Here is a 110000-nt window from a genome sequence, read left to right as displayed (position 1 = left end):
GGCTCTTGTCAAGCTGAAAGAGAGAGAGGGAGACTTGGAGAGGGGGAGGGGGGAGGGGGGAGGGAGGGTGGGGGGGCGGTGGAAGGGAAAGAGGGGGAGGGTGTGTCAAGATGATGATGGTAGACAAGATGCAGAGTGAGTGCATGAATGACATTAGACACCAAAAATCACATTAAATGCTATGTATAGATGTGTATCCTTTTTCCTGTGGGAAACTGGCATCCACACGGTCTTGGAACCTATTGTGGAGAAAGCAGTCCCATATACCATGTTTAAACTGGGACGTCGGGCCACTCATCAGAGGAAATATATGCACCTGTACTCATTAATCATTATTGCATTATCACCATTATTTCAATCTTTTTTATATTCCGTTTTCAGCAATGTATTTTGAAATACTACTCTAATAGTAATAGAAATACTAATAGTAATACTAATTCTGCGTTAGGATCAGAATACCAGAATACCAGAATACCTACCTGGTATCAGAGGGTCTGCAAAAACTCAGTGGAGACATCAAGAACAGATCACCGTGTTCTCTACATTGTGTCAGAGTTGTGTGTCCTCGGCATTGTTTCAGAGTTGTGTGTTCTCTGCATTGTGTCAGAGTTGTGTGTTCTCTGCATTGTGTCAGAGTTGTGTGTTCTCTACATTGTGTCAGAGTTGTGTGTTCTCTACATTGTGCTAGAGTTGTGTGTTCTCTACATTGTGTCAGAGTTGTGTGTTCTCTACATTGTGCCAGAGTTGTGTGTTCTCTACATTGTGCCAGAGTTGACACGACACCATTGAAGGTGCCACGTCTCCTTCAGCGAAAATTACACAAGGTTACTTCTAAAATAACATTGTAATGGACTCTTTATACGGAAGATAAGATAAGATAAGATAATCCTTTATTAGTCCCACAGTGGGGAAATTTGTAGGGTTACAGCAGCAAAGTGGATAGCGCAAATAACAGATAAAGGTAGTGCAAAATACAATAAGAAAATACTAAAAATACAAATACAAATACAAATAATGGACTATGTACAACATTGTGTGTGTGTGTGTGTGTGTGTGTGTGTGTGTGTGTGTGTGTGTGTGTGTGTGTGTGTGTGTGTGTGCTTGTGCGTGTCAGCGAGAGCAGTGCTGATTGTAGAAAAAGGACTGGTCAACATATGGATCAGTCACCGATCCTGTGGGCCAATAGGTCAGCGTGGAAATTTAACAAATGGGCAGCAAGCATGAAACAACAGCAGCCTGCCTGTGCCAGGGGAGGCCCTTGACTTGTGATTGGTTCGGGTCCGACGGACCAATGGCTGGCTGCGACCGCACATCGTATGGAAAGCATACGGAAGTGAGTACGCTGACCCCGGTCAAAGCTTTGGGACAGACTAATGCTGCCTGAGACAGACAGACAGACAGACAGACGGTCTGATTAATGCTGAGACAGACAGACAGATGCTGCCTGAGACAGACAGACAGACAGACGTTTGTCTGTTAGCTGGCTCCAGACCGCCTGGCCTGATCATGCCAGTCGCTGTGTATGTACTGAATTTACAGTAAGACATCAAACATGTATCCAGTTGAAACAGCCCCATATACAAAAAAACGTGCTCCATTCATCACACAAACAGAATCAATAGACGAGACATTTAATGGTGTCCAAACGGCGCACATTTGTGATACTCAAGCCCACCCCCACGGCTTATGATGATGGGACTGTCTGCCGTCCTTTTAGTACAAATCATTTTCTGAATTGTTTTGATGGTCCACACTGTGACTGCAGCTCTCAGTCATGAATATCACCCAGTTAGGCGCTGGGTTTGATCGGTTTAAGCGGCCCGTCTGACAAACAGTCAGTTTACCTAGCCTGGCTTCTTGTCCGTTAAAACGGCTAGTCCATTTATTTTATGCCAGAAATCAATACAGAATGGCAAATGTGGGTCACTTGCACATGCATTACGTCATACACCTCACTTCACTCTAGCCTTTCTCTCGATTTCTCTCTCTCTCCCCCCCCCTCTCTCTCTCTCTCTCTCTCTCTCTCTCTCTCTCTCTCCCACTCTCTCCCCTCACTCTCTCCTGCACACATGCATGAATGCATTCTAAACACACATACTCATAAATATACATGTGAATGTGTGCTTCAAAGTAATTATCAATACATGCTGTCTCTTGAAGACTTAAATGATACTATATAGATGTGTGTGTGTGTGTGTGTGTGTGTGTGTGTGTGTGTGTGTGTGTGTGTGTGTGTGTGTGTGTGTGTGTGTGTGTGTGTGTACACACCAGGCATTGGCAGTAGATGTTTCCAAGCCAAGTCTTTGATGGGTGACTCACACTAAATGTGTGAGTCACTATCAGATCATGATAAGAACATCGGTTTCAAGAAAGAAGCATCCATCCATTTCGCTTTCATCCTCCCCCCTTTTCCTCTCTCTCTTTTATCCTCATTCTATCCCCTCCTTCCTCCCCCGCCTCTCTCCCTATCTCTCTCCCTCGCTCTCTCTGTCTCTCTGTCTGTCTCTCCCTCTCTCTCTCTCTCTCTCTCTGTCTCTCTCTCTCCCCCCTATCTCTCTCCCTCTTCCTCTTTCTCTCTCCCTATCCCTCTCTCTCTCTCTCTCCCCCCCTCTCTCTTCCCGTCCATGTCTCCCTCTCTCTCTCTCTCCATCCACCCACTGCTTTCCAATGGTGTGCTAAGCCATGGGAAGATAGGGCAAATCCCTCTTCTGAGCAGGGCAGGCATGAGCAGGCGAGTGAGCAAAAGAGAGAAAGAGAAAGATTGGGAAGTAAAGGTTGAGGGCACAAAATACTTCAAATAGTCCTCTCTCTCTCTCTTTCTCATCCACTGTACTCTCTCATGCTGTCTCTGTCACTCCCTCTCTCCCTCTTTCTGCTCGTTTAAATAGGCTGACCAATCAGCTTACAGTAAGTAAGTAGTGTGTTACAGCTTTCCTGTGACATCACTTGACAGAACTATTTTGAAAAAAAAAAGCAGCCTGTGTGTGTGTTTTCTGTGTGTGTGTGTGTGTGTGTGTGTGTGTGTGTGTGTGTGTGTGTGTGTGTGTGTGCAGGTGTGTGTGGTTGCGCATACTGGTGCACCCCATAGGACCGCAATATATGTCGCATTATCAACTGCAGTTTTAATGCTAATTCATGTTAATTAATGTAAACGTCTGCATCGCTGCTTGCCCTTGATTCGGTGCCTTGACACCCCTTCCCATTTATGATGCGTCATATCGTATCCCTTTGCCCTCCTTTTAAACATTCTAATTACATCCGTATGGCGCACACACACACACACACACACACACACACACACACACACACACACACACACACACACACACACGCAATCACACACTCACACCAATAACCAGTAGACTGCTGCCCTCTGTTGGTAAAAAAATGCGATGCAACATTATCCAGGGGCCTACAATATAAATGTGTTGTTAGGGGGAAACTAAGGCCAGCAGGTAGTTGCTAGGGAACACAATTTGAAGCAGAGGATGATGATCAACGATGCTTCTCTTTACCTATACTGGATGGATACCAGTTGGTTACTTATGCTTTTTAAATTAATATTATAATCAAGCAATAGGCTACAATACACTGGTAATTAAAAATGGGTCCTAGGTTCGGGTAGCTGGCCTTCAAGCCGTATCCCAGCTCCCTTACAAGAACACAGGTCATCATGCATCTCATAACATTTAGTCAGGTCACAACTGTTGTTTGATATGTAAATGGGACTAGATTATACCTATGCGGAGTGATACGTCACTACATGAGCAGAGTAGGAATACCGGTGTTGTAGTGTTCCTGAACCTAACCAAAGTAAAGTTACGTTGGATCTTATCATCAAGTCATCTTCCTTGTCTCCAAATAATACTTCATGGTGGCAGTGGTAATGGTTACCTATGAAAAACAGCGATAAGACCGCTCTACGCCGACGTGAGTCTCCAACGAATTGTCCGAGGATAATTTGTATATCGCCAGACGTGGTGAGTGAGAGATACAGGAAAGCTAAGCAGCTAGCGGGAGCAAGCTAAGCAAGTGCAGATGTGCCAGTTTGTGGACTTTTTTCGAGGACCAGCTTAAGCTTAACGTGAACTTTAGGATACACAGACTCCACCTAATGCAATACAGACAAAAACCGGACGAAAATATTGATGATTTTGTGACTAGAGCCAGAACTTTAGCACTGAAATGCCAATTCACAGAAGGGGAGTTGCATGAACGTATCATCAAGCTCATCATTGCTAGCACGCCACATGATGCACTGAGGAACGACCTGTATGGGAAACCCCAGGGCTACTCCCTGGCTGATCTGTTAAAAGAAGGACGGAAATATGAAGCTTTATCAGCAGGGAACCAACAGCTAAACCAGCTTGGATTATCCAACTCTGAAAAAGTGCATGCAATACAAAGCCATGAACCGCGTCAGTGTCCTGCATACAATGATGAATGCTCTGCATGTGGTGCAAAAGGGCACTGGGCAAGGTGCTGTAGGAAGAACAAAAGACAACCAAAGCAAGACTTCAGCACAAGAAGAAGTAAGTCTCCTCCACCACAAAACAAGCACTACAAACAACAGTCACTGAGAAAAGGACACAGACCAAAGCATGAATCCAAAATTGATGTGGTTGACTGTTATGATTCAGACGAAGAACATGTACCAACAACAATTCCACAGCATCACAATCAGTGAAAAGTGTATGCATAGCATCAACAGCAAAACCACCCAGAGAGGAGGCTTACACAATACTGAACGTGAGACCACCTGATGGACTAGGCCATGGACATACACACCTGAAAATCGACACTGGGGCATCTGGGAACACTCTTCCACTGCGCACATTCAGACAAATGTATGGAAACAAGGAACATGCAAACAAAAGACTGAAGAACAACCTAAACAACCTAAAACTGTCTGCTTAAGCCCAGTTCAGACCAAAGATTTGCGACGCAACGACTTGCAAAGAGACTGTTTTGGAACGCCACAGGGGAAAAGTTGCAGCAGTGTGAACTGGTTGTCGCAAGGCGGCTGATGCCGTTGCAAGGAGTCGCCAAAGATTGAACATGTCAAATCGCCAGGTCCAGTTTTAGAACGATGTGGCTATTTCTCTTCAGCCAATCAGGACACAGCACAGAACAATTTAGGCTTATTAAATAGGCCTACAAGTTGTAGATGCTAACGGTATTATCTTTGGTTCCAGAACAACGATTGTAGATAATGTTAGGCTTGAGCTGATTAACATTATTTTAACAGGACCACCGTTACCGTTACACGTTAGCCGTTGTTATGGTTACATGCTGCCAGTCCGACATGCCCCCATTCCGACACCGCACTTATTTTACATGCCCAAATGTATAAATCAGTGTTCGAATTACGTGGGAGCCAGAGGGAACCGAGCTCCCAAAAAGGCAATAATGTCAAAAAACTATGGGGGTCTCTCATATCTGAAGGTGTCATTGTGGCATCATAATTTTATCTTAAACAACGCTCATTATCCATCCCCGTGCGGTCTCTTACCATTAAAGACGTTGAATTAAAAATTTTAGGCTACTATACGGGACATAGACCGACTCATTTCACGGATTCCTGTGAGACTAGGTTGCCTTAATTACATCGGTCACCTTCGTCAGGTGAAAACTAAATGTCAAGGGAAAGAGGCGGTGGTTGAAAAAAGTATTTAGATCGAAGTTCACTCGTTGCTTGTAATGGTTTATTAGTTTCCCAGTATAATTTCCTTAATTTAGAAGTCAGTTTTGTTCAGTTTTGAATTGTAAAATAAATTAAATATTTTTTTGAAGTTGCAAGTTTTTTAAATTACTGGAAGTGAGTCGAGCTGACCTTGCCTGCTGTACCCACGTCCCAAAATAAAGAACAGCCGAGACAATATCCTTAAGTCAAACATGCTGTTTCATTTGGCCTCAGTTGGCTAAGGATGCGAACTTGGAATGAACATGTGCAACAGGGATTTCTAAGGGGGTTACAGTGGCGGAGACTGCAGGAGCTGTAACATCACTACGGCAGAGCTAAGATGGTTCTACGAGTGCTTCAGCCCTACCAACGAACGACGTGCCTACTGAGGCGGCTGCTGGTCTCTCAACGAGGGGAAGCCCAGCATTCAGGCCAGCCCGCTAGCCCATTCACCACGAGAGACGCTGAGCGTCCGTGGGAGAGAAATAATCGCAGGATTATTCAATGACCGTCGACTTTCGATGCACTAAAAAAAGCTGTTCTAAACAGCCCCATTGAAGTGGATGGACGCTGAGCTTCAACAGGCAAATGCACTGTGACGCTACGGGAATGTATGAGAAGGAAATCAAGTCAGTCGACCTGCGATAAGCAGCTGATTCTGAACGAACTCGTCTTCGAGATTGGACGTGTTCTAATGCATTTTTAATCAATGAAATGTTAACACAACAGTATATATCTGACCATTTCATTTTTGAAATTTTAGGTGAAGCCGAGCTTCCCTTGCAGTAGAGAAGTCGCCACTACAAAAGAATGCAATGTATCCATCCATTGGGATCTAAACAAACTAAGCTCCAGCGAATTACTACAATGCAGAAGTAGTGGAGAATGACGAAACACAGCAACTCTAGCCTACTCTCAACCAAAATAAAAATAAAACTAATCGCAAACCTAAGTTAGGCTACTTTTTAGCAGGATGCAAGTGATGCTGATGCGGCTCTCAGCTGTGCCAGAGCGTTCACAGTTGTTAGGGAGACCACCTACCGTTGCCGCCCGGTGCAGCAGTGTGAACTGCCCAGTTTTTAGAACGTCTCAACCCATCTCCTCGCAAGGAGTTGCAAGGAGTTGCGAGTTGCAAGGAGTTGCGAGTTGCAAGCAGTTGTGTCGCGAATCTTTGGTCTGAACTGGGCTTTATAGTGGTCATGAGATTCCGTGCCTCGGAACCATCAACATTCCATGCCAGTACAAAGAGTCCAGTTGGGTCAACGCAAAGTTCTACGTAGTGGATGTACCAGGGCCAGCTGTAGTTGGATTACCCACAAGTGAACTGCTGAAACTTGTGACTGTGCACGTGGACACAATCAAAGGAAAACCAGATGACAACAAGACAATCACACAACCAGTGAAACGACTGAAAATACTTACCTGTGATGACCTCAAGAGAGCATATCCGAATCAGTTTGATAAAATAGGGAACTTCGAGGGAACTGCCAAACTTTTCCTGAAGGACGACGCTGAACCATTCATTGATCCACCACGGAAATGCAGCATCCACATCAAAGACAAGCTTCAAGATGAGCTCAACAAACTCGTGGGACAAGGTGTACTACGAAAAGTAGAACAACACACTGATTGGTGCTCTAGCCTTGCGTTCAGCACAAAGGAAGATGGATCATTACGGATTTGCCTAGATCCACAAAAGTTAAACGCCAGCCTGAAAAGATGCCCACACAAGATACCCACCGTTGAGGAATTTAATCCAAAGTTTGCTAATGCAAAGGTTTTCAGTAAGCTCGACTCGAAAGCAGGATACTGGTCGATACATCTTGACGAGGATTCTCAGCTCCTAACAACGTTTCGCACTCCATTTGGCAGATACTGCTGGAGACGTCTTCCATTTGGACTGAGTGTATCCCAAGATTGGTTCCAGGCCAAGATGGACCAGATCCTCGAGGGGCTCCATGGTGTGGTCAGCATAGCCGACGACATAGCTGTATGCGGAAAAAACGAAGAGGAGCATGACAAACACCTGATCAACCTGATGGAACGGGCTGCAGAAGCAGGTATGGTGTTCAACAGTGAAAAGTGTGCAATAAAGCAAAAAAGCATATCATTCTTTGGCAACATGTACACAGATAGTGGCATAAAACCAGACCCTGCCAAACTAAGAGACATACAGAAAATGCCAACACCTCAAAACAAGGACGAACTTCACAGATTCTTAGGAATGTTGACTTACCTCTCACCCTGCATACCGAAGTTTGCAGAGAAAGCGCACATCTTGAGGGGACTGCTGAAAAATTAAGCTCTGTGGATATGGGAGGCAGATCACCAGAAATGCTTTGAGGAGTTAAAATCAGCCATCACAGAGGATGCATGTCTAAAATACTATGATGCAAGCACACCACTGATGCTCAAAGTGGAGGCATGGTGCTAGTGCAGAATAACAGACCCATTGCATTCGGTCAAAGACTCTGACAGACTGCCAATCAAGATACAGCAACATAGAACGTGAAATGCTCACAATAGTTTGTGGGATGCAACGATATCACACTGTACGGAAAGTCATTCCTTGTGATAACAGACCACAAACTACTTGTAACCATATGTGCAAAACCACTACATGCAGCACCACCTCGACTTCAGCGGATGCTTATCAATACCCAAGGATACAACTACGAAGTCAGGTACCGACCTGGAAAAGAAATGATACTGGCAGACACTCTCAGTCGTTTACCAAACCCTGAAAACAACAGTGACATTGAGCTGGATGAGCGCATAGATGGTATTGATGTAGAGATTGAGGATCCAGAGTGGCACACCATCGCCATAATAAACTTCTCACATGAAAAGCAAGATGCTCTGCGGATCCAAATTACTGCCGATCCAAAGCACAGTGCACTAAAGGAACTCATTCATCAAGGATGGCCGGAAACCATAAAGGATCTACCCAAAGACCTGCGTCCATATTGGTCATTCAGAGATGAACTCGCTGTGGAGTCAGGAGTCATATTCAAGGGCAGACAGGTACTTATCCCAGACTCTATGACTGATGACATCCTAAAACAGCTACACGTAGCACATCAGGGCATAGAAAAAACACGCCGGCTGGCAAGAGAAAGTGTCTACTGGACGAAGATGAATGACGACGTTGAAAGAGTCTGCAAATCATGCAGTGTTTGTGCATAACATCAAGATGCAAATCCAAAAGAACCTCTCAAACTGCATGAAATACAGAGCAGGTGTGATGAAGAAACACCACGACCGCAACTGTCGCAGAGAACTTCCTCTACTCCACCCTGGACAACATGTGACTGTGTGGAACAAAGACAGAAGAACATGGCAACCAGCAGTTGTCTTCCAAAAGTGCAATGAGCCACGGAGCTACATTGTGCAAACACCAAATGGAAACAAGATAAGGCGTTGCAGAAGTTACTTGCATGGACCATACAACACACAAATACAACAAGCTACAAAAAGACTCCGCTTTGCTGAGCCACACACACTGGATGAAGGACAGGAGGGCCATAGCAATCAATCACAGACCGCACCACCCTGTGGAACTGAGACTGAGCCACCAGACCAAAGAAGCCCTCAGCCAGTGCGTACAAGGGTAGGAAGGGCTGTAGTCAAACCATCTCACTACAAGGACTATGTCTAACAGCGAGATTGATTGTGGTTTAAAAAAAAATTAAAAAAAAGAGAGTGAAACATTACTGTCATGTGAGGAATATGTTTAAATGTGTTGGATGGCAGAGAGAGAAAAAAATAATAATAGTTTGACAATGTCAATGGATTGAAACATTATCATGATATGTTAATGCTTACGGTTTTAATAAGCACTGAATTTAGTTACTTTTTAATAGTGTTGTTAATACACAGTGTTATGTATTTTCCTGGTTCTCTAGCTAAACAGGGGGGATGTTGTGATATGTAAATAGAACTAGATTATACCTATGCAGAGTGATACGTCACTACATGAGCAGCGTAGGAATACCGGTGTTGTAGTGTTCCTGAACCTAACCGAAGTAAAGTTACATTGGATCTTATCATCAAGTCATCTTCCTTGTCTCCAAATAATACTTCAACAAAGGTCCAAAATCAAGTTAGGTTGGTACTAACAAACGCCAACTAACTCCGGCCCGCAGGAGCCAAATGTCGGCCCGCGCTGACCCAGTGGCATTCACATGTAAAAAAAAATGTTTTTTTTTTTTTTTTTGTTTACAGACTGATGTTATTTGCTACACATATTTAAAAAGTTTAAAACTAATGTCACATATTGTGGTATCACATTTTAAAGCTAACTAACTAAAATCTTCCTGTGTCTCTTAGAGAGGGAGGGAGAGACATATAGAGAGGGGAAGAGAGTGGATGTGAACACACACTGATCTGGATGGATGGCATCAGGCCCAATGCCCTGTTGAAGACACACTGTGCTGATGCTATTTAAGTTTTTATGTTTGGGGCTGCTGCACTGCGTGTTTGTTTGCTGGACTTTTTGTTTGCTGATGTTCCAGCGGCATTTTAATAAATTAATGGTAGGTTTTGGACAAATTTTGTTTCAAGAGAGAATTATTGTGTGACTCCTAACACAGGGTATTTTCAACTACTACTAATAATTATAGTAATGATAATTAAAGCAAAATGTGCACATAAAAATGGCAAATTAAAAAAATGTAACGATATCTCGGCCCTTGGCGTGGCATGCTTGACCAAATTTGGCCCTCTGGCAAAACTAATTGGGGAACCCTGGTGTAGAGCCTGACCTTAGAGCTACCATCATTGGTCGATAGCATTCTCTGTAAACATTTAATTGGTCAGTCACCTCAATAGCGCAAACTTCCTTGTTTACCACTGGCAAAGCGCATGGCTACCCGGCATCTTCAGCCATGCCGAAACGCAAGTGTAAGTTCACGGACAAATTAAAACATAAATTCCCATGTTTTCGTCTCAGTCGAGATCAACATGACCTGCAAAGCAAGCACTAACGTGTCGGTCTCGAATAAAGGTGCCAACGACCTACAAGCACACATAAGTTCAGCAAAGCATCGAACGGCAGCGAGGGGCGAGAGCTCATCTGCTAAAGTGACAGAGTTTTTCGTAAGTAAAACAGAGAGTGCAGCTGTCACTGCTGCTGAGGCTGCCTATGCTTTCCACACGGTAAAGCACCACAAAAGCTACAGGTCAATGACTGTACATCTGGCTTGTTAAAAAAGCTGTTCACAGATTCTCCAACTGCTCAAAAATTTGCAAGCGCTCGAACAAAGACAGAAGCAATTGTAAATGCCCTGATAGCCCCTCATTCTGTTGAAGTTGCTCTAGAAGCACTTAAAGATATTTCCTACTGTGGTGTGTCTACTGATGGAAGCAATCATGGAGTAGTGAAAATATTCCCTCTGCTCAATCAGTATTTTGATTGGAAGAACGGTGGTGTGCAAAATAAATTACTTGAAATTAAAAACACCCCAAATGAATCAGCTGAAACTATTGCACAGTACATAAAAGACACACTGGAAAAGAAAGGGATATTTTCAAAATGCATTGCATTTACTGGTGACAACTGCAACACAAATTTTGGAGGAATCCGGCGTAATAAGGATGGGAAGAATGTTTTTTCAAATTTAAAAAAGTCCTTGCAGAACACAGCTCTTATTGGTGTAGGCTGCCCAGCATATATTCTGAACAATTGTGTTCACCACAGAGCAGACACACTGGATGTTGACATTGAGCACATCATTTTCAAAATTTATCAGCACTTCCACATCTACACTGTGTGCACAGAGAGAGAGTCTGAAGGGGTACTGTGAGTTTGCTGATGTTGAATTTAGAGCTCTCCTCTCTCACAGCAAGACACGATGGCTGTCATTATTCCCAGGAATTGAGAGATTGCTACAGATGTATCCAGCTGTGAAAGCGTTCTTTTTGTCACAGGAAAAACCACCAATGCAGATCAAGAAGTTTTTTGAAGATGAGTTCAGTGAGATTTACCTCTGGCAAATGCATTCACTCCTGTGTATTTCAGTCGAAAATTCAAGAGAACAATTCAGTTGTGGAAGTAAAGAGGATTCTGAACAGGGTCCATAGCATGCTTCATGAACGCAAGATGAACAACTTCATGCCTCTTAAAGAGTATTCTGGCACAAAATCAAAAGGATGGGTATGGTCAAAGGTGTGAGCATTTCAGTGCTCAAGTACAGGGCCTGTACAGTACATGTTTTGACAATCTAGAGAGATGGATGGCACCCATGGAGGAGTTTTCCACTTTTATGTGGATGGATCTGAGTGAGATTCCCGACTGGAATGACGTAGAGGGCTGTATCAGGCACCTAGCTGGGAAAGGGGTGGACATTGATGATTCAAAGTGCTTTGATCAGGTCACCAATCTAAAGAATTTCATTGAGAGAAGTAACAGTGATGCAGACTTCAGTGATCTACAAGCACACCAGAGGTGGACCAAATTCTTTCCGACGATCCAAAAGTGTTGATTTTCATTCAGAGCTGCTTAAGATGGCACAGGTTTTTTTTGCCATACCTGCTCACAATGCAAATGTTGAGCGTATCTTTTCACTGATGCAAGCCCAATGGACCAAGGAGAGGAATCGCTTGTCTGTTGATTCACTGAATGGGATTCTGTGCATCCAGTACAATTTCATTGACTTTGTACGTGTTCGTGCCGCGCCTTCACTTTTGGTGTGAACAGGCGGTTACCGTGTGCCTTAACTATGCGAATGAGCAGCGGAAAATTTAAATAGATGTACATTTTCCGCCGGGCAAGCAGATGGATTGCTTGAATGGTGCAGCGCGAACGACCTTGTTCAAGTGTATTTCGGTGATTCTACTCGCGTGAGTTGAACTATTTCAACTTTCCTGCAATTCGCTTCAGGCTCAATCACGTTTGCGGTTCGCACGAGCAACTTTTTTAGTGAACGCACCTTTATTGGAAAACGCTTAAGGAAACACCTCCTGCTACAAATTCTCCTTCAGAAAATGTATTCAGTTCAGGGGGGACCATTATTATATGTTTCCATTCCTCACTGAAGCCTCAAAATGTTGACAAACTGGTTATAATTGACTGTGGTTTATATTTTAATAAGCATACCTACCTCTCTCATCTGACACACAGAAAAATACTTCAAAGGTTCAAAGGTTATACATGTAAGAGAAGAGAAGAGACTGAATAGTCCAGTCATTTTAAGCCAAAAAGGGGGTCAACCTAGAACAAATGCAGCAGAAGAAAACTCAAATGATTTTGTATCCTCAATATGTCCTGGGTAAAGCAACTTTTTATTTTACCTACCTTTTGTCTTCTGCATTCTCCTTACCATTGTTTCCTGTTCTTTCGTCAGACTCATTCCCCAAAAACAGTCCCACGTACCCAGCCCCAAACCCCATCTCTGCATAAGAATTAGTAAAGGCTGGTTTAAAGTACTTCTTCCTGCCTCTATGTATAAATGCTCATGGATAGCCTAAATGGGTTCCATTCAGACCTTAACATTAAGTATTTTACTGTTATATGTCAACAAGATTCAACAAGACATTTTCACCTGGCTATACCCAATGTTTAGATTTGTTGTGGTATTTATGCAAATTTGCATATACATAATTAGATTATGCACCATTTGCCCATGGTACCAAACAATTTAAAAAAAACTTACATATAATAATAATAATAATACATTTTTTTGTTTGTCTTGATGTAAGTAATCAACTCAGTAATTTCCATGGGGATATCTAAAGGTTAACATTTTTACCCTATTCACCTGAAAAATAGAATGAATAGGTGAAACTTTCCCCTAATGGGATTCTTATGGGCTTTTCTTTCCCATACTCAGGACATACTGAGGATACAAAATCAGTTGAGTCTGCTTCTGTTGCAATTTGTTTGACCTTTTTTCATAAAATGACTGGACTATGAAGTTGTTTTTGTGTTTAGTGCATTCATGAGGCTGTTGCATTTAAGCTAAAAATAGGAGTGTTCTCTTACTGTTGTCCAAAGTTGACTTTTGAGTTGTTTTTTTTAAAGCGAAAGAGAACAAACGCACTGTGATTGCCCTTGAATGACAAGCTCAGGAACCAGGAACCACCTGAAGAATATTCCACTCACTCAAAAACAAACAAACAATCATGACATCGATTTCCATTAGGGTTGTTTTTTCTTTCTTCAGATCAACAGATTATCAGATGCCTCTGAAATATGGGAAGATGATTATTGGACTTTGTAGGCTACTGTTTAGTCTCTTTTGTCTAATGCCGGTATCGATTCGTGATCAGATCATCCCTGTGGTGAACAGAGTCTTCGCTGTCATATTTCCAGCATCAAGCGATGAAACCACTGTGGAATGTTTTGATGTGAGGCACTCTCCTAACTTTTAGCATTCATTTTTTATCCCCCTACCCCCTTTACTCAAGAGGCTTTGCCTTTTGCCAGCCCGCCATGGGAAATAAGAATTGGTTCTTGATGACTTGCCTGGTTAAATCAAGGTTAAATAAAATACTTAAATATCTGGTTTCGGTTGCTTCTGTGTCAAAGGTCGGCGTAGGACATGTTTAGTTATTTGGGAATTACATGGGAATTATTTAAAACTCTGACTGTAAGTGACCCTTGATCATTTCAAGAAGCGAAACCCAAGTACTGAGAATAATACATCCAAATGCCATCAGCTCAGACACAGGCCACTGGATCCTCTAAACAAGAACCGTTTGCTTTTCCAGAGAAACACCACAGAATGAACTCTGATGAGGGCTAGACTCAGCATCATGCGCCCCCTTCTGGTGGACTGCAGGCCTACAGGCCATATTTGACAGCCATGTCTTCACTGATACAATATTCTATATAACTGGGTTCTGACAACCTAGCCTATAAAGACATGGGAAAGTAACATTGTGAATCATTTACATTTTATGGAGGAGGTTATCATTTTTTCATATTTTGAAGACTGTGTGTGTGTGTGTGTGTGTGTGTGTGTGTGTGTGTGTGTGTGTGTGTGTGTTAATTGTGATAATCGAAAACATAGCAATTGCAATGATATCGTTAGAAACCGTCTACAACTAGGCTATAGTTGTACTGTATAACATGAATTTACTTTTGACCGCTAGAGGGCAGCAATCGCCGGTTCTCATTAGAAACGATGACACGACGTGCACCTCCTTTCTGACAAAAACTACTCACACCCCTCAAATGTGTGTCACTCACACAGCTGAAGACATGGTCACAATCGTGTGCCTTTGTCCTTGTGGACAGGGTAGGCCCGCACAGATCCAGAGATTAAATGTTTTGTTGCAGCAGTTTTGTTAAATTTGATCTTCTTTCCTTTGTTTGTTTTTCAGGGGATTTCAGGCAAATGATCAGGACACCTTATCGTCCTGTTGTTTACGGTCCTGTTGCCAGGAATTTGTCACTGGGCATTTCTTGTAAACATTCTTGATTTTTAAACCCTTCCTTATTCCGCCAGAAACATAAAGGGTGACATAAAACCAAGTATGGACTAGGGAGCCCTATGTGCAAACTGCAGATGTTGCTATTTTTACATGCCTAAAACAGGCATAGGTATAGCTACAAATAAAACTAAATGAAGCCAGACTGCCAGACACACACGTGTGTGTGTGTGTGTGTGTGTGTGTGTGTGTGTGTGTGTGTGTGTGTGTGTGTGTGTGTGTGTGTGTGTGCGTGCGTGCGTGCGTGCACCTCCTTGCTTAAAAGAACACGATGTTCTTTTCCTTGTTCAATCTTCAACCCTTGTTGTTGTTCGTGGAGATCAGCTGATTAAAACGAAAGTGAAAGTGTTCCCAATACATCCAGGGTTCATGTAGGACTTACCGATGGATAATGCTGCGGTAGAATCTCTGCCTAGAGACCTTGGCAAACACACGTCAAGGTTGACGCTAAATTTATTTAGTAAAGCACTATAAAAAGCGGGTCTTGTTTGAGGTTTTTGTGTGTGTGTGAGTGTGTGTGTGTGTGTGTGTGTGTGTGTGTGTGTGCGTGTGTGCGTGCGTGCGTGCGTGCGTGCGTGCGTGCGTGCGTGCGTGCGTGTGTGTGTGTGTGTGTGTGTGTGCGTGCGTGCGTGCGTGCATGCGAGCATTAGAGTCCAATTTCCTTAAAAAACTATGATCAACATAAAATCACTGACTTCCTTTAAATATATAGCCCAACCTCTCTCAGTTTAAAAAAATAAAGGCATAACCATTAGCATAAACACTGAGATTTACAGGAAAGTGACACCATTGCTTTGTCAGGTGGGAACTGAGGTGTAGACACAGCTAAATACTTTTAGCATAAACAAACAGTATCAAATAAGTATGCAATATAAATCGAAAAAAAATCGGTTATTTTCACACCACATTTTAATCCATCCAGACTATCTTTTAAATTTAGGTAATCGTAAATGTGGGATCACTCACTCACACACACACACACACACACACACACACACACACACACACACACACACACACACACACACACACACACACACACACACACACACACACAATGTGGTTTACATGCTTGTTACTACGAGGCTGTGGCCAAATGTGGGGAGGTCATGTGACTTCTTGCAACAGATGGTTTTGTCACAGCGAAACAAAGAGAACTGCAGTGTGTAGGTGTGTGTGTGTGTGTGTTTGTGTGTTTATGTGTTTGTTTGGGGGGGGGGGGGAGTGAGAAGGATGCCACAAATTAGTAGAGTCTGGGTCTGTGTGTGTGGGTGTGGGTGTGGGTGTATGTGTGTGTTCTATATCAGTCACATTTCTGAGTATGTGAATGTATTTTTAGTGGGAAACTGCAAGAGCTAATATTTATATTTAAAAAATTCAAGTGCTTGACTCTCAGAAGAGATATGTTTTGTCTATAGATAGCCATGCACCCTCATCAGTCTGTTTGGGATAAACAGGATTGTTTATCATTCCATGGAATTACGATGCCAGATGCAAATGTTTCACTTTCGCTCAGTGAAAATGAACCTCTGATGATTGGTGCTCTTCGTGAAATCTTCTTGTGGTTATTTGCAAGAATTTGTGAAAAGTGGGAAATTCTCATACAGTGCTCACTACCTAATTCTTCGGTAACTGTGGAATCAGTTCGCTCGAAATTGGACCAATTCCAAAAGTTTTTGTCTGTGCTCTTGGACCCAACCTGACCTCAATATAAGGTCCAGATTAGAATAATCCCGAGGGTTTCCTTCAAGGAAAAGGTTTCATTTTCATTATTAGAACGGAGTAACCGTAAAAAAGTCACTCTTTTATGGTCTCTCTTTCTCTTTCCTTCGTTAGAGAATTAACAGAATTGATCCTTGAATTCAGATTATATGATTAATGACATAGGTCATAATATATCCTATTCAATAATTATATTATAATTTATATATAATATCAGTCTGTTAGAAACCCATAGCCATAGTTACAATCGTAATAATGACTTTAAAGGATTAAGAATCACTGAACTCACAGCTTTTCTAATCAAAGGTTTTAAATGGCATTCCAACATTGTTGTATGATTCAATGAATTGAATATGGATCGTAATAAGTGTTTACATTTTTTAAGTAAATTTATAGAATGTCTGTATGAATACTTAGTTAGTAATATACTTAGTAGGATACGTAGTAAGCACACGGTAAGTTCCAAGTAATAAAATCGCGTTACACATTTACAAGGAACTCCACTGGTACTTGTCTTTCATATGAAAGCATTAGTCATTTTATCTTATCAGAGGGCAGTTTGATTAGGGAACAAGGCGAGACTTATGAGGCTGAATTTCCTTTGTTTCCCTTTTCGGCTGAAGTATAACTGTCTCATGGGCCTTCATATTGTTCATCCAGGAATATATATACATATTGGTCAATCCAGGAAAGGCAATACTCTCAATATCACCACTTGCACAATCACCCAACAGTTGTTTTGTGTTGTAAGAGATACAAGCAAGACAATTTTTGTGTAAACTCACATACACTCAGAGCATATGTGGAGGGCTTGGCGATGGGCCTTACCAACATTCAGCATGTCACACTTCAGTATCAGGCTATGACACTATCCAAGTTCACAAGAACAGGGGAGTCATGCTCACACACACACACACACACACACAGACGAAACACACACACACACACACACACACACACACACATGGATGTAACCTCGTCAGCAATATATACACACAGATAATATATACAAACATATACCAACAATTTAAGTAAGAAAAGGTTGTCAAGCCTGTAGTACAATTGGTTGGCAGGACCAGTAAAGGAAGCCAATACATATACAAAACATTAGGCCTTGATACAATAATAGTATTAATAATATGTGGATATATATAATAAATAAATAATGTATACCGGCTAGGTGCCTTGTGATGGTGCAGAACTGTTGGCCTGGAGTGTGGAGAGTGCCACTGGTTGGAATGTTGGTGGGCTGTCTGTCAGCACAAGCTCAGACATTGTTGTGACAAAACTATCACAACCCATACCCCACCCTGGCTGCAGCACGAGCTACACTTCTTCCCCCTCGCATCTGCAAAGGTCTCTATCCCAAGGCTCTGGTTAATTTAAAACAGGTCAGACTGAATCTGGAGGTTTGACTTTTGAATGTGGATGCGCGCACGCACACACACACACACACACACACACACACACACACACAATCACAATCACAACCCCAACCCCCCCACCCAGTGAAACCCAACCCCCCGTTTTTTTCCTATTCCACAGAAATGAAACAGAGTGAAGCAGTTGAAATGTATATGTGAATGTAAATCACCTGTGAAGTCTTTGCCAACATCCTCACTCCGGTTGCAAAAGTAAACAGTGTGCGACTTGTTTATTACTGCAACTCGAGGCTTAAGTTTTACTTTTAGAGAAACCTCCCCCCCCCACACACACACACACACACACACACACACCCACACACACACCCACACACACACCCACACACACACACACACACACACCCACACACGCACATTTATGGCACCCTCCCCTCTCTCTTCCACAGAAATGAAACACAAATGTGCAGAGCTGTTGCTTTCAGCGATGGGTGCTGCAGAGAGTCACGGACCGGCCGTTTACAAGGAGCCGGGAAGCACTCCTTAGCTTTCATTTATCCCGTTTGGCTTTGCATCATTCATCATCATCGTCGTCATCATCATCATCATCATCATCATCATCATCATCATCATCATCATCATCATCATCATCATCATCATCATCATCATCATCATCATCATCATCATCATTATCTCCGGGCAAACAACGCCTGACTCACTCAGTTGGATCAATGGATATATAGATGGATGGATGCATTTGATGAATGGATGGATGTATTGAATCAAATGTATAAAAGAGTCTCTGTGTGGATATAATGGATATGGTATAAAGAAGATACAGAACATAGATACACCAGACAATTGATGCACGCAACCCACTAACAGTGGTAAAACAGTGAATTATGCAGCAGATCTTAGATTACATTAGATTAGTCGTTGGACAGATAGATGTGTCCTGGATGTGTCAAGTTGTAGGGTTATTGCAGGTCCTATGTTCTTCTGCAGAAAACCTTATCTGCCAATACAGAGGATTTGCATATAGAGAAACCGCTTCATGCACCATTTAGACATTGGATGCTAGTAGGCCTAGTGCAGAGAGTGAGTCAACTAATGAATGCCTACTCATTATTTTGTAATGCCATTATATTCCACTGTTTGTCCATTGACAATAAATGACACAGCGAGATGCAAATGTCTGAGCAGATTAGACATTGATTCAGTCCAATTCCCAATGATATGTTGCAATATAGCAATATGCGTCCATGAATTGACCTTTGCTATATAGTGATACCGTTTTAATTTAGTCTGTGGAGCTGATGCTGTAGCCTAAACATTTTTTGGGGGGGGGGGGGATCTCGGGTTACAAATTATGAGAAACACAGACTTCCCTCACTATGTGTGTTATTCTTTAGGACACACATTCAAGCGTGTGTAAAAAAAAAAGAAATGAAACGATACGCGGCCATATAGCTTCAACATTTTCGATTTCTGCAAACGCGGTTTACGTGAAGAGTCCCCGCTGACTCTAAATCTTCATAACGCTTCGGTTTCGGTTTCCTAGAAAAGGCGGGGCTAACAGATGACGTATATAAAGAGCCTCAGCGCGCACTAGGCTGTCCACACAGACACAGACTAGAGTCATCACTTCGGGGCAAACATAAAGAGCCCTGAATACGACCTGTAGTCCTGTTGTATCCCCCCCACCCCTAACGAAGGATTACCTTGAGCTGAGTGGACATGTGTGGACGACCACTGTGAACACAACAGCAAACGACAGGAGATCGCTGAGTAGAGTGGAGCATTTTCCGTTCTCAAGTGGGAGCCGAGTGATTTTTAAACGGTAAGCCTGGGGAAAACTGTCGCCCCGTCAATCAAATCTTGTCGCGGGTCCCGGCGACAAAAAGTTTCGCCCGATACGCGTCTCTACGTTCACTTAACATTGAAACGTGTCGCGGGGCGAAGTGCGGTGTGAACACACAGTTATCGTATGGTGTGATATGAGGGGAAAATAGACCGTTTTGAATGAGCGTTGGACCGATTCCTGCAGCTCTGAATTGTATTTTATTTGAATATCCAATAAATAGGCTACTGACGTTGCAGTACAGATCATAGCGTTATGAGAAGTGTGTGGACCGGGCGGTACTTCAGGTTAAGAACTTATCCTTGCTCTTCGGGTCGTGTTGTATAGATGTTGAGGGTCGGTTATGTGCGGGGTCTCGTCCATCTGTTCTCCTGAACAAACATCTCACCTGAATGATGCTTTACAGTGCAGGTGAGCTGTAATCCCTCGACCCATGCAAATTGGATTATACTGTACGTGGACATTGTAGACATACAGACACGGCCACAAAGCTGTGAAATGACAAACTCTCATGTTTCAACCTCGTATTGTGCTGAAGTGGCAATAATATTATTTATATTATATATTATTTTATCACGAATATTATTCGTGTTGATTGACCGGTCTGGACTGGTTATTCCTTCCATTCATTTAGGAACTGCTCAAATAACGATCAGAATCATCATAACAAGCCTAGTCTCATGAATCAGACATTAGATTAATATCTAAAGTCTTTTGATTAATATCTAAAGTCTGATGGCAAACTAGCTCAAATCTAGGTGAAAGGAGCTTTTAACTTCTTGGGGGTGTCATACTTTTTTCGACCAATCATGGTGCTGGAGGCGGGGTTCTGGAAGCTTGTAATTGGCGAGTAAAAACTCGGCTCGGTAAAGTTAAAAAAAAGTGTCTTTTAAAGTTTCTAACCAACACCGTGTAGCCTGGCCACTGTAGAAATACACGTGTTCAAATCCCTGTTCTTAAAGATTGATCCAGCAGTGCTGAGGAGACACTAACCCTTCACTTCCATGTTGTTCTCACTCAGGATGTCAGTGAGGTGGTCAGAGATGGGAGAGGGTTTTGAACACCTCTCCACCATAGGATGGTAGCTTACAGCACGGTGGAAGGCCATGGCAGCACCTGCACCTCTGCATCCTCCTCCTCCTCCTCCTCCCACTCGCTATCTCGTCCTGCGGGCAGACCCCACCTCTGCCCCCGAGCGGAGCCCCTCCAGCCCTGGGACGATGGGGTTCCCCCCGGGGCTCCCCAGGACCCGGGACCCCAGCCCGGGCCGGCCACGCCGCGCTCCGCCCTTGCCACCCACTTCCCGCCCTTCTCCTCCCAGAAGGACTTCTGCATCATCACAGACACGGCCGCGCAGCTGGAGCGCAGCGGCTTCTACTGGGGCCCGCTGGGCGTGGAGGAGGCCCACGGCATGCTGCGGGATGCCCCGCTGGGCAGCTACCTGGTGCGGGACAGCCGGCAGAAGGACGTGTTCTTCACGCTGTCGTACCGTTCGGAGGCCGGCGCGGTCAGCGTGCGCATCGTGTACCGCCTCCAGCGCTTCGGCCTGGCAGGCAGCGAGCGCACCTTTGCGGGGCTCTTCGAGCTGCTGCAGCACTACGTCGCCTCGCCCAAGAGGAGCCTCGGCACCCCCTACCGGAAACGCACGGCCACGCTGCAGGAGCTGTGCAGGAAGCGCATCGCAGAGGAGTGCGGCGGCCGCATCGGCGTCCTGCAGCTGCCCGTGTCCGGGATCCTGCAGGACTTCCTGCAGGAGTTCCCTTATAGCCTGTGAGAGGCGAGGTGGAGAGGGAGGAGATGGAGGTGGAGGAGGAGGAGGAGAGGGAGGAGGAGGAGGAGGTGGCAAGGGGGTCATCTTCTTTGGATCCCCACAGGACCCGGACTCTGTGTGTCCGGGGAGCAGAAGACTTTGTGTGGGCTGTCAGATCGGTCCGAGGACTCGTGAGAGGATGCGTGAGTTCGTCGTGCTTTGGACTTATGTGCTTTCCCTCGGGAGACCCTGGACTTGACGGATGCAACCGGCGACACGTCGGGAGAACGCTGCATTCGGAGACCACTACAACCGCACGGGGGAACCAAGACGAGGACAGTCGGACCAGCGACAGCCCCCCTGGTTCACTCCCCCCCCCCCCCCCGAGTGTCGGGGGCCCTTTGTGGTCGTCGGTGACCGTGGAGATGGCCCTGTTTGAGGGGATTTGATTTGAGGGGCCCTCAAAGGGCCGCATGGAGTTGCGCACACATGACACACGGTGGCGTGGAAGTGAATGTGTTTTTTGTTTCTATGTTTGCGACATACTTGAACACTCAACAGAATTGTTTACCTACAGTATAACAACCTCAAACCGCCCCGGGCAGCTTCAACCAACACTTTGAAGCGGTTTCAAAGAAAAATAATTAGTTAGTTACTATAACGAAGAAATCAGCTTGTTGATTGTAGTATGGACGTTTGGTGTAACGTACCAGGGTTTAGCAAGTTGTTCTTTACGCACATAGCCCCACGAGATGGGACATTTTTTGTTTTGTCATAAAGTTGAAATGAAACTTGATATTTATGGTTAATTAAGACTACATAATGTCTGTGAGGTCAATGGTCAGAACAGTAGCTTGGCCTGTAGCACACTGCAAACCAAAGGTTTAAGTAGTGCCTTTTTCTTTTTTCTTATAGCAAATATGAATAACTGTTATTTCATGGTTCAGTTAAAATCGTCAGTAATATGTATGTTACTGTGTTCCGTCCGTTGACTAACCAAGTTTGGAAAAGATACTAGAATTTTGATTTTTTTTGCATCAATAATATATTTCAAACAAAATAAAATGGTATCTATTTTGAAGAATAACCATCTTGTTTGTGTTTAAATGCCAGCGCAAACATCCACACCTAAAAATGTTTTATTGAATTAAGGTAAGAGACTTTATATCCGGAAGGAAATTTATCTTGGATACTTGCATCTATATGCATACTGTTTATAAAGGATATAACAATGAACATTTAAATAGATAGATAGTCCTTTATTAATCCCCCTTAGGAGAAATTCACAAGTGACCAGCAGTACAGTGGGAAAAGAGTGTGAAAACAAGAGTATATATACAAATACAATTTAACAATTTGAAATAAAATATAATAAAAAAACTATTAGAACGATAAACATACTATATACATGTCCGTTTGTAGGTGACTTGTGCATTTAAAATAAATATGACTATAAGTATAAATGTGCCAATGTGCAGGGTTCCTGAGGTAATGAGAAATACAATAAAATACAAATCAATTCAATACAAGAAATCTAAAAAACATACATGTAGATGTAACACACAGTCCACACCTACAGCCTTTCAAAGAAGGCATGGCCCTGGGCTGCGGCGGCGGTCAGGGCTTTAATGAACAGGGGGACAAAGGAGTGCTTGTCACCGGTCGAAGCCTACACTACATCAGGGGAACCTGACATGTCTGAGGGCAGAGCTGGCATTCAGACGGGAGCACATGGGCAGGCTCAGACATTATTTAGTGTGCCTGTCTGGTGATGGTTTTGTCAAAAGATGCTGTCTGTCTGGTTGGAACGGTTGCGTGAGGGAGGTGTTTTGGGCCAATAGCTGCATGGACAGGTGGCCAAACCATGTGCTCATTCTAGACAAACCAAGCACTCTGAGCCTGGGCAGAAAGCGAAGTCTCTGCTGGATCCTGGAGCAGATGTTTAGTACCTGGACATGCCGTGTCTGTTTGGAATCAATGTGATCAAACACACACACACACACACACACACACACACACACACACACACACACACACACACACACACACACACACACACACACACACACACACACACACACACACACACACACACACACACACACACACTTCTCTGGAAAGGAGAACTAGAAGTGTTTTAGTGGCCATAAGAAAGAAGAAGAACCGCCAGTTCGGTGTATGTTATCTTTGTTCTTGATTGATGACACACAGTTCAAAATGTGACTGTTGACAGAGGCATGAGTTACTTTTCTCTGGAATCCCAAACCAGAAGGTTTTTTGTTTGTGATAAATAGACCTGATGATGCAACATGGTGATACCAGCTGTTGTAAATGCCGTTCGTCAACATTTCCTGTCACAAAAGTGATGAAAGATCAACAAACTTTTTCATTCTTTCTCATTTTCTTTAATGTTGGACATTACAGAATTAAAAAAACAATATTAATCAGATATACTTCACGCAGTCCAGGAATCAGCCACAGATTTGACCCATAGATTTTGTTTTAACCGTGGTGTTTTCTTGCTTAATTCATCATTATTCGTTATCATTTACTAATCACACTTTTGGTTTATTCTCCTCATTCACGATGTACCGAGGACACAGGATAATCAGCATTGGCCTTGTCAGTTGTGTGGTGTGGTGACACAAGCACAACGCTTTCGTCTTTTACAGTCAGTCTCACCTCAACCGCGACGCCTATCACCTCACGTTGTTGTAACTGCGGTTTCCATGAAGAGAAAAGTCACTTGAAAGTAGTTCAGGTGTCGCTAGTACCGGGAACCAGCTACGTGCACGTGCACACGCACACACACACGCACACACACACAAAAAGATCACACGTGTGCACAAGCATTTCCCTGAAGAGAGGAACCGAGATGGAGATGGCAGACAAGGGGACAGTGCTTGTTTTTTAAGCCACAAGAACACGGAATGAAACTACTAACCCAGTCGCCAGAAGCAAACTGAGCTTTTTCTGTGTTTCTGCACAAACCACAGAGATACGTTCAATCCCAACGTTTCTCTGCCACCTTTTATTTTCGATATGTGACACGATCAACACCACTGCCTTTTTTTTTCAGTGGGGCCTCCTCCTCCCCCATGGCACCGCCACGATGATATGCCCTTGCTAACGGCCTATGGCTACACTATAATTTTCTATGCCATGCAAACTTATTTCCTGTACGTTAGACATTTTAACACAACCCAGCAAACATTTCGACGTCGATCAGAGGTCTAATCGACGTTGGTCATGGAGGTCAATACGATGTCTAGTTGAGGGGCTGATATGAAAGTTTTTCTGACGTCGGTCTTTCGACCTACGTCGTTTCGACGGCTCATAGACGACATCAATCCACGTCGTTTCAACGTTGTATAGACATTACAACTTCAAACTACATGAAATTTACTTTTAAGCCAAGTCACTAAACCTACCCACTTAATTATGAACACAAATACAATAGACAATTAATTAAATACAATTAATCTACATTCCAGTTACCCCAATTTTGAAAAAAATAGTTTGCCCCAATTTGATTTTTTCAGAATCAGAATAGGTTTATTGCCAAATACATTTTCACATATGAGGAATTTGTCTTGGTCTTCAGTGAGCACGATATTTACAAGCAATAAACAGTAAACAATAAACAATAAAGCAAGTACTTCCGTCAAGAACACAAGTCCAAGTAAAAAAATATAATAAGATAATTTCCAAAAATAAAAAATAAAATAAAAAGACACTATATACATATGAACCGTAATAAGAAGAATAATATATACAATTGTGCAGAATGATGCAAGTAGTGCAAAACTTGTCATCATAGGCAGATGACTGTGGAAGTGTGTGGTGGTGGGTGAAGGGGGGGTAGTGTGTGTGTCAGTGGGGGTCCGGGGCCGTTGTTGATGAGGCCAGTTGCAGACGGGAAGAAACAGTTTTTGTGGCGTGAGGTTTTGGTCTTGACAGACCTCAACCTCTTGCCGGAGGGGAGTGTTTCAAACTGTTTATGTCCAACATGATCTTCCCTGCACGCCTCAGTGTCCTGGAGGCGTGCAGGTCCTGGAGGGACGGCAGGTTGCAGGCAGGTTGCAGCCGATCACCTTTCCAGCACAGCGGATGATACGCTGCAGTCTGCTCCTGTCTTTGACTGTAGCAGCAGCGTACCAGATGGTGATGGAGGAGGTGAGGATGGACTCTATGATGGAGGTGTAGAAGTGCACCATCATAGCCTTTGGCAGGTTGAACTTCTTCGGCTGCCGCAGGAAGTATATCCTCTGCTGTGCCTTTTTGGTGATGCAGCTGACGTTCTGCTCCCACTTGAGGTCCTGGCTGATGACTGTGCCCAGGAAGTGGAAGGACCCCACAGTGGCGACTGGGGAGTCACACAGAGTGATGGGGGAGGGTGGGGCTGTGTTCCTCATGAAGTCCACAACCATCTCCACTGTCTTTAGAGCATTGAGCTCTAAGTTGTTTTGGCCACACCAAGTCACCAGGTGGTCAATCTCCCACCAGTAGACAGTCTCATCTCCGCCAGAGATGAGCCCAATGAGGGTGGTGTCATCCGCAAACTTCAGGAGCTTGACGGTTTGCGGATGACACCACCCTCATTGGGCTCATCTCTGGCGAAGATGAGACTGCCTACAGGTGCCTGCCTTCAGTAGCCTATAGCTTCCACTGCCACCATAGAGTTGACCATTGACACACCCACCAAACCTATAACAAGCAAACTCGTGTGTAGATAATATTTCTCAATGTTATAAACATATTTACCATCAGTGATGGGCAAATTACTTTGAAAAAGTAACTAATTACAATTACAAATTACTTCTTAAAAAAGTAATTGAGTTAGTAACTCAATTACTCTATTATAAAAGTAACTAATTACTAGGAAAAGTAATTTTTGCGTTACTAAAACAAAGTAATATGTCAAAGAATTCGGCTTTTTAGAAGCATGTTTCACACGCCAGTTTCATAGAGTAGAACAGCATAGAGAGATAATTAACCTTAAACAAATATCCTTTGCCATGGGGGGGGGATATGAACTTCAATAATTCAATTTATTTCTCATCAACATAATATTTATTGAAACTGACACATCACTTGTGGTCAGATGCTTCATTAGATTTGAGTTGCTCGCGGCCGATGTGGACAAACGCTTTCCTCCCGAGCATAACGTGCACTTCAAATACAAGTTCTTCCCCTTTCTCTCAACGATGGTGAAGTAGTGTTTATATTTCCACTTGCTAAACGCCGACTTTCCCACTTTATCCTCCTCTTCTGTACTCGCCATTTCTTCTCTGTCTATCACTTTGGTTTTACCGGTCGAAAGTTGTGTGTGTGCGCCGCACAGAAGCTACGTCGGTTTGTGTGTAAAATAAACTCCTACAATGATTCGTCAATGATGTCACGCAGCTATACATCGTCAAGTCAGTTACTTCCTTGTTCCATATCCGCAAAACATGACCTGTCTTATCCTTGGTATTTATCGAAACCGTGTTGTACTAGTGTGCTCTCTACTCTGCAGCCCGCTTATGAAGTGAGGAGGAGGAAAGGAAGAAAAGAAAAAACAATAGCCTAGAACTCATGCTGGCTGCAGGCTTTTTTTTTTTTTTTCCATGATCGCGCTGGGGCCCCGATTTTAGTAACGGACTAACGGCAACACAAGTCATGTTAGTAACGGAAACGGCGTTAGTAACGCTGGATAAAGTAATTAATTAGATTACAAATTACAGAGGAATGTAACGGCGTTACGTAATCGCGTTTATTCTAACGGCGTTAGTCTCAACACTGTTTACCATTAGACTGTACTTCTTAATTCCAGCAAATATTTCCTCAAACTGCGTCCCCAACAAGTCCAATAGACGTCGAGTCACAACGTGACTTTATTTTTACCCTTTGCCGACATGAGAACATAATCTTAAGGGAATGGTGATTTTGAGGTAGGGGGACCAGACGTCCCTGGTTTCCGGGGACAGTCCCGGTTTTCAGTGACCTGTCCCCGGCTACTGCTGTCCCCGGAAATGTCCCCGGATTTGACTGTGACTGAAATATCCGAACCAGCCCCCCCCCCCACCCCCCAACAATCCTGTCCACCCGCAAACCAGAACCCCCCCCCCCCCAAACACCTAGATCATTTGGTTCATATCAAAAGGATAGCAATATTGCTAGACAGATACATCTATAATATTTAATATTTAGTTATGCATACTCTATCAATCAAGCATTAATGCATGTCCTATTAATCTTCAACAAACGACAGATTTCAGGGTATAAAGTGCACTATCCAAAACATTTAATTTATACCCAAGTAGGCCTACATCTTCTGTCATCTGGGTCACGGCACCAAATGTTAGATTTCAGCTTATTTCTAAACTGTTCTTATAGTCTCTGCCAAATTCGCCTTCTCTTTGTACAGCTCTGCTTCTTCCTTTAACAAACGAATTTCGTCAGCCAGCAGTTTGGTTTGCTCTCCTGTCTTTTTTAGAGCATCCTCATATTCGCCTCTCCTTTTGTTGCTGACATGCTGAATGAAATAGCGTTTACACTGAGACAACAGTAACAACCCGATTGGTTCACTTTGTCTAGACCTCTTGACCCAGTCTTTGAAAACCATCCAGATCGATTCCTTTGGCCAGCATTTAGTTTTGGGTTTGATCTTAATGTCATATGTTATCTGCAGTTTTTCTTTGGTTCCTTGCAAATCGTGTCTGTTGTTGAAGAATCTAGACAGAGTCTTACTTCCAATTCAAACCAATCTTGTTCAATTGGTTCAGACACATTGTGATTTCCCTCGTTTGTCTCCTCATCTGCCTTCTTGTTTCCTTTCGGCATTGTTTCTCTCTCTCTGTCTAGGCAACGCTAACCCTAGCCACCAATCACTGCTTAAAAAAATATAAATAAACCGTCTCCCACAGAGCTCGGTATGCCAAAACCAGGTTATGGCTCACTTTTTTTTCCTCTCTCTCAGGTTGTCCAACACAACCCGTATCTGTGATTCCACGGCGGGAATCAAAACAACAAAACACAACAAAAGGAAAACCCTCTAGCGACCACAAAAACACAAAAACTACCAAGCGGAGACAAAAACACAAAAGACAAACCTCTAGCGAAAACAAAAACACAAAAACTACCCTCTAGCGATTCATGTAATCTCACCAGTGAATTCAACACAAATACGTTCTATCCAGGACACGTATCAACATTGACCAACTAGAAAGGTGAACAAATCACTTGAGTAACCCTGCATGCAATTTACCAACTAGAAAAGTGAACAAATCACTTGAGTAATCCTGCATGCAATTTCGGGACTTGGCCCGACCAAAAGGAACTTGGTCCTTATTCTGGGAGTCTGACCCAGACACACGTCGGGAATCTCTCCATGACCTAAAGGAACTTGGTCCTTATTCTTTCACATTCGTATATTCAGTGATTATTGAGCACTCTTAATCACTAATATAGCTACACAATTCGTCAAGCTCATAATGACACAACTTCATTACTCAGCATATGTAGTGCATCCTAATAGTAAAGCCTAATAGTAAAACTATAATGGTTATGTGTGTGTATATTACTTTAAGATTACTTTCTTGTTCTTTTCTCTTGGTCGAGAGTGTGGAATGAGATTCAGTCACCGTTGATTCCCATGTGGTGCATGGAAATGCGCTGCTTCAGCCGGGTTGAAGATGCGGGTTCCTCAGCAGGGCAGGCGTTGATCAGACGTCTTTGCAAGGCAGGGCACGCAGTCTTCTCGACGACAGGGCAGTCTCTCGACGACAGGGCAGTCTCACTCTTCTTCTCACTCCTCTCTCTTCAAGACGGTGTCACGGCACCAAATGTTATCGATTGATATATTGATATGATTTCAGCTTATTTCTAAACTGTTTGTATAGTCTCTGCGTTGTGTATATTCCCAATTGTAGTAGTAATTCTTGAAGTGTGAAGCTTGACAGGTTGGATCAGAGGGTCGAATGGATGGTTTATTCCAGGATGTAATACAGCAAGATACAGACTTAGGTTGAATAATCTATAGTGTAGGTGGTGAGGAGCAGTCTCCTGACGTGCTCCTTGGCTGTTGATCCCTCTTCTCCCCGAACCGAAGGTTTGGGGCGAGTATTATAATAAGAAACTCACCATCCAGCGCCCCAGCCTCAAGGACTAACTGGTGGCTACATCAAGTCCATTTAGCTAGCAACATCGGAAGCTATCACCCCTCTCGCTATGAATAATGAGAAGAATGGGTCCTAAAATTGACCAACAGTTCACAGGACGGGGAAAGGGCTTTGCCACCCGACTATGCCCGTGTTTTATTTTCAAGAACACACAGCTAACGTTAGCCCTGAAACGGGACGCTGCTACTCCCCAGCTGGGAAGTAGCAGCGTCCCGTTTCAGGGCTAAGCTAACGTTAGCCTGCTAGCTTCCCGCTCCCAGTTCGTATGTAACGTTACAAATACGAAAACCCGCTATCCATGAGAATACGCCATGTAGCCTCAAATTCAACAGTTTAGCATGCAAATAATAAAAGGGTAATGTCTTTAAAAATACAGTTGCATTTTAAATTGCAGTGTCTTTTCGAAACTCACCTGCAACTCTTGCATGCTGCCGAACTTGATGGCGAAATTATATCACCTGTGCATGCGATGGAGGGATTACGTGTTGGTGCGCAAGGAAAAATAGTTCCTTAATGGAACTCGAGTAATTGCTGGAATAAAACATTTTAGTATTGGCCATATACATGATAGCATATTGCGTTTGGAATAATAATATAATATAATAATAACACTTTTCAATAACACAATTCATGTGTAAACATTACCGTTCACATTAATGTTACAGAGTGACATCGTTGTTAATTTAAACAGCGATACAAAGTGTTTATTCAGTTACACCACTGTCAAACAAGCTTTCCTCGAAAACACCATTTCCCTAGGCCTATATGTTTTCATGTCGGCAAATGGTCGAAATAAAGTCAGGTTGTGACCCGGCGTATTTTAGACTTATTGAATGCAGAAATTATTGCTGGGAGTGGTTATTCAGTTACACCACTCTAAAGTAAGTTTTCCTTGAAATCACCATTCCTCTAAAATTATGTTTTCATGTCGAAATGAAGTCACATTGTGACTCGACGTCTACTGGACTTGTTTGCGTCGACGCAGGTCGAGGAAATGTTTCTTGGGTATATTCTCAACGACCCCTGAAATCGCTTGGAGAAGATCTTGAGTCTCTCTGCAATAAGGCGGGCGGGAGTAGCAGCGTATCACTAACCCGAACCCTTGTCCTCTCTAGCCATCTCAAAAGGGGAGGATAAGTGGTGGGACCTCCAACTGTAGAGTAAATGGGTATGAAAAGTGTGTGGTTCCCAGTTCCTAATTTCCAGTGGGATGGATATGGAAAGTCAGAACTATAGGCGTGTAAACAAAGCTGGCAAGTGGACACGTTTTTAAAGTTTGGGGTCAACAGGTCAAAAGGGACCAACGCCCCTTATGAGAGTTTAAAAAGTGAAAGGGCATTTTGCTCATAACTGTCGATCATTTAGATTGACAATTGAAATCGATTCCACATTCCATTTTTAGAAGTTAAATAACTATTCATTTGGCTTTCTATTCCTTATATACAGCTTGCCATGATAATTGAGCTCAACAGAAATAGTCAATGGCACTCTGGCATAACTATACAAATAAGTTAGAAATTAAGGAATTGTGTCAAATAAACCTTGATGAAATAAAGGTGCTTGGTGTTTGCATCCACAAATAAGACGTATTTTGATTCAGAAACATTGAGATTCATCGTATGTGTGGTTTGCAGAAACATGCCAGTAGCTGCCTTTTCTGGCAACTGGGTTGAAAGCGCAACAAGTTCATTGCTCATTGTATACACCCATGGTGGCGGAACGTGGGTGGCCCCCCACTTCCTGAACGCATATTTCCTGAATACCTTTCCAGGCAGAGATCTTTCAGAGCCATGGGTGTTGCAGTGGAGCTGTTTGATAGAATATTAGCTGTGGGTGAAGCATCAATCTGCTCCAATATGCATGTTTTGGGCATATAAGGCTTGATTGCTTGAGCTTCGAGTAGGCTACTAGTAGCAGGGAACAAGGAAAGGAGCAGCTGCAGTTTGGACGGTTGAGCCTCATGAGCTAAGCTGCTTGATCGTCATAAAAGGCGACTTCGACTTTTGATAGACTGGACCAACCCTCAGACATCTTAGCCAATAACGTTTGTTATAAGTGGCCATATCGTGGTGTGAATATTTAACAGTGAAGCGGCATAATTTTTCACTTACCTGTGGGGGTGACGGCTGAGTGACGGCTGGACAGAAGGATAGATATCTCCTTTCGGCAGCTCCGTTTCTCCTTAGGTTAAAGTTGTACATCAAGTGATCATATTTTTGTTCTATTAGTTTTGATTGGCACAATTATTATTTTGTAATCTTTATTAATTATTCTTTATTATTATTATCATAAATCCTGGTTAAACTATACCCACCATGTGTCATTTTCTTGTTCTAACCTGAACTCTCCGTCATAACAGTTTGTCTGCGAGAGACAGAGTGAGAGTGAGTTTCTTTTAAACGTTTTAAAAAAACTAATCAAAGACTCTTCTGCAGCACTGTTAAGTAGAATAATTTATTGCAATACATTGATTATTTCTCTGTCAGGTCATTAATAATAATAATAATTACAGGTTTTAAAAGCCTTAAGCCTTTTTACATAGCATACAAACATATGACTTGCAGAAATTATATATATTTATATATATATATATATATATATATAGCATGAATAACTGATGTGAGGAATGGGCTTTCCATGAGACATGTACACATGTTAGAAATCTAATTAAAGGTATTTTTCCACTTCTTCTCAGGCCAGCAGCTAACTAACCAATTCAATACTGGCATGTATTTTGTGCTTTTCTCCAAAATGTATTCTTTTATATATCGTATAGATTAAATGAAAGAACCATCGCAGAACACCACAAAAAAGAAGTAAAAAACCCCTCCCAAAAACCTGATATCAGGTAGACTGACCAAATGAAACCATCGTTTCATAATAGATTGGGGCTGTTTTGTTGTCCTGTTGCTTCTCTGATGAGTGTAGGGGTAAAGCGTTTCTCTTGGGCACGAGAAGAACAATTACTGATGGTGATTTACAGTGGACTCTGCGTTTACACACAAATACATTTTCTTTGTCTTAACCACCAATGCTCTAATATTTATTTTTTGCAGGTAGTTCTTCCCTATACATTCTATACATAGACAGCAAAGGATACAACAGAGCTTGTTATGTTCTGTTGTCTGTTTGAGAAATTCTATGAAAAACAAAAACCTAACCCCAGTAAATATATCATCATCATCCGAGTTGGATTCTCGCCCTGGTGCATGATCTCGAACCAAAGTGGAGTGTGTTAAGCTAAGGACCCACTATATTCCAAGTTGGGTATCAACCGGTCACAACGAATAAGACACTTTGTGCAGGAGAGACACCACTTTCAACATGCTCAGGGCATGCTTGCTGCACAGAGTAACACAAAGCAGGCTCCAAATAGCCCTATGGGTTAATCATTCAACGCAGGCTTAAAGATTCACCGGAGGAAAAAAAAAAACAACGTACATTGACGAGATTATTTCTTATGACAATTTTAGGAAATGGTCAATTTGCCGGGATATGTGGTATTATGCGCTAGTGCTGGTTTGGTTTCTTAGGGGAGTTTGAAAGCTAGGGCCCGGTGAAAGAGCAACGTGATTATACATTCAGCGCCTGGTCCTGATCCCGGTAGTAGACATCTGTGTGGCGGTCCTACACAAAGGTCAGAGGCTTTAGGCTTCACCCAAAAACAGCTCAGAACACAGCATCTTCCGTCTCTTTCCCCTGCTAGCGCTGAGCGGTGGGACAGGTTGAGGGAAGTTGCGACCGTCAGACAGTCAGTGAAAACAGGTCGGCAGCGTCCCAGGTGGCAGTAAGTGGCTTGTGTATCCGAGCAGTCAGAAAGTGGATGACGTGCACGTGTAAGACTTCAAAGCATTATTAGGAGGTCTTCTCCCCCCCCCCAGTTTCCTCTTCTTCTTACAGTGCATCTTGTCAATGAATTAATAAGCCTGTCCAACGTGGGAGTGGTTCTTTAAGCTGGCAGGTTCGCCAAAAACATTGCTGGTTTTCACGTGCGCGCCCACGATCAAATCAAAAGAAGGAGAAAAAGAAGTGTGAACCGACACTCGAGCGGCCCCAGGGTGCTGCTTTTTGTCAAGTAAAAATCCAACCAAGTTCCACACACACCTTGTTCCTGCAAATCAGTCTCACACGCACCGAAATAACTATTAACGCAACAATTGAAATGCATCCGAAAAGTCTCTTTTGAAATTCTCGCTCAAACGATCTACGAGGATATCTGTTCAAAAATATAGAGCAGCCTTTCTCCCAGCCACTAAGCTTCTTCAAACGCGACCCAGCGGGGTGTCATGTTGCTGTTGGAGTGAAAGGGAAGGGGCGTTGGTAGGTGGTGTGGGTGTCCTGTCGAGAGGGGGAGCCGTATTGTTTGTTTGTTTCTGTCTGTCTGTCTGTCTGTCTGTCTGTCTGTCTGTCTGTCTGTCTGTCTGTCTGTCTGTCTGTCTGTCTGTCTGTCTGTCTGTCTGTCTGTCTGTCTGTGTCTGTGTGTGTTTTTCAGTCGAGCTCTGGTGAGTCGAGTGTGTCCGTCGGCTGGCTGTGTGTCTCCTCCTCTTCCTCTTCTTCTGTTGTCTCCTGGGGGCCCTGGGCTGCAGTCGACTGTGCTTCCTGGAAATCCGCCAATGGAATCGTGGCAACGTCACCGGATCCCTCCTGCTGCTCCTCCTCCTCCTCGGCGATGGAGGAGGGGGGGCCGAGGGGGAGGGGGGCGGGGTGCAGCAGTGCCGAGGCGGCGGGGGGGAGCAGGGTGAGCGACTCCACACCCAGCGTGTCGGAGGCACTGCCATCCGTGAGCAGGGAGATGGTGGGCTGGGAGGCCGGGGTGAGGCTGGGGGCCAGGGCCCACTGGTGGAGGTGGTGGTGGTGGTGGGGGGAGGGGGAGGAGGAGGAGGAGGAGGAGGAAGCCACCGTCGCCGCTGCTCCGCCCTCGGCCTCCCCCTCGCCTCCCGACGAGGACGGAGGGGTGTGCTCCAGGAAGGTGCTCTCGTCTGGAAAACAAGGATCAAATTTGACACTACCCGTCCCGCCGGACGCACAACTGAGCAGAATAGCATCACAAAAGAGCCTGATCGTAGAGTGTGGTGTCGCTCGCGAGTCACAAGTTCTCTGATGTGTATTTCTTTATTCTTTATTTCAAGGACAGCCATTTGAGATGTACCATCTCATTTCCAAGGGGGTCCTTACAAATAACGACAAACAATACAAACATAATAAAAAGTAAACGCTAAACGTGATACCAAACATATAAGCACAAGGACACACACACACCCACACACCCATGCACACTCCAACAATGCTCCCAAAATTTGCGCAGGGAAGGAAGGATATAGCTAATAATAACTATTGTAAATCACTATCAAAAGCGGCTGTAGGCAAGGCAACTTTATTTATATAGCACTTTTCCTACACAAGGCAGACTCAAAGTGCTTCACGTAGAAACATCGTCAGACAATAAAATGAAATAATAAAATGAAATAGATAAGTAAAGAAAACAAAGGCAAAGTTTAAAAAGTGCATTGTAGAAAGTGCAATGTGTTTAACATTTAGAAGAAAGCTAAAGCAAACATAAATAGATAAGTAGATAAGATAAGATGAACCAGCTATTTTGAGTGTTATCTGGTAGAAAGGCCACAGCCATCCACCGGTTACCAGTGATGCTGCTTGATAACATCCGTTACGAGTTCACTGTGCCTGCATCTGTATGAGAACATTGCGATTCTTAGACCGCTCCTAGGTTCATTTCTGCCCAATCACTGCATCAGTTCCCTGGATTGTTTAACGGTAAACCATGTTGCGTGACGCACGGAGGGATTAGAGAGCGAGCCGAGTTTTCTTTTGAAAGCACACTACGGAGAACCAGCTCTGCCCTATTGGAAACCACCCTCCACAAACACTCATCACCGACCTCGCACAGTGGGTGAGCATAGTCGTCAGGGCGACAACAGCACTCGAGCATCAGCAGGTATGTGCAAGAGGCTGCAGTCACTAGGCAGCGAGGCGCCCACACTCCTCAAGGCTTTGTGCCAATGTTTGCTCATGTGCAGGGGTGTGTGTGTGTGTGTGTGTGTGTGTGTGTGATTGTAGGGGTGTGTGTGTGTGTGTGTGTGTGTGGTTGTAGGGGTGTGTGTGTGGGGTTTTAGGGGTGTGTGGTTGTAGGTGTGTGTGAGTGAGTGTGCATGTGTGTGTGTGTATAAGAGCGTGCGTGTGCATGTGCGTTACCTGCAGGGCTGTGGGCAGAAATGGTGCTGGCTGTGACCGAGTCGCACCTCCCAGTGCTCCCAGTGCTCCCACTGCCGCTGGAGGAGGGGGGCGAGGGGGAGGACAGGGGCGAGGGGCTGTGCTGGGACACGCAGTGGGCCACGGCGAAGCCTTCGCGTGCACACACACACACACACACACACACACACACACACACACACACACACACACACACACACACACACACACACACACACACACACACACACACACACACACACACACACACAAATGATGTAATTTCACTGGGCGTGTAAAGGTTTACCACCAGGTGTGGCTGTGATTAGCCATTACAAGCCGTTTTGAAAATCTGACATTACAAGTGGGCATACATCACCTAGATGTATGACGGAGAGATGAGTAACGTTTGCTGCATTCCACTGGGTAGGCTGGTAGACTGATCTATCCAGCACACACCTAGGTGGACACGCCCAGTTGTGATGGCAGAAGAGGCAGATTTTCAAAACGGCGTGTAACGGCTAATCACACTCACACCCTGGTGGTACAATATGTCACCTTTAAAAAAAACTTTTATGACGTCCCCATCAGCCATCTCTGGTGGCTTGGGTTGTAGCGGTGGTCTGATTGTCTTTATTTACTAGGGAAACCGTGGTTCTGTAAGCGTGTCTTCCACCCAGGTGACATCAGGATGGATCTAACATGACCTCATTTAACCCCAAAATACTGCTACTGGACTGAAGGCAATCCAAATAAACACAAATGAAGAAAAGGTCCTTGGAGGGATTGACTCGTGGATGGGTGGGTTTTATTCTCTATAATAATGGGGGCGGGGCAGCTGTTATTCTATCTTCTGGGTAAATATTGTCATATATATGTAGATATATTTTCTGGGTACACAGGTATATACCCAGGATGTATCGACCTGGGTACATGGATAAGACACGTGTGTCTGGAAGAAGTGTTGTGTCTTGTGTGGACGTGGTCTCCCATTAGCGGGAGCGGGGGGGGGTGAAAGAGGAGCCACCTGGGATCCTCTTTCCCCGTGTGTCCGGACACCTGACCCTGTGTTACCTGGCACTTTGTCCACTGAGGCGAAGAGCGAGCGGCTGGCGGTGGGGTCGTTGGGCGCCCGCCGAGACTGCTCGTAGAAGCGGAAGGGCAGGCCACCGGGCGAGGCGTGGCCGGGCTGGGAGAAGCCCAGGACGTCTGTGCTGCCGGGCTGCATGGGGAGCTCCAGCAGAGCTGCACGGGGGGAGGGGGTGAGAGAGAGCAGTGGTAAGGTAGCTGTGTGTGTGTGTAGGTGTGTGTGTGTGTGTGTGTAGTTGTGTGTGTGTGGGCAGGTGTGTGTGTGTGTAGTTGTGTGTGTGTGTGTGTGTGTGTGTGTGTGTGTGTGTGTGTGTGTGTGTGTGTGTGTGGGGCAGGTGTGGGGCAGGTGTGTGTGTATGTAATCGTAGGTGTGTGTGTGTAGTTGTAGGTGTATGTGTGTGTGTAGTTGTATGTGTCTGTAGTTGTTAGGTGGTTGTGTGTGTGTGTGTGTATGAGTAGTTGTTAGGTGGTTGTGTGAGTAGTTGTAGGTGTGTTTGTGCGTGTGCAGTGGTTATGTGGGTGGACGTTAACAGATAAAGAGTCAAAAGAAAAACACGGGCATCCCTGCCTGCGCCTTTAAACCTGGCTGAAGGTCACCTGTGTTGCGTCACTGTGTGTGCCGCTGTGTGTCGAGGCATGACTTAATGGCCGAGGGACATTTTTGCAAAGCCCATGTAGCGAGGATAGAGTCACACACACACACACACACACAGAACGGAACAGGTTCACAGATTTCCCAGCGTCAAACAAATCCACGCGGCGGTGAACCATGCGGACGGCGGAGGCGTTCCTCACCGGCAATCCTCTGCATCTTCATGCGGCGGGCCTGGATGCGGCCCTTGGCCAGCCGCTGCTTGGCGATGATGCAGCGGATGTGGTCGGCGAAGATGAAGTTGGCCTGCAGGATGGGCATGGGCTTGGCGTGCGGGTTGGAGCCCGGCTTGTGGATGACCACGCTGAGCGCCCGGCTGTCGTCCTCCACGCCGGACACCTGCATGTCCTGTGAGGGTGGGGGGGGGGGGGGGGAGGAGGGGGAGGGGATTGATGTTGTTATTCCTGTTCCATCTCCTTTCTGAGCTCTCCTGTCATCCCATTTCTAAGACCAGTTAATGTATTTATAAAGCTTTTTTGTTTTTGTTTTTTACGGCCAGTGTCGACAAGCTTGGGTAAATAAATAAAACAATGATTCACAGCAGTGTGCGTGTGTGTGTGTGTGTGTTTGGATTCCTTAGAAAAACTCTAAAAATAGAGTGCCATGGAAAGGGGAAGTGCCTGTGGGAGTGTAAGGTTAGACGGCCATAAGAGAGTCATCCGTCAAAACAAACTCCAAGCGAAACAGGACGCAACGTCCGACCCTGGGCGAGACGCATCGCCGTGACCACGGATGGCACACCAAAACGCTCCAAGGGAAGGCCATACCATCAACACACGGGTGGAGAGAGAGAGTACTACTACAAACGAATATACTCAAGACTGCAGCACCAGTGACAGCTCTCGTGCATTGTGGGGATCTGAGTCATTTAGGTTATTTATATCAGGAGACAATTCTTGAGCGGAATTGGACACACTTACATGCATTCCATTGACGTTACGGACATTGGGGCTGGATGCCAGGACTTTTTTTTGTCTGGCCTCCAAACCATACTTGGTGCTAGTGGGGCGGCATGTGGCTCAGGAGCAGTTTGGCTGGTAACCGGAAGGTTGCTAGTTCAATCCCCGCCTCCTTCTAGCTCCTAGAGTGTCGAGGTGTCCCTGAGAAAGACAACCTCAGCCTAACTGCTCCCGGCGAGCTGGCAGTTCCCTTGCATGGCTGACACTGCCGTCTGTGTGTGAATGTGTGCATGAACGGGTGCATGAGTGGCCACTGGTTAGAAAAGCACTATATAAACATTTACCATTTAGGGACTGGCTGATACGTGAGGGAGGGTTTTGGTTCGGAACTCCTTTGTCGAGAGACACTTGGGGATTATAAAGGCGATACACTGACGACCAACTTCGCCCAAGTCCCATATTTGGGGTAAACATACCTGCAGCAGGCCGGCGAACTTGACCACGCCCCAGCCCAGACGCTTGGTCTCGGGCTCCACCAGACTCATCTGGTAGACGTCCACGGCCAGGAACCTCTGGGCCTGCCCCCCGTCCTTACTCACCACCATGCACGCGATCAGGTCGCTGTTATCTGGGTGGGAACACAGAAAATTGTGCTTTTTATTATTATTATTATTATTTCACAAATACTTTTTGGGATGAAATATATATATAAATGAAATACAGTGGTGAGAATGTGGTGCACCTCGAGATGTTTGGCACTCTCCCTGGCAGAGGGAGAGGGCAGGCTTTTAGAAACGATGGGTTAGTTTACTGACGTACGTTCTGAAACTGATACTATGTTTGACAAGAAGCCCGTTCCATTTACTGGCTCCGAGAGTTGCCATGGGCATTTTAGACAACTGTCTATCTGATTTAGATTCTCATACATTGTGTCTCGCTTGTTCAGTCAGCAGAGCACAAACACATCAAACACCAACTAAAATAACATTCACGAATGGTAGTATTGTTTAATAATATCTAAGTGTAAATCATAGACACACGCACACACACACACACCCTCCAATGTAAAACAACATTCCCAGAAGCAGACACAAATGACGTCATTTCACTGGGCGTGTAAAGGTTTACCACCAGGTGTGGCTGTGATTAGCCATTACAAGCCGTTTTGAAAATCTGACATTACAAGTGGGCGTGTCCACCTAGATGTATGACGGAGAGATGAGTAACGTTTTCTGCAGTCCACTGGGTAGGCTGGTAGACTGATCTATCCAGCACACACCTAGGTGGACACGCCCAGTTGTGATGGCAGAAGAGGCAGATTTTCAAAACGGCGTGTAACGGCTAATCACACTCACACCCTGGTGGTACAATATGTCACCTTTAAAAAAAACTTTTATGACGTCCCCATCAGCCATCTCTGGTGGCTTGGGTTGTAGCGGTGGTCTGATTGTCTTTATTTACTAGGGAAACCTCCAATGTAAAACAACATTCCCAGAAGCAGACACATCAGGGTCTCAGATAGTGATGGGCAAGGGTGTTTTCCAACTCATCAACCCATAGTTCACTAAATGTTGGAACAGTATGTAAGATGCTAAAAAGCCTAGCTCTCTCTCTTTCAAACTCTCAAATCTGATCTACAGCACCTTTAGTATAGACCAGTGCAAAAATAAATATTCTTACTTTTTCTTGGTAAAATGTGTACTTCTTTACAAATATAAATAAATTCTGAATTTGAGGACTGCAACACGTTCCAAAAATGTTACTCTGTGGCATTATTGCCCAGAGAACATTCATAAAAACACCCGTTTGGAACATTGCACAGGTAATGGATAAACAGGTAACAGGCCCTGACCTGACCTAACTTGCATGGAAATTGCTTAGATGGGGCGGGCACTAAAGAGAAATACTAGGCAGGTGAATGGATGAACCATCTGACTATTCCTGTCAAGTATCACGTAGTTCACGTAGTTCCTCACAGGACGCTGATTGGTTGGAACCACTGGTGGTTAGGAGTCAGGACACAAACGCATCACTTGAAGCCTGTGGCAAGATGGATTACCGCTTAACGTGATCTCACGATTCCTGTTGCCTCGCAAGGTTAAACGGATGCTGCCTTCCTCAAATGATCAATCCGTTAATGAACATTTAGCAATGCAGGACTGCATGACTTCCCTGATTTTTCTGTGTAACGAACATGCCCAGTGCATCTTATTGTCAAAAGACTGAGAAATGTCTGGCCGAGCTTGGCTGGACATTGAGCTGAGCTGGAAAGGATTGATGAGGACACCCTATGAAGTAAAAAAAAAAATAGCACTAGTCTTGCTGTGCAATTTCAGCAAAACTTTGCTCAATGTTCAAACCACCTTGAACCAGGAAAAAATGATCAGTTGGTAAAAAGAACATCCAGTGTGGAAATGTCCACACCCTGTCACCACTACTGCATATCCACTTATCAAAGCTGACTTCAGTGGCCTCCATGTTCATTTCCCTGTGAGCTGCTTCTGACTTCTTTGTTGTTGTTGTTTTTTTTTTGTCGGTTCAGACTGTGAAATACACAAAAAGAAATCGGATCGGAGCAATAAATCCGAATCGAGCATTAAGGCTCTGCAGTGTGAGCGAAACCACAAGCACAACAAACCCAAAAGTGGATCGCAATCAAATTGACAATGAAAAAAGCCTAAAGGCTAAGAGGCCACATCTGTCTCCCACACGTCTGGGCCGGATGATGAAGAGGTTGCATGCAGAGGCCTGTTTACCGCCTGCTTCAGTTCAGCTTCACCACAACACCCACAGCCGTCTAGTAAGAGTTGGACGTAGCGCATGCCGTGTAGGGTTTGCAGGGTTAGTAGGTGTGGCCATGCTATGTGTTTCAGGGTCTTCACTGCCAGAAGTTCGCACAATGGTTTATTTTCTTTTAGAGTGAACGGGTTTTAATGAGGTAAAGTCGGTTCTGGCCATTGAGACCTTGAAATGAAACACTGATGGATAGCGTATGTTTTGTTTTATTTAAAAAAAAAATGAAATGAAGACAAAGTTGTGTGAAGCAGATGTGTGTGAAATTACAAAAACGCTTTACGCCATCCTCACCTGTGTCTAACACGGTAATGAATAGTGAAACAGAAAGAGTATGGTAGTGGATTGCAGCTTGCAGATTTCTAGTTACAGTGTGTGTGTGTGTCCATGTCTATGTGCGTGTGTGTGTGTGTGTTTGTAGCACAACCTTTTTATTTCAGTTGTGGTGGAACCACCCTCTCACATGCACGTGCGTATACACGTAAAGCACGTTATTTATAGCCCAGCCACTTAAGACATTCAGATATAAGAATGTTGATTCATGTTAAAAAAAAGTATGTCGCTCCAGTTGTTGTGATCCTGGAAACACAAATAGGAGAGAAATATATAGATCTAATGCCTGGAACGCAATCAGTTAACATAAGAATCCTATGGAAGACAGACCATACTTTATCACTTGAATAAGTGCCATCAGAGTCTCATCAGCCAGGCTTCCTAAACATTGCCGAATTCAATCTTTTTGCAAGTAAGATATTTGCTGATACATCTCTTTCTATCGGTCATATTTTGCAATGGTGCCCTGGAAATCATTTCTAAGCGAGAATCACTGCGTCAGGAGACCAGCAGATGGGACGACTCACTTCATGACTTTTGAATTTTATTGTATAGAATTTGAAGGGATTTCTTTATTCTTTGCGGTCTCGTTAACTGCTAGAATGTTATGAGCTATATGAGCTTGTTTTTGCAGCGATGATACCCTAGCCGTGCTATGATTTTATGACCCATCATAGCTGTGCGGTTATCAAAAGTTAAAGAACCCACCTGCCGAGAACAGTTTTCACCCAGGCATCATGGGATTAAAAGTAATAAAAGCGGTTTATTTTATACTATAATAGTGAAACTGACCAACGGGATTTACAAGCTATCTTATCTTATTTTAGTAATCTTAGTCATCTCAGTAATATACTGAGTGGTGTGAAGGGGAGCACAGCTTTGAGTTTTCAGAAAGAAAGAAAGAGAAACAGAAAGAGAGAGAGAGAAAGACACACACAGACAGACAGAGAGAGACACACACACACAGAGACAGAGACACACAGAGAGAGAGAGAGAGAGAGAGAGAGAGAGAGAGAGAGAGAGAGAGAGAGAGAGAGAGAGAGAGAGAGAGAGAGAGAGAGAGAGAGAGAGAGAGAGAGAGAGAGAGAGAGAGAGAGAGAGAGAGAGAGAGAGATACAAACAGACAGACAGACTTACTGAGGTCCAGCACATCATCAGTCTTGATGAGGTCCTCCGGCCGCGTCAGGGGCAGCTGGGTCTCGGGCTCCCCCTGGAGCTGCAGGGACAACGCCCGCAGCATGAAGAACACACGGATGGCCTACACACACACACACACACACACACACACACACACACACACACACACACACACACACACACACACACACATCAAATTAAGTCTTCACAGGGGTCATCTCAAGAGGCGTTTGAAGCATGATTGTGCATTACCACACATTTCAAAGTAAAACAAGGGCCTGAAGGAGTAACTGAGTCACTTGACCACGTTGCGCCTCAGATCACGTCATAGCGAGACTCAAGTTATTTTAAATGTTTTGCCCCCCCCCCCCAAAAAAATGCATCATATTTCTTGAGTTTCTTTTCAGCGTATGTAGGAACCACCACATCCATATCTCAATATTATTATAGGAAGTGCGACCCACGAGAGGAATTAAGAGCGGACATTTATTTATGTCCCCATTTCGTAAACCTAAAATGAAAAAAAAAATAAAAATAAGATATGCTCCGCTGTGGCATACCGATATTGCGCTTACACTTAGCAGAAATAAACCTAATTGATTCGATGAAGAACTTTAACTGGATCCAAGTCCAGGGTCTTGAACCTTTTCAATCCGTTGTCCGAAGCCCTCTGTGGCTTTCATTGCTTTTCTTCCTGAAATAACATTGCCGCTGCATGAATGTGGTACATTTATTTTGCTCAAGGGAAACGTTAAAATGATAAAATGCCACAAAATCGGGGTCTAAGCGAGCGCTGCGTTATAGGGGAGGTAATGGGGTAAGGTGTGTAATGCATCGTGTGTAATGTCATCCATAGGGAGGAATGAGACCATCACAAGACTGATGTGATGTCCCTATTCAGTCATCCTCACTGTGTCTGTCTGTCTGTCTGTGTTTCTGTGTCAATGTGTGTCTGTGTCAGTGTGCGTCTGTGTCTGCGTCTGTGTCTGTGTCTGCGTCTGCGTCTGCATCTGCGTGTCTGTCTGTCTGTCTGTGTGTCTGTGTGTTTGTGTGTGTGTTGCACCCACTCTGCGCGTCTTCTCCACGTCACCGCAGGGCAGTCGCTTCACAAAGTCTATGCCCGTCAATGGAGTGCCGGTGGGGGGCAGGAGGATTGAGGCATCCATCATCAGGTACTCCACGTTCAGAGGTTTACACTACACACACAGTCACACACGCACACACACGCACACACAGACCCACACAGACACACAAACACACAAACACACATTGAACTAGTTGGACCCACCCATGCAACTTGAGTCACTTTTTTAAATCATTGCATGTGACTGACAGCTCAGAACCGGGGCGATCAAGGGTTGTGAAACGTGGTGGTCACAGTGTTAAGTGTCAGGCTGCATACCGTCATGCTCCGATATTCATCCTCAAACATGTCCAGGAAGATCTCTTCACCCTGTCAGGACAAAAAAAAACACAAACCATGTCTGTGAATATTCTCCCTTGATATCTTCCCCAAAAGTATTATATTATTCTTCTTGCCACGAGATTCGACCGTTGTGCCAAACGCCTTCCATTGAATGGGCGAGTTATTATTTATCTTTCGGTTTGTGGTCCGGTCGTAACCCTTAATACGCCAATCTATCATAAAGTTAAAAAAAATTGTTTTACAACCTACCATAACAGAACTCTGATAGTGTGTAACAAGTGACAAGTGTCTTTCAGTTTCATTATGATTCTTGTTTTTCTGTGAAATAATTATACTAATTATACACCAAGAATGACTTTGATTGATGGTTGGGAAGCGGTAAAGCCTGCAGCCAACTGGGCCGTTTCCAACTGGGGATCAGGCAGATGCAGTATATATACACGTGTATATATATATATATATATATATACTGCATCTGCAACACACACACAGACACACAGACAGACAGACAGACAGACAGACAGACAGACAGACAGACGCAGACACAGACGCACACTGACACAGACACACATTGACACAGAAACATATATATATATATATATATATATATATATCACAATAAACAACGGTCAAGGGCATTGTATAAACAATGCCCTTGACCGGACTTAGTGTGTTTGTGCGTGCGTATCAGTCAGCAGTTGTAGGCCATTGTCCCTACACACCAAATTACTCATCTAAATTAAGTCTTGCAGATTGAGGGTTGGACTGTTAATATAATTGCCTTTTTTTGTGACCTTCCCGTCAAAGCCTAAGTTAAGTCCCTGTTTGACTAGAGTTGCTGGTATTATGGGAACACCCTTTATCAGAAATTAGGAAGGGCTCAGTTAGTGGGAATCCGGAAACTGATGGTGAATGGAGTTGCTGGTATTTGTGTGTGTGTGTGTTTTCTCCGAAACAGGGTTGTGTGCGTTTGACGGTCAAACAGACTTGCCTTGTAGAACCTTCGGAGCAAATGCAGACTCTCTTCACGTGCGCCCTGCAAACAGCAAAGGTCACACATGTTAGAGCTGTGGTCGGGGGAGGTTTTAGAAAGGTAAAAGGGAGACAGCAATATTTATTGAAACAAACAACCCGTTACACAAACGCCCTGATTCTGTGATGCCGTATCAACAAACCAAGTTGGGGTCATCCGTAACAAAGTCTCCCAGGAAGGGCAGAGCAAAACAAAGCTCTATTAAATATAGAAGGGAAAAAAACTATTTTATTTTATTAGATTCAAAACTATTGTTTATTTGTTTGCTTATGGAACTTCCATGACTTCCATCGATTGATTTTTGTATTTTATTTCTTGTTCTAATTTAACTCTCAATTTTTTTTATTCGAAACAGTTTCAGGGTCCTTAATCTGTATTTATTGTGTATTATTCTTTTAAAGTCTGGATCTCCACAGCATCTCGGTACAAACCCATTTTAATTTGAGAGGCGATATACAACTGGAACTCCCCGAAAAACAAAGCAGAAGAAAACAACTCAAGTGGGCCTTTTTATACCCCCCTAGGAGCGGGAAGAGGAGAGGCACCATGTGACTACGGGAGAAAAAACAAACCTTTAGCCCCCGATTGTTTGTTTAAAGTGATGAGAGACAATTGGCTGAAGGGAAGTAAACGCAATCTGCTGAGAAGAGGGCAGCAGGAGAAGGATAAGGCCAGAGGGTTAAAATCCACTTAACTGAAAACAGCTGTCGAGAAGTGGTTTCTTGGAAACAGAAGGACCAGCGAAAAGAAAAGTAAAGTATGTGTACATTCGATAATGACAGCGAGATTATGAAAATGATCTTATCTCGGTTCATTCTTTCGTTATCTATTGCGAGTGAGTTTGGCATCGCACGGATAAATAGACAATCAAAGACGTAAAAGGATTGCTAAATTAATTGTGTTTGTCCATTGTTTATGGGCAAACAAAGTTAATCAATACATAACCATAATTCTGATGTGTTCATTTGTTATTACTCATCTATGAATTTATGATGAATGAATATGCAATAAACACGACACAAGAAAGGCTGGCGCGCCGACGTCCGGAACGCACAGCGCGTGGGTCCGAATGACCTCACATTCATTCAGAGGTTGACTCACACCACAGCTGTTCAGCTGTTCATGGCAGGGCACCGCTTCCCATTCGCGTCTTGTTCCCATTCCCGTTTCCTAATTTCCAAAGAATGTCGTTTCCCCGCGTACGTCGCGATTGAGACAAAGGGCATTGTGTCGTTTGGGTCACTCTCTACCGATACAGAGGGAATTTTTGATGGTTGTGTAAAGCAACGACGACGACAAAGGGAATCGTAGTTCCCCTTTGTGAGTCGAGCGTATTCTTATTCTAAGCGCCGACCTCGGTTTTAATGTGCATACGACAAATTCATCGAATATTGAAATTCAATGAATTTGAAGCCACTGAAACTGAGCATACACAGGGCAGGAGGTTCTTATCACGTTTCCCTTTCCTGACATTTCAGTACCTTAAAAATTGAAAGTAATTGTTTTAGGCCACTGTGGACTACGGTCTCCACAAATACCCTGGACAAGCTCACACTGAGCTCATGGCTCAGTAGATGCTTTTTTATAGGACGCTGGGAGGTGTTTGTGTATGTGTGTTGTGAAATGCAAGTGAGCAGGATTGTGTGTCCCTATGTGTGTGTGTGTGTGTGCGTCTGTGAGTGGTACCTCCATGCAGGCCAGGTGCACATCCTTGATGATACAGTTGTTTCCTGGAAGAACCGACTGCTTCAGTAGAACACAGCTGAGCTCCAGTGTAGCGAGACGCACCTTGCCATCTGTGCCCGCACACGCACACACACGCACACACATGCACACACACATTTCCCTCAGTTCCACAAAACATGACTAACAGTGTTCTATTGAAGAGATATAATTGGAGTGCCATTAGTTAGAAATGCTAAAGCCATCCCTCAGCTATTAGTGAGTGAAATGCTCAGAGAGAATATCTGTCATTGCGTCGCCATCTCTGTTTCAGCCCATTCACATTTAGGACCGCTCCCGGCTAAAATGGAATGAAGGGCCTCTCTCCCCGGATTGGTTCGAGGAATCATAGGCGGTTCCTCTAACCAATTGTCATAGGAGGGAGGTGGGTTGTTCTTTGTTGTGGGGGTTGTGTATCGGGCTGCTCTTCTCGGATTCTCTCTCCACAACCCTCAATTGTCACCCACTACAGCCGCTTCCATCTGCTAGTGCTTTTCCCATAGCCCTCCCGGTGCATGTGTTGTTGTGTATCCACCGCAGGGCCCCCTATCTCTGCATGTACTCCCCCTCACTCCATTCCCAGGAATCCCCCTCCAGCGCCATGGGGAGCCTAACACTAACCCTTCTAAACCTTCTAAACCACCCTGATAGCCCTGCTCATTATCCTCTTCTGTTTGAGTTTCCTTATTGTTGTATATACAAATGGTTGTGCTGTGAAGTCTTGCTCATGTGTGCGTGGGTGTGTATTCTGGTTACCGAGCTGGGAGGCCTGGGTCATGTATATTCCTGTGTATATGTGTTGTTACTGTTCTGGTTTCTGTGCGTGTGTGTGTGTTATTACCATGCTGGTTTCTGTGTGTGTGTGTGTGTGTGTGTGTGTGTGTGTGTGTGTGTGTGTGTGTTGTTACAGTGCTGGTTTCTTTGTGGCTGTGTCTCAGTTCAGGGCCTGCGTTCTTCGAAGGACGCGGTCTATGAAGGTGTGGCCTTCGTAGACCGTGAAGGCCACACCGAAGGCCAAACAAGCGTTGTTAAATGAGACGGTCTAGCCTACGGAGCATTTCCGGATTGCGGAACAAGCCGTTAACGCCCTTTACCTTGCGTGACCACGCACCGCTCCTATCTCCTAGCAACCCTGACAGCTGTGGTTCAAACCGGACAGCGGAGGAGAAATATGGAGCCAGAGATCATCATTTTATTTGTTATGTTTTATCTTTTATTGGAGGAGTGGGAGAAGATTCACCGCCGGAGCCGGCGGGTGAAGAGGAAGAGAGGACGTTGGCTTAACGTTAATTAGTTTAACGTTATATGGCTAGCCTTAATGTCATTGAACTTTGCCAATAAAGTTAGATATTTAAAATAGCCCCAGTGTGTGTGTGTGGTGTGTAAAAGCATGTTGCTGGGTTTCTGTGTGTGTGTGTGTGTGTGTGTGTGTGTGTGTGTGTGTGTGTGTGTGTGTGTGTGTGTGTGTGTGTGTGTGTGTGTGTGTGTGTGTGTTACCAGGCTGGGAGGCCTGGCTGGTGACCCTGATGAGCCGCTCCACCAGCCCCTGGCTGTAGGAGCTCCTCTCCTGCTGTGGCACGGGCAGCTGCAGGCGCTCCAGGAGGGCAGTGTTTATACCTGCACACACACACACACACACACACACACACACACACACACACACACACACACACACACACACACACACACACACACACACACACACACACACGAAAGAGAAAGCGTGTGTTCAAAGGTTGGACTTTTGAAACAGTGAATCAACATTGAATGAAATGCGACAACTAACCATTTCACGAGTAGCTTGGATCAGTGGATGCTGTGGTTTCATAGGACATCAGTGTGAAAATATCAATATCAGGGTTTCCCACAGCACTTTACAGCTTAGGCGGTCGCCTAAGCAACACACGGCTGCCGCCTTAACCACTACGTCAAAAAATAAATTAAAAAAATCTAAATGAAAAAAAAAAAGTTTCTTTTTTAATTGTAAATATTATATTAAAAGGTACACTGTGTAATTTTTTCTCCCATCTAGTGGTTACATTTTATAATATGCTCTCTAGCGCCTTGCGTCTTCAAATGTGCGTTGCAACAATGTATGAGTAATTACTCCTCGAGCAAGATAGTGAATTATGTTCTCATGTTTATATCGTTTTTTTATTGCTAACATTACTGTCGCAGTATAGCGACACTTGACACACGACGAATACAATTTTTTTTTAGTAGGCTAGAGTTTATTGCTCTACTACAACGCATGAACTATGTGCTAATTAGTAATGAAACATTCTTTATCTGTTTATTTTTCGATGTCTGTGCATTGTCAGAGATCATCATCAGCCCCCCCCCCCACTCAAATTTTCTGCGGGAAACACTGAACATAAACATATGATGGAACTCTTGGAAAGTGGATCTTTCTGATATAGAGAAAATATCTTTATCCCTTGCTTCCACAATGTGGGTGTCATGTTGAAAATGAGCCCATACTTTGATCAAAATCTAATTTCTGCATGACTTTATAGAAAAGGACAACAAGCCCGGGCTTGTAAACTCATTGCCAAGGCACCAGAAAATCCCCTCACAAAGTGGCCTTAAACAAATTCAGAAGGTGAAACAGGGCTCTTTGTTTATAGAACCCTCTATTGCTCTTCCACAGAAATTCAAGCAAATCCAAGCACCACCAAACATACACACGCACGCGCAACCGCACGCACACACTCTCTAAATCAAGTCCATGAAGGGAGAACTGGCCCTTTGTTCTAAAAACCCCTGCCTCTCGTATCTCTTCCCCAGAAATCCACACAGGTTTAGACTCACCTTGGCTGTGGGACACAGCGTAGAGCAGGCAGAGCACAAACAAGGCATGGTAGTCATCGTGGCTGCAGTCCAGTGCACTGAACACCATGTCCAGGAAGGGCCTGCCAAAGGGAACAGGAAGCCAAGGATTAACAAAAAATGATGGACCGAGGGTTTGATGTTACTCTCAAAGCCGGTGTGAATGAGCGTGTCCTTATGGACTTGGAATGTCAAAACTGACAAATGGGTTCATCATCCTCATCATCATTCATCAATGATGATCATAATGAATGGTCATAATGGTAATAATGAGAATAAGAAAAAGAATAACCACAATAATAATACAATTTAAAAAATCATCATCATAATACTTTTCTAAATATTTTAGTATGTAAAAAGACTTAAATAAGACTTACATAAAAGGAGACATCAAATGAAAAAAGTCAAATCAATCAACTCAATGTGCATGTCATAAACACACAGAGATCCAGAGAGACAGACCTGCTTGTGTATATGCATGTAATAAACACAGCTAGTGATGCAGAGAGACAGACCTGCTCGTGTATATGCATATAATAAACACAGCTAGTGATGCAGAGAGACAGACCTGCTCGTGTATATGCATATAATAAACACAGCTAGTGATGCAGAGAGAAAGACCTGCTTGTGTATATGCATGTAATAAACACAGCTAGTGATGCAGAGAGACAGACCTGCTCGTGTATATGCATGTAATAAACACAGCTAGTGATGCAGAGACAGACCTGCTCTTGTGTTTATGCATGTAATAAACACAGAGATCCAGAGAGACAGACCTGCTCTTGTGTATGTGCATGTAATAAACACAGAGATCCAGAGAGACAGACCTGCTCTTGTGTATGTGCATGTAATAAACACAGAGATCCAGAGAGACAGACCTGCTCTTGTGTATTTGCATGCGTGTGGCCGCTGCGGTCTTCTCCTCGTCTGTGATGTTCTGCTCCGTCATCTCGGAGACCTTGCACTTCTCCATAACCACCATCTCTATCTCTGTAGACAGGACGCACGCACACGCACGCACGCACGCACACGCACACACACACACACACACACTGGAGTTTCTTTGGAAGACACACACACACACACACACACACTGGCGTTTCTTTGGAAGAGAAATCCAGATGGACCAGCTTCTGGGTAATGATAATACAACTCTTGATGGGGAAATAGGGCTGAGCCCATTATGCTAACTAAAGCGAGGAGGGAGACTCCCAGGTAATTGCTGGTATATTATCGTCCTGCAAATTGAAGACGATAACATTTAGCATTAGGAGTTTTTTTCTTTATTAAGCAGTGGTTTTGGTCATGGCTACTTCAGTTACTCTTACTTGAGAACGCAAGTAAAGTAGATTGATGGTTAATAAAATGGAGGTGAGGCCAAAGGGCTTATGAAACGGATGTGACCAGTGAACTCCCCACATTGAAACACACGCACACACACACACGAGCCAGAGTGGGAGTGAAGGACGGGCAGAGGGGTGAGGAGCACAGGATGGGAATGGTGCATTATTGAGGTGGTGGTGGTGGTGGTGGAAGACAGAGACAGGGACAGTTGCTATTGGGAACCATTGTCTGTAGTGATTAATGATCAAATTGGTGTCAAAATAAAATTGTACAAATACATCTTTCATCATTTAAAGAAAACTGACACACATTAAACTTATGGAGCATCAGGAACTCCAAACAATACCATGGACAAAAGGCCAATTTGATGTGCAAAATATGCAGTATGTCAATCATCTTGACCAAAAATTGGACCCGATAGTGTAACCCTTGATAATTAACTGATACAGTGTCCAAAACACTTTTTTGACAAATCCCTGAAACATGAATAGATGTATTTTCATTGCAAAGCTATGATATGGGTAAAAAAACAAAATACTACATTTTTGACAAATTACTTAATTCAGAGGGACTTTTCCATCCAGAGGGAAACATTCCCCTCATTCCCAGAAACGTGATATTCCACGACACAAAGCAAACGAGAAAACAATTGGAGTAACAACTCCACCACCACGATGGACCACAATAAACAAAGCAGCATGGCTCCAAACCACCATGACCTGATTCTAGGAATCCTAATCAAGGATCCACTGGGACCCCCCCCCCCCCACACACACACACACACACACACACACACACACACACACACACACACACACACACACACACACACACACACACACACACACACACACACACACACACACACACACACACACACACACACACACACACCAGAGTTCCTGTGCTCCCCTGTGCACACTCACCTTCTGCCCGCTCCCCACTCGCTCTGCCCGGCTTAGAACTCCCTCCTCCTCCTCCTCCTCCTCCTCCTCCTCCTCCATCTGTACCTTTCCCCCTCTCTCGCTCTCCTCCTCGGAGGTCATCCTCCCATCCACCCTCCTCTCCGCCTCCCCCCGTCCCGGTCCGTTCCTCCGCCATGGAGGCGGCGGCGGTGGTGGTGGTGGTGGTGCCGGCGGTCTCGGTCTCCTCCTCCTCCCCGCCCTCCCCCAGGTTCTTGTAGTTGGGGCGTTTCTGTGCGCGCTTGCGCCCCCTCTGGCGGTGGATCTCCAGGGAGCGCTCCAGCGTCTCCGAGGGCTTGGCGAAGCGCCGCACGCCCCCAGCACTGCCGGCCTTGAGGGGGGGAAGGCAGAGGAGCGAGAGAGAGAGACACAGAGACAGAGAGGGACAGAGAGACAGAGAGAGAGAGTGAGAGAGAGGGATGGATGGGGAGACAGAGAGGGACAGAGAGAGGGAGGGATGGAGAGACAGAGAAGGACAGAGAGAGAGACAGAGAAGGACAGAGAGAGAGACACAGAGGGATGGATAGAGAGGGACAGAGACAGAGATGGACAGAGAGACAGAGACAGAGATGGACAGAGAGAGAGAGGGACGGAGAGACAGAGAGGGACAGAGAGAGGGACAGAGAGACAGAGAGGAACGGACAGAGAGGGTGTTATTCTAATGATTGGCCAACGCTCCTATCAAACTTGACTAAAGGTGTGTTCACACCAAAAATGAAGGCGTGGCACGAATCCATACAAAGTCAACGCAAACTTTTCTGGTGGAAAGTTTTGCGTTGACTTTGTATGGATTCGCCATTTGATGAATGGCACGGCGCGAAAACATGGATCACACGGAATGGAAATATTTGAACTTTATTTGAAAGAAAGTTCAAATATTGAAAAGAAAAGTTGTTAACAAGAGAGATCCTCCTCCTCAAATATGCTTCAAAACACTCACACGAGTGTTTTTGAAGTTTACACGGTCAAATTTAAGAACTTGCGCAAAGACGAGTGGCGAATTTTCGCTTCTGGTGTGAACGCACAGTAAGGCAGACCCAGGGTCATGGATTGTAGCGTTATCCCGGACAACCTCACGCAATTTGCGGTCTCTTACTTCCTTGTGCATCATGTGCAAGGAAGTAAGTATGTACGGCAGAAAACGGTTCCCAGAGCCAGTAGAGTAAGACGACGACAAGAAGAACAATAACAAAGAAAAGGAGGAAAAGGATATCCCTCCATTATCAGTACCTCGTTATCTCTCGCCTTTAAACCAGGGTAACTCAGTCACCTCCCCCGAAGCATGCCAGGACATCCCCCCCCTTCTCTTTGCCAAGAACTCACTTTTTAAGAACCCATTCCAGGCCTTCTTTTTTGAGATAAGAAGGCCAAGGAACGAGTTCACACCTGACTAGTCTTACCTGTGAGTATCTATGACACCGTGCAAAGGCAAAAGGCATAATCTCACCTACGGTTCTCCAGCTTTTTCGCTGCCCTTTGGAGAGCGAATGAAACTAATATTTTCCCGTCCAAGATTTTAGATAATATTTGTTAGGTAAGTAATTTGTAAGTAATTAAATTACTTTATTTAAACTAGCTGTACATAAATAGTTATACATTTCTCACAAAAACAAAACAACGAGAAGCGATTATCCGATTATGAAATTGAGATTGCAACATCAAGATCTTGATATTTGGAAAAAAGTGGATGTCAGCAACTAACAATTGGAAATATTGAACGAACTACTTCAGAAATACTGAACTTCCCCGGCCACTCCGTTTTCTCCAACACTGCCCAAAACAAACAAATCCAGTTTTGATTTTGTCCAGTTTTGACACCACTAGTCGCACACAGTAGACCATGGCAAAAATTTACCTGGTTTGCCCAAAAAGCTTTGGGCAAACCAGCCCAATCCTTTACAACCTTTGCAACCGTAAAGTGTCAGTGAACCGCAAATCATGTTTTCTTTGAATGTGTACCATGACCTCAACATGGTAATCAATGCTATTTACTATGGCTAAAATAATACAAAAATGAAAGAAAGCAGAATAAAAGTTTTTTTTCTCCTCTGCAAAATGAATGAATAGTTAATTTCAAGGAGGGTAGAAGAAAGCAGATAACCCCATCATTTACATGTGGGAAACTGATTTGATCTAGGCTTTGTACTTTTACTGTAAAGACCGACAGCTTCTTAACAGCGTTATCTCGCTAATCTACCAGCTACCAGTACCTGTGTGTGTGTGTGTGTGTGTGTGTGTGTGTGTGTGTGTGTGCAGACTGCTATGCGTTTAATGGGTAACCACATTCCCCCACCCCCCACCCCCTAACTGGTCGGATTGCTTTTGGTGTTCATCTTGTTTCCTCTTTGCAGTAACGGCTCTTCTTTTTTCTCGGAATCTATCTATAATTATATTGAAACTAATTTCCTTGTGACAGTTCATCTTTCCTTTTCCTTTCATCTCGCAAATCAGACTTTAGATCACCATCTACAGTAATGTCTGACCTCAGACGGGCTCACTTCACTTTTTTTTTTAACGTTAAATTTTTCTTTTTTGAACAATCGTGATCATGTGGTCATAAAGGTTTCTGCGTTTGTTGATTATGCCGTCATGGCTACGATAAAAAATGAGAAGAACCAAATTACTACGAGGCAAAACACAAGGATGCGAAAGTAGTGACATGATTGGCTGGTGGAAAGACGAGACCAAAAGCGAAACGGGGGGTGTGGGGGAAGAGTTTCTGATTTCTTGTAAGTCTGTATCAGGCTTCAGTGAACACGCAGGTTCATCGGGCTGCGATGTATACTTTGATAAGATATAACCGTATTAATCCCAGACGGGAAATCCTGGTGCCACAGCAGCAAGGGACAGGACAGTGGTAGAAACATTAAACATTGGAGGCACTCACTTCCAAGGGGCTCAATGGGGGTGGGGTTCAAAATGGATACAAGGTTGAGAGGGACAGAGCGAGAGACCACAAGTGAGAGCATGAGTGGGAGAGAACGAGAGCGAGCGCGAGCGAGAGAGCTCTGCCTCCCACTAGGGTTTGTGGTGGAAAGGACAGTGGAAAGAGAAAGAGAGAGTGTAATGTCTGATTTTCTTAACCTGGAGGTGAACAATGGAGAAGACCATGACCAATAGTTTCAGAACCACCTACACAACCACCTCCACACTGTGTGTGTGCGTTTCCACTTCTTTCACGGTCATTCCTTATCAGCCTGCACTCTGTTTGTGTATGTGCAGAGGTGCCATGTTCCTGAGTGCGTGCGTGTGTGTTTTATTTAGTCTTTGTCCATACCAAACAGTTGTGTTTAGAAAAGCTACTCTTGTATGCTTTTCATGAAGCAAAATACGACGCAGACCCTGAATGGTCAGTCATTTACGTCATCAACTAAGATGCAGTCCCTGATTGGCCGGTCATTTGGTCATCAACTACGACGCAGACGCTGATTGGCCTGTCATTTACGTCATCAACTACGACGCAGACCCTGATTGTCCAATTACATTGTCATTTCAATTTGATGTGGGCGTCTAGGGGTCCAGACTGATCCGTATAGCTGAACAGAATGTGAGGTCACGTGATCATGCTAGTCTTTGTGGGCCATCAAAATCAACCGCTGCCCGGACACGCGATGCCCCTTCGTCGCAACGTCGTAGTTGCTTGAAAAAAAAGGCACTTTGACGTCACTAGAAGAACACAACTTGAGTTCGGAACAGAGTAGTTCGATCACTAACCCTAATGACGTCATTGCCCCCCCACCAGCTGGGCGACGTTAGAGTTGCGTTGAATTATTATCATTTTTTATTTGATTTGTATTATTTTTGTAGCTTTAAATACAGCCCCTTGGTAAATGTAATTACTATCTGTACATTAAAAACTATTTCTGCTCAATCTAAAAGGTTTAACAACTGCTTTCTCCTCCTCGACTGTGTATACAACGTACAGGTTTGATGCGCTACACTTTTTTTAGAGAACCAGCGCCACACAGTGGCCTTGAATGTGCATAGATATATATACTGACTAGATATCTCATTCGGCTTCTAAGCATGCGTCAACAATTTCGCCATCTTGCCGCGGGGTAACCACCCACCTGAATGCATGAACGTCGATGGGGCAGAGGTCCTTTCCCAGGCTAAATCACTCTAAAACGCCTTATTTTAAGGCAATATTCAAGCGGGTTGGTTTCTGACATAGGTCAGACATGTAATGATAGTAATAAAAATAAAAAAAAGTTTTTTTTTATTTTTTTTATACTAGCATTACCACAAACACACGTTTGACCCGACCCAATTGAAGATTTCATTAAAATAGAGGCGTTTTAGAGTGATTTTGACTGGGAAAGGACTTCTGTCCCATCGACATTGATTCATTCAGGTGGGTGGTTATCCCACGGCAAGATGGCAGCGGCATTGACGCATATGTTCCACTGAACAGCACAGCTCAGGCGATATCTAGTCAGTATATATATCTATGTTGAATGTGTACTACAGTGTTTCTACAGCTCCAATGCGTTTTCGCAATGAGTGCGTCTTTATGGAGATATTCCTGAAACGCATCAAAGGAAAACGGAGGGGAAAAGATTGTTTTTCACCCGTGTGGCCTTAGTGCGAGTTCTCCTGCATAGCAACACAGAGCACCATCAGCATGTATAGTTTTCAACAAACCTTTACATTAAACCCAATAGTAGGAGCCCAATAGGAGCAGTCCTTTGGAAGTGCTACATTGGTGTTGAGAGAGAAGAGTGCAAGATTTTTAAAGTAAACAACCCCAAAACACCCCTCCTTTCCATAGCATTGAGAAATGTTGCCTCCTCAATGCTGCATGTTGCAAACACACCTTTGATTGACAGGCAAGATGGATTCCCCGGAAACTATCAGGGAAGAGGTTACATAAGAGCGACGGTAACATATTCTCACAGCGTGTTTTCAAGGATGACGAGATAATAAATAATGGCTCTTAAATCTATCCCTGAGCACCTTTGAGTTTGTCCAGTAAAACCTAGCTGAGCACGTGGAACCAGACATAGCGGGCAGTGCGTGCAGAGGTCATTCGTATAGGTCCAGTTCTACACTGTGGGCACATGTGCCTAAGCTCTTCGTGTGTGTCTTACTGTCGTCTTGTGCGCGTTGTGTGCGTCCATGTGGGGGGTGAAGACGGAAAGGTCCCCGTTGAGGACCACCTCGGCCAGGGAGTTGACCAGCGGCCGGTAGTGGATGATCAGAAACACCTGCGTCGCACACACACACACACACACACACGCATAAGCACACACAAAGACACGCACACGCACACACACAGAGACGCACACACACACAAACAGTGAAGATGACAGAATAGTGATCAGTCTTGTGATGGTCTCATTCCTATATTCCCTATTAATTACCTTACACACGATGCATTTTAATATCAATGGAAACGCACACAAACACAGCCTTGCATCTATACACACGTGACGCAATACTTTTGTAATTCTGAGTGAGTGCATGGGAGTGTGTGAGCGAGCGAGTGGCTTACTTGAGAGAGTAGATAGAGGGACACCTGAGGGTTGATCTTCCTTTCTTCAGACTACAAAATAAAAAAAGACAAAGTTCAGAGAGTTTATACATACATGCATACCACCTATTACAATAACCACAGACACACACACACCCACACACACCCCCATCCCCTCACACACACACACCCCCCCCCACCCCCCCCCCCCCACACACACACACACACACACACCGTGTCGGGGTTGACCAGGGAGTAGACGTAGAGTGGCAGGAAGAGGCGGTTGAGCAGGTGGTCCGTCAGCACGTCGTTGAGGAACTCACAGTTGATGATGAGGATGTCGTTCAGGTAGTGCAGGTGGTCCAGGTGCTCCGCCACCAGGTCACTGAGCTTACCCCGGTTCCTGTGTCTGTAGAGGTGGGGGTGGAGGTGGGTTAGAAGGGGGCGAGGAACCAGGGGAGAAGACTTGAGAACAAAAGGCAAGGCAGCTTTATTTGCAAAGTCAAGGCAACTCTATTTGCAGAGCACTTTTCATACACGAGGCAGACTCAAAGTGCTTCACATAGAAACATCGCCATAAAATAATTAAATTAAATAGATAAGTAAAAGAAAACAAAGGCAAAGTTAAACAATGCATTGTATAAAGTGCACAATAAAATGAAGTAATAAAATAAAATACATAAGTAAGAGAAATTATAGGCAAGGTTAAAAAATTAAAATGCAATGAGCTTAAGATTTTGCAGAAAGCTAATGCATACAAACCAAAAGTATCAAGGCCGGTGTACCTGTGGTCTAGCTGCTGTACCTGTGGTCATGGAATAGTGGCAACAGTCAGTCGGAGACTCACTGCTGTCGCTATTCCATGACCACAGGTACAGCAGCCAGAACACCAAAACGTACAGGAGTTCAGAGCCCGGTGCTGGTTGAGCCAATCTGGTGCAGTGCTGCCAGTACAGCCCAGATAAGGCTGTAAGGGTTCGTCGTTCGGCCCTGCTAGTGCACAGGACTCTTGTCGACCCTGGATGCTGCTTTGAAATTAGTAATGCCCTACCCTAATTAAGAAATGACTTGTTTGTCAAGCCCTGGTGGAAGCAATTATCTTGTAGTACCTATAACGGCCTATAGGTGGCATATGGAGGTTGGATCCAGAAACACCAGACACTGGTCCATATCGTCATCATCATCATCATCATCTTCAAAACCGCTTATCTGGGGTTGGGTCACGGGGGCAGCAGCTCTACCAAGGGTGTGTGTCCCAGACTTCCCTTTCCCGGGCCACATTCACATCCCGAGGCGTTCCCAGGCCAGTGTTGAAATATAATCTCTCCACCTAGTCCTGGGTAATCCCCGAGTTTCCTCCCCACTGGACGTCCCTGGAACTACTGGACGTAGTAAATGAAATGGGAAATTTAGATTTTTGTTTCATTTGAATCCGAGTTCTGTTTCTCAGTTGCCAGTTCATTGCTATACTTTGTACTTTGGGAGGTCCGCTTTTAAGTGGATTAAAGGTCCCATGGCATGCTAGGGCTGGGCGATTAATCGAATTTTGATCGCGATTTCGATTTCAGAGTGAAACGATCACTAAACTAATATAATCGAGTTGAAACTATTATTTTTTTTATTTTTTTTTAATAGAAATTGCAAAACAGCTGGATTCATATCTGGACTTTATTTTCTATTTGACCATTCTGGGTATATTTTTAAGGGGAAATTTCGAAGTTCTCATTTACAAAGTGTTTTTTTTGGAGAGAAATTCTGAATAAATGCATCATGTTTTCAAACTCAAAAATAATCGTTTGAATAATCGAGATTTCAATATTGACCAAAATCGTGATTATGATTTTTTCCATAATCGAGCAGCCCTATGGCATGCTATTTTATGGATGCTTTAATATAGGTATTAGTGTGCCCCTAATACAGTACTTGAAGACGTTCAAGAAATTCAGCCTTGGCGCAGAGTTACAGCCACTACGAGCCAGTCCCACAATGTCTCCACAAACGTGCCGTTTTTAGAGGAGGGTCAAGGTGGAGGGTGGGGGTGTGGCCCTGAGCAGCTTGCGGCCATGGTACCATGCGCTAGTGTTTACAGTGGAACACTGAACACTGAACACTCCAGGTGCTCCAGCAGGAGTCCTGGAGCTCTATATCTAAATAATATCATATTACATTTAGATATCTATATAATATAATATATATTATCATGGTCAAAAGCTGTTTGCGCCTCCGGATGATATTATGAAGCTCAAACGACTGCGGCGGGTTCTCAGACGCCTCTGGTTCTTCCACTTCCACGTCAATATTAAGTACAGACTGAACCACGAAATGGAGGAGAAGGGGATTGTTGCCCGCGATTGTTGCCCGGGGTTGTCTGCGTCGGGTTGGTTGAGAAAGAATTGGGAACCGCGACATGGAGGAGAAAAGGATTGTTGCCCAGGATTGTCCATCGGAGACCCGCTGGCCGCCCCCGGGGCTGCCCGCTGCCCGCTGAACGCTGGCCGCCCCCAGGGCTGCCCGGCTCCGACGGACAATCCTGGGCAACAATCCTTTTCTCCTCCATGTCGCTAGGGGAACTCAACTTAATGTTAGAAAATCTCATAAAGTGAAATTTTCTTGGCCAGTAGTCTTGGCCAGACTAGTGTGAGGTGGCTGTTCAATTCCCGCCCTCATTGGGTACAATTTGGGTTGTTTTAGCTGTTGTTTGCTGTCGAGGTGCACTGATTCATGATCTTGCAGAAGAGACACAATGCTCCAGACTGGATATGTTCTATCTTGATCTCGACCGCTCGTTGTTCCTAAAAATAAAGACAGGTGCCTGTACAGGCGTGTGTTTGGAAGAAGCATTCATTTTTGTGACATTTACCATAATTGGCCTATTGCCAAGTTCTGCCGTTTTGCTCAAATCCAATCTTATACCACCTATCCTGGTTTCTGCCAATGCCCTTGATCCCGTTTTACTTGGAATTCATGAATCACTGGAGAATCAACAGGAGAACATGAAACAATATGTTCTACAACAACAATAACATCATTTGTTCTTATAACTCAATGGGATCCTCTCAGATCCGTTAACCAACCGAAAGCATCGCTAACCAACTCTATGAGACATGTATATATAAAAGGTATGACTAATTTGAACTACAGAACCATTGTCGGCAAAACGTATGAGTTATATGTTTGTTTTATCAGGAAATTACAAGGTTTTAGACTTCCCCGTCTGGTGACGCACCTTCGCAGAGCCATAATTGGTCTCATAAGGGATCTGTTTTTGTCCTTTAATGAAATCCTGTTTGAGGAAGTATTTACTCTAACTACAATGAGAGAGATTGCAACATTAGTCAACACTAATGCAGTGCCAAGTTCAAAGGACTTCAACCTCAGACCAAAAGCCAGAGCTGGAAATGTTGCTTGAGCATGACCCCTACTGGCCAGTGTGTGTGTGTGTCTGTCTGTCTGTCTGTCTGTCTGTCTGTCTGTCTGTCTGTCTGTCTGTCTGTGCATGTGTGTGCGTGTATGTGTGTAGAGTAGTGTGGAGTCAAGCTCAAACATTTCAAAGGATGAGCAGCAGCAGCAGCAGCAGACGAGGAGGGCCCGGGAGTAGTACTCACTCTTCGTCCGTCTGCACACACTTGTCCAGCTCGATGACATGGCTGCCAATGAACCACACCAGGTTGCTGAAGTAGGGCACGGCCGTCTTGTCGCGGATGTAGTGCAGCATGTGCTGGTTGTCCACTGTGGAAGAACCCGGCCCGTCAGAGAGACAGCGCTCGTTAAGGGAGGCACACACACACACACACACACACACACACACACACACACACACACCAAGGAATAACAAGTCCACACACACCGTTCACAACCCTAACCAGAAATGTAGGTGATTAATGAAAATGTTATTAATTTCCCCCACTAACCCAATAATAAATAAATAAATTACTTTTTCACCATTTTAAGTAGGCCTGTAACCAGTTGTACATATATATATATACTATATATATATATATATATATATATATATATATATATATATAAATATATATTTAAAAAGATAGAAACTATATATATCATCCAGGATGTGTAATCCTGGAGTTTACTCAAATATTTGTCCTTCTTTTTAAACACCTATTCCGCTGAGCTGTGTTAACACATTCCTGTATAGCGATAGTGCAGTTTAATTTATGAAAGAGGATGTCAATATTGAACAGGTGAGGTGTAAACGGCACCATGGTCAATAAGATCCCCCAAAACAGCCGTGGGCTGAAATTGTCTTTTGATTCATTTTGTCTTATGGTTCACATGCATTTGGCTCTGAAGCAAAGGCCAATGGTCAAACAAATACATGAGAACCGTGAAACTCAATGAAAGCACAATGTAATCAACACAAATTGGGTAGAGCTGATTGCAACTTTAAATAAAGACTTTGGCCACAGGTTTCCAATAAGGCTATCATCTACAAGCTGGTGTGGTGGATAGAGAGGCTAGAGAAGGGGATGAATTAGAAAACGAATCAGAAGATGAGACTACAGTTGCCAATTAACTCCCTGGCCAAAACAAAAAAGTCTAGATAAACAAAAGCAAAACATATTTTCAGATTCCATTATTCATTATTGAAAGCGCCATAATGAATTTGCCATAGATACAAAATTATAATACCTAAATGTCAATGACATTGTAAGCAGGTTTAGGCCATAAATAATGGTTTATAACCAACAGTTTTTTACATTGTTTATAACCAATAGGAATAATTAGAAATATAGGGCTGGGTATTGGAGAAATGTAGGGAATCTTTAAGGTATTAAAACTGGAGACCAAAACAGACCTAATTGTATATTGAGCCCAGGTAGACTATAATAGAAAAAACAATCCTTTCAAAGTTTTGGAGGACAGTTTATCAACAAAATTGTGTTTAATTTGAATAAGTGGTATATTCAATTATTGGAAAGATATGCACTCAAAACAATACCCAGCCCCTTAAGAGAACTAGTGAATTAAAACAACTTACATGAGACTGGAGTTAGGCAAATCGGGCACGCAGAGAGAGAGAGAGAGAGAGAGAGAGAGAGAGAGAGAGAGAGAGAGAGAGAGAGAGAGAGAGAGAGAGAGAGAGAGAGAGAGAGAGAGAGAGAGAGAGAGAGAGAGAGAGAGAGAGGGGTAATAACAGGGTTAATGTAAGTAGAGGGCGGCTGTGTGTGTGTGTGTGTGTTAGGGCAGATCCACTGTACTACAGCATAGCATAATAACACTTGACCTTAATGGAGCAGCAAGGAGGAAGCTTAATAGTGTCATTGAAACATCGTACATCCTATGTATCAGTAAGGTGTATCCCTGATAGACTACACCCGTGAATAATTGTATAATTCAAGCTGTATTTATAATTAATTGGATTTATATGGCACTTTCAAAGACACCTAAAGTGCTCTACTGTGTGTGTGTGTGTGTGTGTGTGTGTGTGTGTGTGTGTGTGTGTGTGTGTGTGTGTGTGTGTGTGTGTGTGTGTGGCCAATGGGCTTGTGCTTTATACGGTCAGTAATGATTGTTAAGGTATTAATCTCAAGTATTTTCATGTTAATTAATGTCTGTTTAGACTATCTATCGCAAATGAGGGAACAGATTGGTGAATGAGCCTATGGCCCATTGATGACAGCCCTTGCATTTCAAGTACCGGTATTATGAATGTCCAATTAATAATTTCAATTAATTTGGCTTGAATAAAATTATAGGATGACGGTTCCAAGGCACTCATTGCGCATGACCGGAGTCTTCCACTAGGCTAGGTAGATATATTAACCACGTTCCTAAGTATGCAAGCCAGTGAGATTTTGGATGAATGTGAGAGGATAGCGGCAACACCACCATGTGGACAAAATATGTACTGCAGATAAGAAAAAGAAAATCGATGATTTAACCAATATATTTGGCAACCAAATTAAAATCCAATGGGTCGCGACCCAGTCTTTGGCAATGCATGTGTGGTGGTTTTGGTTTGAATTAGGGGTTTGACCATTCCCTCTTCATGTAAGGCGCAGTAAGTGAGACACATAAGCCTGTGTAGGGTTTGGCAAGAGTTAAGTGCTGTGGGACGCCAACACATGCGGGAGGAGGTGAAAAGAGAGAGACAGCGGTGGTGCAGAGAGAAAACATGCAGAGTCAGTCTCTGCTGACATAACATGACCCAGCGGTCCCCACACAACCGATGGTGAAAGCACTCCTGGTTACGACCACGGAAACCATTAAAGTGGTTTATTTCAGCGATAGTTTGGAAAATGATTATGATTAGAGTGTTCCGAACAATGATGCAAGGTGTGTATATGCATGTTGATGGCTTAACATTACTTAAATAATTTAAAAAGACTATGTGTGTGGCTGTGTGTGTGTGGCTGTGTGTATGTGTGTGTGTTTTTTGAGAAACGCATGCGTGAGCACATGGGAAGTGTGTGCGGGTTTAACCCAGTTGCAACCATGCATCAAAAGCAGCAGCAAGAAGAGAAGAATACCAAACACAGAAGGGAAACTATCTGTTTTTCACGGTCTCCCTGGCATCCTGTGTGTGTGTGTGTGTGTGTGTGTGTGTGTGTGTGTGTGTGTGTGTTCAGCAGTGCGTTCACCTTTGTAGACGTTCAGTGTGATTGTGCGGACTGCGATGCGCACCATGCTCTCGGGGTGGTTGAAGAACTTGATGGCCTCCGTGTACAGGGCAAAGTCATTAGTGTGCTGTGTGTGGGAGACACAGAGGGGGGGGGGGGGGGATGGGGGGGAAGGCGCCGATGAGCAAGGCACTGGGCTGCGACAAACACACCAAGGAAGGACACAAGGGAGCGTAGGCTAAGCCTGATCATCATCATCATCCTCCTGGTTTCTAGTTTGTTTCACTTCTCAGTTCAGTCTGAGATATCTTCAGTCTGAGCTGTTTTCAGGGACTGGGCGGAGACTTCTTCTGTCTCAACCAATCACTAAGAGAACAATTCCACAAGGGTTGTTGCTCTCTGTGGAGGATTTTTTCGAGCCTATAGTTCAAGATGTGTTTATGAGGACGGCTTCAATTAGCAGGGCATATAGAATGCAGAACCTATTTTTTCTATCATAAATCATAACTCAGAATCTTTTCATGGAGTAACAATTCAACCCAATGCCATCTGGATCATGAAAAGCTGTGTATAGGTTGTCTTAAATATTGGTGATATGTTGTTTTTCTTTACGTTATTATTCTGCCTAATGTAAAATGAATGCCTCCATCTGCCTTGCCAGCAATTAGCATACTAATAATAATAATAGCTTAGTTATTAACTACTAATATTAGTTATACTACATATCACACATTACTTGCAGTGGTCTTGTGCTAAAGCCAAAATATAATTCTTTATCTGGCAAAGTTGTGTAAAAGTGTGACACATAGGAATTATGTGGAATGAACGGTAATAAAGAGGAATGAGCTCTGCAAGCTGTTCGTTTTTCTTTGCTGTATAATTTTCTTCACTCACTGAGACCTCGGACCAATGACAAGCATGCGTCTCAAAAAGTCATCCAGAGGTCTAGGTGATTGAAGGAAACTGCTGTCATACTGAACAGCCTAAACCAGACCAAGGGAGTTTATTCTGCATTATAAATGCAACCTAATGCAAGTGATATCATACTCCTATTATAAGAAAGATTTCTGGGCGTTTAGCATGGAGCTGTCATTTACTCTATCCCACATCACCATCACGGCATTCAGTAAAGAATGCAGTAACATGAACCGTGCTCCCTAAATCATTCAAGCAAACACACCCAAACTGAAAGGCAATAGTAAAAGCGTCTCGGCACAGACAGTGTAAGACAGAAACATGAGGGCTGATGGGTAAACATGGGGTTAACTGGTAAAACAGGGCTGCTGTGTGGAGATGGCCTCACACACACTGGTCAGGTGGAGGCTGTGAGGGGTGGCCTTCTACCACCAACAGTGCACCAATAACTTTGCCCCAGACACACGGCCAAACGGAAGAGCCAACGTAATACTTACGGAACTCTGTGGGAACGAGAGGTTAACAACAAAATGGAGGCATTTAAAAATAAATATAATCAAATAATATAATAACAATAAATGCAAAAGAAGAACATGAAAATTGCACTACTGGGACGGCAAACTAATACACAATACACTTTCACCGAGATAAAAAAGGAACTTAGCCAATAGGCTAGTGTCAAAATAACAAATGTACGCAACAGAGGTTCCCAAGCTTTGCCTCAAATAATGCTGTTAGTAAGCGATAGCAGAAGCTGCCAAAGGCTGCTCCTTCACCTGCTTAATGCAACAACAGGGCACTAATTATCTGGATAATATTGCAGGATCCCACACTGATATCCTAAGGAAAATCCTAAGGGCCCTGTTATGGAGTCAACAGTACACGCTGTACTACTTTTTTATTGCATCATAACTCAAACATGGCTTGTAATGGGTAATCCTACTCACACCTGGTGGAGTAATATCACCCCTTTAGTAGACAAGAGAACAAGGATCTGAGATTGCTGTATATATGGGAGGGTGTCCTTTTGGGTGAGTAGTTGTCAACCGCCTCACCTCGTTGTAGAAGAAGTGTACGGTGTGGTTGTTCAGCTTGAGGGACAGCGTTTTCAGGAAGGAGATGTAGTAAGCCATGATCTCCTCATCAGAGAAGTCAAACTTGTGGACGATAATGGAGTTCACATGGTTGTTCGACAGCAGGTAATCTGTGCGAAGGGAAGGGGGTCGAGAAAGGAAAGATTGCATTTAATTTACACGTAATGTTAGCTCAAGATGACAACATTCTGCACTCAAACAGCAGAAAATGTACTTGTGTTTAACGTGTTTAAACAAACTCATACATATACAAATATATATTGTGATCAACTGTAAAAGTAAACATTGGCTATTTCCCCCATCCTCTTTGGGAGACAATTTAATTAATCTCTTCATACAGAAGGACAATTGGGTACATTTCAAGAATTACAACACATGACCGAAAAACGACACCGGTTGTGCCAAATGTCAAGGGACATCGTGAGGGAACACACACACACACACACACACACACACACACACACACACACACACACACACACACACACACACACACACACTTACAGAGAGAGGTCTCATGGCTGATGTTCTCAAACAGTATGTTTAAGGTCTGCAGGAGCTGGACACAGACGTAGCGGCCGGACTTCTGGCGTAGGATGTTCAAGAAGAAGGCAAACATGTTCTTCTCAAGGAAGAAGCTGCAACGAAACACATTAACATACACTGAAGCATATTAAACAGACAGAGCTCAATTGATAAAGATTGCAATTTTCTCATTGAGATCAGAGCTTAGTTTGTGTTCAAAAAAGGCATCATATATTTAGATAATATCAGTTATAGTATTATAGTGTATTGATGTGTTCTGAATGCTTCTTGGGTGTATTTCAATGGTTAGCTGTCCCATTATGATCAGATCACCAGGCTCAGTGATCTGATCACAAACAGGTTTCTGAACGGTTCCAACAAGATAAAATGTAATTGACAATATTGTGTACCCTAGATTTGCAATAAAAGACCGCCACACTTTGCACGATTTGTCACTAGACTCGACCTTACTCAAACACCGAGCTGTCATTCTGGTCTCCCCAGATGAGAATCTCCGTAATGGAGCGAATGGACTCCACCAGCAGGTTCCTGTTGTGTTCCGTCACCGTGGTATTCTTCGTCAGCACATGGTACATATACCTGAAGCGACAGCAGAAGGAACGATGTCATGTCATGCAGCAGAATGATGGGAGCACCCGACAGCAGAGTGAGTCGTGTGTTGACATGATTAGACAGGGACCTAAATCTGCAACAGCACGGCACGTTACGCGGCTCACGTTACATGGCAGGTTCAGATTTCATTATTTTGCCACTTCATTGGACCGGTCAAGATAGTCCAGAATTATAGACATGTGTGCAGCAGTGTTTAAGCGTGAAGCTAACGATCAGTGTTTTGCCTATGAATCGTATCCATTCACATGATCTCCGAACCTTACTGCAAAGACAACGTATATTGCCCTCACGTCGTTCGGTTTGATATTAGACACCGCAGTTTGTGTTACCTTAATTGTAAGGCAGATGTTCTAGACGAGCGTTTAAAGCCAGTGACCAACGATGCTACTGCTAACTCAGCTAACCCATATCTAAGCCCAAGGTAGCTAACTACTTACTTTAAATGTTCCAGGGAATGAATATTTTTCGCCTTCCCTTGACCTCCAACCCAGCTTCGCGAGCGCCCGAACATGGTTTAGTTTAACAGCAGCCGAGGCTTTATCAGGCGCTTTATTTTGATATTGTTGGTATAAGGATCAGTCCATTCCACCCACTTCCCTGTCACTTGCACAGATAGCTGAGCAGCAGCAACCAGAAGGTGATCGCAATTTCGCGTAAAAGATTTTGTATAGAAGTACACTGGGTAATGTAGTTCGTTTCGGACGACAATGGCATGGTTTCGGATCCTAACAGCAACGTGATAAAACTACAATCCTCAACACCCGTACGTAAACTGACGACAAAAATGAGCGACGTTTTCACGTGGGCTGAAGTTATTTGAGTGACGTCTTGATCGACCAATCTCAAAGGAGGCTGATGAGTGAAGGGAAGTGAGGAGGGTTTACCGTTTGCTTGGTCGGGGGGGGGGCAATGTTTTGATGCACTTCGCAAAAATACAGGCCGTCCTAAACGGTGTTCCGTTGTTCATACATCGTCTAAAATAATCGCACAGTTGCGAGTTTATGTGTGGTCGCACTCAGACTACTTTGACGAATTATTCGTACTTCTTTCTAACGTTTCTCGGCACTGTGTGCCTCAGCAAACTGGAAAGCTGCGAATTCTGCAACCACAAGACACGAAAGTCACACCAAGACCGCAGCGAACTGGTACCATACACGTTGTATATTAATAGCGATGATAGTCGGGTATTTCATGCTACAACCATTCTTAACGTGTTCGCGTGGACGTGGTACGTAACGTTAGAGATACAACCACTGCATTTCGAATCAGGCCCAATAGGCAAAACTTCTTAGGAGACAGGAGACCCCGGAGACTGGGTTTATTCTAGACTGAAATGGATACCTAAACCCTGACGAATCTGCACGAAAACGCATGCATCCAGATCGTGGATTTCTGTATTTTCTATGACCCAACAAATTTACGCTCGTCTGGATGCGGTGGAATCGCTGTTCGAGGAACTTCCATATATGTTTTATCTGGGCCTGTTTTTTGTGAACGTCCTGATCCTCTACTATGCCTTCCTGATGGAGTACATCGTGCTGAACGTTGGCATCGTTTTTCTGCCCGAGGACATGGACCAGGCGCTGGTGGATCTAGGGGTGCTATCCGATCCCGCCTCGGTGCCCTACGACACGGACACAGAGCTGGACGTGTTCGATCATGGCTACCTGGAGTGAAGTGGGGAGGAGTGATTATGGGACGGATGATCACGCTCAGAGACGGGAACAATCTGTTTGAAAAAGTAAACTTCACTAGTGTTTTTCATGCATGACACATTTAAATGTATAAGTGCAGTCTATTAGGTTGGGAAATGGCTTGGAATTAAGAAATATACACAAAATATGTTTTTTCCTCTCTGGTCTGCAACAAATTTTGTTTAGGTAATTGTGCATTATGCTAAGGTAATTGTTGTTAATGATATCGTACCTAACAATTGTTTGCTTTGGTCCATGCAGGTTGTCTCCCCTGAAAGCATGGTTTGGGTGAAGAATCACCCACCAGAAGCACCAGCTGTATCAACCAGGACGGACAGAGTGAAGACTTGAGGACTGCAGGCAGGCAGCAGTGACCAACCGAAACCACTGCATATGACCCAACTGCTTACCACCAGGGAGATTATATAGGCTCAACATGGAGAACCCCCTAGTTTTGTTGTGGTGATGATGAAAACTAAAGCAAATGCTGGAGATTGGCAAAGTTCTATATTCAATATGTTACAGCAAGGCCAAACACGACAACCAGCACCTCTGACCTGTGAACTGCAGTGGCCAGTTTGGAACTCATTTGTTAGCAAGGTACATGCATCTGATGTTACGGGATATGTGAAAGGGAATGGTTTGAAACGTGCCAATGGATACCCAAAACATATGTTTTCCTTCATTTTGTATCGTATTGTGTTATTTATCGATTCTGAAGGGGTTTCTGGAAAATAGAAGTCACAGCAACTAATTTGACTTAAGTTCCATAATGTTTGTAAAGTACCAGCCAGATTTCAGTGGGGATTTAAGTGGGAAATATGTTCCTTGAATGTTCAATTCATTGTTGGTTTCATTTAAACAATGATGTTTTGACATATTATTGTCCACTAAATCGATTCAATGTGGGTTGTGCCTTCCCGCATTGTCCTGTGGTTTTGTGTGGATAAGCAGTCATTGAATCACATTATTTTGCATGATTTTTGTTAATATATTACAATGCCGTTTGTTTAATCCTAAAGTATCATATGCACTTTCTTCCCGTCCCTTTTATCAAGTCAAGCCAAATCTCTTTATTATTGGGCAATTTGACAGCAATAAAATCTGCATCCAGGCAGTTGGGGAAATAGAAAATGTAACAATTCAGGTTAAACTTGGCTTTGAACCGAAAGCCTTAGGCAAAAGACGAGTTTATGTAAAAGTCTCAGTCAGTGAATGCTCAGCAGAAGTTATTTTTCAAAATAGTCCTCCGTTCTTGCCATTTTGCACATGCATGTAACATGTTCATCCAGAATTTCAATGTTGTTGGGAATGAAAGTGGAACCAAGAAAGACCCTGTTGTGCAAGCACTAGCCGGTGGTAAGGATTACTCAAACAAAAACTAGACTGTAATCAAGTTTAGCTGCTCAACAGGGAACGTATAAAGATTAGGCTGCTACACGGGCACCAATGGGGTAGGGCAGTGGTAAGGCACATGCAATTCAATAGGCCGCCGGTCAAAATGACCAGCCCACTTTTAGGAAGGACCTTATCTTAGAGGATCTAAATATACTAATGGTATGATGTGCTTTCACAGAAACCTGCCTTATCATTCAAACTTAAGTCACACCCACATGACTTTATACTTGCTGCCAAATCCTGCCTTACCCTTTTGATGACACTTCCCCGTTCGCTATTGTGAATCATATCAATGCGGCACAGCCATGTTTGTTTCAGGGTATTGACTGGTGGGCCTCTGTGGATATTGAGAACTACAGCTGCGGAATGGACTGGCTTCATGTCATCCACAGCTCCCTTTACACACTTAATGATATCTCTCCAGCATAACCACTTACTCACGCCCCATGTCAACAATGATGTATCTGAATATCAATAAAGTTTTATTTTCAAAACGTGTACTTCGTGTACTACATACTCAACGGAATGCAAAGACTGCAAACTCTGTCTGGCTTCATTGTTGGTATCAATGCATCCCCAGTGGCCGTGCTGAATTTGAAGACTGATGGTTATAACACATTCATTACATCGTAGATCATTGGGGATGTTGTCAAAACACATTTGAAATCAATTATATTGGCAACCTCATGGGTAAAAAAATAAGAATTGCATTTATTCATGTGACTGATCAAAATACAACAAGGTACAACAAATTTCCCAAAAGTACTACATTTTATACCAAACAACACCTCGTACCACAGTCTTGCCCGCAAATATAGCTGTTACTGTAACAGACAAAATGAATTTAAAAGATTCAACACATACATTGAAACTACCAATGTGCATAGAACTTCATAGCCAGTGCTTCATCAACATTGGTGATCCATCAAATGTGGTCACCTATAGTTCCACTTCAAGAATGGTCAACTGTATGTTGTAGTCTTTGTATTCAGCCAACTACTTTTGTGTTTTCATAGTTCAATTATGGTAAATACAAGTCCTTTAATTGGTATTTGAGGTAGTTAAAAACATAAAATGAGGTTACATATTTTCACAGGCTCTTCATCCAAAATATGAAGCGATCTTCGAGGTCTGTGCACCAATCTATTTACTTCTAATTATGTTTTGAACCTGATCTTGACAGGTCACCAATGTCAAACTGAGGCAGGTAACAATGCATGCTTCTCATCTGGAGCTAAGAAATACTTGTGTACATAATTATTTTTCCACATTCAGATGATGATGATGATCTTCTCGACATGAATGCCACTGCACACTGTTGACAAGCTAATGATACCTCATATCAATCTATACAGTGTTTCTGCTGCTATTCTAACTTTTTTTATTCTAAGATTTATATTTGTTTAAATTATATTGTCTATCATATATTATAACTTGTTTGCTGCTGCTAGGCCAAGGAGCCAGAACCAAATAGTTTTACTGCAGTATACTTGTATACTTATATGACGTGACAATAAAAAATCTTTAATCTTGAATCTTCACTGTGACTCACTTCCCTGTGTCAGGATAGATGGGTAAGAAATGTTTTCTAACAAAGCCACATTGTCCTTGAATCAGCTGCAAAAATAATTTTAACTGACTTATCAAGTCTCACTTCCTGAATTGAAGAATCCTTAAAGTCACATGATTGGATGCTGTCTATACACTTGCATTTTCTTTTTGCACTTTACTGTTACCTGGATAAATTAAATAAATAAAAATAAATAAATAGCGAAAGACTTAAAGAAAGCAATAACGTCTCACTTTCTGGAGCCAAGAAATACCTGGTTACCTTCTTACCACATTACTATGTTAAACTATGTTTACACGCTCTTCGTAGCGTATATTACTGTGCCTTAAGAACTTTAACTGGCTGTATTTCTTACCATTGCATTTTTGTATTTATATTATCTTAATTCAGTGTTGAGACGATGCAGCCATGTTTGAAAGTACCCAAACGCTAAACTCAAACCTAGGTAGGTTTATAGCAACCGACCTAACGCACTCACACATACATACAGTTCATGTACGTATTCACATACAGACAGTGCATTGACCTATTCACAGTCATACAGTTAATGTACATACGTATTCACATACAAACAGTACCTGTTCCTATTCACATACAGCCAGTGCATGGACATACTCAGTGCAAAACATGCAAATTCTTGAAATGTTCCCTCTTGTGGTGTTACCCCCAGGCTAACAGCCAACATTAGAGCGGAGGTTTGGTAAATCCAAGCAGTTCTATGTCTTGTGTGTTCTAATGACACATAATCCTGCTGTCCTCTTTCTGAAGTCGTTCAAATACCGCAAATGAGATAGACGTGTTCCACATCCTGGCAAAACAACAACAGAGGGAGAGAGAAAGTGCTTGTTAAGCACCTTTCAATGTTGTGATATTCAATCCTTCAGGATTCGATAAGGGCATCCAAATGGGACGGACCAGGGGGGTATTCCATCAACCAAGCTAAACGCAGAGCCGGGCTTATTTTTCTTAGCATGGCTTCTTTCAGCCAGAGTTGTGTTCCATTAATGTGGCTTAAGGGAATCTCCGCTAAGTAACCATGGCAACTTATCCGACCAAAATAACCAACAAGCTAAACGCAAAGCCAGGCTTCTTTCAGCTAGAGTTGTGTTCCATGAACGTCACTTAAGGGAATTTCCGCTAAGTAACCATGGCAATTTATCTGTCAAAACTAACCTGGTTGGTAGCAGGTTAACTGTCAGGCTAACTTGAGCGGTGTTTCAGAGAAATCCATCTGTCAGCAACAATTGTACCATCAGAAGGTTCCGCCAAACCTAGTCCTCACAATTTTGTCATAAATGTACATATATGAAGTACAAACAGCGTATATTTTCACTAAGGGTCTAAGATTAAATGATGCAAATGAAATAATTAAATGAATTGCTATCTATTATTACTGTGGCTATTTTTTCAACACATTTTCACACAAATCTATGTATTATCGCGTAATCAGGAATCAGCGACTGGGTGAATGGTCTAGCACTTGCCCTGTAAAACGCGTGACCCGAGTTCGCGTCCGGAGTATTTCATAGTATTCTTGGCGTTGGCTTCATTTTGTAATTCCCTTTATTAATTAGATTAATTTCCTAATTAAGAATATTCAAAGAAATGGAAAATAAATGGCATGAAAAGTTATTTGATTTCTCTAGTAATCCTTCCTATATTACTATTACTTGCGTGGGGTTAGAACCCCGGACGACGGTGCAAGTCCGACACGTTAACTCGAGACTGTCTCCCTGCCTTTAAAGCCATGGTCAATATTAAATTAAAATATGTTACGCTTAATACTACTTATGCATTCAACAGATCACCGATTTTTGTGCCAGGCAGCCTCCCTGTTTCTATTAATGGTTACGGTGTACCCTTTTTGAGTTATTATATGCGTGCACTCCTCATAGACCTCCACAAGCAGCTTCTGTTCACCGCTGGAAAAGATCCCGCTCGGTCATTTTCGGACATTTGATCCATGATTCGACATTCACGGTTATGGGCTGGTTACATATCTCGTGAACGCACGTAATCCAGGATAACGTTAGCCTGGCTTGAACTAACCTGAGCCAGGCGCGGCTGAACTGCGTTGATGGAACGGCTTTAGCCTCAAGTGGAAGTTGGCGCTAGTTCTAACCAGGCTTAATCAACTAATCGCCGCTTTCGTTAGCGACTTTGATGGAATACCCCTCAGACCAGATGATCAAAAGCTAGGGTAGGCCATTTTTGAGAAGCCAGCCACAGCAAGCGAAGCCAGCCACAGCAAGCGAGATTATTAAAAGTATCCAACATACAGAGGCAGACGCAGTAAACTGGAAACAGATATTCTCACAGCGCATTTCACTCAATAATAGCTGACTCTTAACAAATTACACTCAAACAATAGCTCTTAAATCATTGTTGTTATGTCTTCTTCAAAGACAAAATACTTAACTGGTGGTGAGAGAAACAACTAGGATTGTACGTCATTGTTCTACACACTCGTTGTCGATGCTGGAAAAATGATGCATTGTGTATTCTCACCTCAGGCTTTTCACAGAGGGACATTTCTTCAGGATGGCTCCAAGGTTCTGGGCCCCCAAATCCGTCAGGTTGTTGTACTTCACACTATGGACATTTTATTAGAATCAATGGTTTTGTTTTACACAACAGAAAGAACAGAGCTGCCGACTTGTATTTAAACATTTATGTTTTCATTTTAGTTCTTTTAAATACTGGAGAGGGGCTTTTAACGCATATACACAGAGATCAAGTTTACACCTGAGCCTCATCACAACACTTGCTTGCCTATTACTTCTACCTTAAGTGATTTAAAGTCCTGTTCTGGGTGTGGTTGAAATCCTTAAAAAATATACTTTAAGGAACAATCTCTACAGGACATAAAATGGCTTATGTAAATCCACATCCTGGCTCTCATCTAGTATACCAGGATCTTTGACTATGCTAATGTGGCACACCTCTAGAAGCTCCTAAATCCATCCCCAAAACCCATAGACCCATAAACCCATAGACTTCTGATTACAAAACAGTAAATAAGTACACGATATCCATCTTCGTGTATTCTGGCTGCTGTGTTGTGCACTGACTAGTTCACAGGCACGGCTGTAGTGCCCAAAGAAGGCTTTCTACATTTGCATTTGTCCATGTGACATCAGGTTGGGCACTGGCACCACCAGAGTGTGACGCAGCATCGAATCGTGGCACTGCAAAGGAGGATTCGTGCTGCCAAACCACTAAATCAAGGCTTTGGAGGAGTGTGGCATAAATAAAAACACTTACGTGGTCCCTGGTGAGCTTCCAAAATAAATGAGCCACAGGAAAAACACTATTTTAAGGGCAGGGTTTGTCTGACAGCGTACACATACATATATACCTTGCGTACCATAAAGGATAACATTGTCAATGCAGCAAAAATAATTCACATGACGTCAAATGTAAGCTGATCCTTACTCTAGGTCAGTCAGAGACACCATCAGAGGAAGGACTCTGGCCAGCCAGTATGCACCAATGTCGGAAATGATGTTACTGTACAGACTGAGAGAAAAACACAGAACATCTCTAGACATCAGAGATCAGATGACAGATCAGAGGGGTATTCCATCAAAGTCGCTAACAAAAGCGGCGCTTAGTTAATTAAGCCCAGTTAGAACTAGCGCCAACTTCCACTTGAGGCTTAAGCCATTCCATCAACGCAGTTCAGCCGCGCCTTGCTCAGGTTAGTTCAAGCCAGGCTAACGTTATCCTGGATTACGCACGAGATATGTAACCAGCCCAGAACCGTTAATGTCGAATCATGGATCAAATGTCCGAAAAGGACCGAGCGGGATCTTTTCCAGCGGCGAACAGAAGCTGCTTGTGGAGGTCTATGAGGAATACAAGCATATAATAACTAAAAAAGGGAACACCGTAACCATTAATAAAAACAGGGAGGCCGTCTGGCAAAAAAATCACCGTTCTCTTTGATGCATAAGTAGTATAAAAAAAAGTATAAAATATAAAGTATATAATAAGTAGTATTAAGCGTACATATTTTAATTGAATATTGACCATGGATTTTTAAACAGGGAGATAGTCTCGAGTTAACATGTCGGACTTGCACCCGGTCGTCCGGGGTTCAATCCCCACGCAATTAGTAATATAGGAAGCATTACTGGAGAAATCATAAAACTTTTCATGCCATTTATTTTCCATTTCTTTGAATATTCTAAATTAGGGAATTAATACAATTAATAAAGGGAATTACAAAGTTAAGCCAACGCCAAGAATACTATGAAATACTCTGGACGCAAACTCGGGTCGCGCGTAACACAGGGTAAGTGCAGGGTAAGTAGACCATTCATCCAACTACTGATTCCTGATTTTGTTATAATACATAGATTTGTATAAAAATGTGTTGAGAAAATAGCCACGGTGACAATAGATAGCAATTCATTGAATTATTTTATTTGCATCATTTAATCTTAGACCCTTAGTGAAAATATACGCTGTTTGTACTTCATATATGTACATTTATGACAAAATCGTGAGGACTAGGCTTGGCAGAACCTTCTGATGGTACAATTGTTGCTGACAGATGAATTTCTCTGAAACACCGCTCAAGTTAGCCTGACAGTTAACCTGCTACCAACCAGGTTAGTTTTGACAGATAAGTTGCCATGGTTACTTAGCGGAGATTCCCTTAAGTCACGTTAATGGAACGTTACTCTAGCTGAAAGAAGCCAGGCTAAGCGAAATAAGCCCGGCTTTACGCTTAGCTTGGTTGATGGAATACACCCCAGGTGTGTGTGTGTGTGTGTGTGTGTGTGTGTGTGTGTGTGTGTGTGTGTGTGTGTGTGTGTGTGTGTGTGTGTGTGTGTGTGTGTGTGTGTGTGTGTTGTGGAAACCTGGCCCTTGACAATCAACGTGATGCAGAGCACCTGAGGGCCAGGGGAGAGCAGACCTTAAAAAGCCTGCTCGAAGGTGCATTCAGGGCTCTCTTGGCTTGGGTGCAAGAAGAGTCCAGCCATTGTGGCTGTGCCACCCTGTGGAACCAGGCTATGGAGCCCGCCCATTATCTTTTTGTTCTTTTAAGAAAGATACTTTATGTTTGATTAAAAGAGCCTTTGTGGCTCAACACCTAAGACAATTGTGTGCTGATTGGAGTAAGACGGTTCACTCCCTGAGCAGGGTTGCCACAGTGTGTGTGTGTGTGTGTGTGTGTGTGTGTGTGTGTGTGTACCTGAGACAACGCAGTGAGGCTGGGTTCATCAGGACCAAAGACAGCTCATACACCCCGCTGTCTCCAATACCGTTCTGGGACAGACTAGAACAACAAACACATGGTCTCAGTTCTGTCAACGTCACAGGTCATTTCACATTTACCGATCCCCTCTCACAGTCGCCTCACAGTACTTTAAGACTGGGCTGCAAGATACGGACACAACAACGTGGTGGCGAGAACGCCTGCTGCTTGTCAATGTGCTTATAAATATCAAAGAACATCAACAGGCCGCCATTTTTGTTTGTGCCAACGTCAAAACACAACAACCCCTGCCACAAAGCAGTGGTGACACAAATGCACACCGAAGCCGACCTCATCGACGGGTGAGACGAATCAAACTTGGATGTGAAATTGTGTGGTGTACGCCTAGCATCACGAAAACCGAGCTTCCACAGAGTTATCCTCGAAGAACAAGTGCACTTTAGAATTACAAGTGCACATCACTGACAGTTGACCTCCGGGGACGTGTGGCCTGGTTAAGGGACGTACTTTAGGATTTCCAGCTGGGAGAGCGACACCAGAACCTCAGCCAGTGCCTCTGCTCCTTCATCCCCCAGCTCACTTTTGTCCAAACTGCCGGTGAGAGGCCGCAACAAAAAAGATAAAAGCACACGAAGAAACGCAAACTTCACAAAACGTCCTGGTAAGCAAACGCAAATGAACACACATAAATGCATTGCCATGCCGCAAGTAGCAAGAGGGAAATGTATGGGTTGATGCTTATACTGACTCAAGATGGCGTAGGTTGTGCAAGTCTGGCAGGAGTGACCACAGCTTAGGCAGAGCCAGGGTGCAATCCTCTGGACCTAGCCTTCAGGGAGGAGGGGTACCTTCATCGTCAGCGTCATTAACAGCACCCTCATTTAATTAATTTTATTGACATCCTCCGTATCCCAAGCACGGCTTAATTGATTGATTGCATAGCCTTCTTACTCCAACTCCAGCTTGTGTAGTTCCTTCACTGCGGGAACCCCCGACGCCAGGACCGAATCCGATTGGCTGGAGCTAAAGGAGAACACAGCCTTCACTTCATAAACACAGGAATGACATATTATACCTTTAATGTTGTAGTTTAATGTATTGATTCATGTATTGATTGTGTGATCATTGTATCATTATATCATTGTATCGGAGATCAGTAGAACTCACAAGCCCTTCCACCACATCAAAGCTTTGTCTGGCTTGATTCATTAACTAAGATTGAGATCAGTGAAGACCATTTGAAATAATTTTGTATCGAACTTCAAGTAGACAGGGTGAGAGTAGGTGAGAGTGTTTGAGCCCTGCTCCAATACTGGGAAAAGACCCTTGATTGATTAAGGGCCTCTGAGAACAAAAAATAAAAAGACAAGTGTGTTATTAAGAAGTTTAGGATCATTGTGCCGTATTACCAGTCAGTCAGTCTCCTGTGCATGCTGACCAGACGTGCTAGGTCATCGACATGACACACCTGGGTAGCCTTTGGGTTCAGCTTGAATTTGGACATGGCTTCTTTAAGTTTAAGCTCCTCCTTTTCTTCCAGCTCCTCCCACATGGCGATGACATCTGCAGTGCATGCCCTGAACGTTGTACAAAAAGGGTAGTTGCTGTTTTTTTCCAGCGCTGGTTAACGTCAATTATGATTCCTTAACTCTGAGGGTGTATGGGCTTAATGGAAAAAGGGCAAGGCCTGTTAACAAAAATAGACCCAGAATGGATAACTAGACAGTGATAAACCCAAACTAGTTTTAAATTAAATCAACAAGCTGATATCTGATGATAAGGACATGCTCAATGGCTCAGTGAAGGGTAAGATGTCTCATTCAGGACACAATGACACTATTTTCCAGATGGAGCAGTACAAGCGAGCCAGTAATCCTATGGTTTTCTGGCAATTAGTTACACCTCCTCAGCAACCACCATTGCCCTTACCGCCAGGTTGAACAGGTTGAGTTTACCTACCTGTATGTCGCAATGTTGCTAAGCCCCAGTAGCGACAGAATTCCAGACGTCCGTATCCCAGTATCCTCCAGTCCCAGGCAGAACCCAGAACCTCCCGTTCCCACAAGTTCCAGAACTTTCCCCACCACATACACATCCGACGGCCACATCCTCACTCGCTGGAAGCTCATTTCCCTGGGGACGATCTTGGCCAGGACACCGGTGAGCATTTTGCCCCATGAGGTGTCTGCGCTGCCGATGCCGGCCTCGTAGATGTAGTGGCACGCCTCCAACAGGTGGGCACCGCTATGTTCCGCCTGGCCCAGGTGCTCCTCGAGGTATTTGATGAGAACCGACTGCTTGGAGACGTTGTCCCGGGAGACACTGGGGCACAGAAAGAGGGTCCCGATGGCGAACCTCTGCACAAGGTCCAGTTCCTCCTTCTGGGCCCGTCGCCGACCCCTCCCAAGGCTCAACTGCATGGGAAAGGTCTTCAGGATTCCAGATGTTTTCCTAAGGATACAGAAAACAGAGAGAGAGAGAGAGAGAGATCTTACCTATATCCAAATTATGCAAATGTGCCACAAACTACTTTAATAAAGTGACAAACAACAGACATCCATAATTACTTCTAGTTATGTTATTAAGGGTTATCAAGGTGTATATTAAGCATCAGAAAAATATTTTTCATGAAATTCTTAGCAGTCTCATGTTATCGATTTCCTCCTGTTACTCCAATCCCATTGGATGGGTGAAGGCTTACCCTGCCAAATGAAAAATAATCGAATTGGCTTATGCGTTGATTTGCGTTCTGTGCATGCTCGAGACCTTTTCCCGGGGCCGTGAGCCGGAAGTAGAAGGAGACGATAGTCTTGTTGTTGTTGTTGTCGCCGCCGTCGGATAAGGGATAATCTCGATGATAAACGAGAAACGGCGATTTATTTAAAAAGGTGGCGCAGAAGATGGAGGAAGCCGGTGAATGTAGTTACCCCCTATAAGAATTGTGTCCCGGCCACGGGAGCGCGCATGGCATGCATTCATTACTGTGCGTTCACACCAAAAGACACAATTTTCGCCTGTTCGCGCGAAGCTGCGTATGTTGACGCGCGACATCGTGCTTAATGTGTGCTTAATGCAGCGCTTCTCAAAGTGTGGGGCGCGCCCCACTGGTGGGGAATAGAGACGTGACAGGTGGGGCGCAAACGGGAGGAAATTTCACTGAAAACTCCATATTTCTTATGGTAGGAGCAAAAGCTTGACAGTAGGGCTGGGCGATATGGACCAAAAGTCATATCTCGTATTTTCAAGCAGAATGTCGATATAAGATATATATCAATATTTGTTCATGCAATAAAATAGGTGCCGTCGCCGCGCTCCAACTCGTCATTCTATATCGGGGGCGCCGCGTCGCTGTGCTCGTTAACCTGCCTTGCTGATTGCAAACTCAATCCTAAATTTGGGTGTAGGCCAGGGTAGCTAAACATTTTCAAATTAGTCAAAAACAGTCGGAGCAAGATGTGGCAAATACATGTTTCGCGCTGAAGGGGATTTTAAAAAGTGTCCTGCACGGGTCTTATTTTGCAAACCCGTCCGCACCCGTCCTTACCCACAAAACTTAAAACCACATCCGACCCGTGTTCCGACAGTAGCGTGATTTACATTCCACACCCGACCAGACCCGCTATAAATTGATACTGACGCCCGACCCGCACCCGAAGGAAAATTAGACACATAAGATGGAACGCCGGGGAATTACACTAGCGGCGTTTGGCGTGGTGCTTTAGATTGCCGTGCAAAAAAGCACATCATCCACTGTTGACGGTTTTAGTTTTCTGTTTGACTCCTCCGCTCCTGAATGTCAGATCCAGCACCGGAGGAGTCTCGCTCGCTTGCTTGCTGCGCTGGATGCGCTGAGCGGGGATGGCGAGGATAAATCTGTCAATCTGAGCGATATTGGGAAATGAACGACCGTGCTCTCCCCACCACGATCACACACCAAGAGAGTCGTCTTTAGGTGTTTTGTAATCAAGCAGCAGCTTCATCCCGATGCTGCGGAGCCTCATCGCTGGAGTCCTCTACGTCCGATAGTGTGTCCGCTGACACTCGAGCTCGCTTCTCGGCCGGGGGCACTGATCGCATATTTTGTAGATGTGTCACTAATAATGCTTTTTTTTTTAAATTTGAAATAGGCCTCCATTTTAACATTTTAAGCTTGCAGCTTTGCAGCCACTCAAGCAGGGATAGGTCTCAAAAGTTATTTTTGTCATGACACAGCTGCACTTTTATTTTCTCTATTTTTGAACTTGATGCAAGTTATGACACAGCTGCACTTTTATTTTCTCTATTGTTGAACTTGTTGTTATTTGATGTTATTGAGTTAGAATTTAGATACAACATGATGTAACTTGATGTTACTTCAATAAATTTGGAAATGTTAAGCTTGGCTATTTCATTAGCGTTGTGTTGGGGCGATGGGGGCAGGTGGGGCTTGAAAATTCCCCCTTGTCCAAAGTGGGGGACGACCGAAAAGGTTTGAGAAACACTGGCTTAATGTGTGCACTGAAACGTGTCGCAGGGCGAATTTTGTCACAGAGCGTTTTTCCCGCCAACGGTCATTCATGCCAATTCATTCTCATCAACCATGGCCGAGATCACCACTATTGTGTGTCTGTACCTGTTGTGGAAGAGGGAGAGACACCGGAATGCCCATCGTTTATGGGTTAATAATATAATCCGGAGGCGCACACCGCTTTGTGCCGTGATATTATATATATCGTATATATTATATTATATAGATATTTATATATTATATATATAATATCATATAATATTATATATAGAGCTCCGGGAGTCGCAAACGGCAACAATCACTTTCTCCTCCTCAAGCTGCGGTTCACTGCGGAGTGCAGGGAATGGTTGGTCCATGGCGATGTATATTAACAGGTTGACACATGCATATTATGAACACAAGTCGACAACGATAATGTAAACAATACTGGTAACAAACAATGTTTGTTAATATCAGCCGCATATCATGAAATATACCCACAGTTGCGGCCGGTGTCGTGCCAGAAGTTGATTTTTGCCAGAAACTGATTTTCACCATCTACCCAACAACAATAGGCCTATTAGGCTACTGGACACACAGGAGGCTATCAAACACATAAACAGAGATAAAAAAAAAATAAAAAATAAAAACAACATTTGATGATCTTTCTCACACTATCGTCATTATCGGATCATTCAATGATCGCTTCATAAACGCTTGATTGGCCTACATTCTGAACAGCCAACGTTCATCACCGCCAAATGTGTTAAAATATGTTTTATTGTCTCACAAATACTTATCATCGATATAAACTGTGGCATACTGGCGCTGTTTGAGCCTGACGAAAGCAGCCATAGCGCCACAGAATCAGCGCTTCACAACTTTAACAGACCGTGCGCGCTCCCGCGGACCGGAAATCAGTTTCTGGCAAAAATCAACTTCTGGCACGACACCGGTTCCGAACGGTTAGCCCAGCCGGCTGAACGGTGATTGGCTGTTTTACGTTACTTCACCCAGGGAGTGAACTGATTGGCTGTTACGTGACGTCACCCAGGGAGTGAACGCTGATTGGCTGTTTTACGTTACTTCACCCATGTTACCCACAGGGAGTGAACGCTGATTGGCTGTCTCACCGCGAGTGCCGCGAAAGAAATTGAAATATTTCAACTTCTGCAAAATCTGTCGCTCATTCGCGCGACAAATCCACGTGAACGCGCCCGTCCGTTTTGGGGAAAATTGTCGCCCCGTCAATCAAATCTTGTCGCGAGTCCCGGCGACAAAAAATTTAGCCCGATACGCGTCTCTACGTTCACTTTGCATTGAAACGTGTCGCGGGGCGAAGTGCGGTGTGAACACAGTTAAAGGTGGAAACACACGGACACTACGCTTCCATTTCACCCAAGGCTGAATTAAAAGTACTTGTTTTCTAAATGTGGGTCATCAACGAGGTTGCAAAGTAGTAAATCCGGGCACATCTGTCAAAATAAATGTTTTTTTCTCCCAACGTGTTTACGATCTTTATTCATTCCTTGCGATGCGGCGGGGAATGCCGTATACTGACGGGCGGCGGAGGGGCTGCTCCGGTGGGAGAAAGATGTTTTCAGTAGAGAGCTGTCAACTAACTTTGGGTCGGCGATTTATTTAAAAAGCTGGCGCAGAAGATGGAGGAAGCCGGTGTCGTGCCAATGTAGTTACCCCCTAAGGAGTGTATCATCCTCAACGTGCATTCAGTACACACTACGCTTCGATTTAACCCAAGGCTGAATTAAAAGTCCATGTTTTTCTAAATGTTGCTCATCAACGAGGTTGTAAAATAACTACGATCTTTATTAATTAATTGCGCCGCGGCCGAACTGACGGGGGTATTCTCTGATATTATGAATCTTACAGACTGCGTCGGGTTCTCCGACTCTTTGGTACTTCCACAACAAGTAAAGACTCCTAGTCGGGTTTATCTCACCCATGGGCAAAAGGAATTGGGGGAAATTAACTTTGGCTTTGACTCTCTGAAGTCCAGATTGAAACGCGACATGGAGGAGAAAGCGATGTTTCAGCAGACAGCTGTCAGTTCACTTCCGGTCCATATCATTTCTCCGACACTCCATTGTTCCGACACTCCATTGTTCCGACCTCTCGGTCGTATGCCGACTCCTCCGGCTGCGCTGCAGTCCGCATACGACCGAGAGGTCGGAACAATCGCTGAACCATCGCTTTCTCGAATGAGTTTGTTGTTGCTGGTGACGTAAAGAGGTCAACCGGTGGCTCTATTACCACTAGTTGAAATGGGCACAGCGCCACCTATCGTACCGGGGCATGACACGCTTCGGCCAATGAATCGATTTACTCACCGCCATGTATACACGGACAATTGTAGTTGTCCAATTGAGGAGCATAATCGAGCTATGGCTTTAATCGAATTAAGCTGTGCATGTAAACGTACTGAGTGGAGCAGAAAGAAGCTACGGCGTTGAGGAATTGAGTACTATGAGTCCTTCCAAGTCTATTAGCTATGTAAGTAAGTAATAAGTAATTTGATAAGTGTGTAGTGGATACATCCCTGTGTGATAAGTTATAATTATTTCATGATTGTAGATCCTGTTGTCTTTCACTTGACATCTTTGTGAAGCAATATCAATAGATTAACGTCAGTTATCTCCTTTATCGTCGGAGCTCTTGATTTTCAATTTACCTTGTGGACGATATGTGAAGACCCGCCAGGAAGCTCTGGAGGAAAGGGTTCGACCATGACAGAACGTGGCTACCATCACTCATATCCTCAAAATCCTCATCACTCTTCATCTTCCTTCTGGTGTTCTTCCTTTCTTCACTCCCCCTTCTTTCCCCTTCTCCTCCTGCATTGTCCTCTTTATCTGGACTCTTCATCTGCCCTGCCTGCCCTCCTCCCTCCCACTCCCCTAGTGAGACTCCCTTTGGCTTCTCCCCTAGACGGGAGGAGTGGAAGAGTTCAGCCCTCAGGCCGACCTCCCTCACTGTAGCCGTGAAGCCTCGCCCTGGAGGAAGGACAAGGTCATTCTGTTGCACCCCTTCCCACGCCAAACGGCTCAGTTGGGCCAACAGCTCTTCCTTGTCTCTTCCATCATTCCTTTTTTTTTTCTTTCCCTCTGACGTCCCCTTCTCTTTACCTCTGCCTCCTGTAGTAGTAGAGGCCTTTCGGTTGCAAGAGCGGATTAACATCTTTTTGGTAACTTTCTTAGCTTGAACGTGTTTGAGACTCCTGCATACGTCACTTTCGAGCTTGACTTGCGAGGGGGCTGGCGACAGATCGTGACTACTCGTGTCCTCCGACTGATGTGCCAGCTTTAGCCTCAGGGCTCGATGACAAAGTCCGCTGAGGGTGTCAGGAAAGGTCTCTGAATGATCGCAATGTTCCAGCACAAAACATACCAAACAAAAGAGGGCCGGATTCCAGCAAAGGCTGGATATATAGGGACTGCTCTGTAGCCGGGTTAGGGCGGTGTCGTGGCTGGCCGGTTCGGTGAAGTACCGGGACAGAGCGCCATCTACCTCTGCAGGGCTGAAGCCGGAGAGCTCAAAGAGGCTGTCAGCCCAGCGCTTAAGGCTGCCAGTGGCTCCTCTTGGCCGAGCCGTGATCAGCAGGGTGCAACCGGGTAGCAGGACCCTCTGGAGCAGGGCGGAGTATAGCTGCCTCACGGTGAAGGCTGGTTTCCTGGTGTCCTTCTGGAGGTCAGCCACAAGGTTCTTGTCGAGAGCCTGCAGCAGAGATTCCAGGTTCCAAGCCTCTTGGAAACCGTCAAAAACAACGAGGACACGTTCGGGGGCAGCGGCGACATGACTGAAGACCTGAAGGGTGTCCAGGCACACAGGTGTCACTGGGGAGAGGCCACCGAGCAGCAGGGTCGGCAGACTGAAGGTGGGCTTGGTCAGAGCGAGGCCTTTACCTTCCAATAGGAAGAAGAAGTCAAACTGAGGGAAGGAGCCGGCGGACCAGTCCAGGCCCAGGCTCCGGGTCAGGGTGGTCTTCCCCGTCCCGGTGTTGCCAACGACCAATACTGAACGGTTTGGTTGGGATCCAGCTGAGCTTTCAAAGATCTGAGGAATCGACAGAGGAAAAGAGGCACATATTGATTTGTATGATTACGTATATATGTTTCCATCGTTACTGACTGTTGCATATACCCTTCCCCCCCCCGCTGTAACTAACTTTAATATATAACCCCCGACCCAGTCCATCAATCCAGAGCCAAATTACTTTGCTAGTCCACCCCTGAGCTGACCAATAGTAGACATTTCAAACGGTCCATTAAGACTAAAGTAAACCTTTCACAGTTCTGACCAACACTATCAAAGCTTCATTTTTCGATAATGCTGAACTAAATTTCAGATTTCAAAATGTGATCCTCCAGGTCTTCACCTGACTCCGCCCGACAGAGGACTGCTGCCTGGCCGTGTCTCCCATGAGGGCCAGCTCCTCCTCCAAGCACGTGTTGCCCTTCTTATTCAAACGCAGGAGGTCCCTCCCGACCAGTCGTGTGTCCACGTAATGGGAGCGCGGGTTAAGACCCCCCTCCATTTGCAGGCAGGTTTTCTCCATCTGAGCTTTTGCCTTCACAATATAATCCTCAACACGTTCTAGAGGGAAAAGAGATTATAACACTCACTTCACAAGCACACTGTGATTCGATTTGTTGACAAGCCAATTATATTGTATCATCAATCTCTACTACTATTACTAAGTAATCAATCAATAATGGTTGATTATAATAATTGAGACTTTTTAGAACAAGTACAGGTTGGAATGAAACCATTTGAAACATGGCTGTCATCTTTATTCCAAAGAGGAAATTAGGCTGGATGTTTGACCCACCAGTGGCGAGGCACTGGGTGGCCAGGCCTTGCCCAGCGTCGCCTGAGATAGACCGTTGTGGAGCAGATACCATGACGACTGGAGCCACTGCATCGCTCACTACACACAGAGGGACACCTATGTTAGGAACACGCCTTCCAGCCATCATCCACAGAGGCAGAGGAGAGCAGTATGGAGCTGTTTCGTGTTTGTGCCGTAAATCGGTGGTAGAACCAGCCCCGTATGTCATATATTCAATACCAATATGTTTTATTCACCTGGTGAAGGAGGTGAGACTGGGGGTGGTGGCACAGTGGGCACTGTGTGGGGAAAGATGTGTTGAAGAGAGAAAACAATGCAGTTCCATGTACACCGTTACATTTAGGCTCAGTATGAAAATGACAGGTGGGAAAGCAGAAAACATTTAAACAAACAAGGAGAGCATGAAAATATGGAACATACCTGATGCACAAAATCAACTTTCTAATTAAACAAATAATGTTTTATTTACAGTTATAATTAGTTATAAGCAAATAACTGCTAATACATTAAAGTCCAGAAAGGTATATTTGTTCTGCCCCTCAGACTTCAAGACCAGGACAAGACAACATTGCAGTAATTTAGTTCCATCTGAACTTAAATTAACAACTCATATTAGTATTCATATATCCTGCAGAGCTCTCACACACAGTCACATTATATACACCTCTTCACAAAGCCCAAACACACTCACCCAAAATATATGTTGTTGTGCTAGTGGCTGAACCGGACAATGCAAGGGCAATCAGGGAATGCTGAGAAATGGTCAAAGTGGGATGCTGACATCCTTCCGCGTTGCCAAGGGTGATGAACTGAACAGGCATCTGGAGAGATGGGTGGAGCTGCAGGATACTTGAGGGAGATGTGGAGGTAGTCGATAGACTCTCTGGATTGGATGCCGAAAGTGACACCACATCTCCGCCTGCAAGATCTGCTGGGATTGGGAGTTCAGCTCTCTCAACGCCATGCGATTCCTCTGCAGCATAGTGAAAGGGGGACTTCAGTATTGTTTCTGTGGAATGTCACTGTTGAGCAAGTAAACCAGTGAAAGAGAAGCTTACTGGTGACGTCTGGGGTTTCTTGGACTTCTGTGGAAACAGAGTTGCTCTTGGTCAACTCAAAGAGGGTATCTTGGTCTGGTGTGAGGGAAAAGTTTTCTTGTGAGTAATGTGTTTCGATTGTGCGTTTGTGTGCATGTGTGTGTGTGTGTGTGTGTGTGTGTGTGTGTGTGTGTGTGTGTGTGTGTGTGTGTGTGTGTGTGCGTGTGTGCGTGTGGCTTGGACATTTCCACTCACCTGTGAATGTAGCCAGGAATTCTTCCATTTCCTCAACATCTAGATAGGAAGAGAGGAACATCATGAAGAACATGATAAAAATGAACAGTAGAATTAAAGTCAACACCATTAGGCGCAGTGACTTTGGTCGCTGTGACAATAAAAATACATAGCAGAACTTGAGATTATTTGCAAACCATTGTGGATGAAAAGGGATGGTCCCATGTTTGTTGTTGTGTTTACCTGGCAGCTCTTCGATGTCAGAGGGAAGGTCCGGATCTGATCCATGCACCCCATCTCCTAATGGGAGAGAGGGAACATCGTTCATTCATAATGAGAGGCTTCGCTTTCGAACAATAAGCAAAGTTACCTCAGACCCTTTTAGGCTCAGAGTTAAGGACCTTAAGGCTACTATCAGGAGATGTTGGAGAGTCAATACTCTGCTATGCCTAATTGAGCAGTATTTACACTTTAATTCCAAGTCAATTGTATTCGTACACCCCTCACTCTCTCAACGGGCTTCCCCGGCCACATGTTACGACATGTACACTAAGCCCTTAGTATTATATAAGAATTTCTTCATCCAAAAAAGTCTCTCTCATGCCTTATATGCTACATATGTTGCTCAACACTCAAGACACTCAACAAAGCAATGCAATACTAGCTTCAATCAGTTGACAGGAGACAATAAATACAACTTGGTTACAAGGTTACAACTAACCTTGGCACCAGCAGATTTATGATACAATACAACTTCATGAATTGTAAATATTGATTGATCAGACAACAGTCACTGCGACCCCTTATCCTATACAATCAAGAGAAAGGCTATAATAAGTAAGCATATCTTTATTTCTATAGCACCTTTTAATTATATTTATCTATTTATATCTATCTATCTATCTATTTTAAGTGCTTAACAAAGCTCAGAATAACAGCAATAGCAGTATATACACAAAGAACATCATGTAAAAGGTTAAAGAAGGTCAAAAATAAAATGAAACTCAAAATATTCAAAACATGACGATTAAAGGCTTGCTGTACAGTTTCGGTGTCGAACTCGCTCGAAAGCCTTTCCTCCAAACTCAAACTTCCTCCAACAGCAGTCGTTGAGAAGCAGCATTGAGTTGTGAAATTATTTAGCACAGATAAATGCATTAAAACATTATGCATATCTATTCATTTTGGAGGTTTTATATTACTATTTGAGCAATTGTATTCTTAGTTTGTAAGGCTTACTGTGTGTGCTCATCACACTTTCTGTGTTTTGTTATTATTTTTACTGGATAAGACTACATTAAACAGATGCATTTGATACAGGTAAACCTATACAAAAGCATGTGTGTGTGTGTGTGTGTGTGTGTGTGTGTGTGTGTGTGTGTGTGTGTGTGTGTGTGTGTGTGTGTGTGATACTTTCATAATCAACTCACATGTATTATATGACCAATATATATGTATTGATTGACAAAACATTTACAGTGACGCAGACTAGACAGTCACTGGTTCCGCCAAGGGAAGAAACCGAGCGCTACTGACCACTAGCGCTAGTGGTCAGTAGCGCTCGGTTTCTTCCCTTGGCGGGACCAGTGTATGTAATGTGTACGTATACATCACCTGCCGGGCCGTCCTGCATGGCTGCTCTATAGGTTCGATCTTGTATGTTGTCATCCGGCCGAGGCGCTCCCCTCTGCTGCTGTCCTCAAACGGCATCTGCAGAGGAGCGAGGCAGCGCACTTATTCAGATTACCTCGGCTGCTTTCGCTTTCGTTTCAGACAAAAGGGCATGTTTATAGATATTTGGAAATAAATGTATGGGCCTAGTTATAAACTGATGAAATATTGCTTGTACAAAAAATGGGTCAATGTAGCAGGTCAATGTGTTCGAACTTCACATTTGCAGCTCACGAAAAAGTCCTATTGATGGTTACTTCATATTCGGTGGAGTAGAGCATGTGGGTGGACGGGAGCATATGGCTGTTTGGCTGGTAAGTACCTAACTACCCCCAACAGCCCTCGCGGGACGCGATTGAGTTTTTCGTCGGCGCAATCCGGGAAAAGTCCCGCCTCAAGCGCTAGGATTGGGCTGGCAGGCACTGACAGGCAGCCTGTCAATCAAACACGCACACTGACTCCTAATCCTAACCCTAACCCCAACCTGACTAAAGTTAGTTTAATATACATTGAAATTGAAGTTACCTTCCCCGCGGTCACGTGATGGATTTTAGCCTTTTTGGATTGGTACAGGGATTTAAACCAACGTGATTGGATAATTTCCGGCTATCCCATCATTAATATTCATGATTTTCCCGGATTCCGCCTAGGAAAAACAAATTCGCTCCCGGCACACCAACCGCCAAACCGCACCACACCATGTTTCAAACATGGCCAGTGTGGTGCGGTTTGTGGTGCGGTGGTATGTGTATATGTCAAACATAATGTTTGACATATACACATTACAACATACCTCTTGACGCTAGTCGTTAACACTTCTAGGCGACATAATTTTAACCATTCTGAAACCATTCTTAAAATAATGAAACAGGTGAATCATGGCCTGGTCCTTCAAAGTGTGTTAAAATAGCTAAATGCACACTGTCATTAAAGGTTGCTGCTGTTATAATTAAGCAATAGATCACGACAGGCTGTGCTATGTTCTCATTATAGCCTACCACAGTTAAGGGGCGTTGTCACATGTCTTTATAATTGTAGGAGATCTGCTGCTTGAATGACACACACAGTACCCCAAATGTACGTTTTTGATCAATATTATTTACAAGGGCTTTGCATGATCAGAATAACAGATTAATAGACCTGGGGCTTTTTCTTTAATCTTTCAAGGCTTTAGTCATAGTAGTTTGCACAAAAAAAATCACAAACATCTTGAGATGATCATGCATTGAATGCGACAACTTTATACAGAATCCTATAAAAGTTCAGTTTTAGCTTAGCAATTGGTAAAATTTGATGAAAATTTTGGAAAATTGGAAAAATTTAATTCTACAGAATCCTGTCCATGTGAATTAGAAGGCAACTTTGTAAAAATCATACTGCCGAAGCTTTATGATCTAATTACTATGGGACTCAAGCTGAGGAAATTCAATGAGTAGGCTTAGTGCTAATTGTCAAGAGTTATAGTTATTGTATTTATCATTCAATTTAATTTATACATTTAACATTTTCAGGTCCACAAATTGATCTTTTATTGATCAGTAATTACAAGTGAATCATACAAACAAAACAGCCTACACACCTATTCATATAAAAATATGAAGAATGACAGACATAATTAAAGTGACATAAACACTGGTGCGTGTGACTTTATGATACATGGATCAAAATGGATTCACAGCCAGCAAGTATCCTTAAAAAAAAATTGACCACCCATTTAATCAAGGAATGTCCATCTATCGGTCTATTGCTGAAGGTTATCGAAGCATCCTGTCTCGTCTCGGCCCACCGCAGGACTGAGCTGCACTATGGTCCCCGTCTACAGAGTCCATCACCCACGTAAACAGGAATCTCTTGGATAGCAGGGTGTCAAACCTCTGGTCCTGGAACAACATATATTCAACCAATTAGTTCACAACGAGGCCAATGCTGCGATGACACCAACTCGGTCCTTCGTTGACGAATGCATCGCCATGACGGAAGCCAATGCATTGCCAGGACGGCAATCCTTCTTTAATGGTGTTTGTCTGAACATGTATAACTTGTGTTGTCATGTCATCATTTGTTCTTTACCAGTGCAATAGGGCCGCTGTGTCAGTCCATGCTCTGCTCCTCTGTGAGGAGGTTGGAACAATAGTCCCGAATGCCTGGAGAGAGAGACAGGCAGAGAGAGTACAGAGAGAGAAAGGGCAGATGACCAAATGGACCGGTTAAACTTCTGATTTTGATGATACTGCCTTTCTACACAACTTTTTCATAATTAGAGTTCCGTTGCTCGTATTTCCTTGAACTCTTGATAGGTAAAAGTAGTGTGCGCCTATTATTCTTACAAAGTAACAACAGATGGTCCGATAAGCAAAACATGCAAATTCTCGTCTAACAAAGCCTCAGGCGGCCATGTGCAGGAACATAGAGCCTTCCTTCTCAATCAGGATATCTGACACCAGCTAGAAGTTCTACATTGAAAACCACAGAGAAACTCTCCTTACGGTTGGACGCTCTAGGTGTGAATTGTTACTTGATGCGATCGATATGCCGTTTCATCCAGCCAGTATTCGTGTGACTCACTCTTCACGATGCTGTTGTAGGCCAGGGCCGCGGGGGAGTCGGGCACGTCGTTGAGGAAGGAGCGGCCCTCATCGCAGCTCCGCCCTATCCTGGGGTCCAGGGGCACCTTGCCCAGCAGGCGCAGGCCCAGTTCCATGCACATACGCTCAGCGCCCCCGCTGGTCGGAGGGAAGATCTGCGATGTGTTCTGTAGCAGAAGAGGGAGACATGGGGGGGTCCGAGGTCATTTAAGCTTTTAAATTATGGGAGGCAATGAAACATGACATCAGTTAATTTTCTCTTTCCAAAAGTCTTTGTCTCCTTCACAAGGGTGAGCAGACCTTCCTCTTTATCTAGAACTTACAGCCTTGTATTATAAAAATCAATTTAGTATATGCGATACGTGAACCTCCTAAGATGGCGCAATTTGATTGGTTCGCTATCTCGGGATATTGGGAAATATCCCGTGATCCTGTGAGATCTCGAACATGGGATATTGTTTCATCGCAAAAATTAAAAAATATATATATATTGCGCGTGACGGTCGTCTCGTCACGCTAATAAAAACAAATAAACTGCTAATAAAAACAAATAAATCCCGGAAAAAATTGTGTTCACATATAGTATATACTAAAACAATTATTCACCTCAGGCTCCGTGAATGGGGAATAGCCCCCCGAGACCGATTCACTTCAGCGGATAATTGTTAAATATTGCATAAAAACAAAACGAAAAAGGCGGATGAATGAAAACGACAGGAAGGGATTCTGGGGGCGGGGCACTACTGTCCACAGGGGACCAATCACCTTGCACTTAGGACAGACGAAGCCACTCATGTTCTCCACCACGCCTATGATTGGAATCTTGACCTTCTGGCAGAAACTGATCTCCTTGCGCACGTCCTGCAGTGACACTTCCTGAAGGACATCAAAGAGAGAAGAATGGAGTGTGAGTGTGTTTGTGTGTGACTGTGTGACTGCGACTGTGACTGTGTGTGTGGGCACATGAGTTACCTGAGGTGTGGTGATGAGAACAGCCCCATCAATGCCAGCAGAGCTCAGGTACTGGACGATGGACAGATGCTCGTCCGACGTGCCAGGGGGCGTGTCCACAATGAGGTAATCCAGGTCCCCCCAATCAACATCCCTCAAGAACTGCTTGATCATGCCTGATTGGGCGAACGAAGGGGTGGGCACAGAGAATGACTGGTAGGTATTGACACGTATACATATAGATTCATCACTCAATGTGTATGAGTCTGAACGTGAGATTACCATTTTTCTTCGGCCCTCTCCAAATGACTGCATCGTCTGGGCTGCTGAGCAGGAAGCCGATGGACATGACTGCAAGGTTCTCCTCCACGTACTGGAAGACCAATCAAACCCCGAGATTTAGCACTGAGAATCCACCGCTAAGAACGCTTTGTTACAATGTCAGGGGGGACGGGAATGACTCACCACAGGAGACCAGCCAGAGCCACTCTGATGGACCTGGAGGTAAAACAAAGAGGTTAAGCTCTGCTCCGTGTACACTAGGGGGGGGGTGTGAGCGGGTTCCAGGGGGTACTTGACAAATTCAAATCAAAAACTATTTGATTTGAATTTTCATACCTATAAAACAAATATTAAGTATATATCAATAATGATAGTAATTAATCAAACCAACATTTAGCTAAATATTATACATGTGGATTGTAGAGCTATATGTGATCTAATTGAGGATTTATTTGTAATTTAGATCATACCATTTTCCGGAAAAATCGAGAAAACCATGTCGTCAAGGAACCAGGTAGTTTCTTAACAGGCTTGGTACACGTATATACTGCCACGTGCACAGTCTTGTGGGTGTCCGAGCACTGACCTGTTCTCCGTCCAGGCCCATTATCCTCGGGATAGACGGCCCACAGATGTCCACGTCGAGCAGGGCCACCTGGCACACAGGGGAGACGGAGTGAGACGGAGTGAGATGCCGTGGGGCACAGAAACATCTCACCACTGCAAACTGTAGCTCAGGCACGAGCATGTGGTCTTTATGCGTTGGATACACTTCTGTCCAAGCCATTCCGTACTCTTCTACTGCTACAGTCTATTGGCCTGCTATCCAGGGTTTAGGAACAAATAGGATTCAGCTTTCCTGTCAATAATTACTTTACATTTGAGTGAAGCACAAAGTAGGCATTTCACATGACACAAAAAAACTCTTTTGTGATTGTTTTCATATTCCTCTACACGTGTTTGTCCCCAGTGATTATCCCAAATTAGGATTCAGTGGCTGCCCTGGTTCTTAATTGAACTGAAGCAGTGCATTAAAGGACAATTATTATATATTTTTTCTTATCCAACATACATGCATGTAGGATTTTAGTTCATTTTGTGCATGTGGATGCGTTTTTCGTGCAACATGGAAGGAGTACCACAAGAGGGAGGCAGAGAGATGCTGTGTGTGTGGCTATGAACAAGTTGGTGGTCGGATTGCACTGACCTGCTGCCAAAAAAAAAGTTATTCAAAGTTATTAAAAAGTTCCACTGTGTGCGTGTGCATGTGTGTGCGTGTGCGTACACAGTGGAACTATTGGGAGAGTAAAGAACTAGGTCACAAGCAGATCCAACTTGTATCCATAGCATTTTGTCTGGACAGGAAATGGGAACTTTCTCTTTTTGAGGGCCAACATGCCACAACAGTAGCAAGCTCAGCGTTATAACGTAATGATATTCATGTTGACCTTTTTAACTTTTGTGGAAAAACAAGTTGTTTGACTGGCTTTTGCAGTAGCAGTCTTTTCATAAATAAGCAACGATTTTGCACAGATTTACAGTGTGCTGCATAAATATTTGACTGCAATAGCTAAAATAACCATGATGATAATGGCCCACACAACTATTTGAAAAAACAGTTCCAGGTGCTGAGCCTTCCTTAGAAAACTAGATCCATACAAGAAAGTCACCACACCAAACACCAGCTTAAAGGCATTAGGAGTCAGTTACCATCCCACTGAAACTGTGTGTGGTGTCGGTGTGTGTGTCCTACCAACTGTCGGCTGCTATCTCACAACAGACGGATGTATTTGACTGTTCATTCGTTTTCCCTTGCCCTCCCAAGCAGAGGAAGGAAGAGGAGGGTTAAGAGCAAGAACCGGGCGTGGGGGGGGCGGGGACAAAAGCCAAGACTCAGTCCAATACGTCAATATCTGTTCTGACCGTTTGCGGTCATTCTCTTTCTTGATAACAACAAACACAAATATAGTTGCGAGCAACAATGAAGGGGTCCTACTGTATGACCCCCCCCAGCCTAGCCCCCAGCCAAGCCACATATACCATGTGCTCTAGTACTGGCCTCTTGTCAAGCCAGCACCTTCCCCCTCGGCCACAAAATGAGACTCCCCTTATATAAGCCAATCAGTCCCAGGTGGACTGATTGGGCCATACCAATAATAAGGAGAACTTCCCTGGCCAAGGCGGGGTTAACCTTCTGCCCCCTAGTGCTCCGGAAGTCCAAATACCACATTAAATATGATGTGAGGGCAGAGACAGTGAGAAGGGATTTTCACATTCTCACATGACTGTATGACCGACAGTATGACAGTATGACCAACAGTATGACCATATGACCAACGGTATGACAGTCAGTATGACTGTATGACCAACAGTATGACTGTATAACCAACAGTATGACAGTGTGACCGTATGACCGACAGTATGACCATATGACTGTATGAACGACAGTATGACCACATGACTGTATTAACGACAGTATGACCGTATGACCGACAGTATGACAGTATGACTGTATGACCAACAGTGTGACCGTATGATTGACAGTATGACAGACAGTATGACAGTATGACTGTATGAACGACAGTATGACCGTATGACAGTATGACCAAGAGTATGACCGTAGACTGCCAAGGGCAGATTGGAGTCTTTCCTATGTGGAGGTATGGTGAGCTTGGTTGGTATGGTAATATGCATTGGTATGCCTTAAAAACTGGTTTTCCGGCAGTTAACATATCAAAACAATCACCAACCATGTTTCTAAAGCCTACTGTGTCAAAATCCACTGTCAAACGGATGTTTGCGAAATAACGTGTGTACCCTTTAAGGCCCAGCCTGCATTGTAGAGAGGCCATGGTTCAGAAGGGAGAACTTCAAACAAATGTTTTTTGGTTGTTTTTTCAGATATAGTCTTCAAATTTGGCATGGGTATACTATGGAATCTCCTCTTAATAGCCACATTCAACAGCTGGGCCTAGGTGTTTTGGATGCAATGTTGGAGCTGTTTAAACGTGTTGTAGAGCTGTATACATATGCATGTATTTCACTTTAAAATACATATCTCTGCCGTCTTTTGCCTTATTGCTATTATTTGATCACCCTATAGTCCCACAGTGACCTGGTACATGTGTGCCAAGTTTGGAGCTTTTCCCACTTTCAGCACCAAAGGAGTTAATGTGTGGGTGTTTGGTCAATTTGTGGTCACTGCACTATATCCCAATGGTCTGACCATATGGGTTGCAATGTGAAAGTTGTTCATCATGACAAATGGTGCATGTATACCAAGTTTCATACAAATTGCACCTTCCTAGTGGTAATGGCAGCCTGTTGAAGTCCTGAACTTCAAGGCCTTGTTATAGCGCCACCTATGTGTTATTCTGGCCCATCTTTTGATTCCTTTACTAACTTTACGAGTTCTACAAGCCTGCCAATTTTTATAATTTTTGGAGCCAAAAGGTCAGGATAAAAATAATAATAATACTTACGAATACAATAGGGTTCCTACGGATTCCGTAGGACCCCTAATAACTGCCTCTCGGTGTCCATGATGAGCGATAATAAACCAGACCCATGCTGTCCTCATTATGGACCATAGAGTCATTTGTTACTTAAAGTGATGGACAACAGAGAATTTACTTCAAATAAAGTTATTACGGGTTATCACGGTGTGCATGATAATCCAATCCTCCATAGCAGTCTCAGACAACTTCAGGTTAGGGCTGTACGGTATGGACTAAAATTTATATCACGGTATGATTTGAGGCATAGATGGTACAGTATGTTCATTTTATATTCTAATTTCGATATAAATGCTTCTGAAAGGGTAAAATACTGGTTAGGCAGCTATTTTTGTATTACTAGGAAAAATTTCACATAGTAGGCCTACAGAAGTATTTTAAGAATATTTATTTAGCAAAACTGCAATAGAAAAAAATGCTAAATCTTTTCTTTTTTTTTAAGTTACTTCCAGTACGGATTTATTTCTCCACTTGGTCGCAGACCTTGCCGTAAGTTTTGGCATCTCAATTTGGCTGAAGTGTGTGCGGGTAGATAAAGCATACCTGGGGATGAGTGTTTTGATCATCTCTTTAAAGCCCTTTCTATCAACATTTTGAAAGGGAACCATGTCCTTACACAGGTAAACAGTGACGGCGTTTGTTATCTCGTTCCACCGCTGGCTTTTTTTGGTCGTAAGGACTGGCTTTGGAAAATGCCTGCAGAAGCGAAGTCTGAGATGCAGAGACAGCTTCACGCTACCAGCGTCTGTCTCGTACGGTGAATGAGAGCTTGTGAAGGGACTATTGCGCAGGCTACACGCCTGCGTGCATACTGCCTGAGAAGGCAGTATCGCTGTGAAATCGGTCCCTTGGAAAAGTTGCGCCGAATTGAAAAAGGAACTACGTTTCATTACCATATTTTCAATAGTTTCGCTTAACTTTACTTTTCACATGAAAAATAAGTTACGTTACTGTATTTACATTACGTACGGTCACACGGTATAGTCAAAATCCATACCGTAGAGCAAATTCACACCGGTGTACTTTCTATACCGTTTATACCGTACACCCCTACTTCAGGTTATCGGAAAGGATATTTGGCAGGTGTGTAGTGGATACAGTCATTACTTAATTATTACTTATCAGTGAAAAGTGAAAAGTAATGATTATTAGAAGACAGACCATGCAGCAACAATTGCCATACAATTATAACCTTAAAAGGACAAGCTATTAACGGATAAGCGGATTAACCATGATTTAGTCTGTAGACAAACTTTACCATTTTGTCAGTAGAAGATTTAACAATGAAACAATAAATCCTGAATTTCCTGTGATGAAAAACAAATGCATCTTATCCATTGCTGGCTAGCATACTCACCATGACTTGCAAAATGCTACTTGCAATAGCAGTAGTACTTTTTGGCAGGAAAGTGCCAGTTCTACCATGTTGAGTTATTAAAATTCCTTCTTTAACCTCCCCTCTGGGCTACTCCACCAAAAGCATAGAGTATCATCTGTTTGAATTAGTGTATGAGGAGGCAAGCAGTAGCATGCTGCTTCCAAAGGGGGACTGCTATCGTTTACATTCATGGCCAGGGCACACGCCCGCTAAAAGAAAGTGTGTTTGCATTCTAAAAATGCACCTTGGCACGCATCGCAGCATCATCCATTGGGATGGATTATATTAAACACAGAACAAAACCTAGACTCTAATCTTCTGACGTGTTGTCGTTCTACTATGTGACGCTCGTCTGGTGTGACCCGCTTTACATTGAAGCTCTGCCGTGACCGAGTCGGACTCGGACCAGACCATGAGTGGATCTGAAACCCATGACTTCAAACAGCACTGACCTGTTATCTAGGCTACCAGGTAGAGTTGAGTGCACTTTGGCCCAAAGTTAATCTAGAGATAATCTGCATGTTTTTTTTTTTACAATTTTATGTATAAAAGACCAGGCAGACCGTGCTCCCCCTCACCTCTTTGCTTTCGTCGCTTGCCAAGGCGTGGGCCAGGTGGGCGCTGAAGGTGCTCTTCCCAACCCCACCCTTCCCAGACAGCACCAGGATCTTGTGCTTCACCGTCAGCATCTTCTCCGCTATCTCCGCAATAGCTGGTGGGACAGAGAGGGAGTGGGTTAGGGACCTTCAGACAAAATCGAAATCCAACTATAGACAATTAATGTGTTACTATGGATGCCATGTGGATATCAGCGCCACGTCACAATGCTGTTATATGTGCAGCTCCATAAGTAAATGTTTATTTGTACATTAAAAACTATCAAATGACAAAGAATTGATGTCATGTTTTTTGACGTTCTGGCATTTGACATCCAAGAATTAAGTTCTGTGGTTTTTGGGGGTTTGGAAGGAGAAATGTGACAAACTGCTTCAGTTAGCACTGAAACACTTTCCACTGCCAGCCATTTAGGAAGTTGAATGAATGCCCTGTGACACTTGCCCTGTTCACACCTGTGGTCCGATGTCAAGTGGACAGCTCGAAGTATGTCCGTACTAACGATATGAACTGGCTCAAAATATTTGGCATAGTCGTCATATATCTCTTTTGGCTTTTGCAAATGTTCAGACGTCATGGACAAACTGAGCTTACGCAATTTGGCGGGCCAATTATGTACTTATATACTCCTGCTTACGCAGAGACGCAGTTTGGGTAGGCAGTCCTTCGATGTGCTCCTAGGACACCTCTGAATTTGTTCTTAGTTATCGGATCTCAATACTTCAATACTTCTTGGGTGCATTCAAACCTCTAGTTAGTGCCGTCTACTTCTGATCGGATCACCCTAGACGCATGTTAATGTGAAACAGGCTACTGATGGCTCTGATTGAGCCCACAGGTTAAGATTACAATGAAATAGTATTTATGATCAATAACGGTACATTGCATATGTAACACTGACAAAAACTGCTGCATTGTTGTTAGAGTGAAGTCCTAATGGCAGAACAAAGAGTCGTTGTCTTACCGGGGTCAGGAGCCTTGGTGGCACCAGAGGCACAGATCGTCTGATTCGGACAGCCCTGGCATGCTGAGACCTTCCCTGCCTTCTCACTGGTAGTCCCAGGACAGTCTGAAAAACATTTGAATGAACATTTTTAGCATTCAACAAATGCTATGTGACTTTCTCATCGTGGAGTGCAAGTGAAGTTATATTTGTTTCCCATTTAGTTACACAAGAGATGGTTGTCCAGTAAATGTTTAGCATCTATATTTAATTTTGTGGGAAGCACGGCTTACAGAAATACCTTAATGTCTACACGAGAAGCCAGATAAAGTAAACTGTAGGGTTAGTTAGACCACAAAATTTCTCTTTAAGACCATGAAATAAAGCAAACATTTAATATATAAATAACTATATTCATACACTACGGTTCACGTGTTGTTGTTTTTTGTTAGTTTCGCTCATTGACAACTGGCCGAAAGTATTTCACATAGTAACGTTATGTTAGGCTATTAGTGAACATAATATATACAGGTTTATTATTCGAAGCAAGCTTTAACAATAACTTTCTCGAAACACTTGGAGATGACGCAAGATAAATGACATCGCTATATTTGTATACATGATGATCTGTGAATCCGACGAAGAGACAACCTAAACTACAAAATGTTAACAATTCATAAAATTTAAAATAAAAATAAGAGACGCTCTCCTTTGGACATTAAATAATACAAACAATTGCATTTAATACTCACGTTCTGGCGCATTGCTCGGGACATCGGACATAATTGAATCGATGTCCTCCTTCGTAATTCTTCCCCTTCAAAAGTTCCTACTACGCACGAGAACATCCGGATAAAACTAAAATCCTAAAATCTGCACAGTCATGGCCAATGACTCAGGGGGAGTATTTGTCGATTTTACCTAAATAGCCTACTACTTTATGTGAATTAATATTTAGAGACACAGAGAATATTATAATCTATATATATATATATATATATATATATTGTAATGTATTGTGTATATATATTTTACAGGCGCTATATGTAACAAATGGAATGTACTCAATCATAAACATTTTATCTCATCAGAGATTAAAGAAACATGGTAAATGGAAATGTTATCCATAGAAAGGTACGTTCAGGGTCGGAACGTTTGTCTTTGTTTTGGCCTGTGTGTTGTGATCACTATTCTCCGAGTACCCCAGGTTGCCAGATATGAAACAATCGGCGCACAGACACAGCGTGCTGCCATGGAAGCAATTAAACTAACTGGATTACCTGAGATAGTAACAATTACTAACAATGTTTTAATGACTTAAGTCAACATTAGCTGATCAACTTACAGTTTAGGACTTTGGGACTTATATCTGGCGACCCGCGTGAGCTTCGATTCTACGTAGGGGACGAGCGGAGACGATTCTCTCCAATATTATGAATCTAAACTGCATTTAAATGAGGCAGTGGCGGTCGACCGCCACCTGGTGGTCAGGACTCCCGCGAAACTGCCCAAGTTTTCTGCGGCGACACCGCTAGAGCCTTACCTGGCGCAGTTCCGGCTCGCTGCCTTGTACAACGGATGGGATGGCGCAGGAGTCGGCCACCCACCTTGCCCTAGCGTTGGAGGGCATGGCAGTGTGTGTACCCCTCGACCTGACTCCAGCAGAGCAGCAGAACCTCAAGGACCTTACCACGGAGCTGAGTAGGGAGCAACTAGCCGGCCGCCGCCGCCGCCAGGAGGGAGAGTGCCTGGGGGGCGTACGCCGCTGACGTCCGGCTCTACTCCCAGCGTGGGTATCCCCAGTTTCCTGTTGCTATAAGTGAGGACCTGGCCTCACGCCGGAGCATCTGTGGCAGCACGTCCAGCTCAACCGGCCCCAGACACTCGGTGCGGTGCTAGACAAGGCGGAACAGGCTGAGGTGGTGCTCAGCCCGCCGCTGACGTCCCCCTCCCCCGCTCCACCCTCTCCGCCCAGTGGGTTGTGCCTGGACTGCAGGCTCGACGGTCGACCCTGCCGGGCCCTGGTGGACACCTGGGGTCCACCGTCTCCTCGGTGTGTCCGGGCGTCCTCCCCGAGGGCATGGACGACAACCAGCGTCCGGCTGGCGGCAGCGATGGGAGAGGAGACCAGCACGAGGGGCAGGAGGCGACTCGGCATCCGGGTGGACGTGGCCGGGGCAGCCGTCACCCTCGGCACAGAGACAGTGAGGCTCCAGTCCGCCCGCTCATCACCGGCGGTCTTGCGACTGCCACCCTTAGCGCCAAGGCCGTCCAATGCGGAGCCCCTGGCGGAGGCCCAGGCCGGCTGGCCATCAGCGCCGGACCCCTGAACGCTCAGGGCTGGGTTTTGGGGTCATCTGGACGATCGACCCATTAGGTGGGGGCTGTGTGGCGACTATGGCTGTGGACGCCGGTCCAGAGTGCCGCAAAGGCACTCTGGAAGGGTTCAGACCGTTATTAGTTGGACCTTCCTGGTGCTCCCTCCTGGGTTGCAGTCACACCTAGGTGAAGGTGGAGTTGGGGGAAATCGGGCACCGCCACGGGATGTTTAGGGTGGTGGGATAAGCCCTGTGTTGGTTGTGTGTTCTGTGGTGTTGTGAATAATAAAGGCAGTTCCCGTTGTCGTGCGTTGTATAGGGCGCAAGAACTGCAGTTCACCTGTGGTTCCTTCACCGACGCTACAATACTTTTAAAACAAGGTCATCTGAATTTATTAATTTGATCAAACAAAACCTAAAGAGATTGGGTCGCAGTGTCTGCGTTCTCGGCAGCAAGTCAGTTCCGTTCCCGGTGGGTGTTGGCCTCCGCCAGGGCTGCGCTTTGTCACCAATCCTGTTTGTGATATTCATGGACAGGATATCGAGGCATAGTCGTGGTGGGGATGAGTTGCAGTTCGGTGGTCTGAGGATCTCATCACTGCTTTTTGCAGATGATGTGGTCCTGATGGCATCATCGGCCTGTGACCTTCAGCACTCACTGGATCGACAATATTCCAATATTTTAGTTTCAATCAGGAGAGACTGGTATTCAAAATGAACCAAAATACTTATTGAACACATTAGACACACTAAAATTATTCTCCATGGGCACGATGGATCAATGAAGAATGCCGGGAGATGAATTCCCCCCTGACAGGGTCTAGACACTGGTGGTGTTGTGACTATGGATGGCATTCCATTCCCCTGGAGGACGGCATCTCTTTCTCCGTAGACAGGTGGAGCCTAATCCCGGAGGTGGACGAGGTCTGCAATGACCTTGAAACAACAGACAAGTGACAAGCATGAATGAGAGATGTCTATATACACTGTAATGTAATCCATGAGATCCTCATTGGTTGAGAGATGGGGAGGGGAGGGGCCTGCGATGACTGCGAGGGGATTTAGAACCTAACAAAGAGCGACGAGGAATAGAAGCTGAATGTCGTCTACCTGATTTAAGTTTTGCTCTACGTTAAAAAAAAAAAATTGTGTTAATATCATGGTGTTCTGTCAGCACCATTTTTTTCTGCTCTTTTGTAATAGCTTGTTTGTTTTAACGTAGAATTTATGTTCTACCAGGGGGCTCAAACTTTGTCTGTGAAAGTCTTGGTTTTCGGTGGGGCAACAGTGTTGATAGTGTGTCAGTCTAGAATGGAGATTCTCAACCAAAGTATCACAGGAAGAGGATGGAGGGGGCGGGAGAGGGCGTACACTCCATGAATTCGGCAACTGAATCATCAGATAATCATAAGATAAGATAACGCTTGGTAACAGTCCTCTTAGCAGTCCTTGTTTTGGTACACACACAAACACACACACACACACACACGCGTCAGAGAATTGTAACAGCACAAAACTTGCATGAGCAGACATCATACTGGTAACAATGCTATACAAACACACACACACACACACACATACAATTCTAATCCTCATAGGAAATAAGTGTTTAAGAATAAAAAAAAAAGTTGTTGTGTGATGTGTTAGCCGTTGCCAAACCCAATCCAGTCCAATCTCTCCATCTCCTGTTTCCAGCCCTCCTTCTTGTTTAACATTCCCAGCTGGTACCGTCAGGTCAGAGGTCATGTAACCCCCTCTTGGCCCCAGAGATGGTTGTAACACTTTTTATTAGTCCAAACACACACGCGTGTCCTGAGAGACTAAGAAACAGGTTGTTGTAATAAGCAGTGTCAGCTGCTGTCGAACAGTTTGTGTGTGAGTGTGTGTGTGTGTGTCTGTGTGTGTGTGTGTGTGTGTGTGTGTGTGTGTACTGCGAGAGGAATGTGTGTGTGAGAAAGAGAGAGGGTGCATCCTAAAAATGTGCCAACAATTTCCCACACTGAAGAAACCCATGTGCCGATATGTCCATCCATCCACTATTGCTTTTTTACTCAATGTCAATCAGCTTCTGTCAAAATGGAAATAACCAAAGCACACAGCTGTGTTGGGACACGAAAAAAATTTGAATTCATTGCATCCAAAAAAGACTTGAGTCCTGTTTGAATTGGGCCACAAAAGAAGTACATACATTAGAGTTGAGAGCATCCACTGAAATCCCAGGCATCAGGGCTGACTGTTATGTCCATTCTGCATGACCAGACAGCACCCCAACAACCTTGACACGCCCACCAACCACCGTGTCCTTTCCATCACCACACCACACTAGCACCACCTCTCCAAAACAAACACTGTGAAAACTCATCAAACCCACCCACAGTTATTCACCAATATATGACGGATGGATGTTAAATATAAATGTAAATATTTTGGTTACAAAACTACTAGCAATAGATTATTGCTTCTACTAAGGATCATTATTTCATTTGTGTAATCCTCTGCGCTAGCTCCCAAGCCTGGTTGAGTTAGGGTTATTCTTAGTTGCCTACATGCCAAAAATGTGAACTTTGTCTTTACCTAGTCTAATGGAGAGTGGGATTGTAATGAAACACAACTACAGAATGCCTTAATTAATTAATTGGGGTTGTATCTTAAATAACTATTATGAAAAATGAAGAGCCTTTTCACATAGACTTGTTGCTGTGTGTGTGTGTGTGTGTGTGTGTGTGTGTGTGTGTGTGTGTGTGTGTGTGTGTGCGTGCGTGCGTGCATGCCTGCGTGCCTGCGTGCGTGCGTGTGTGTGCGTGATGAAGAGAAACTTATTTTTAGGACACGTCGGCCAGCAAAATATTTGATTTTATATTGGAGCATGATCATGGGAAAGTACAGGCAGCAAAGTTACCAAGGATACATTCAGTAAGACAATGGGTGAACAAGATTCTTATAGGGAAATGTTTGTATTGTGGGTAGTGAATAGACAGGTAACAAAGGTGAGTGGGAGTGACCATTGTGGCGAGTTTAGGATTGGCAGGAGAGGGCAAGTTAAACTGCAATACACTATGGGGGAAGTGGACATGTTTGCAAGTCTGCAAGCAAGGCTGCAACACAGTTAAATGAATCTACACTACAAAGAAGTATCAGACTTCATGGCTACAGTTGGAATGCAAATGTAAACTATCTATCTTTAGATAGATACTTAGATAGAGGAAGGGAGGTATCTTTAGGTCCAAGGAGAATGTAAACAGCTAATTTTAGATAGACTAGTAATTATATAAACAAGGTTAATGTAATGTTTATAATTGGATATTATAGTTATGATTAATATTTCCACGACAGTGTGTGTGTGTGTGTGTGTGTGTGTGTGTGGATGTGGATGTGTGTGTGTGTGTGTATGTGTGTGTGTGTGTGTGTGTGCGTGTGCGTGTGCGTGTGTGTGTGTGTGTGTGTGTGTGTGTGCGTGTGTGTGTGCGTGTGTGTGTATGTGTGTGTGTGAGTTTAGTGGAATAAGCAGTGGATGGTGGAAACAAAGCTGCACAGGGCTGATAAATTATTGCTGTACAGTTTGTGTGCAACACACGCAGGCACACACACACATATACAGACATACACACACAAAGACACACACAGATGCACAAACACAAATAGAATATCACAGAAACACAGAAACAAAAATTTTGTTCCCGTAAAAAAAGCCCAGCGGTACCGTCAGTCCGACTATAGGAATAACCAAGAGTCTTTTGTTCACATCTAATCCAATTAGCCCACAAGCAGTTTTACATAGCAGATCTGGTGGACTGGACGAATGCACACAGACTCTAAGAATGGAGAGCTGATAGGCTTGTTGCTGGAAACCCTTGGGCCTCATCTTCCAGGCCCACAACCCACAACACGGTTCTTCAAGCATAACGGCATGTAACGCACAAATACCAGAGCCAACATCGTATCAGAGCGGCTCCATGGTTCATTTGTGTTCATCAAGTCTGCCTCATAGGTACTATTAAGTAAGCACAAAGGCAGAATCAGCTCATGATGAAGTTGATCTCCATCAACTGATTGAAGTTTATACTGTATGTGTGTGTGAGTGAGAGTGAGAGTGAGAGTGAGTGTGAGAGTGTGTGTGTGTGTGTGTGTGTGTGTGTGTGTGTGTGTGTGTGTGTGTGTGTGTGTGTGAGTGTGTGTGTGTGTGTGTGTGTGTGTGTGCCTGGGTCTTTGCCTATCAGATAGCCCTCCATTATGGCAGTACTCATATCCCTGTACCATTTCCTTGTTGAGTCACGCAGGGTAGGACAATATTTGCGTATTTGACAAAGAAACGCAAAGCGATTTTGATACAATCGGGTAGTTGAATGAAGAGCAGAACTAGGACTTACCCACCACTCTTTTTCCTCTTCCTCTTTTCTGCACTATTGCTCTGTTTTCCCCATCTCTTCTGTGAGCCCCCCTCCCCCCATCCCCATTAGTGACTGGTATCTATCTCTAGCTATGTGATTTTTATGTCTTATTTTTACCTCATTGGCTCTCTCTCTCTCTCACTCTCCCTCTTTCTCTCTTTCTCTCTTTCTCTCTTTCTCTCTTTGTCTCTCTCTCTGTCTCTCTGTGTCTCTCTGTGTCTCTCTGTGTGTCTCTCTCTCTCTCTCTCTCTCTCTCTCTCTCTCTCTCTCTCTCTCTCTCTCTCTCTCTCTCTCTCTCTCTCTCGTCCAGGTGTCTACGCAAATTAACTGCACAAAAATCTGGATAGGCAAATGCAATGGAAAACCGCTCTGCTCACAATTTACTGAGACAAGTGGATATCTTTACAGAGCTGGGGTTAGTTTCCCAAAAGCATAGTTGCTAACTTCCTTTGCAACCGTTGCAACCGTTAATAGGAAAGTGTTCCCCAAAACCATTTCACCTACATACGGTTGTAAGTCCATATGTGAAAGCAGTTTGTAGTTTTAGTTTGTCTTGCTCTGCTATCCATCCACCTGTAACCCTCAGGGCAAGCTCGCTAACCACTCAGCCATTTGACCCCTGCACATAATTGGGGAGAAAAGTAATTTATTTACTCATCCAAATCCCAGAGAATAGTGTAGACGAAGCAAATTTCTCACCAAATTCATTGTTTGAATCAACCATTTGCAGCACCTATATTGTATTGCATAGTGCCTATGCTGATGAATTGGCCAGTGTCATTAAAAATTTGTGTGTTCCAAACAAATTTGTATGTTCCAAACAAACAATTATTTCCGAAATTGTTTCTTGTTTTGATACAAAGGATAGGTAGGCTATCCTTTGTTGGCGAATATTAACCAAATCTGTATAACAAGCATGTAGTCTAAATATCAAAGTTATGAGGCTTACCCCTGTGAATGATTCAGAAAACAGAAACCTTAGAAAATATCTGTTCAATATGTATTAGCTGATAAGTACGCAATCAACAAAGAGGTCAGCTACATATTGCTATGTTGGCTGGAGATTTTTGGGAAACACTCGGCTGCTACATAGTACAACTGGGCTTAGCAATAAGTCGGCAAAATGCTAACTTTCTGACTGTTTTGAGTGTGTTTGAACACTTGTACAAACACACACATATACACAAACACTCACACACAACTACACATACACACACACACACACACACACACACACACACACACACACACACATACACATACTTACAGATGCTCTGGGGATAGAAATGAGGGGGAAGGAGAGGAGCTGTGGAAGAAGAACGTTTTCATTCACATGGGCATCTGTGGTGTTCTCTGCTAGGTGTTCTTTCTGTTCATTCATTAAATGTATATCTTAGAATAAAAAAATTATCATAATAATCATAATAATCATACTTGTAATACTACTACAACCATTATTGATATTGCAACAGACCATAATGCATGCATATATTTAAACCTTGTATATTTACTTGTCTTTTCAAATGTATTCAAACCATATGTTTTCTACGCTTTCCATGAAGTTTCATTTGAAAATAACAAATTGATTCTCTGTCTTCTATTATTTAGTATAAGAACTGAAGTGTAAAGTGTGGATGTACACAGTGTTGGATCAAGTCTCTGGTCTCAACAGGTGCAGGATCGGGACCTTTGTGTGCATTGTTCCCCCACAGGGTGACAATATGGCCTCAACTGACACCTGTGTACAAAGTGACAATGTTGCAATGTTTATGGGTATGGATGTGTGCACGTCTGAGTGTGTATGTGTGTGCATGTGCGTGTATGCGCGCGTGTGTGTGGATATCCAACCACAGGAAGAATGTGTGTGCATGTGTGTGTGCATATGTGTGCGTTAAGGGGGCTGGGACTTGATAGGGAGGGGGTGGAGGCCACGAGGATAGTGGGATTGCTTTGTTGTGCAAACAGACATCCGGTTTGTGTGTGTTTGTGTTTGTGTGTATGTTAGTGTGTGTGTGTGTGTGTGTGTGTCCTTCCATACTCCAGAGTCTGAGATGGTCTACTGCAGCAGCAGTGTGTTGTCAGCTGTCAGTCAGCACTATTGTATTGAAAATAACAATGGTTCTGTGTCATTCAAACCGTCATTTATTGATACTCCCATAGTAAAACCCCTGAGGTTAAGAGCAACCACTCAGAGGTGAGCTAACCATCCTCTACTGCCAACACTGGATGAACCTGAGTAGGAAGCTGATGTGGAGTGATTTTCTGTCGAACATCCGTCAAATATACAACTTAAAACCACCTCGGTACCTGAACGGTTTTCAAATTTCCCAGCAGTTGGTCCACTCCAACTTTCGTACTCGGAAGCATAGAGCCTTATTAACTATTTCCTGAGCTGTGGAGGATTGATTGCACCATACACTTATACATACATACAACATACACATATACTTAAACCCTAATCTTGCAAACAGTTTCTCTATCCAAGAAACTTGATGACTTCCTATAGCCTTCCGGGTCTTTGAAGTGTCCCACACAATGCCCGGGGGACGCCCCACCCTACCTTTAACATAACAGATGACTTGGTTTCACCAATCAGCCGCTCAGTAGGGATGGAACTGTAAAAAAACTGTAAAAAAAAACGTTCGGACAAAAATAGGAAGATCTGAGCAAAAAAAGGAAGGGAGACTTCCTTGGTAAATTGCACAATGGCGGTGTGACCCTTGGTTCGTCCCCCTAAACGACCACAACAAAGTCACTCCAAACTACAGCTGGTTTAAGAGAAGGTGATGGGACAGGTGGGGGTGGGGGGTATGTATGGGTGAAGTGAATGGATGAACATGTTTTCCCTTAATTGAGTCACGCATTGTAGCGTGGTCAGCCGACCGGCTGGATTCCACCCATTCCTTCTGTCAGCCACAGAATGTTTATCCTTAAGTGGCAAACAGAGAGTCGGTGTCTGGAAGATTGTACGTGTGCATGTGCGTGTGTGTGTGTGTGTGTGTGTGTGTGTGTGTGTTTGAGCGTGTGCATGTATCAGTGCTTGCTTGCCTGTGCATGCTTCATGGGTATGTGTGTGTGTGTGTGTGTGTGTGTGTGTGTGTGTGTGTGTGTGTGTGTGTATTTGTATGTATGCGTTTGTGTAGTGGGGAGAGAGGGTGGAGGGTATGATGTGTTTGTGAACAAAAGCAATGGGCAACTCAATATC

General features: G+C 44.0%; 5 protein-coding genes across 9 annotated transcripts; 2 read left to right on the top strand and 3 right to left on the bottom strand.

Annotated features, from left to right (window-relative positions):
• The first annotated feature begins 19855 nt into the window (after window positions 1-19855).
• socs1a (suppressor of cytokine signaling 1a) lies at window positions 19856-22948 on the top strand. Its single transcript, XM_084463382.1, has 2 exons — window positions 19856-20056; window positions 21099-22948. Exon 2 carries the CDS (start codon window positions 21156-21158, stop codon window positions 21849-21851), a length of 696 nt encoding a protein of 231 aa, XP_084319508.1. The 5' UTR covers window positions 19856-20056; window positions 21099-21155; the 3' UTR covers window positions 21852-22948.
• Window positions 22949-32478: 9530 nt separating this feature from the next.
• clec16a (C-type lectin domain containing 16A) lies at window positions 32479-68226 on the bottom strand. Of its 2 annotated transcripts, none has more exons than XM_084483466.1 (23): window positions 68074-68226; window positions 67475-67603; window positions 66983-67116; window positions 66440-66588; window positions 64491-64596; window positions 61494-61617; window positions 58123-58297; window positions 57910-57960; window positions 57506-57622; window positions 52380-52746; window positions 50988-51099; window positions 50092-50192; window positions 48778-48897; window positions 47245-47354; window positions 45517-45561; window positions 44502-44552; window positions 44167-44295; window positions 43100-43220; window positions 39313-39464; window positions 38081-38285; window positions 37271-37441; window positions 36200-36349; window positions 32479-34968 (listed from the first exon to the last, which is right to left on the bottom strand). In XM_084483466.1, exons 1-23 carry the CDS (start codon window positions 68145-68147, stop codon window positions 34478-34480), a joined length of 3384 nt encoding a protein of 1127 aa, XP_084339592.1. In that variant the 5' UTR covers window positions 68148-68226; the 3' UTR covers window positions 32479-34477. The 2 variants fall into 2 exon arrangements, with proteins under 2 accessions (XP_084339592.1, XP_084339593.1); XM_084483467.1 differs by having other exon boundaries at window positions 52464-52746.
• Window positions 68227-68551: 325 nt separating this feature from the next.
• dexi (Dexi homolog (mouse)) lies at window positions 68552-71163 on the top strand. The gene is made up of 2 exons (XM_084488413.1): window positions 68552-69377; window positions 69592-71163. The coding sequence occupies exon 1, from the start codon at window positions 69040-69042 to the stop codon at window positions 69310-69312; it is 273 nt and encodes a 90-aa protein (XP_084344539.1). The 5' UTR covers window positions 68552-69039; the 3' UTR covers window positions 69313-69377; window positions 69592-71163.
• A 96-nt stretch (window positions 71164-71259) lies between these two features.
• Window positions 71260-90278, bottom strand: ciita (class II, major histocompatibility complex, transactivator). Of its 4 annotated transcripts, none has more exons than XM_084488409.1 (19): window positions 90143-90278; window positions 89764-89859; window positions 88393-88449; window positions 88171-88209; window positions 87937-88011; window positions 87570-87851; window positions 87115-87156; window positions 86858-86956; window positions 86405-86622; window positions 84701-86082; window positions 79485-79976; window positions 78935-79102; window positions 78477-78548; window positions 78274-78354; window positions 78033-78116; window positions 77502-77585; window positions 75734-75817; window positions 74807-74890; window positions 71260-73106 (listed from the first exon to the last, which is right to left on the bottom strand). In XM_084488409.1, the coding sequence occupies exons 2-19, from the start codon at window positions 89780-89782 to the stop codon at window positions 73031-73033; spliced, it is 3438 nt and encodes a 1145-aa protein (XP_084344535.1). In that variant the 5' UTR covers window positions 89783-89859; window positions 90143-90278; the 3' UTR covers window positions 71260-73030. The 4 variants fall into 4 exon arrangements, with proteins under 4 accessions (XP_084344535.1, XP_084344536.1, XP_084344534.1 ...); XM_084488410.1 differs by lacking the exon at window positions 90143-90278 and adding an exon at window positions 90078-90123; XM_084488408.1 differs by lacking the exon at window positions 90143-90278 and having other exon boundaries at window positions 89764-90110.
• A 1157-nt stretch (window positions 90279-91435) lies between these two features.
• nubp1 (nucleotide binding protein 1 (MinD homolog, E. coli)) lies at window positions 91436-101475 on the bottom strand. The gene is made up of 12 exons (XM_084463371.1): window positions 101435-101475; window positions 100842-100921; window positions 100111-100215; window positions 99110-99243; window positions 94225-94293; window positions 93822-93854; window positions 93639-93729; window positions 93378-93532; window positions 93171-93281; window positions 92386-92572; window positions 91891-91964; window positions 91436-91700 (listed from the first exon to the last, which is right to left on the bottom strand). Exons 2-11 carry the CDS (start codon window positions 100870-100872, stop codon window positions 91912-91914), a joined length of 969 nt encoding a protein of 322 aa, XP_084319497.1. The 5' UTR covers window positions 100873-100921; window positions 101435-101475; the 3' UTR covers window positions 91436-91700; window positions 91891-91911.
• Window positions 101476-110000: the final 8525 nt, after the last annotated feature.

Source organism: Micromesistius poutassou, assembly GCF_964030765.1.
Source record: "Micromesistius poutassou genome assembly, chromosome: 1".
Lineage (NCBI taxonomy): Eukaryota > Metazoa > Chordata > Actinopteri > Gadiformes > Gadidae > Micromesistius > Micromesistius poutassou.
This window is presented reverse-complemented; position numbering and strand designations above follow the sequence as displayed.

Bases quoted from the DNA above. Each gene is read 5' to 3' on its own strand.
- ciita (XM_084488409.1), bottom strand. The intron at 88,012-88,170 runs GTGAGTGGAAAT...CCCTCACACCAG, and splicing joins ATTCCTGGCTACATTCACAG to ACCAAGATACCCTCTTTGAG. The intron at 75,818-77,501 runs GTACACACACAC...TTTTTCTCTCAG, and splicing joins GCCTCACTGCGTTGTCTCAG to TCTGTACAGTAACATCATTT.
- socs1a (XM_084463382.1), top strand. From the start codon at position 21,156: ATGGTAGCTTACAGCACGGTGGAAGGCCATGGCAGCACCTGCACCTCT.
- dexi (XM_084488413.1), top strand. From the start codon at position 69,040: ATGACCCAACAAATTTACGCTCGTCTGGATGCGGTGGAATCGCTGTTC.
- clec16a (XM_084483466.1), bottom strand. From the start codon at position 68,147: ATGTTCGGGCGCTCGCGAAGCTGGGTTGGAGGTCAAGGGAAGGCGAAA. The intron at 43,221-44,166 runs GTGGGTGCAACA...GTGTGTGTGTAG, and splicing joins ACGTGGAGAAGACGCGCAGA to GCCATCCGTGTGTTCTTCAT. The intron at 39,465-43,099 runs GTAAGTCTGTCT...GTTCCCACCCAG, and splicing joins TGATGATGTGCTGGACCTCA to ATAACAGCGACCTGATCGCG.
- nubp1 (XM_084463371.1), bottom strand. From the start codon at position 100,872: ATGTCCGATGTCCCGAGCAATGCGCCAGAAC. The intron at 93,533-93,638 runs GTAATCTCACGT...TCGCCCAATCAG, and splicing joins GAGAGGGCCGAAGAAAAATG to GCATGATCAAGCAGTTCTTG. The intron at 93,282-93,377 runs GTAACTCATGTG...GATGTCCTTCAG, and splicing joins TTCTCATCACCACACCTCAG to GAAGTGTCACTGCAGGACGT.